Source organism: Acanthopagrus latus, chromosome 2 (assembly GCF_904848185.1).
Source record: "Acanthopagrus latus isolate v.2019 chromosome 2, fAcaLat1.1, whole genome shotgun sequence".
Classification (NCBI taxonomy): Eukaryota; Metazoa; Chordata; class Actinopteri; order Spariformes; family Sparidae; genus Acanthopagrus; species Acanthopagrus latus.
This window is the reverse complement of record NC_051040.1, coordinates 26512779-26656957: the sequence shown is the minus strand read 5'-3', so window position 1 is coordinate 26656957 and position 144179 is coordinate 26512779. Positions and strand designations below refer to the sequence as shown.

Sequence of the window (144179 nt, the reverse complement as noted above, 5' to 3'; positions counted from 1 at the left end):
TTTAGGGGTTTGCATAGGGAAATAAATCAAAGAAAAAGATTTAGGTTAGTGTAAAAACATAAATGTTAGTTGACTGTAGCATTATTTAAATCCAAACAACCCCCACATTGTGACTGAACCAGCCTGATGTATCACACTGTTTTCTGCAAACCTCTTATTTCCAAAACGTCACCTTTGCTAGAGCTACGGTAAGACTAACAAGCTTTGCATTGAGCCTGACATCCCTGCATTTTCGCACCATTTACGCCAGACAGTTCTTACCTCAATGTCAATCAAGAAAATCAGAGACGTGGGAGTTTAGAGGCTGTCACAGAATAGCAAAAAAAAAAAATGTGTACTGCTTTCATGATGCATTTACATGTGTATGTGTGGACCAGTCTGAGATTCTTCACCCCTGTCTGCTTTTATTTAGTTAGTGTATATATTTGTGAGGGAGTGTTTGCATTTATTTTTAATCTCTTGCTGTGCCTGTAAATATACAAGGCTATATTCCAGTTGGGAGAGAACACTTCTAATTCATCAATCTGTTAGTACACTAAATGGTTATTTAGTGGTATCCCACAGTAATGGCTCTGCTGTTTAAGACACCCCCAACCTAAAATTAAGCATGTGCCAAAGCTTCAGCAGGGAGCACTTATGTCTTAATTGTAATCGCACTAAAACAAAGCAGTGCTCACATCTCACTGAGGTAAGGATTTTGCTAACCAAGTGATCGTTTTTGTTATTCGTCAGCATAAAAACGCTGGTTCCAGCTTCTCAAATGTGAGGGTTTTCGACTATGTAGAATAGTCTACAATCAGAAATATAATTTTCTCCATCTTGTGGTTTGTAAATTTGAAATCACATTCGGATGCCTGCGGTCACTTAGCTGCAGTACGTGCCTCTCACTCTCACGGCACTTGAGAACAGCTGGCGTTGAAACACCTGCAATTTTACAGCAACACCAACTTAACCGCATCGCACAGTGTCACAGCACCAGTTAATGACGCCTGTAGCTCAACCTGGATACACTGTATGGACAGTAGTATGGGCCAGGATGTGCTGTTCAAGGGAGCGAATGTGCTAAAACTGATTTAATTATATCACTTTAGATTCACGATGCCTTGTCTGCCTCCATCTCATTATCTGACATGTTCGCTGTAAACTGTAACATAATATAACAAAGGCAGAGAATGGCATTAAACAACATTTAACGCCATTTTTCTTATTAAATATTGGTATGAAATCTAAGCTATAGCAACAGGGGCTCCCTCCCACCACACACTCTTGCTACTGCATTAGCGAACATGCTAAACTGACATGCTAAATACAGTCAGCAGCAGTCTAACATCACAGGTGTACCAGGCTAGAAAGGCAGACTAGGCCTACATGAAACCTCTGTAATGCCAGAGCAGCTTGTTATTCAGCACTGATACAAGAAAAAAAGAACACTGTGTTCGGGCTGACAGAGAGTCATACCTCTATTGATCCTTGTGCTACACTCAGCAATAATGACTTTACGGCTTCTGTAACGATAAAATTATACTTACTATCACAATTATTCACCTCCTGACCTCAGATGTTACCAATATAGCCTCTAGCATAAAACACTTAGAAACAGCTGTTACTAGATATATATCTACTCAGCCTTCATACCACTGACCTTCAACAGCTAACTACAATTATTTCTTCATCTATCTGTCGTGATCCTGGTTTTTGTTGTGAGCAAGAGGTTTTGGGTGTTGCTTTTCAGATCCTCCCTCTGTGTTATTCCCTCCGTCCAGTGTTTTTCTCTTCCTTTCCCTCGGCTGTCCTTTTCCTGCATCGCTCCACCTGTACCTCGTCCCCTCATTACTGTGTGTATAAAGTCGTTGTTTCCCCTCTTGGCTTTGTCAGTTCCTTCTGTGCTCGCCTGTGACGCCACCTGTGTCATCTCCAGTGTCTCCCCGTGGCATTTCTCTGTTTTAATCCATGTGTTTCATTGATTTGTGCTTTGCTTTTGTTTGCACTTTGTCTTTTGTCCTCGTGATTCGCTTTTGGTTTTTCTGGATTTCTTGTTTTTTTGTTTTTTGTTTTTTTTTGTGTCTTTCTGTTCGCCCTTAGTTCTGGAATCCTGTCTGCCTCCTGAGTGTTCTGTGCATTTGGGTCCTCCCCTATTCCCGTAACCGTAACACCATCAGCATGTCTGTTAGAACCAATCCCTACTAAATTGCTTAATGAAGTTCTTCCTCTAGTTAGCGTTTCATTAATAAATCAATCTGCCCCTATTAACATGCCATCTACCACAGTCCTTTAAAGTTGCTGCAATTAAATCTGTTTTTAAAAAGGCTACAGTTGATCCAGAGGTTTTAGCCAAGAATAGACCCATATATAACTTTCCCCTTCTCACAAAGATCCTTGAACACAGTTCACCTACTTCTGAAATGCATGTCCATGCCAGACATAGGCTTATAATGACCACATACTCTGTGACAATACAGATCATTTGCAACATACCTTACCACTTACATTGTGGATCATTGGATAGTTGATGAAAAGCTCTTAATTACATGAGTCAACAGTGGTGAAACTATTTTTTTTTTTCCTCGTGTCACAACCTGGCTCAACAGTATGTTGAGGGGGAGACCACACATAGTCTGTAAATAATGCAACATGTTTTTAATTAACCAAAGGAAATAAGCAATATAATTATGCAAATCAGTTGTCAGTATGTATGTATTCATGACTTCCACAGTCCAGCAATAGAAGAGCACCCAGCCGTCTCTATGGCTCCCATGCTTGCCACTAGCATGCAGGCTGAGTGTACTGGACTGACTGGGCTCAACATTCACCTTCAAACATACCAGATCCCTCAACACATGGAGTAATGCACGACCCGCTTTAGCCCTATGAAGGCACCTGTAGGTAAATAGTATAATATGTCCTGATATGTTTTTTCTGGCCATCTTCTCAGGTCATCCTCCCTGAGGGGTGCAGTACATTTGCTCCAACCGTTCACCGCAACATAGACATAGTATGCGCCATGTGTTATTCATGTCATATTTTACAGTAAACACACCATTTGTCCTGCTGTGTGCTTTGATCAGGGTTTGTCCTTTAACCTCCTCATAAAAACATATTTCAAGGACTTCTTCCACCTACAGACTAGTGCAAAAATCAAGAACTTCCTGTCACAATAACATGCAGACAAATCAGTCCACTCTTTTGTTACTTCAAGGCAGGATAATTGCATTTCCCTTTTTTAGGCTGCCCCAGTGAGTCTCTAAAGACTCTCCAGCTCATACAGAATGCTGTCAGCGTGTACTGACAAGAACTCAGAGAACGTATTTCTTCCATATTAGTCTCTCTGCACCAGCTTCCTGTAGAATCCACAATAGAATTTGAAATTGTCCTCCTCACACAAAAAGTCCTTAATGGGCAGGAACCTGCATATCTAAGATGTTCCATATTACCCGAGTAGGACACTGTGCCCCCAGGATGCAGGGTCATTTTTGACTCCCAGAGTCTCCAAATTTGTATCTTCCAGTGTTGGTTAGGGAGGCAGACTCCCTCTCTACATTTGAGAGTATGTTTCAGGTAATGGCTAGGTCTTGCAGCTATGCTGCCAGTGGCTCAGACTGCTGGGTGACTCCCCACAATGGACTGAGCTCCTGTCTCTTCCTCTCTATCTGTACTTTCACGTCTCAGTGACGCATGTTACCAACTTGTCTCCGTCTCGCCTCACAGGTTCCTATGGATCATGGTCGGCCCTGCTGATGTGGTCCATCCTGTCATCGCCGTCATTATATTTCAGTTATGATAAGCTGTTATTATTGTTGTGGTTTCTGTACATCTCCATCGATTACCTTTCTCAAAAACACCTACTGCAACTTCAATGCTGATGTTTAATGCTGATATAAATATAAAGCTTTTATTTGAAGGCTAACATTACAGTATTATTTACTTTTATGAGCTATGTATATAAAATAACAATGCACTTAAACATGAGTCAACTCAAGGCAACTGTGTTGCAGCGAGTACGAGCCAAGTTCTCCAAGTAACTCTGCTGAAGTTTCTCTACAAACCAGGGAAGAAGCACACAGATGACAGAACCGGGTGTGGGAGAAGAGTCCCAAGCTGTTGTTAACGCCTAGGAGGAGTATTTTGCACGGGATAATGTGAGCACAGCTGATTTTCAAGTGCGGACACATTTTACTCAAATGATACTCAGGCTTGTAAAAAGTAGACTATCTGTACCATCTGTGTCTGTAGCTGTACTCCGATGCAGCTCCCTGCATTGTTTTAAGGGAGGGCTGTTTTTTTTTTTTGTCTGAATGCCACTTCAGAGTGTGGTCAAACAGGTACGTGTATCAAGTCCAGAAAAAATTACCCGAAAGGTGCCTGATGAAGGACCTAGTGAAGAGGGGGAGTCAGGGCTGGTGAAGGAAGCAGCTGTAGCTCATGGCAGGCAGAAGCAGGAGGGCTGATTTTGTGAACAAACCCCCCGGTTTACAGTGTCAGATGTGATTGGTGTTTGTTTGGATGAGTAGACTGAACTGATCCGCTGTTGTGCCATGCATGACTTATGTCTCCTGCCTGAAACACCATAAAGCGTCACTCCTGTACATATTTGACTGCGGTGTGTTTATAGCTTTGACATTATGATGCAGAATCCGTGATAAGGTACCATTTCAGCCGGTGGCATCATGTCAGAGAGTGTGGGAGATGATTGGATGCAAACTTGTGCAAGCTTCCCCATAAAGTGGGCAGCAATGTGACTGGCTGAACGAGTAACCATTGGAGAATCAATCAAAGTGTAGCCATACTCCCGTTGCTTTGCAAGACAAACAAAACAGCTCCCAACAGATATTTTTCTCCTCTGTCGCTGTTCCTCTCATCTTTTATTCCCTCTCCTCCTTCCTCCTTCCTCTTAAAACATTGGCACAGTGCTCAGCCAAAACTAATCGTTTTTTATTCATGCTTTTAGCAGGCCAGAAGAAAGTATTGGATTCCTTTAAGATGGAGCAGGAGGCACAGTTTAAAAACAGCATTATCCTTCCAACAACCTTCAATCAATTAGATTCCCTATTAAATAAAAACACTACTAATGGGGCCCAAAGAGCTCTGGCACCCACACACATACACACATAAATTGTCACTACCCTCTTCTTTCTCTGTAAGTCCTCCAAAGTTCTTCAGCGATGGGCCAACCACCATCTTAACGCTGGAAACGCACACTTGTTAAAGAGGGTGGATGAAGGCAGTTGCTGATGCTGTGTGTTAACACATTGTAAACCGGTCTGCTGCCCTTGATATTTACCCAGTCTGCCACACACACACACACACTCTGTCTCTCACATACACACACATCATCGGACCTCATCAGACATCGCAGCCGACAGAAAATGGACAGAGATGTTCGGGGGAGTCAAGGAGGGACCCCCCCCCCCCCATTGGCTGAGCGACCAAAACAAACTCCCAATTAGAGCGGATAGTTACAGGCTAGGCAGACTAAACAGCTGTTACTGTTTTGGACACTTAGCTGACTAGAACTATCAGCCAACTGGGAGGCTCGCAACAGCCTCAGTGACAGTATGAAAACTGTCGGGACACTTTAAGAGGTGAACAAAGTATATGCCACCAGCAACTCAGCCAGAAAAAATGATCCCTGTCTTGGGTTGTCGCTATCTGATGCCATCAAACTAGAATCAAACTGGCTCTTCTACCTCGGTTTTGCACTAAATGCGATTCGGGTTTTGTGCTGAGGGGTGACTAAAAGTCTTGACTCGCTGCGTGTGCAGCACATTAAACAACAACCAGCTCTCCGGAGAAGCTCCTCACTGGTTTTCTTCATCTTCCAGCCAACACGTCTGCTCCCCTTCTTTTCAAACGCCACCTCACTCTGTTTTCCTGACTGATTAGATCTCTTTTCTCCCTCATAGTTTAGATGGATTGCAAAGTTTCCTGAGCTATAAATTTATTAATATTCACTTTGGAGACCGAAGGCGATAAATCACATCCATAAAAGCGCCACACGGGTACCAGCTCGCACACGCACACACACACACACACACACACACACACACACACACACACACACACGGACACTGTACACAAACAGACACAGGGTGTCACATATGCACCAATGAGGCAGGTCCTTAACAGCATGTGTGTCAGTGTGTGCTGTTTGCAGATGTAGTCTGTTTACATGATGGATTCTGGACACTGTATGTGTTGTAATGAGACTGATAAGGGTCACTAAAGCAGACACACATGCTCTTTCTGATGGAAAACTGACCATTGATTTGCTGTGTTGCAATTGATTTCTCCTGCATGAGGGATATTACAATACTTTGTATGGTTTCACGTTATGCTTGATATTCCAATTTCCTGTGGAATTAAACCATCAGCTTCTTTGACTTTTCTTTTTTCGTATCTGTTGACTTTACAGTTTTCACAAGCCTCTTAGTTTTAGGATTTTCTCTCAGTAGCACAATCTGTAAAGTCTTCTGGAAGACGAAAGATGGTAAGTGGTGAGGGCTCAGATGTGTGTGAGCTGGCCAATCAGAGTAGACTGGGTATTCAGGAGGGGGGCTTTAAAGAGACAGGAGCTAAAAGAGAGCGTTTCATGATTTACAGACTGGACACACTGGATGGCTGTACTGCATGGCGCCCATGTTGCTCGCCCAACTGCTGTTCCACACTCACGTGTTCGTGTTCACAAAGGCTGCATGGCAGCTGCGTTGCTGCCATTAACTTGGAGTTTGAATTTGATAATTGTCAAAAAATGTGATGATGGGATTTTCTTTTATCCCCTGTGAATGAGTGAGAGCACAAGGAGGAAAGTGAGGGAGGAGGGTGAGAGAAAGTGAAAGGAAGATGCAAAATGCAAAGGAAAGAAATTGTCTCTCACCTGTTGTGTGTATTCTCTTCATCACACTCTACATATAGAGACATTACAGTACTGTAGTAAGACGCTGGTATGATGTCGATACGACTGTCTGCAGGTCGTTTCGAGGTCTTTTTTGCCAAGAAATGTGCTCGTGTCGTGGTGGAAATAAGAAGTATGTCTCATGCATCCAGTTTTGCCAGCCTCACCTGTTAACATGGACGCTGAGATGTAAAGTGAGAGGTAACACCGCATCCAGCATGTCCAGCCTGTTGGAGCGGATTGGACCATAATCAGAGATACCTCTGCCGGATCATTAATCAGCCTCTGAAAGGTTTATGTGAGGATGTGACTCACCACCATTTCATTACATTACATTTACATCCAAGGGACGTTTGTCCAAAACCACTGACAAAAAGTATAGGCCACAGAAATAAGAGCTAGATGTTATCAAAATCGGAGGTGCATCTGGAAAAACCTCAGTAATATTTTGGCAATGTACAAAAAAGAATAGCTGACACACAACACCAAAGTATAGTTTTTTTCCATAGCTATGAGGAAGTAGAAGACTGATTGGGTTAACATTACACATTTTCATACATTATCAACAGGTAAATATCTCCATTACTTAAAAACTGCCTTACAAATGAGGACATATATACAGTCATCTGGCACACTGGCCAACACTGACCCTTATTATGATGGAGTTATACCTGACAAGGGGTGTATTTGATTGAAAGACAGGTGAAACACAAGCTGTCCTTAGATCATGTGTAAGAAGTCAAGGTGTTCCCGACTCCAAAAGAGTTGGATGCTGTGGTTCTTCTCACTTCACATGTTAAGGTAATCTAATTCACAAGTGCTTAATTTCAAAAAACAATAAGGTTTATCAGTTTGAACATTAAATATCTTCTTGTTATACTGTATTCGACTGATGCTGCCAAACTTTGCATTGTTTTTTTACATACCAGAGCCCTTTGAATCAGTGTCGGTTGCCAATCTGTTCTAGGTGCTAGAGTTAGATAAGGCCGGTGGTTGGGCTAGACAATAAGGTTTACTAGGAGGAAAAAAACAGAACAGAACCTGCCCTGTGGACTGACACTGGAGTTTTGAAGATGATGAGAGCTCCAACAGGGGAGCCAATCACTGCTGCCAACTCCTCAGTAAGGAAAGTCACTACTGGCTGTCCTAAAAGTCGCTAAATGATGCAATCACCTAATTTGCATAAATGGCCATGTGCATTTAATTGTAATGGGCGCTGTGAATAACATTGTGGGAGTCATGCTATGCTGGATCTAGGTGAAATCTGAACAAATGTGTATTGAGTCTTTTGCAGAGGATGGATAGTGATTCTGCTGTCCTGACATTGGTCAGGAATTCGTTCCACCACTGAGGTGCCAAACAGAGAAGAGTCGCGACTTCATACCGTGGGCTTTGTTTGCTCTCTGTGATGGGGGCACCAGTTGGCCTGCAGATATAGATGAGTGTAGTTCTCACGCTGGGACATGTGGCCTTACCAGTGTTTGGAGGTAGATTGGTGCAGTTCCATTGGCGTCTTTGAGGGCCAGAACCACCATCTTGAATGAGATGCGGGCCGCAAGAGGAAGCCAGTGGAGGTCACAGAGGAGGTTGGAATGGGAAAATTTGGGGAAGTTCACCAATGAACAGGATCACCACTTACACTGAAGGAGCACAGGCTTAGTCTGGTCCAGGCTGATCTTTGGTTGGTTCTTCGAAAAGGACTTCCCAGCAAGTGAAGGTGTTCTTCGGACTTGGTCCCACAATGCTGACTTTTGAAACCTCTGAATTTCACAACATTTTGCTTCAGCTGAACTTCTTTTGGTCGCATCTTGCAACTTTTGCATAAATTATTTCCCCAGCAAGCAACATTTAAGAGTAAGCATTGCACCTATTCTTAATGTGTGTTTTGTACATTTTAAATCTACTGTAAATCTAAAACCTGATGACTACCTCAAGACACTTGGCTTATCTCCTTGATTGTGATACTTTCTAAATCGTGTGTTTAAAGCCTCTATGTCCATCTTTGAGGGGGATCACAACCCTCTGGAATAATGCTATCACAACGCCCCCACAGGCTCTTTACAGATATCCTCCCACTTGACATTACCTCAAGTGTCTGAGAAGTGTGCAGGTGATGAGGAGGTAGCTAGTGTTCTATACTGCTGAAACAAATCAATGTTTCAATCACACCCGCTGGTGTTGCAATGTAATCATTTATTTATCAGGCTGCAGTGAGAACGAGGCCTTCCTGGGAGGTAGATGGTCTGAGTCAGCTGACCCTCCACAGCAGGAACGTTTACCACAAAATATAGTTTTTAAAATACAGTTTTGTCTAAAGCTCAAACACCCAGCTGATCCGACAGCTGTACTCTGTGTGTGTGTGTGTGTGTGTGTGTACATGATTAGATCTGAGACAAAGTCAAATGACTGATCCTTGACTCTTTGAGCCTCGTGTTTGAATCTCTCTTTATTTTTTTTTTTATCTGCGTCAGTGTGTGTGTGGGTGTGTGTGTGTGTGTGGGTGTGTGTGTGTGTGTGTGTGTGTGTCCGTGTGCGTCAGAGTGAAAGTGAGTGATTTGGGTCGTTGCGTTCCTGAGAGAAGAACTTTGTGCTTATCTGAAACACCACATGGCCTTTTCTCTTCCCTCACTCATTGTCAAAGCTGCTATGACCAGGGGGAGCAGTTACAGTGAGAGAGGGAGAGAGAAACTAGGTGGATGTAGAAAAGGGGGAGCATTGGTAATCATAATGATGATTCATTTAATTATTCTTCTCCTTATTATTTTAAGTATTATCAATAAAACATTTGTGTTGCTTTTATTCTTACATCAGAGCATACATCATTTTACTTTTTTTTTTTATTTTTTTTTTTTTTACCTAATCCTATAAACAACATCTTGTCAGGGCAGATAAGACTGAAAAGCTGAAAAGAGAGCTCCAAATATAACTACTTCTACTTCTGTCTTCCTGGGTTTTCAGTTCAGTCATTTCCTGTTTTATTTTGTAGGGTCTCTCCATGTGTGTCATGTGTTATTTTCCACTTCCTGTCTTTGTCTGTTTGGCTGTGCTTTTTTTCTGTCCACCTGTGTTCCCAGAGTTCAGTGTTCTGTTTCCCCCCCTGTGTTGTGTTCATGTGCTCCTCCCTCCCTCCCCCACATGTCTCACATCAGTCTCATTCGCCCACACCATTCCTCTCACCTGTGTTTCTCAGCCTTTCTCCACCTGTTATTTATTCCAGTCTTTGTCGAGTCTGTTGTGCTTGCCTGTGCCTACTGTTCAGGTATAAATATATTCATTCACCTTCCTGGCTGCCATCTCTTGCATTTTTGTTTTTGTTTTTGTTTATATATATATATATATATATATATATATATATATATATATATATATATATATATATATATATATATACATATATATATATATATATATATATATATATATATATATATATATATATATATATATATATTTACACATACATATATACCCTATATATACCTTTCTCTGCTCTCAGAGAGACAACACCTCTATGTTTTATTTATTCTGCATGACTGCGAGAGACAGTATGGCATATCAATACACAGGTACTGCATCAGCTGTATATCCAGTTATCTATGACAGTCAGCATAGTAATACAAACTGAACAAAGTTTTTGCAGAATTGTCCAGTGTTCTAGTTGTTTTTTGTCTTTTAAATGTAGCCATAACCTTTACATTTGACTGCTAGTGGTCCTGCAAATAAAGTCTGTCAGATACCCCGGCAGAGTTAGTGTGATATAGTTTTGCATATCCAGAAGCGGCTCCTACTTAATGGATCAGCCCTTGCCATGATCTGAGACGCCAAGTGGACCTGCATGACCTGTAGTATCTCACTGATATAAGGAGGAACCAAGTAGGAAAAAAAGAACATTTATATGGGTCATTCTGGAGGGTAATGTCAGACAACATATATTGGACTTTACATTGTGTAACATTAAATCTAAAATACAAATAACTAAAAAAGTAACATATTTTCTAAAATAATAGTCTCTTTATTAGCCTAGGTATAATTGCAATAAGACAATTCTCATTTGAGTACCTCCGCTGTTAAAGACACAGGTACAGTATGAATAGGAGCTTCGTCTCTGCTCTCGGCAGACTGTGCCGTCATGTCACTTTGTCAGTCTTAACTTTAGGCAAAGCTAAAGATGAAACAGAGCACATGAGACAGGGGGAAATGAAAAAGAAAACATCAGTAAAGCAGAAAAGAAGCTGTTTAGCAGGTAAAAACTGAAAAGGCTTGTCAGCACAAATAAAACAAGAAAGTGCTCAAAAACAAAGGCGATCACATGCTCACAGAGAAATGAAAAGGTCAGAAGTAAGAAAAGCAATAGAATTCAGGGGGAAAAGGTCAAAATTATATAGACAGCAAAGAAAAGAGAATAAGGCAATGGGTAACCAATGAAGTCCCACGGTATGAAGTGGTGTGTGTGTGTGTGTGTGTGTGTGTGTGTGTGTGTGTGTGTGTGTGTGTGTGTGTGTGTGTGTGTGTGTGTGTGTGTGTGTGTCAGCATGTTTCCTGCATTAATGGACTGTGGCTCAGTGAAGTGAGGAGGGCGTACAGGCCGTCTCCTCCACCAATCTCTCCTTATTAAACAGGCAGCGAGAGAAGGGCTGAGAGGGACACACAAGAGTGGACAAATAAGATGGGGAGACTGAAAGAAGATGGGAGAGAGAGAAAGGGAGAAATGGTAAAGGCTAAGGAACTGAGAGAAATGGTAGAGAAATGGAAGGAAGTCTGTATAAACAGTGTGAGACTACTTTAAATGTTTACCAAAAATTAGGGGGGTCATTTATTAGTTTTAGGACTGTATCTTGGCAGCTGGATTTGCTTCAGTTTGTTGAAGGTGTTTCACCTCGCATCCAGGAGGCAGAGTCGTTAAGGACACGCCTAAGTTCTGAGTTTCAGAGTCATTCCAATACTCTTGGATGAGAGGTGAGACGTCTTCAACCAACTGAAACAAGTACCGCTGCCTACGATACAGCTCTTACAGTTACCATGAGAACCTTCATACAAATATCTGGTCTTCTTTTGCCTCTATTTTTGTCTCCACCAACTATTGAGAAATGCCCAACTCTGGTCAACAGCTAGATTTTAACTTTTGAGTAGTGAACAATGAGTTTATCAGAGCTTTTTTTTTTTTTTTTTAATTCTTTTTTTACTGAAAACAGCTGCCTGCTACTGCTGGAATAAGAGTGGAGAGAATGAACCAAAATAACAAAAGTTGCAGGCCAGAATTTTAAATCGCTTTTCTGTGCCAAGGCAAATTGTTGCAAAATGTTAAATACCCGTGAATAAAAGATTCATAAAAGACATCGTTTGCCAACAGTGTCACTGACACAGTCTAGGTTTGTCTTTCCGCCATCACCTCAGGTTTGGTTGAAGTAAATCCTCAATTCACAGAGTAAGATGTGCAAATGTTCCAGCTCTACACGTTTTCATCCGCCGCTGATGTCCCACTCTGTCGCTTCTCTGCTCTCCCATCTCTGCCTGCTGGGTCTTGTCATCCCTGAAGTCATCGCCTTGATCAGAGCCGCTGTAAATCACTTCTGCACCATATCCCCTGCCTACAAACTGACCTCCGTCCGTCTTGGAGGCTGTGCTCAGTCCTCGTTCAGTGTCCAGCTGTGTTCACTCTCACGTCAGGCGGCCAAATCCATTTGAGTGAGTTGCGTTGCCCACCATGAAATAGGAAATTGTTGTAACTTCAGTGTACATTGTCCAATCTTCTCCAAATTTGACGTGATTGATTCACTACCAGGTCCAACATCAGCGACAAGGTAGAAAGTGTCATTTTTCCAATCCAGAGCAACCGTGAAAAAAAGGTTTAGATGGCAAGTTAAAAAAAGAAACCTTTTCGGGTTCAATTCCCATCTAAAATCAATTAACTTTATAAAAATGTCTAAAGCTCATGTGTGTCCATTTTTATCACTACAAAATCTTTTAAATTATTCCAAAAATGTTACTTTTTTTGCATGAAACTGTTGTTAACACAGATCCCAAGGCGTAATGTAGGCACAACTACAACAAAGCTCATTCTGTCATAACTATGTTAAGTGTTGAAAACTTGTATGTTGACGCATACACGTACATAAAGCTGTGATCTTACCCTCTCACTAAAGTTACACAGTGGCCAGTGTATTTCAGCATGATAATCAGACTGAATTGCCACGCTGTTTCACTTTAAAATCTGACATGTGGCTGATGAATCCAACGTCTGCAACCAGGCAAAGTGGACTGGTCATGACCACCTCTAAGCCACTGCTGCAGTACAACTTGCAAATCTGTGTCGGTCATGTCATGCTTTATACTCTTGTCTCAAATTCCTTCTCAGCATCGTGTGGGTTTTGGCCACAAACCTCTCAATAAATCTGACTAATAAGTACATTTTTCAATTCAGTGATGTAGGGAAGTGATTACTTTTAAAGACACCGTCATGTTTATGTTCGGTGGAGGAATTTAAAGTTGCTCTCGAGGCCGCATCGAGAAACGTCTCAGGGACAAACATGGAAAGGTTTGCTTTCCCAGTACTGAATGGGGGAAAAAAAGTAAACCATGTGTTATATATTAACCATGGAGGGAAAAACATCCTTCCTGTTTCTATCTTCTGGAGATATTTTAGTGTTTTACCACTGTAGATGGAGGAGGAAGAAAGGAGCAGGGGAGAGTCGTCTGAGAGGAGAAGAAGAGTAAGCTATAAACCAAAGATCACTTTCATCAAAAAAACAAGACTTACAACCTCATAAAGGCGAGCCACATTAAATCATGCTTGTTCAGTCCCTCCCCACTGTCCCTCCGTCTCTTTCATTTCCACATTTTTCACATCTCATCCAAACTTTACTGTTTTTTTTTTAATACATCCTCTCCTGTGTCTCACCAGACTTAAAAAACCCTTCTTCTTCAACATCTGTCCACTCTTTCAGCTCTCCATCCACCTCTTTCTTTGCCTCTCTTGCTCATCATTCAGCTCCACCTCAGTTTTTTCTTTTTTTTTTTATCCATTCGTTCTCTCACCAACGCTCTTTTTGTTCTCTCACTGGTGTTTTTTATTAAAGGAGGGGACTAGAGTCGGGGGTGATTCCTTGATTGTTCCAGCATATGTGAGGGGCCTATAAATCTATCATCGTACGTCTCTCTCTCTCTTTCTCTCTTTCTCTCTTTAGGTGGCTGAAAAACAAGCTTTAGTAACCGAGCTTGAAGGTTGGGGTAACTAAAAAGCTTTAACCATGAGAGTGGTGCGATTTAATAGGATTTGCCAATTGGTTATGTCCGGCAGCGCATTACCACCCCGGATTAATTGTCTATAGATGTCTGTCGGCCTGGTCACACCCACCCGGTCACCGCTGACCCCTTTAAGCTAGTTCACAGCGGCTTGTAAAAAAATATACACGATTCAACATTTCATTTAACAGACACCATAAAAACCGAAGAATGATTCCGTATAGATTCGCCAGCATGGAATGTGGTGACTCCGCTCACACTACGCCACGTGATGAAGTCGTGTGGCGGCGGATGCTGTGGCCTGGTCCGCTGTCACGAAACCACAACATGAAGATGGACAACTTGTGCACCCATATGTTCTTATTGTGCTGTTTAATCATGGCGATTGCATATTTCATGCATTAGTCTGGTGTGTTGCTGTGGCATTTAGTTCAGTAATATGATTGCTTTCACATATTTGTTGAAATTATGCAAGATAGGCATAATTTATTTTCATACGTTTCGACCGTGCTTAATTAAAAAAACACCTGGATACACTTGAAATATTGAATCGATCCTCTGTGCGTTCCTCTCCTGCTACAACTCTGTGAGTTCTAACGTAATCATCAGGTAATCATTCCATATATTTCTTCTCCCTGACTCCAAAAGTGAGGCACTCAGGCCTGGCTGTGTGAGTTTTTTTTATTAATAATGTCAAACTGGTGGTTCATACAGTAAGTCTTTTCCTGATTGTCGACAGCTAATGAGTAGAAGAGGGTACTGATGTGAACATTAGTGACAGTGCTACCAATCATTTTTCTCATTGCTGCCCTCAGCGTGGTTTCAAAATGATATTTGTCTTCCATTTGTCCCCGTGCCATAAAGTAACCAAAACACTTGGAGTTTCCTGGTTTTTCATGAATTATCTCAGATATACCTGACAGACAAGGGAACCCCAAGTACTGCCATTGTTTATAGAAAAAGCCTATCTTAAATTTATGATGGAAAATGAATGCACCCCCAGCAGCTAGTGATATACCAGTTTGGAAGTAACTTGCTAAACAGTGGTGGTGGGCTTGGTAAAGAGTACAGGTTTTCATGATGAAGTTGAGGAGGGCACATTTGTGAGGTACAAACTGTAGCTCATGAGACACATATATACACACTCAGTCTCACTCACAAACACACACACACACACGCAAGAGAGAGAGAGAGACATTTGGGAGCTGGTAGTTTCAACAGCAAGATGAGTTTTTATTCCAGAATGCTTTCTGGTGATTCATCTGTCAGTTAGACAGTCTGCGAGACACACAGATGTTCCCTGGGAAAATAAACTTGTTTTAAAATGACAACCCAACCACATTACCACACTAAAATCCTCACAAAGTCACAAATTACGTGAATCTGTTTGAAATGCTCAGATCCATCCGGTAGCTGTTTTGCAATGACTGATGCTTTCTTCATAGCCTCCAGCATAAGATAAAAAAAAACATGTAGCATTTAGGAAAACCTAGTTTGTAGAGAAAGCCTGTCTGATTGAAAGTTGTTTATGAAACAAGCTGGAGAAGAGTTTTTTTGTTTCTTTGTTTTACACCTTTACACTTGCTCCGTAATAACTGTTTGTCTCTGTGCCCGGACGAAGTAACATACAGATGTTCAAAACTTTTCACCAACTCCCATAACCTCTCTTCAAAAAGTTTGACACTTTTTAAATCTTCTTCCTCTTGTTGGATGTTCAAGTCTGGATTGAACTATTGGTCACACTGCCCCCCACGACCACCAGAGGTACTGCCAAGCCGCTCACTGTGCAAGAAAACATGCAGAAACAGGGATGAAATGAACACAGAGAGCTCCGTCCAGAAACATTGGCTTATCTGAAATAGACCATAAGTGAGCCCTTAATGGTGACACTTAGTTCAGCTCTTTTAATACATGTGTGGTATTTTCAGGACGCAGCGGTGCATTGTGCTGTCCTCTTGTTTACGTGGGTTCAGGGGGACCTGAATGTTAACACAAACACAGCCGGGGCCACTCTGCCCGTTTAGACAAGCTTAACAGCTCAGCAGCAGTTGAGGAAACAGTAGAGTGACTGGCAATGATCAACAACACTTCTGAGCCGCCCTTCAAAACGTATTATGGTAATTGCCTGAAAAGTGAACAGCCAATCTCAAAGAGGCACATGCTCATCCTTAAAATCTGCGCAGGTGCTCAGAAATTATCTGCAGTGACAGATGAAAAAAAAAAAACCACCCGCTCTGTGTGCTCATTCCCAGTTGTTGCTTTTATTATATATAGACATGATTGACAGCGTGTCGACCACAGATGGTCTTCGCCTGTCACCTTTTCGCCGCGCAGAATGAAATGAGGAATTGGCAATGAGCGAGCGGTTGCAGGTATTTCTTGTCAGTAACTGTTCGCAAAGTGCCAAAAACACATTACTGATTGCAGCTTGTAGCCTCCACGTCCTCTCGATTAAACAATCGCTTTATGAAACCACAGCCAAGACTCACAAACAAGGAGAAATCCCACACACTTAGATTGGTTTGGAGGTTTGATGTAGAGTCGGAGCACATAATGAAGACATGTTTAAACCCTGTGAAAGTGAGCGAGTTCCTCTAAGACGACATGTATATTTAAATAGTGTATTTTGTTAGAAGTTATTTTCCTATCAGGGACGTTAGTGTCTCATCAGTAATCAGTAAGTTTACGAATGGGACAAACTCTGTGAACTCCTTTAAAGCAGATATGAAATGGTGCAGCAGCACTCCGATGTGCCTTTTCCTTCTACCTGTGTGTGCTGTTGTGATTGCTGAGTCCAGGACGCAGTGTAGCGTAAAGCCGCCGCTTCAAACCGCACTTAATCACACACTGCAGCACCGAGTAAATATCTAATCACACACACTGGGCTGCATGAATGCTGATGCACACACTAATGTGTTTATTGTGCACACACACACGCACACACGCGCGCGCCCAGCCTGAACATTTATGAACAAATAGGCACATACACAACACATACTGCTACGTGTCTCTCAGAGATGGAGGGGAAATTCTATCTTTTTCCACATCGTGCAGCGGTCAGAGCAGGCAGGAGCACACACACACGTGCGCACACACACATGCACACACACACACATCACTGTTTGTGATCTATCTCAATGCCACGCCTCAACAGATTCAATCAGAGGGGAGCCTTTGTTTTTTTTCCTATCTGTGGTTTTATTTTCCTATTCTTTCTCTCAGCTGCACACACACACACACACACACACGCACGCACAGCCGCACACAATCTTTCGTTTCTCGGTTGGAGCCAAATAACTTTAGTCTGAATGTTCCCATAGCTCTGCTATGGAACTAAACACAGACATACAACAGGACCACACACACACACACACACACACTGAAAGTGCAAGAGTATTGTCTGTGTGTGTCTGTGTCTGTGTGTGTGTGTGTGTGTGTGTGTGTGTGTGTGTGTGTGTGCGGTGGGGCAGGTGACAGTAGGAGTGAGTTACAGCTGCGGCTTGCTTTCTGTCCAGCCCTCAAGATTTATCACATACTCACACACTTAAGGTGTTACACACTTACATGATTTACTCATTTTATTATGCAGAAACACACACACACACACACACACACACACACACACACAAACTGAGTTTATAATACTTTATTTGTGTGCACCTTTGATTTTAGTTGATAAAACCTGATTACTGATCATCGACACACTCTGTGTAGGCTGTTGGTAGGATTTTAACCAACCCTTTGTAGATACTTGTTCCAAACAAACCTGAGGCAGATCAGTTCCTGTGGTTTGCTTCTCATCTAAGGTATTTGGGTGTGCAAAGACTAATGCAAACAAAGTGCACCGTGAAAAGGTGGAAGCAGAATGCCATGTTATGCAGAGCATGGATGTTTGTAGATATGTGAAGAAATATGTGATACTATGAAATGTAGCAAACAAACATCAAAAAGACTATGTACCAGCCATTTTCAAAGTTTGTCATGCTCACCTGAAAACAGTTCATGTTACAACTTTATCATTTTCACTAACCTATCATCAGTAATGATTGGGGAAGCAACTAATATATATAAAAAAAACTTATCCAAGTACAATATGTGTAATATAAAGGTGGAAACTCTTTATTTTCCCTACATAAATCATGTTCATTTCATTTTGTTCATTACATTTTCTCTCAGGTCATCCAGGCCACCTGGGGGGGCTGTAGGCCTCCCTCAGGGGGCTGTCCCTGAGGTTAACAACTAACAATGTTGGAAATCACATTCAGATTCATGTCAGACTTTGAGCTTTGATGAGCAAATGATGAAACATAGAATGCCAGTATGGTACCAACATTCATTTTGCACCGTCGGCACTAGTCGGCCCTTGTCGGCTGCCTTTTGGTGGATTGAGCATGTTGAGCCCTTTATGTGTTTTTTTTGTTTGTTTTTTTTTTAATCAAAAAGTGACAGGAGAAGCAGCAGGATAACTTTAGTGATTTATTACAGAAGCCTACATGCGGACCAAAACGCAGACAGGCAGGTACACAGGTAAGTTATCAGGCTGGCAGGCTCACAGGCTGGGTTCAAATTATGTGGGAGCCAATAGGAGCTGAGCTTATATGGAGGACTCTGAGCTCCTTTGACAGCAGTAAAGTCACAGAGTGGTTCCTCCTCTTCTCTGGTGCCATTTGCAACTTTTTATCAGACATACTGTCAATTCGAAGTTGCTTTATTAGTGAGAGTGGTGTAAAAAAAAACAACAACACAGCTTTAAGGCAAGGACTGCTCATAGTGTCTCCTTTCCTCTTTTTGATGATTGGACACATGCTACCGCCACCTCCTGGTATGGAGAGATTATTTCCTCTTGCCCAGGTGCAGAAAGTGCAAGCCAGCTGGTTGTTGGCTGTAGTCGCTGAGGTGCGTTCAAGTGCAGCTTTCTGGCCAGGACACAGGAGGCATGATGTGATGCAACGGCCTCTGCCCAGCTAGTTTGTTCATGTTGGTTTGGTGAGCCTGGACCTCTGTTCCTCAGAGGAAATATATGATTCCAAACTAATTGCTCTGATGCGTTCACCAGCTGGTTGCTAACTTACTAACCTATCCGCCAGTCGATGTTAGGGAAGGTGGTGCACGTTGTTTTAATAGCTCTCTGCAGAAAGCAGCTGACAGAAACAGCTGGGGACGAGGTCAGAAGAGTGCTGAGACTGGATCGAAGTCAATTTCTATGTGGTAATTTCATCCATTGCCAATAAAAATATACCAATTAGTGCTGCTTTCAGTGAGACTTACAGATGTCTGTCATGCACAGCAGCTTTTTTCTGTATCAAAATGTTAACCTAGCATTGATTAAATAAATCCCTGCAATCTTTCAGATGTTCTGCTAATTGTGACCAATGTGTGCTAAATGATAGACAGATACACAGAATGTGAAATAATAATGTTTTTTTCCCCCCTCAGTCATCCATCGCGAAAGCACCATAATGTCACATCCCTCCTCCTGTTACGTCTCCTCTTTCTTTGTCACTCCACCTCTTCTCATGACAGTTAATTGAGAAATATACACATTTCACGGCCCCGAGGTACCAGCCGTGCAGGTGGGGCCCTGGAATATGGCAGCGGATTGACTAATTAAAAAAGAAAATCCCATTTACGCATCGACTTTTCATATCCCAAGACCGATTTGATACGCTTGATTCAATACCAAATTCTAAAATCTCACCTGAGGCGGCGAATATTGCCAAGCGTCTGAGTCTAAAAGTCTAAATCCATCTGTTAGTGTGAGGAGCTAAGCCTGCTGCTGTCTGCCTGAGCAGAGCAGGTTGCACTGCGGAGTTAGGCAGATGTTAAAGCTAAATGAAGATGTCGTATCTCATTTCCTCCTGCTCCTCAGTGCCCAGATCACTGTGTCCCAGTCAGTACCTTGCACACCAGCTACCCCTGCCCCCCCACCTTCCCTCGATTTTTCAGTTATGCCCAATTCCTTTTCTTCCTTTGCCCAGTATAAACTCTGCCGTGCACGAGTGGCTTTTATACGACAGTGCCATTTCCCACCAGGCTCAGCTGTTAAAGTGTCAAGAGGACATCATTCTAACTATGCGGCTACCTCAACAAACAAACACACACCACTTCTCTGTATTCAGACCTCGCATTTTTCATCAGGCGACAATCTCATCCACAGTTGTTGAGTAATTTTTTTTTTCTCATTTTGTGCGTTTTTTTTGTTTGTTTGTTTTTTTAGCAAAGCTCTTCAAAGCTTCTTGAAAGCTGTTTACACTTTTAAGTCCGCCATGTATCTCCTGCTGAAAAAGGCCAAATGCAAGTCAAGTCTGTTTTGTTTATGTAGCTCAATATCCCAAAATCACAGAGGCTCTACAGTCTGCACATCCTCTGTCCATGGAAACTTGATAAACTTTACATTCTGGTTAAAGTTCCATCCAGAAAACAAGAAAGAGTTTCATGGGCTGACTTTATGTAAAGTCTTTGTGTAATCACAGGTACATTAATGATGTTGATGAGTCACTGGCATGTGCCGATTGTGCCTCTGTTATGATATGACTACTCTTCTCTTTTTGAATGGTCTGTTTGCTTGTAAGAGTGCAGGGAGCAGAGGGTATTTTGGGAGCTGGACCGTGTTGCACTGGGCAGGTGTGATCACACCACTGGATAATTTTAGCAACACCTGTGGACATTTTTTTCAGCTGTTTTTGAGGTGACAAAAGCAGGTGTTGTGGAAGTGGAAGTGGGGATATTTCCATCCATTCTGTGGCACCAAAACCAGACAGTCAGACTATCTCGATCTGTGTTTGTTGAGGTCATACCATGGTTATTCCCTAACCCTAACCACGTCGGTTTTGTGCCTAAACCGAAGCAGAGCATAAGCACAGCGTCGTGACAAGTGAAAAATAGAAAATTCAACTTAAACAAATGGAAAGTTGAATCATAAAGAAACATTCAGTTTTAACTTATCAGGGGTGATCTTTATTCTGGGGTTTGGTTTGTTTTTGTAGTGCCAGAAAAAAATCAGTGCTTTTCAGACCAGTATTTGGACAATGACTTACCATCAGGGTTTCTTTGTTTATTTTTTCATCCCTGTGAAGAACACTGTATTGAGGTAGAATTAAGAGGGAAAGCAAAATTGAAAGCCGTTTCCTTATAATGGGGAGCAAAGGTTATGAAGACCTGTTCATCCAGGTACCTTAAAGAGCCATTAGCACATCTATTTGTGGCTTGAGTGGCCTCGCTGGGAAGCGGCTTCCTGCTCTAACAGCGTTAGAATGTAAGTCTTTTCACTGAACCTGACTCAACTGCTTGACTGTTGAGACCTTGCTGAACTTCTAACAGCACCCACACTAATTTACAAGGCTTTAAGTTGCCTTTCAACTTCTGAAATCGGATTAATCACACAGACGAATGATCATTTAAGTAAAACACTTGCAATTATCCTCTGTGACATTTTGTTTTCCGCGTTTACTGGATGCACCCACGACCCTGTGTGTTTGTGTGTGTTAAATGAACCCTGTGGGTGTGCTTCGGCGTAGGTAACACTCCATTACTTGTCCATTTCCTCTGCATGGCTGGCCTGAGCATTTTACCCGCAGCATAATGCACTAATTACCGCTGTAAACACACACAAAGACAAACACTCATCGCCATTTACCTTGCTAATTTCACCCAGCCTCTGTATTCCTGTCATGCTCCTCCTGCTCTCCGTCTGATTCCATTCATGTGGTCGCTCTCGTCTTGACTGTGTAAGGAGACACAATTTGTTTGTTCCCTCAGCAACAAAGGGACGACCAAGACTCAACCAGGCTCGAACGGTAGCGGATGGAGGAGGAGGAGCTGCATGGAGGGGGGGCCATTTCATCTTCATCACTGGATAGATGTGATTACATCTCTGGATTGAGTAGTGACGGTGTGAGGGGGGAAGGCAGGAGGTGACAGTGGGTGAAATAAGAGATAATGACAAGCCGTAAGACCAAGAGGAAACGAGCAGATGAGGTCTCTCGCCTCCTTTTGTTCTTCTTTTGGGTCACTGCTCTGGAGACAAAATGAGCAGTGGTGTGCTCTTTGCTTGATATTGTTTATGCAGACTGTACAGTAGACACAGTGGCAAAGTTGATTAGTTGGTTCTGGTGAAACTCAATAGGTAGAGCATGATTCAATTCTTGCTGCGGTTAGCCGTTGAGAAAAGCAGACAACAGAAAACAGTTAAGTCCCTGCAAGAAAATCAAAGTGTCTCTGAAGCAAACAGTGATGCATTCCAGCGCAATCACGAGACTGAAGAGGCTGCAGTCAGCAAATCACTGAGACGCAAAATCCTTCCACATCACCTGCAAAACAGAGCGGCATCCAAACGTCGACTTCAGGCAGACTCTTTGTGCTTCATGATCAGGCACCATTGGCCCTACTTAAATGATAACTAGCACATGGTGTTGTGCGCATTTAACTCTCTTCTGCTAGTTAAGCGATGGACAATCTGGGTGCAAAGTAACACGGACAGTGGAAATGGGTCATTTGGACTCTTAATTAGTCATGGGTGTGCTTGTGGGTGTCACCTCCCATTCCGCTTAAGAGGCAGTTGTGCCAGGACCTGGTGCATTGCTAATAAACAGCGGCACTGGTCTGCAGCTGCTGGACCATTTGCCCCAAAGATTTCACAATCAAAAACACTGGTACTGCTGCTCGTCCCTCTGTGTGTAATAGTGATGTGCGTATCTCAGTCCATGGATCAGGCAGGTTGGGTGTGTGTTTTCTCTTCCCTTCATGTGCACATTTCCAACAAGGAGCAGCAGATAACCTTTGGTGATTATTTTAACTTCTTGACTTACATTTACATTTAGAGCATATAGCAGACGCTTTTGCCCAAGGTGACGTACAGCAAGTACGCAACAAGAAAGACACCACAATATATCGCTGTCAATGAAGCAAAAAAGGAAAAATAGAAACAATTTTCAAGCCCTTGTGTGGGCATAGTAGCTGCTAACTTGCCAGCAGGATTGGTTGGTATAATTAATTAATGTTCACACACGCAGTGTGACACAGTGATTACTTCAGAAACTAAAAGTTTAGTTCTGTTTCCGTTGAAGGGTTTCCTCTGTCCTGACATGTTTATGATTATAGTTTACTTCGGTGCATAAATGTGCCTCACAATTTGCAGCAGTCACATCTCTCTGTGCAGGGGAACATTTTAAATAACTGAAAGCAGCTTCTCTTCTTACAAAACACAGACAGTAAACTCAACTCTTTCTCCTGACTCAGGGCAGTAAGAGTCACTCACCAAAGAGAGCTGGATTCTCAAGTCACTCAAGTTACCAAGTCAGTCACCCAGAGAACAAGTGCAGCACAGACTTTCACCACCTTAACTTTCGGTTACTAACTACTAACTTACATCTTCTATCATACAGGATTTACACCACCTGACCACATCAATACATTCATCGGCCAGCAACAGCAATATCCACACACAAGCCACCAGTGTGCAGCTCAGTGGTATATACAAGCATACACCTCTCCCATTACAGTTCCATGATTCAGATTTTTCAATCACACATACATACATACACACACACACACACACACACACACACACACACACACACACACACACACATACATTTTCAGACATCTACCCCTATTGCATGGATAAACTGATTATGTTTACATGGCTATGAATGTTTTCATGTCAAAGTGACAAGAGATTTTTTATTCATTTTTTTTTTTAAGCTGGGTCAGTATTGAGTTAGAATGTCATACAATACAAAGGCTTAGATTTTGACAAAATAAAAGAAAGAATCCCTACAGAGACAGACTGTTTTTTTTTTAAAATGAAGAATAAGATTCTTTTTGTTTAATCACAAACAACATGCATAATGCACCAGACTCCATTTGCAGACACTGTCATTTTTTCATTGTCATGAAACACAGTTCATATCCGACAGAAACAAAATAAAATATTCTTGCTCGTATTTTTTTCTGTTTCAGCCATCACTAAGTCTAATTAAGTTGAACTGAACTCTTAATTCACTGCATTATCAGGAGAGAAGGGAACTATAACCACCGGTTCTGTAAGTGGATTAGGTGATTTGCCAGCTGTTTCTAGTGCAACAAAAAATTATCACTAAGTGGCACCTGGCCTGAAGGGTTGGATAGTTAGTTACAAGTGTGCTGAAAATAGAAAGGTATAATAAAAGATACACTGTGGAGATGTTAGTGGTAGCCAACCTGTCGGCAGGTGTCTGCCGCCCTCCGCCTCAGCGTCAGCCACACATTTTCCTCGTCTCCCTCTGGAATAGCTTCAGCTCTTTGCAAGAGAGCTGAGTTTCGAAAATTGTTGAAATGGCAGATGTATATTTTTCCATATTCTAATCTCACTGCTCTCCTTTTCTCATCTCATTTAGCATTTTGTTGCGCCACCACTTCTTTTCTCTGCCATGTGTTTTTATGTCTCTGCTAAAGTAGTCTACAACCTATGTTGGCACTGTTCGGCCCCCACAGTCACCTGACACATCACCACCGATGGACACAGCCGGCAAACCAACTGTAGCCCATGAATGTAATCACTAAATCTTCAAGCAGGTCATTCAATAGTTAGGACCCACCAACCCACATAGCCATTCATGGAGTCGCGGTGCTCCTGTGGCTAATTAGTGGAGCGTGGAGGGATGAAAAGGGCTGCTAAATCTTCCTAATGATGTTCTCATTTGTTTGGTTATTTACCTAATGCCCCCAAATCAATACAGTAATGATTTATTGATGTTAGAAAGCCACACGTTGCACGTTTTAGAAAAGGAACTGTGAAGAGAAAGCGCTGGAGGTGACAAGAAATGAAAGCAAATCTGGAGATGAATTCTAACGCAGCAGGACAGGTAGTGAATAGGGGGAAAGGAGCGTGCAGCCCGAGTGGATAAATGGAGAGTGGATGAGAGGAAAACATTGTGGAAACAGACGTTAAAATGAGAGCACAGGGCTATTGTGGGTTGCCAGCTTGCACACGCTCAGACATAGTGTGTTTACTCAGCCTGTTTCAATTACATGGAATTAATATAGAATCTGCCATGGCAACAGCACCAATCCCCACTACTCAGGGACACACAGGCCTTTCACAGTGGCCCTGAATACAATCTGTGAGGACACACACCTGTGGAGAGCGTACCCACTGTTACTGCTGAACTCAAACTAAGGCTAGAGACCAAGGATGACGGCCAAGGACACAGGAATGAGACCTTTCGGCGTCCTTGTGCTGTATCACCTCCCCGTCATCCCACGCGAATCTCCTCACCACCAAAAATACACAAACCGGGTGCTGACAAGCCCTGCGGTGGCACAGTGAATTCAAAATGTAATGACATTCAGCCAGTAGGCCGCCATCTTTATGCACTTTATTGTGTCCAACCTGTGCGTGGAAAATGAATGAATATCGTGCCGCAAGGTAGGTCAAACATAAAACAGAATAAGCAATGAGGAATGCTCTGTCACCTGTGGCTCTGCAAGCAAGTCCGCCATACATATTCAAAAGCACGATGGGAAACTCAACATTGAGCACAGTGTGACTCAGCACACACACTGCTGACACTGCAAATTTATGCTAGTTTGACTGTGCGTGCAAACATGCCAGCTGCATTTAATGGAGTTTGTTATTTGCGGTATGGAATGGTCTCACGAGGACCTTAAAACGGATCTGCTGTGAGTTAAAAATGAGCAGAATCAGAAACGTAACTGTGTTTTTGCATGAAGGGGACATATTGTTGTCAAGTTCATAATTTTATTTTGATTTACTGCCAGAATAGATTTACATGTTGCAGGGCTATAAAACATCATTTTACATCGCTCTGTTATAGCTCCTGTCTCTTTAAGGCCCCCATCACAAATACCCAGTCTGCTCCGATTGGTCAGGTTTCATACGCCCGAGGCAGCACTGCCAACAACAACAGTTTTTATCTATATCAGCCGCGAGGATCTAGAAGGCAATGTCTGCCGGTCGGTAGCTAAATCTCAACAAAACTGGATGAATTGGCATGAAATGTAATGATAGTATGAATAACGAGTTGTGCCTGTCTACACAGATACGCAATGAATATATAATGAGCTGTTGTAAAAAATAGTGGTGCATGAACTGATTTGAATTGGAAATCTTCTTTTAAGTTTAAGCTACGACGACACTGATAGGCAGCCCTCTGGATCAATGCATATGTACTGTCAGCCTGTCAACAGCCCGATTTTAAAGTTATGAATCGTTGAGTGCTGCAACTTCCTCATAGCATCATCAAACTGGCATAAAAGTTCAAAGGTCAGCTGGAGACTCTCGGCAGATGCAACATTTTTTCCAGCCACAACTTGGCGAGTTCTCAGGTTATTGCAGCATCTACAGCCCGTTTTATTGCGCAAGACTTAGAGCCTGTCCGCTTTTCAATGTGTTGCTATCATTAGCTGAATTCTGTGACTGCTGGTAGTACTGCATACATGTACTGAATTGAACCGTACTGCTTAGGATGCCAGGATAAATCGTCCCTGAATTGTATCATAGCCTGTGTTTCTTATTAATTATGGAGTCGTCTTATAAGGGAGAGATCAATATCAATGTACACCTCCAAAAGTTTTATTGTGTAACAAAAGAATGGAACAGTGCAACTGAGGAACGGTGAATATAAGGATAGATACATGCATAGTAATTATTTTGAACTTTACAATTTTGACAATAATGAATTTGCATAGAAACAAATCAAATATATGAAATAAATAACAAAATGGGTTTTAACTAAACATTGAGAAGAGGATGTATTCATTTGAAACAGGTGGCTGGGATTTACAAATAGGTCCTTTAAACTGGGTTTTATAAAGAGTTTTAGACTCCTGCTGTGATATGTCTTCTGGTTTGGTGGATCGGGGCTTTTCTGTTGGAAGGGATTATGTCTCCCAATTGGAACATGTCTGCTCTGTTAGAGGCCAATCCTATATCGCAAGTCAGGAAGCCAAAAGTGCAGAATTTCTCATATTTTCACACATGACAATTAGGCCATGTCTTCACACACTCATTTTCACGATTCTAACGGCCAACAGGTTGAATTCTGGTGTCTTAAACATTCGTGACAGGCTCATTTCCTCACTCTTTTCTCCCCTGCTCATTTCTTATGTCTTTTTCTAGACTGTATTAGCCATGTGATGTATAAGACAATGTACTTGTACATTTGCCTTTTGTTCAAAATGAGTGGAGTGCGGTGCCAGCCAATAGCATGGAACCATCAGTCGGCATTATTATGATGACACAAGTATCATGTGTCAGGTGGCCATTTTTATCTTTATGTCAGAATTATATAACAGAATTTTAAATTGCTACAAACATTTTTTCCCCTGTGCAATTACTTTTCTTCCTTCGGCATCCATCCAGAATGTGGTTTTACAGAGAAACGTGCGGCATAAAAGTTAAAACAAAAAATACAAATAGAAGTAAAGCTGTACAGAGAAAGAAAATAAAATGGTTTCATAAGAAACAGAAAAAAGAAAAAAGTAGGTGTAAGTAAAGAATATCCCGATATATGTAATATACATCACGATTATAATATACAGTGTAAAGTGTCAAAGCTTGTAGATCGTACACTTCACTGGTAACTATGTATCAAACAGCTGCGTTATGCTTCATGATAAAAGAAAGGTTTTGTTTGTCTCTCCCCCACGTCCAGTCTTCTTTATAGTCAGGAGCCAGATCACACATCCTATTGTTCTCTGCTTAGTCGTGGTAATTACAGTTGCATAATGATTTCATGCTGTAGGTGACTGAGTTTACTCTCTCCAGGAGTCCATCCAAATGATCAGCGTCCTGATGTCTTTGGTTACTTTGACTCAGCAGGACACTGTAAACTTGTGTTGCTTCATGCCAGGAAATCTTAAAAAAAAAAAAAAAAAAAAAAAAGTACATTGATGATTGATTGATTTAAAGCAACATTATGTAGTAATTCATGTTTTGTGCTATTTGGCACACAACTGTCATAAATACACAACCCGCATTTCTGTTACAATTTGTCAGACATAATGTAACTTTACACGCTAACCATAAATAAAACTTGGTGTGGCATAACAATGTTATGTCTTCAAACCTTTTGTCTTCAAGTATTCATACATGATCATCATACATGGGGCATTTTGCCATGCAGCAAAGTCTTTACAAGTGCTCCTCGCAACTCAAGCAGGTGATAACAACACATGACATAACCTGCCAAGCCAGCTAATATTACTTATCATCAACAGCAGCAAGTCCAGGCATCTGTCGGCAGCCTTTTATTCAGTGAAGCTCTTTCATATCGTCACCTCTGCTATGATGTCCGCAGAGGCTGCTGACACACAGTCACAGAAGTGATGCAGAGCAGCTGGAGTACATCGGAGGGAAAACCAGAAAACATTTTCCCCATAAAATGTGATCCAGTTTTAACAAAATGAGTGATAGTTAGTGTCATGTGTGATGTACTGCCACAAAGCCTGATACACTGCGATGCGATCAAAGTAACTGAGTGCAGGAAAAAGCAGGGGAGGAGGGGCTGAAACAGAGAGTCCATTCACCCTGTTTCAAGTCATATATAATATATAATATTGCTTTAAACTTTAAAGCAAAGTAGAGGATACCAAAAGACAACACCCACCCCAGCCACAACCTGTTCACCTTGCTGCCATCTGACAACAGATACAGAAGTGTCTGCAGCACCAACAGGCTACGGAGCAGCTTCATTCCCCAGACTCCTTTATTAATCCTCCACACTTCTGTTTGCAATTCACAACCCTGGTGTTGTTCACAAATGTGAAAAATAATAACTGAACCTTCGTAACATCGCTCAGATTCCATTTGGAGGCTTCTTTATTCATTCTCTTACAGGTCAAGCAGTGAATACCTGTACACTGTGGCAAGAAAATGTCTGCAGATCCAAACTATTTTCCTGCAAAAGCCCCCCACAGGTTCATTCTAATTATAATGTTTGTCAGAGCAAGAGACACAATGAACTGCCTGCTGTCTGAGCAACACAAACACCTACACACACACACACACACACACACACACACACACACACACACAGAGTTCATATAATCACAGAAAATGGAGCTGCGATTTGACATTGAGAGAAATGATTTGCTCGAGGTTTCACTTCAGGCTTTCAGAACACCACTCAGTGCACTTTCCTCTGTGCTTGTTGTCAATAAGGAGCAAGAAAATACATGTGCGCACAGTATTGGCTGCAGAGAGTGTCTTAGTGTCGCGCCGCTGAAAACACGTGCAATCACAGCAGCGAAGAAGTACTTTTGCAATCAGACTATGGCCGCTGTGCTGAACTCTTTAAATGCCCTCGTAGTGTAATCTGAATGTGCACACACACTCTCTGCATATTGGAATGCAAACACGATTCCCAGAAAAAATGCTGGGGGCTTGGTTTGACCTTCAAAAACCCTAACTAGTTGCTGAATTTGGGTGTCAGTGTGACTAAATTCTACTTGACACTCCACCCTTCTCTGCCTCCAATCCATCTGATGACTCTGGCAATCTGTGTGTCATGTAAAATTAAGTGGATCTGAAGATGTAGAGAGGGAGATGAAATGGAAAGTGTGGTAGAAATTATAAGTGATGAAGTGTGTGTGTGTGTGTATTCCGGAGGCAGGCCTGGTGGTTAGGGCTATGACACACGGTGGAAGTGACAAGGTAGTGACAAGTTTTCTCTGATCTGGGCTGTAGACATGACAGAGAGTTTTAGACTTGGAGGCAAACACACACACATACACACACACACACTTGGCCCCTGATGGTCTCCATATTTGATTTTGTCTCACACACACACACACACACACACACACACACACACACACACACTTAGGAAAACCCCTTTGGGTGAGCGGCTCCTCTCATCCATCAAGGCCACCCTCCTTCTTCTTGTCATGAGCTCCTGTTTTTCGTGGCCTACAGCTTTGTTTTGTTTCAACACGCTAAACACTTTGAATGCAAAATCTATTTCTGGAGCTTTAAGTATATGGAGAGAAATTAGTGTCAACAATGTGTGCTTCATGAGCCAAAAATAAAAATGGATTTACAACGTATGACAATTCTTGAGTTCTGGCCTATATATTTTCCAGTCTTGGTCAGTTTGAACAAGTATCCCCCCCGAGCAAAAGTCAAACTTCTCCGTTAATATTCTCACCTTCAACTTTTTAAATCTGATAAGATTCTCTTTTGAAAAGCTTCCTATGCATTTAAATGTATAAAGCACATATTGACAGATGTGCTGACTGTGGGTGCATAGATCTCCTGACATGACTGGATTCACCGACTCTACCGATTCTGTCACATTAAGCATGTAGAGGCTGTGTGCCTTCCATTACCGCTATAGACATGTTGATCGACTCTCTGAGTCCCAAGATGATAACCATTTAAGAATAGATGTAAATTGGCTTTTAATTTTATTGCAGCCAATAAGTTCAGCAAAGGGCCACATTCTACAAACATGGCTTAACTACTGCAGCCTAACATGCTACGGTCAGGCGAAAAAAAAAAACAAAAAAACAATTTAATTATCCTGGAAAAAGTACTGTGTAGGAAAACTGCTATCCTTCTTTGGAATAAGACCATATGTCGAATAGAACTCTGTTGATTGAACTGAACTTCCCACACATTAGATGGTGTCTTTCTTGAGAAGCACTGAAATTTCCCACCTGAGAGCCAGACACCTCAGAGGGCTGCTGACCACAGTCATTCTGAGTATGTTGACAGCGACCAAGAGTGGGAAAACGAGGCCTCCCGGGGGCTGAGATGTTGCAGGGTGAAACAGCTGACGCCGGGACATTGGTAGCTCGAGTGGGGGTCGGATGGTATGAGCCCTGTGTTTGGGTGCTCCATCCCGTGGTGTCTAAAAAACACGCTGTGTTGGGCTCTGCTGGAGGTAGCCCTGCTGACAAGGGAGGTTTCCAACTCTGAACACTGGCTAAGGGGTGGCAAGTGCTGGTGTTTCACGGTTTAGGTAAAGGTACCCAACATAAGTCAGCCAATGGTTCACTTGTGCATTATGCTCCAAAGCTTTGGGCTGCGGGGCCAGCACTCATGATATTCATCACTTTATGGTGCTGAGAGTGGAACTCTGAAAGCAGAGCCATATAAAGCTGTACAGCGATGTAACAGGGGAGAAAGAAACACTCTGAACATGTGTCCTTTGTTTTTCTCTCTGTAGCATTTAGCCTTGCAAAATAACATGCCTCGCCACTGGCAAGTACCACTCTGTCTCTGATCTCCGAATCAGGAGTCTGCTAGAGTAGGTTAAGTATGCTGATCCTACGGCGACTGTTGGCACCCAGAGATTTAAAAAAAAAAAAAAGTGTTTTAAACCAGTGCACAATGCCAAACTGAGTGAACACATGTGAAAGTTGAGCTGAGTCTTTTTCAACTTTTGAAAGTTTTTGCAGATGGTTAAATCTTTTGTTTTTTCAGAACCCCTGAGGTCAGCACCGGTGCAGCCAAAAAGCACTACCCTCATCTAAATGAATGGTAGGACCTGCGTTTTTGAATGCCAGACTTGGATTGAATCTGCATAAATATTCAATGGGGTTGATGTCGGTGACTGAGAAGTGGTTTACAAAAGTGCCACTCATCCTGCCTGATCGTGCTTTGGCTACAACTGATCCAGCTTCTGGAAATAGGTTTAGAGTTGCACTGCTCGCTGTCAAACCTTTAGCCTAGCCATGATCTGACACTATGAAAGACCCTCTTCGCATCGAATAATAATTTGACTTTCACCAACTTTCTTAATCGTGAAACCTTTCTGATTACCTCCAGGTTTACATACATTGACAATAGTAGACATTAAACAATGTGCAAAAATAATGCAAAAACAAAGAAATTAAAATGTAAATTTAAACACTGTAAATCTGTTTTACATTTTGTTAAAATTGGTTGGTGTGAGTTTCTAGATAGGAAAAAGTACTTGTGAGCACCATCAGTTACTCACAAACTGGCATACACAGTTGTAAATCTGTCACTAATAGTGCTCATACATATTTGTCACCAGTTCTTTTCATTGAAGTATTTAATAAACACTCACAAACATATAAACAAAACCTAGTCCTAAACCTATTACTTTGCACATACACATTGAATCCTTTTAGAGCCAGGGTCCCTTCCCTCAGTGATAAATGTCAGCCTTTCTCCTCCTGAACAGATATCGATGGTTATTTGGGCTTATTTCTTCAATCTGTTGTTCACCTCAGAGCAGAGATAGAATCCATTTCTGCCTGGTTGGCGGCGAGGGTGACTGTAGGACAAGGTAATTTGGCTGGCTGGCACCTCTAGTATCTCCCTGTCTGAGCTGCTGAGCTATCTCAGCCTCTATTTCCAAAGTTTACCTCAAACAAACAATTGCAGAGGACACAAAATACCCTCAGCTCTCGGCACTGAGATGCCCAAACTGGTCTTCAGCTGACATAAAACAAAGTCTGGACGCTCTGAGCAGTTGTTAAGTTTGAACTGGCTTTAGCAAACAATCTCCTGAGGAAGCGAGAACAAAAATTGGACACAATATCAACATCTGTCTTTAATGTCATTTCAGTTTGCATCTTGTAATGTACACATATACTGTACCTATATTTCAACAGGAAATCAAACACTAAACATTTCATCTCTTCAGTAAACGAGTGTGTCTGCAGAATTATTTTTGCACACTTGTGAGTTCAGGAAAAAATCCAAGACAAAGAAGAAGAAATGTAGTGTCAATGGTTTTTGTTGAGTAGTGTCCAAACAAGACGCCATCCACGAAAACTGGAAGGATCCCGCTGGTCCACAAGTAAACATATATCTCATTTCATTTTCAGTCCAAGCATCAGCCTTTCTTCAAATGCGAATCTGAACCCCACAGATGTGTCAAAGTCAGTGTGATGGAGATTGTCTCCATGAATCTATTCTACTGAAAACATTTGTTTCAGAGAATCTAGAAAAAGATGCCAACGCTTTGATTATTTTCACAATAGACCTACAACTGACATTGATTTTAGATTACAGATTAAATATAAATGCATCAAGGAATGGAAATACAACACTCAATTTTATGTTTAAAGTGAGTCTAGGTAACTACTGGCGAAAGAAATATCCAATGTATTTTCTTACCAATGACAAATTAGATGTATGTGCAATAAAACATACCTTTTTTCAAGTCAATATAGTTTTGCTGTTCTAGTCTTAAGGCCTTTGCACACCGGAGCTATATTTTCCTGCTATTACTTTGCACATTGATATTTATTTTAAAGCTTATTTCTATCATGAGTACTTTCACACAGAAAGGGAGGATTATGCAGCGAAAACCAAATATTTTTTTCGTAACAAGGACGTTTTTTTGGTAACCGCAGGGTCACTTACCCTCCGGAGCAGCTCTTTGCTATCAGGGGAATAGGCTGGAGTGTTTACAGGGGTAACTAGAGTTCACAATATCTATATCAGCTCCACTTTTTCTTGTGGTTGTTGTTGTTGTTGTTGTTGTTTTTTTTTAACAAACAAATAAGCCTGAACATGACAGACGAAAGCCTTTCAGAGGCAGAGTAGGTCAGTGGGATCCATAATAATACCATCGGGCCCTCCTGGAACTCTGCAAGCTGATGCCATTTTCCTGCCAGACCCTGTTCCGACTGGTCTGTGGTAAGTTTTACTCTAAAGTGATAATACACTCATGTTGCAAATTTGCATATTGGAGCATACTATGGCACATGACACCTCTGCCAGAGTGAACAGCTTTGATGCAACATATTTGCAGACAAGGATCCTTCACCTCTGTGTTGTTTATTTGTCATGTCTTCGGTGTGTAAAGGCCTTTGCAGTACTTGGCCTGGTATGACAAGCAGCTTATGATAGCATACTTTCCTAAACAAAACTATGTTTAGATATTGTGCAGGTGACCATAAAGGGTACGTTTTTAAAGACTTCATGCTCTACTGGCACACTATGTGTGTGTAAATGCCACTTGTAGCCTCAGCAATAGTTACATAGGTTCACTTTAAATGTTACAAACACTTCTGGTAAAGGCCAAGGCCGTGAATATTAAAATGTATTTTGGCACTTCAGTTGGGCTGGTCAAGCAATATGTTAACTAGTGAGTAAAAACTATTCTAAAAGTTACCTACAATAAAAGAAGCTAAAATGCATTAAAAAAAATCAATGAAATATTGTGGATAATCACAGTAGTTATTGGCACTGTAAACATATTTAAGGAGTTTGGGAAAGCTGCACAACATGCAGTTTGGCAGAGGACGTAGAAAAGTGCATTTGGAAAATAGAGGAATGTCTTCCTGAGAACCCACAAAGAAAAACATTTTTGGAATTACACTTTGAAGACTACTATAGTAGCACTGTAGATAAGATTGTTCAGCTGTTTCCTTTGTTTTAAGCTGCTATACTGGAAAAGCAGATTTTCAGTAGACAACTGCTCCAAGATGTAAGGCAGTCCAACTTTCTGTCCATGATGGAATGAGTGCAAACTTCAGTCCCCTAACTAGCAAGGCACTTTTTGATCTGAAGGCCTATGGAATGATTATCTAAACTAATTTGAGTAGCAGTACACCAAGAGAACTGGTGAAAATTTCAGGAAAGAGACAAGGCGAGTCTTCAGATCGGGAGTTATTATAGATATTGTGTGGCTATAGAAGTGAATGATGGAGTACAGAGGCAGACTGGCAATATAATTATTATCTAACTATTGGCTAGTATTGTAACTCAAAGATGGACAATTGTACTCGCATTGTATTCTGTTGGATACAGTCAGGATTTTTTGTTATCAAAGTGGCCAAGTGACCATATAAGGTCCTTATATTAAGTATTCTAAAAATGGGCTGTACCTGTAAATTGTCTAAGGCAGATGGTACCAAGTATAGGCAGTGAAATCCCTGTCTGAGTCAATTTTCAAGGGCTGCTCTCTTTTCTTCAGTCTGTGGTTGGGTGGGAACGTCCGTGCTCAAGCGCTGCTGTGCACTAATGCAGTGATGCTGCACTCAAAGTGGTCAACACACCGTCCGAGGAAACGTTCAGCAGCTGCTGGTGACACCAATAAACTCACCAGTTCTCAGCACCTAAAGGAAGTGGAGTGCTCAAAGGTCAGTGGTGATGACAGGCGTGACACCGTGGATTAGCAGTGTGGGACCCAGGTCCTGTGTCAGCAGCTCCAACTGGTGTAAGTAGGTGGTGTAGCGGCGGGTATCGGCTGGGGGGCGGGGCAAGTACAGGAAACGCACAGCAGGAGCAGGATGAGCGGCGTCACGGATCAACTTATTGACAGCTGACAGGTAGTCATCTGACAGGCGTGTGGCGTTGCTTGGGAAGCTATTAACGTAATCTTCCTCTTCCTCTTCCTCAAGTGCTCTCGGCTTCTTCTCTTCTGTAGTGGCATCAGGGGATTGAGACGAGTGCTTTTTGCTCCACTCGCCTTGGCGCTGCCAGTGGAGCGCCACCTGCTGGTCCCAGGGCACGGGGTAGACCTGAGCTTTGATTCTCAACTCTTTCAACAGCTGGCCCAGCTTCTCCTCAGAGCCTCTCACGCTCCGTCCTTCCTCCACACACAGGAAAAGACGGAGCGTAGCCTTGCGCCAGGCTCTCACCATGTTGAGGATGCATGCTAGCTGTAGTAGGAACAATGAGCAGGTGTCAACGTAGCTGCTGCTGTCTGGACGCAGAAGGTTGACCGGCCAAACGTCAACATACACGGCACCCTTCCCTGAGGAGGAGGAGGGCGGCGAGAGGACCTGGGCTCGGTCAAAGTTGTTGAAGTAACGGGCAAGCACCACATTCTTTAACATCTTCATGGCGTCGGCAATGATCGCTACATACTCCTGGGGACCCAGCACCTTCCCGTCGCCATATTCACCACAATCCTGTCTGTCGGTGGACCCCCGCAGGGAGGTAAAGTGGAAGAGAGGGGGTTGCTGCTCAAGCTCCTGCGAAGGGCCTGAGGAATCTGCGCACTGAATGCTAGACAGCGACGGATCAATAAGCTTGTCCCTTGGAAGACAGTCATCATAAAAACCGAGAACAAGAGTGTTAGGACGCATCCCACCTGGAAAGAGAGGAAGCGGAAGGATGAGAGTGGATTTGGTATGACCTAGTACAAATAGTTTCTTCATCATTATCATTGATTACTTAAGTTATGGAGGTAGAAGTTGTGTCATTTTATCAGATGAAGAAGTGAAAATAAGAGACAGATGTGAAGAAGGGCTAGTGTAAAAAGTGGGGGGATGGCAAAAAGAGGTAAGACAGAAGGGACTATGCAAAGAAGAGTGATCAAAATTAGACATTAGTGACAACTCTCAGGAAAGCAGGAAAACAGAAAATAAGAAGGAAATAACTTGAAAAACAGTAAAATATCTTCAAAGTTTTAGTATTAGTTGTTTTTGTTAAAACCAAGTACAAAACTACAATCAGGAAATGATGTGTTGTGTGTATATATACACACAGTATATATACAGTATATACAGTATATATACACACATGTATGTATGTTTGTATGTATGTGCTGGAAATGAGCAAAATAGAGAAAAGAGAAAGGGAAAGAGGAAGGGAAATTTGTTCTCAAATTCAAGTGAGCCAGCAGCTGAAAATCTGTGGTTTAAACATTTGTGATCTTTTCAGGGTCTTAACCTTGCCTTTGTAAGGACATAAGAGCTAAAGGGTGAACATATTTAAGGATATGGTATTGTACCTGAAGTTTGAAGGACAACAATGAACTGAAATGGCAGTTTAAAGAAGCTATTTTTCTGTCTTTTTGTGTATTGTTTAAAAAGACCCTGTGATTTGATTACATTTCACTGAAATTCTAAATTTTAGTACTTATAAAGATAAAATCTAAAATCACAGCACAAAATCAGCTCAAGGCTATCAGCAGCTTTTATCTCAGATATCAACAAAGGCTTTCCAATGTCCTATCCGAACCATAGGGAGATTTTATTGTAATGATGGTGACACTGACCTAGTCCAGAGATGAAGAGGAGATGCTGGATCCCATGGCGCACAGAATTGGCTAATGTCAAGTTGACAAAAGCTTTGATGTTCAGATGGTCCACCAGGTACAACCAAGAGTCATACTGGGACTGCAGCGGGTCAGACGGTAAAGTGCCTGGGAGGAGGAGAAGAGAACAAGATGGTACGATGTTAGACATGCAGGTGACTGTTCAACTGAAGTATAACGGGATTCAGAGAAGGTAAAGGCATGAGAGGGCCAAGAACAATTGATAAAGTCAAAGTATAGAGGAGAGAAGTCGGAATGACAGAGCTTGAATTAGAGGCACAGCGTGAGAGAGATATGAGACAAGATGCTGAGATGCGGGGGGGCACAGAGAGAGAAAGAGGCAAGCACAAATGACAGCGTAGACAGAATGCGAGACAGAGAGAAAGATACAGGGGAGCGCAGGCAGGCAGGCAGGCGATCAATCATCCAAAAAACATCAATATGTATGTCGAGACCAATCCAGAGGCATCTGCCAGCTTCAGAGACGATTCCCGAGGTGGTTTAAGCTGCGTACGGATATCTTCTGACTCCTAACACTGTTGTTTTTATGGATAAGCACTTGTTGCATTCAGCTTCAAAGACAAGTGAGAGAATAAATGGACGGACTTGAAATACTTAGGAGGGCAATGTGGAGTAGCTGGGAGTCCTCCACAACAAACTCCTCTTGAATGTAATTATCTGAATGAACGACTCCTTCATATTTCTCAGGTCCAAGTGCCTCGTCAGTGCTCAGAATGACAGAGGGGCTCTTCAGTGGCTAATGAACATGTCATTTTTTTCCACTGTGAAGCACTCAGAGGATTTGGATTCTGAAGGCTCAGTTCAGGGCCGGCCTCACTCTCCCATCAACACATAAAAAGGCCCAGCAAAATCCTCAAAAGACAAAGAAAACAATCAATGACCCTGCTCCTTTCCGCTCTGTAAGTGTGTGCCTCGGCAGAGTAGAAAGGACACGCCCCTGGAGCTTTGTGTGTGCAATTACTTCCCTCGAAATGAAACCGTAGCAGATGAACCGATGTCGTGGAGAAAGGTCTAGTTATGCAAAAAAGGTCCACTGAATGCTTACTGTGAAACAGGGAGGCATTTTGATAATTCATATACTTAAATATTTTAAAAAGACCTCACAGTTATTTTGAGCCAGCACTGAATGAAAACACTTCAGTAAAGTGGCAATATTGCTTCTTTTCTTTGGTAGTACAACAAATGGCTATTCAAATTCAGAAATAATGTTGATGTTGACAAGAAAAACAAGCTTTTAGTTCTGTCTGATGGTCACATTAATGTTGAATTATCCAAAAACTGTGTGCTTGTTAAGATGAGGCATGGTGCACAAGTAAAGATTCAAGTGCTCCTGATGAAGAACCTTAGAAGTCAACATTGGGTGGTTTACAGATCATTTCACAGGCAAAATAACTAATTTATCATAAGTAATAGTTTGTTTTATTATGACTTGTGTTTGAATTTAATGTACAAATAGCACAGCCAAACACACATCAGAGATTTAAGACTTAAAATTCTGCTCAGCATACGGCTGAAATGACAGCGGACAACTGGTTTGCACCCGTAAGCTGTATGCCAGAATGGTGTGATATAATTAAAGGTGAAGATATAGGTATCAAAGAACAATCGTATTATTCTATTTGACATATCATTGATTAAATCCCTTGCTGTAATTTGTACAAAGAATTTAAGTCATCCAATTTGAATACAAATGTTACCAAAACATCTGACGATACACCTGAAACCAGCGGAAGGATGTGACATTCTTTTCATTAATTTAATCATAACAGTTGAATTCTTATATTTTTTCTAGAAATGTTTTACTCTCTCCGCCTGGACACCTGTTTGAGTGATTGAAATTGAGTTCTCATGAATATGTATGTATAAATACTTGTTTGAACACAGTTGTGTGGAGGGGAATATATACATTTCCAAAAAAAATCTGTATACTTGTAAACAAGACCATGAGTCAGTTTCTAGAGGCTGAGCTGAATTTTAGTGCTCTTACTGAGATCTCCTAGCTGGACGTGTCCCAGCACGTAGAGACCGCTCTTCTTGATATCGTTGATGAAGGTGATGAGGCCCACACTGCTGCGAGGGTTGGAAACCATCAGCAGGACCTGAGGCCTCCAGAACTTGACATGATCCTTCCTCACGTCCAGCATCAACAGGTACTTACGCACCTACAGAAGACAAAACAATTGAGAAAAGAGTTACAGAGGTTACAGAACAGTAACCGCGAACTTCCCATTCATTCACTATATATGAAAAAACCAAGCAAAAACACTACAAGCTGAATCAAGGCCATAAAACATTTTACATAAAAAAACATTGGATTTTCACTTCCAGAGCCTCAATGTTGAGCTCCACTGAGAAGTGTGTGTGTTTATTTATATATTGAGCCTGTAGTCCACGCCAATGGACTCAAGTGACATTCAAACAGCCATGTGTGTAGGGTGAGTTTTCCTATATCAGAGATGTCTCTGCAGTTATCTGAGACTCAAACTCAGAACTTACACTTTAATTACCATTCCCAGACATTCTTATCTGTAGGTGTGTTGCTAACACACATGCTTCCAACACTTTCAGTAGAGATTTTCTGCATAACGTTTTCTTTAATATGTATTTGCCTGCCTACGGATTTGATATGTGATATTCCCTGTGCTCAAGAAGTCACTGCAGGATTTTAATTAAGCAAGTAAGTTGGCCATTTAGAGACTTGAGCATGCTCATTTATATATTTAATACCCGTTTCATGTTTTGCTTTTCCTCCATGATTGGGAACATGTTCAGAAAGGGGAAGTAACTTTTATGGATCATGGTGCATTAAGATTTCACATGGGGTTCATGTAACTGCCTATAACAAACCCAATAATAACTTTCACATCTATAAAATAACTTATTATACCCAAGAAAAATACATTTGATAAATGAACCACTTCAGAAAAAAAACACTGTTAATGAGCTAATTTGAGATTAAGAGAGTTGAACGTACTGTATATTAGGTATTAAGTGTATATTTCAGCCCCTTAGCTCTTAGTGTTTATATATTTTAGCTGTAATATAGGCTCAAGAGTATCAAAAGTCTTAATATAGTCAGTTTTAGAATAAGTTTATTCTTTTAAAATATGCACAGCTGTACTGCAGCCATGGTTCCTAGCTGTGGCAGGGTTATTTTCAATCACACTACCTTGGTCGGCATGACCCACCCTACTCTGCCTCTGATAAACTGCATCCTGCCTATTAAGTAATGCACATTTTCAATTCTCATCAAAGACTCAACAGAGGCGATATGTCTCATTCCATAACTAAAACAGTGTTCAAGACACAGTGTGTAAAGGGTAGCTGAATCAATGCATCAAATGGGAAAAACACTGTGTTTTATGAAAATTAAGTATGTAAACCTATTCTATGAGGAACCTGAAAGTTAGTGTAATATGATTTCTTTAAAGAATCATTTATCTGGTGATCAATTACACAAAACGTGTAAGTGTTTTAAACTAGAGAGTCAGTTTCTGCAATAATTCAAAATCCAATGAAAAAATCCCATAGGCTTTTTGACCAGGGAACCAGGGCAATGCTAAATTCCATGATAGCCGAGAAAAACACACCCTGCATTATAACTTCAACAACTTCTCCTGTAGGAACACAATCAATCTCTCATCATTATCCCATTAAGATAAAAGGGACCAATGGGTTTGTGGGTATATATTTGTATGCATATGAGAGTATTTACTGCAAGCATGCATACATATCAAACCTGTTACTGGTAAAAATGTACCTATCTGTGATGGCTTATGTGCCTGCCATGAATGCTACTCTGCATCAGTATTACAGTACACACTATAACACAGCCATCATTAGGATTTTGAAAGTGTGTTGATGAGTTGGCATCAAGGTACCATTAAGGAAGTCTAACCAAGTGTAACCAAACATTAGATCTAAATCTATAGCCTACTAGGAATAATTAATTCTCTATTTGTATCCTTATTGGAATTAATGACCAATTGCTCAGTAATGACATGTCCACCACGTTAAAGCTGTTGCTGCTTGGATCACGTCTTTGAGAGATGAAGCCTAACTTAGAAGGATAATTTTGTGCTTTTTTAGGGTTTTGCGCTCTTGAGTGGTCCTTTTTAAAAGTAGAGTGACTATTACTGTCTTAGTGTTACAATTAAGTTGGGGAGAAAGCCATCACTGATGCAAGAAAAGAGGGAACATCATGTGATGAAAGTCAACTTTATTGGAGTAAACCAATTAACTCTGCTTAACTTAACTTAAAGTAACTGCCCTTTTTTTGGTCAGAAAACCTCTCTGACCTACACTTGAAAACACTTTCAGGGTGCGTTTCATAGACTTGAGTTAATGATCTGAAATTTAAGAATTCCATTTTTCTCTCAATAATGACTGCCTTGGCAAAACAAGTTTAGCTCAAGGTCCTGAAGCTGCTGAGTCAATGTGTGTGTCTATACAGCTATCAATCAAAAATGAAGATGCAACTGTTTCTCACATTATTACCATCAAGATTTCCGTGTCTTAGATCATGCTAACGTTCGCTAATTGCTGTAAAAGCAAAAAAAAAATAATTAAAAAAAAAAAGGTTTCAGAGGCAAAGTCCAACTGCATCCACTCATCTAATCATCTGTCTCTCCTTATCTCTCCATTTTCTCCTGTCTACTCATCCATCAGGCTATCATCATTTCTGTCGCTTTGGTCTCATCCATCACTTTGCTTCTCAATCACTCATCCCCTCTCCCTGCTTATATTCTGTCTCTATCTTTCCCTCCCATGATACCATCAGCATTTTCTTGCCTCAGTTTGTCTTTTCCTTCGTTCTCTTTTTCTCCTAAACACTGTTGTCAACCGCCTGTTATCTCCCAGTGTGTTTTTGTTGCGAGCCGTTTTGTCCCCCGTCCCTGCTTCAAAGTCACCCAGTTGGCGCCCTGCCATACAGGCTACTGCTTCAGGGTGTGGGAGAGGAAGATGAGTGCATGTATGAGATATGTGTATGCACACACTTGGCCTCTTCTGTTCGGCCTATTAGTGTAATCTCTAATCACTCGGGCCCAGTTTTAAAGATAGGAGGCACATAAGATGCACACAAAAAGCCTGAGTTCTTGGCAATAACAAATAGCACATTATTAATAGTTATATTGTTCATTCAGTGTAATAGATGAATGATGAATAGAGGAACAAACAGCTCATAAAACTAACAATATATTTCTATTTATAACTCTATCTATAACATCTTTTTTGTGGTCATTTTATATTTTGGGAGGATTGTTGTGCATCTCTTTGTTGTCTTTATGTCTCTGTGTGGTCATTTTGCATCTCTCCATTGTAGTTTTGTGTCTCTTTGTGAGCATTCTGTATGTCTGTGTGGACATTTTCTACGTCTCTTTGTGGAGATTTAGTGTGTCTTTCTGGTCATTAGTTTTTGTTTCTGGTTATTTGCCGTGTCTCTGAGGTATTTTTTGGTCTCTTTGTGGTCTTTATGTCTCTGTGTGGTCATTTTGCATCTCTCTTCTGTTGTTTTGTGTCTCTTTGTGGTTGTAGTTGTCTATGTGGTCATTTTGAACGTTTCTTTGTGGAGTGTTTGTGTGTCTTTTAGGTATTTTCTGGTCTCTTTGCAGTCTTTTTTAAAAATCTTTTTGTGTGTGTTTTTGTGTCACTATTTAGTGATTTTTTTTCTCTTTGTAAATGTTTGGCATCTCTACTTTAACTATCTCTACATACAGAGTGGGGTTGTCAGGGGTCCAGGGCCTGTACCCAGTAGTCTTGCTCAGTAATCATACTACTACAACTACTACTAAACTGATGATGATTAGCCACCTACCAATCAACTTCAGACCCTGATTGGGGGTCACCTGGGGCAGCCAATCAGATTGGCCCCACCCCTGCTCAAAGCTGCTGTTTCAGGTAAAACAGCAGAGGAGGGAGAGAATGAGGAGAGGGAGATAAAGTGAAAAGGAAAGGAGGGGAAGGAGGATGGGGAGGAAAAGCTCAATAAGTTAAGTGGTTGTAATAATGTTCTGCCTCCTGACAAGCTGCTGGCAAACACAGCCACCCTCACCCTCCCAGCTTCCCTCAACCCCCCTGCCTATAACCCCTGCCCGCAGCCTTGGCAACTGTTCCTCTCGGCAATGGGCCCTCCTGGCAAAAGGGCCCCCTCTCCTTGAAAGCAACAGGCTCGCCGGATAGAGGACAGGCAGAGCTGGATGATGTAAAGCTGTGTGTGTATGTTTCTGAGTATGTGTGTAATAAATTTAGAGAGCTTTTGCTGAGGGAAAATATGCAAATGTGTTTGTGTGTATGTGTATGTTAATACGTATGTGTGTGATAGTGTGTGTGTGTGAGTGAGTTTCTGTGTCTGGACAACCTGATATAAATGTGATGGATAGCTGCTTCAGGAATGACAAGGCAGTGTTGTGTGTATGTGTGAGAAAAGAGAGCAAGCAACAATATGTGTGTTTGTCTACTAAATGTAGAGGGCTTGGCTAAGGGAGAGTCCGTGTGTGTGTGTGTGTGTGTGTGTGTGTGCGCGTGTTTGTGTGCGTGTTTGTGTGAGTGTCTGTCTGTCTGCATGTCTCTATAAACATGATAGAACGATTGCTTGGCAGAGGTACAGGCTATTGTAAAGCTGAGGGGATGAGATTTTAGTTGCTCTAGTAATGACAATGCAGTATTGAGAGTGAGTGTCTGAGTGTCTGAGTGTCTGAGTGTGTGTGTGTGTGTGTGTGTGTGTGTGTGTGTGTGTGTGTGTGTGTGTGTCTGCACAGTGTTTTTGTGTGTCAGACCTGGTGGAAAATAAGAGCTTGGCTGATGTAGCCCCAGCTGGATGTCGGACTGAGGTAGTGGATCAGCAGGAGCAGCAGCAACATGAAGGCAATGCTGGCCGAGGCGTAGATGGCGTTGATCAGGAACATCATGACGGCACAACCAACGATGCCCAACACGCAGGTATGCCAGGTGAAGTAACGAAAAGTGGGCCTAAAAAGCGGACACAAGAGGAAGACAGGTCAGATTTCCCAGAATCACCGGCTTCTAATCTGATGAAGGCATTTTAATTTCAGATGTATGGGGGTGGTAACATTATTTTAACGCTAAAGTCCCTTGTGGTGCTGGTAAAAGTTATGCAGACTGTCCATATTGGCCTGTCAGCCTTGTGAAACTGCCTCATGGTGTTCATTGATCACTGCTATAGTACCATTTTTTAAGACTTAGGATACTAATATAACCTGAAAGACATCAAATCTCTCAAAAATGTTTTGATCACATGCAGTGACCTTTTTGGCAGCTTGGATGCATGCACAACAAGCTGCAAACATTAAATATTATTGGCTTAATGCAACATTCTGCAGCTTTTTTACCCTAAAATCAGGCTTCAAAATCATTTTTATACTACAGTGTCTTGTAATAAGGTGAGTGGTGTTTCTGTCTCAGCCCTTCACTCCACCCATCACTTATTTCTGCATTATGTAACTTCACTGAGAGGGTAGGATCACAACATTTAATACATGTTTACTTCAACATACTAGTTTTCAACACATAACATAGTAACTTATCTTAACACCCATCTTTTTCCTTGCTTCTGCAAATCCTTCACTATGTTCACAAGCTAGTGGCTAACTTTGTCTGTCTGTCTGGCATTTAGTGATGGGCAGATCTCTGCAAATACTCTCTGCAGATTAGTGAAATACAGTGTTATAAACAAAGTATCCATGGTAATGAATTTTCTTCAAAAAAAAAAAAAAAGATGTGGTAATTAACAACATTTTGATTTGAATTCATGCACATGAAAGTTTTCATATTGACATCGCAAGATTTATTGTAATAAACAGTGTATAGCGTATTGAGATGGAATTTTGTAGGCAGTAACATGGTATCACTAATCTGGTAAATGGATTAACCCTCAGCCTACTGACCACTGAAAGCACTTTCACAACACTTGTTCTGTTTATCTATTCACGCACACATTCATACCGACATTGCACTGCAAGGTTAGGGTTTGGTATCTTGCCCAAGGATACTTGAGCGTGCAGCCAGGGTATCCGGGAGTTGAACCACTGACCTTCCGATAAGTGGACGACCCACTCTACCTCCTTAGTGGCAGCCGCCCCATGATATATATACCTTACTGTGCAAACTTCAAATGTATTTTTTTCAAAGGAGAAATTCTCTTAACCCATTATATATATACTGACGTGTTGAAAACATGGTGTGACACTCTGAAATCTGTGTAGACCAACTGAAATACTTTTCAGTTTGGGCATATTTTGTAGATGATAAATGTTCTGTTTCTTTGTTTAAAGTAAAGAGGGGTTCTCTTGCTTATGTTATCTTCTGGCTCATATCCAACACCTCTGAAGGGGCACTTTTCAATAGTCAGTTCTTTAGACCACTGAGGATTTTGGTGAAAAGGCAGCTGGAATGAAATCAAGATTGTTTCGAACATGGTTATCCATCAACCTGGGTTGGAAAAGTTGCTGAAACAAGAATCACATACTGAATTAAGTAGTAGAAGAGCAAGAATTATATTTTCAGCCAGAGTGGTGCTACAAACTGAAATTATTCCCAACCTGTCGTCCATTTTAAGACATCAATGGTAGGGCTTTTTCAGCCAGATCCTGAATTATCTTTTACCCTCTAAGATCCACTTCTTTAAGTCTTTAAACCCAACTGTTGTTCATACACATTTATGAGATTTATAGCTCTGAAATCTTTCCCATATGGTGTCCAAAGATGAATCCTAATGACTTTCATAATCAATGCAAGCTGATTTACAACCATCTTCTAGTTTGACCACAGTAAACTTTATCTTTTTACAGCCAATTATTTTTATGCCCAATTTAAACTAATGGTCTATTTAATCTAATGTAATCTGAAGTCATCTAATGTAATCTAACAGCTCAGAAGCGTTTCTTTAAAACGACAAAAATGTTTTTATTCATCAGATTAGCAGCAGAGTGAAGCTATGCCAGAAACAGACATGATCTAATTATAAGCACTAAGAAACATTTTCACCCCAAAAAATCAAAAACTTCCTTTCTTTTCCTTTGGGACCAAAATATCAAACAGACAGGCAAAGGAAATGTTAAGGCCAGTACAATACCAGTAGCACGTCCATGAAGTTATGAAGTTCTAACGTGTTTGATTGTTGTTTCTTTTGGATCTGGAATTACTTGGATTGAACCTTTACTCAATATGTTTTTTTCAGTGTGTTATTTAAGCTTAAAGTCTGGTGACTAGCATGTTGTGTAGTTCATGTGAAAAGACTTTACGCATGAACCATCTCATTTTGCTGACAAAAAACAAAGAATATGAAATTCAGTAATTTTGTAAAAGTGGATGAGCCCGGAAAATGGAAAATGAAATCACTTTCACCTGCACTGAGGGAGGCTCTTAAATAGCTGAAAGACAGACATGAAAGAATTACATTTGCCTGTGTTTCAGTGTCAGAGAGTTTTCCACCTCAGCAGGTATAAAATACTTTTTAGTACAGGAAACATTTAAGACACTGTTAGAAATTTAGGAATTAAACAGTTAATGTATGACTATCAGACAGTAGAGAATTTAGAAAACAATGCACATTGCAATGTCACACTATTGTGAATACCTAGTTGGTGAAGCTCATGCTGGCCTGATTTTGTGAGACTGTCAAGCTTGTTACCTCAGCACACTTTTATTCAGCTCGATGGGGATTTCAGAGGTCATTTCTGACGTGTTATTAAACAAACATCCTGTTCTCGGTCAGTGTTGCCGAGGCTGTACTTGTGAATGCTTTCTTGGTTTCTGACATCATGATTTTTTTTAAAACCTCACCTCTCTCCCACTCTATCATTTTCCACTACTGTGACTGTTGCTCCAAAAGATCAAGCTGTGACTATACAGTCTCGTAGTACCACTGTCTGATACAACCCAGTGTCAACTGAATACCAAGCAACAGTACGTGCACTCATACAGACTCTGGTGAAGACAACACACAGAGTACACTTACATACTCTCAAACGCATTTACAAAGTCTTACACTGGCACCTCAATCAATCAATATATACAGTGGCTTGCAAAAGTATTCACCCCCCTTGAACTTTTCCACATTTTGTCACGTTACAACCACAAACATAAATGTATTTTAATGGGATTTTATGTGATAGACCAACACAAGGTGGTGCATAATTGTGAAGTGGAAGGAAATTGATACATGGTTTTAAAACATTTTTACAAACAAAAAACAGAAAAGTATCTCAACCCCGAGTCAATACTTTGTAGAACCACTTTTCGCTGAAATGACAGCTTCAGGTCTTTCGGGGTAAGTCTCTACCAGCGAAGCACATATAGAGACTGAAATATTTGCCCATTTTTCCTTGCAAAATAGCTCCCAGCTCAGTCTGACTGGATGGAGAGTGTCTGTGAACAGCACTTTTCAAGTCTTGCCAGAGATTCTCAATTGGATTTACGTCTGGACTTTGACTGGGTCATTCTAACACATGAATATGCTTTGATCTGAACCATTCCATTGTAGCTCTGGCTGTATGTTTAGGGTTGTTGTCCTGCTGGAAGGTGAACCTCCGCCCCAGTCTCAAGTTTTTTGCAGACTCTCACAGGTTGTCCAAGCTTGTCCTGTATTTGGCTCCATCCCTCTTCCCATCAACTCAGACCAGCTTCCCTGTCCCTGCTGAAGAAAAGCATCCCCACAGCATGATGCTGCCAACACCATGTTTCACAGTAGGGATGGTGTGTTCAGGGTCATGTGCAGTGTTAGTTTTCTGCCACACATAGTGTTTTGCATTCAGGCCAAACACTTCAATTTTGGTCTCATCTGACCAGAGCGCCTTGCTCCACATGTTTGTTGTGCCTGCCGCATGGCTTGTGGCAACCTGCATGATTTTGTTTCAACAATGGCTCTCTTCTTGCCACTCTTCCATAAAAGCCCGATTTGTGGAATGCATGACTAATAGTTGTCCTGTGGACAGATTCTTCCACCTGAGCTGTGGATCTCTGCAGCTCCTCCGGAGTTTCCAGCCTGTTGGCTGCTTCTCTGATCGATGCTCTTCTTTCCCAGCCGGTCAGTTTAGGTGCACGGCCATGTCTTGGTAGGTTTGCAGTTGTGCCACACTCTTTCAATTTTCGGATCATGGATTGAACAGCTGTTCAAAGCTTTGGATATTTTTTCCATATCTAACAACTTTATCCTTGACCTGTCTGGTGTGTTCCTTGGGCTTCATGATGATGCCGATGCTGTTTGTTCACTAATATTATCTAACAAACCTCTGAAGCTTTTACAAAACAGCTGTAAAAATACTGGGATTAGTTTACACACAGGTCGACCCAATTTACTAATTAGGTGACTTCTGAAGGCAACTGGTTGCAATGGAATTTATTTAAGCTTATTAGAGTAAAGGGGGTTGAATACTTTTGCACACCACACTTTGTGTTGGTCACATAAAATCCCATTAAAATACATTTACATTTGTGGCTGTAACGTGACAAAATAGGCCATAGCTTCAGTATTTTTTTTTTTTACCCATAAGAACCCAGACCCATTTTTGGACATTTAAAATTTTGAACATCAAGTTGGACAATTAAAGATTTTAGGGCAATTAATGTGTTTGTTACTAGCGTGTCACCATGGTTTCTTAAGGGTTAAAAGGTCAGATTTGAACAACAAGTCCTCTGGATCTTAATGTCACACAAACCTTAATTACTTCAACTCTAATTATCCAAGCATGCACACACCAACACAGCTACACAGGCATTTAAGGTGCAACTGCACAGCAGCATCAGAACGAATGTGGAGTTAATGCTGGGACAAGACTAATTAAGGCAAACAGCACACATAGATAATTAGCTGCAGATCTCTCAGTGTTTGTGTGCATGAATTTCAATATATGAATGAGCCTATCAGGTGTACTCATAGCATGTCAAAATATAATGTCATACACGGTATGTGTGTTCCATCTAAGTGTAAATGAGTTGAAGAGGTCCCGGAGTTGGGAGCCACAGTGGATGGAAGCGCTCACATATTTGGAGGATCATGTAATTGACCCCAATTTCCCAGTAATAACTGCAGCGGTGTGGATAAACAGTCATTAAAAGAGTCCCAGCTGTAATTACACAACACAGCTCCAATGTCCAAGCGAGCTTCCTGCATGGATACACTCACAGGTTTAGACTACTCAGGAGGGGGAAAAGTAACTCCTGCTGAACACCACACAACAGGAGAGTGTTAAAGTATCGAGGGGACAGACCACCCTGTGACTAAATTAGAAGACGGACCGACAGACGGTCGAGTTAGTCATTAACCCTCCTGTTGGTAAAGTTATCCTTATCAACAACTGGGGGAGAGAGAATGGGAGCAGGGCTAAGGTTAGAAACTTGAAAAGATCAAAGATGCTGAAAGCCAATATATTACATTGATATCCAAGAGTCTCATTCTGTGTAACTGAGACTGTAAATCTGCCCCATTTGTTAAAATTAATAATAGCAGTTCAAACCTGATCAATCTTAATTTTTGAGGCAGATGTCAAAATCTGAGTCAAAAACAGCCAATATACATTATACTGGCGGAAATTCATTTTTGGCTCCAGGGAGTGCAATGTCATTCTTTCCATATTGGACGATTTTGAACAAATCTGGTACAGATATTCATGGTCCCCAGAGAATGAAGCTTAAAAACTGAGGTGATCCTCTGACATTTGCTCTAGTGCCACAAGGAGGTATATGTTTTTTGGCTTCAAGTGAAATATTACGCAGATGCCATGACATCTGGTACAGACATTCATGCCCCCCAAAGGATTCAGCTGGCTGTGGAACTCTGAAGTTATCCTTCATGCACATATAAAACTTATTCCTGGGCAATGTTACCTATCTTGTCCCTTTGGTATCCATATAGCATATAGCATCACCCCAGCTGGGTTGGTTGACATTAGCCTGCACTATGGGATTTACTTTATGTTTTTTGGCTCTAAACCTGATAACATGACCCTAACCCTAACCCAGGAAGGAAAATTCTCTGAATCATCATCCTAGACCACATGGGACACTGAAGCAGGACTGAATGTCACATAAATGAATTTAGTAAGGTGGTTAGCAGCCCTTTAAGCTTGAGTCAGGCAGGTTTCACAACAGGTTTTAAGGACTGACCTTCCTCACACAGCACACTGGGATGATTCCTGCAGTTAAAACTTGATAAGAAGCTCCATCATATTATAATTGGATGACTGCTGTATATCATCTTGACGTACCTGTATTAGCTCTATCCTAGCATTGTACGCACAGTTGTGCCATACAGATCTATAATCCTTAAACTTTGCTTTTCTTCTTCTTGACTTCATCACTTAGCATCCACGGTCTCATCTTATCCCTCTCTCCATCCCATTGAAAAACCGGTGTAATTACGCTAAAAGCTTGCCCACCAGGTCTGCCTTCCCCCCCACCCATGTCTTTTGTCTCGGTGCTCCCTCCATACAATCACCTCGCTCTCACCCATTCTTGCTGTCCCTCTTGTTCTCCGGCAACTGAAGTCACTTTGCTGACACAGCAAAAGCACCCAGAAATAATTGCCGCCAATCAAGTCCTTAGAGACATTAAGAAAAAGAAACTGAGACCGATGAAGATGGAGAGAGGAGACCCGGCCTTCAGCCAAGAGACACGTCATAACTGAGGCAAAGTGGGGACAGAAACTTTATCCTCACGCTCCCTCCCACACAGACACACACTCACACAGGGGGGGCTGCCAGAAGATGCCAGATTCTATAAGTGAGAGGTCAGTGAGTGTATGAGACGTTACGTCAGGCAGCGTCCCAACACTGGCACAACACCAGTGATGACTGGAGTGACTTTACAGAACCACTTAAGAACTGAAGAAATCACTTCATAAGGGAGCAGCCTGGTTTAACACGATAACTCAATGTGACCTAAAATCTACCAGAACACAGCTGCATGATGGGATCAATCTTAGGTAATCTTGTTACACCATAACTGACATAAAGGCATGACTTAAAGAAATCCTGTCATTATTGTTACAGCTCGTTTTGAACTATTACTTCAAGTATCACACTTCCATAAAATTGGGGGAATTGGGGGAAACATGGAGACAGGACACTAAGGGTGATATCAAGACAACAGAAGCTGAATAATAAATAATAATGCGATAGTTTCAGATCTTTTTCCTATATAAAGATTTACTGTTCAAACTGATAAACTTTGTCAGTTTTCTTACTTTTTTGGAATCAGTGCTGTACAAATAACTCAACAGTTCAAGAGCCTTCAAGGCAAAAAAGACCTGACCACAAACCAAAGCCCTGAATAACTGGTTAAAGCTAAGGCTGAGGGTAAAGGCACATTTATCCTCAACCGTTTTCATGTCATACCCCTCCATTAACAGATAATGATTCTCTAACAACCCACTGTCTCTCATCCATCCAGACACAGCTGACCATCCATCTGGAATGTTATACACCCCAATCTGTCAAATCACTCTGACTCAATTTGGACAAAGGACAGGGCCAGCAGAGGACGAAGCTTTTTGTTTTGGGAGCTAATTTCAGCTGGTCACTTCACAGATTATTACAAAGACTGCTGCAGAGAATGCCGCTGATGTAACGTAGACATCAGATGGCACTGAGCTAGTAAAAAGTAAAACGAGTAAAAAATGTGTTTCTTGTTGAGCTGCCAGTTGTGCCACCCCGCCTCCAACTGAAGGTCATAGCCTGCGTGTGACCGAGTTCCACTTTCCAGAAACATCCTTTGGCATAAAGTGCGGGGCGCTTGCTCATGTCCCGAATCCGGGCCATTGCCTTTAATACTGCATGTGTTTATGTCTGTGTGTCTGTGTGTGTGTATGTGTGTGTGTGTGTTTGTGTGTGTGTTTGTGTGTGTGTGTGTGTGTGTGTGTGTGTGTGTGTGTGTGTGTGTGTGTGTGTGTGTGTGTGTGTGTGTGTGTGTTCATGAGTGTTTAAGCCACAAGTCTGAGTGGCCAGTGCCCATGCAGCATCAGCAGCAGGACACACAGTACCCTCTGAGGAACACTTCATACAGCTGGAGGCACCGCTGATAAAGCTGCAGCCAACAGAATCCTCCTCACGCAACACACACACAAACACACACATACACAAAGATAACACTGCAAACACACGCACAACAAGGAAACACCCACACAGACAGTCCTAAAGGCGGATTTACTCACACATCAGTGATCATTAAAAAAAGAAGAAAAAAAAAGACTTGGATCTCAGACGCACACTGTTTCCAAATTGCATACCTTCGCTTTCCTCTTGTATACTCTTATGTGCAAACACGCATGCACACAAATACAAACACGCTTAACAAGCAGGCATCTTTTCCGCTACATCATAATTTCAATCCCTCCCCTCCCCTTCACACCAGCAAATTTAAGGGAAAGGGAAATATTTCTGCTAAATTAGTTATGCTAATTACAGAGCAGTTCTCTGGGGGAGAGACGGCGCTAAATGGCTTTTAATTCTTTTTGCCTGGAAAGAGACGTGGGAGCGAGCCAGACAGAAAGTGCAGTGAAAAAAAAAGCACAGGGCACAAGCAAAAACAAAAACAAAAACAAACACACACACAACCGCCGTTCAAATTGGCCCGGTGACACAGCAACAATGAACTAAAAGTATTAACAACTCAGGGGAAGAGGAAGGAGGCCCAAAGCAGGCGGCTGGCCAGACAACAAGCTGCCTTATCAGCTCCGGGGCCCAGGGTCCTCCGGCCGACCGGGAGATGAACGATCGGTAGGGAAAAAGTTTTGCAGCTAACTTCGTGTCCTGTAGCCTTTGCCAGCGGTCACACAGTGATAACGAGGCATGAACAGATAGCATGCAACACTGTACATGGAAGGCACTAGAGGAAACACTGGGCACTCCGAGTGTGCTGTACAAAAAGTTAAAGTTCCTCTCTCACACCCAATCAACAAACAACTCCTGTAAACACTTATATTACAAAGTAGACAGTGTCTACTGACGCTGACAGTGCGCTCTAGTGGCAGATGAAATTGATGCATTTTGATACTCCTACATCTCAGATTCTAAAAAAGTTAGGAACACATTTAATGTTTTTCTCTCATCAGCTTCACTGATTTTTGTAAACGTATGCTTATTCTGAACTTGATGGCAGCAACACGTTTCAAACAAGTTTAGAAACAACAGGTCCAGGTGAATAATTGACACATTCATGCCACTTCATTATTTCCTGAAGGATCAAGGCCCTTTTCATCACAAAAATAAATGATCACATCTCTGAATTGTATTTTAAGGAGATAACAGACTCAGAGTTAAAGCGGAGGTAAAGCTGCTGTAGGCCATTTTTCTTCAAATACTGTCCTTTGCATGGCCTGTAGTATAAACAGTCAGTGGGAGTTGGAATTGGTAGCTTTCTCTGTTTCGTCATGGCTGCTGTAGGAACTAGAACAGGGGGATCCTCAGCCTGTTCCCAGAGCAGACAGGACTGCCTCTTTAAGGAGTTCACTGTCCTGATTGGATAAAGTGGATAGGGATATCAAAATATTTCTTTTCTCATTTATTGCGTAAGCATGAGGAGGAGAAACATGAGTTACTGACCAAACACTCAATAGCAATAACTGTTACAGCAGCTTTTAATCTGTTGTTGGTTGAATTACTAACATAAGCACTCAGAATGATATTCTAAGAATAGTACTGCATTAAAAACTGGACAGTCACAGAGACACTTTGGTTTATTCAAATTCTCTCTTTGTGCTGGGACAGTTGTCTCTGTCTAATTCTTATTTCATAAGTAGGGAAATCTCATTATAAAACAAAATTGCTTAATGATTGGGGTAAATGAACAGTGGAGGCAGACAATAGTAAATAAGCTTAACTCTAAATGAAATACATGCTTTAAAGGCTCATTAAGGCTGAAACACAGGGCCAAAGCTGGTTGCATCTCTCCCAAAGATATGATTCCAGAGCTATTAAACTGAAACTCTTGCCAAAATGCAACTTAGGCTTTATTTGTGAATATGTATATGTATATGAATCAACCCTTTGTGTAAAAGCATAATTACGATGAAAGAGGTACTTTTAAGATTTACCGTATTTTCGTCGGCGGGTCAAGCTCATTTTCTCAGTGCAAGGTGCACTCTTACGATAGCATTAAAATCGCTATTCTTAAAATACTAAGAAGGCTCGACACAACATGAAACTTTGCTTGTAGTATCACGAGGGTCTCTACACATGAACATGAGCACTGAGAACATTGTTTGTGTACACAGAGTTTGCATTTTGGTGAGAGTTTCACTTAAACAGAAACAGGTTTGCCATGCAAAAAAACAGGGCTGCTCTGATTTTTTGGGGGGATATTGTTCATCATGCCGCTTCTCTAAAATGTGACGAGACAATTTCATGCTGTCAAGGAGCATGCTCTCACAGGCGCAACAACCAAGACCAGGTGTATAAACGATGTGCACGCAGAAAAAACATGCCTTTTCACACACATAACCTGGCATTTATATATCTATTACATGAATGCCTTTATACAAGGTATCTAATCCAAAATGTTTTCCACATGTACAGTATGTTAACACTGATTTCAAGCAGACATGATAGATCTATCCTTGATGTTGGCAGCTGTGGATGTTCTCCCATGTCTTACAAATCACTTCCAACTATCACTGCAGAAGAATAGATAACACCAAATGTGCCACTGCAGGCAACCTGTCATAACAATAAAGTGATGCATGGTGGTAAACAGTTTCTCTATCCAATAAAAAAATAAATAAAAATAGTTATCATGTTCAAATGTACTTCCCAGGGAGTGGAGGAGTTTAATGGAGGAAGGAATGTATTTTAGAGAAACAATATAGGCTATTGGATGTGGAGATGGACTTTCTTTAAATTGAAGATAAAGATTTGAATGCCAACATATTTTCTCTATGACATCGACATCACATCGCTCATAAAATCTGAAATAACTCTTTAAAAAGTTGCAGAGTGAAGCAGACGCCAAACTCTGGCCGCAGTGATGTTATGATGTGATCATCCAGCGACATATACACCAACACCCGCCTCAGGTTTTGCTGCCGCCGTGTGGAAATGGCTTCAGGGAGCTTTTATAAATCAGGATCATTGCAGGTGTCCGAGGAACACAAACAACACACACCAATGCACATACACAAACACTGTAAATTTAAATCTTTAAGCATCTGCACTGTTGCTCCAGCCTCCACTTCAGGCTGCGCCCCCACAGAAACAAATACACACAAACTCCCATTTTTATTGTTGGTCCCTCTCCAGTATGGGGCTATAAGCAGTGGCCTGTTTTTATGTCTTTTAATTAGTACACTGTCACCATGGCAGCATCCAGCTGGCAAACAACCACCGCCTTATGAACACACACATAAACAATGGTAGAGGTAGAAAATAAAGAGGGAGAAGGAGTGTGTTTAGGGAGGAGAGTGTGCTACAGAAAGTCACATCGCAGGTGTTGCCCATGGGCCTTCATTGTGATGGGTAAAGAGTGTGTGTGTGTGTGTGTGTGTGTGTGTGTGTGTGTGTGTGTGTGTGTGTGTGTGTGTGTGTGTGTGTGTGTGTAAGTGACATGTGTGTACCTGAAATTTGGTGCAGATGCCCATTCCAGAGCCAGGCAGGCCAAGTCCACGGCAGCATACACCAACAGGAAGAAAATGGTCACAATACTGGCGATGGTGTTGAGTTTCCCTGAGAACAGCACCAGCTAGACGGAAAGAACAACGCAGAGGAGGGAGAGAAAGAAAGAGGGAAAAAGAGATAGAGGATTAACATTCATAGCAACCAGTCATTCCAAAGTGGGACAGAGGAACGCATTTTAATGCCTTCCTCATGTGACCTTTTCCGACACCAACCTACTTTTCATTCTCCAAAACGAATCTCTAAAATATGAAGTCAGGCGCGTGATTTGCATGTTCATGTGCATCCCAAGTAAAAATCAGATGGTAAAACATCTGATTTATAAGTAACGCAGTGTCACCTACCTTCATTTGGAAAATGGCTCATGTATCAGTCTTAAAGGCCCCTCCAGTGTGTGAGTGAAAGACCTCCTCTAGAAATCCGTGTCCGAAATGTTTTTTCTATAACATTTCCTAATAAAATATTCTTTAAAAAAAAAAAACGCCATCTGCTAATTTTCCCTCATTGTCAAATATCTATGATACCATAAACATGCTCATACATATGCGTGCAGAGATTTAAGAAAATGTTCCATTTTCAGCCGATAGATGTGAAAAAACAGTCAAATCTAACTTGCATTTCCCTTGTTAGTTTAAGCTTGTCAATCTGTGCCAAGCCACGCCCAAGATGGATCTTCTCCCTAGCAGGACCAAAGCACACCCTCCAAGCAGACGGTGGTGACATAGTGCAACCCCATCGAACGCATGATGATGACTTCCCTTCTCCCCCTCAAACAACCGCGTGTTGTACAGAACTCAGGTCCATGCAGGAAACCTGTGTCTAGGTCTCTAGATCTTTACAGTTTTGTACTTTATTTTACTGTTTCACAATGTTTGCTTCATGCTGTTTTCCGGAGTCTTGCTAGGCTACTGCTGATTAAAACGGAAACACTTTCCGATACTGCTGCCTGATGATAAAAGTTTATATTTCACAAAATAAAGGAGGTTTATTTTGTATTGCGAAGAATTTATAGGTCATGAAACATGGTTATCACCGGAGCTATGTTAGCGGTGAATCTTTGATAATACTGCAGTCTAATCACTATAACCAAAACTCAATTCAAGATTCAATTTAGATATGTAATTTTCTTCGTATCTCTTAATTTATAATTTGAAGTGGTAGCCTAGTATTCACATCCTGCAGATACAACTTGAAAATGAAATGAGTAGCTGAAGACATCAAGTGTTAATCTTACTATATGGACCAATCCAAACATGGCTGCCCTGCGTCAAATTTAAGTCCACTGTTTGAGGTCTTAGCTGGCAACACATGAGATGCCTGCTACCTAAGCATTTTATACATTGCTTTATACATTGTTATTAATTAAAAATGAGAGACAATCTCTTTTAGTTGAGTTTAGTTAACGAGGGGATTTTGCCAACTGTGAACCAGATCCAAAACAGAACCGGTAATCAGATCTGAACCCTGGCAACTGCAAATAAATGGTAGAGAATCAGAATCCTCCCCTGCATGGAAAAATAAACAAATACATTCAAAATTATTTGCAAAAAAAAATGTTCTAATTAAAAATACAAATTCTACACACAGGGGCTTTGAGTAGTCTGTTATCAAGGTCGGGGCTTCCACACATTTTTCGAGTCAAGGATCCCAAGATAATTGAGCACTTGTCCAGTCTGGTCCCAAGGAACCTTTTTCCTGCCGTTAGATAGGACTATCTGTCTGCACTGTAGTTGGAAGGTGACAGCAAGGATAGAGTTTTAGCAACATCTAGGAAGCAAGAATTCAAATTAATTTGTTCTCCGTTTTCCAGGGGACCAGTTTAGGACCTCAGCTGGTCCCCAGGCTCCACTTCTGGAGCCACTGATTGAGGCTAATGTTCAGTTTGAATTAAGATGCTATCGGCTGCATGCGCTCGGCTACGTCAGTCAGAGCAGCTTCGTAGCTGCCAAGTCGAGCTACAATTAAAATTCTCAGTCTGATGCGTGTTGATTGTGCATGATTGTATGAGATTCTCCCCTCCTCTCTAACTGAGGGGCAGTAGGTGACTTCTAACAGAGATAGGAAATGATGACCCCATTAGAAGTACGGCTCACTGCCATGTTCTCTGACATCACTATGTGTGAACAGGGCTGTGTGTGACCCACTACTTTTGTTCTTGGCTTTAACATCCATGGTAACTCTTCTAACTGTTTCGTCTGCATTACATTTTGCTATAATAACCACAATCATTGTAAGATTTACAATGTAAGAACGAGCGGATATTTGTGTCAACAAAGCAGAATTTGGTGTTTTAAAGATGCATTGTTTGAATTTTTTGCCCATTTGGGGGTAACGCAATAGGCCAACACAACGCAAATGTACAGTCCTTATCACCTCATAAAGCTGCTTTGGATAACTTGTTACATACAGTTGCACATTTACAGCCAGGCAGACAGCTTGTTAAAATAGAAGTATTGGTTGGTGCAGCTGTAAAGCTCCATTCGAGCCAGAGATTCTTCCTGTTGTTTGGTTAACGTTTGTATTTCAAAAAGGAAATAAATCATTAGCATTGCTACTAGAGGTGTTCATTTTTACTTGCAAAAAGCTTACTATGTTTACAGAAAGACACTTTTTGTATTTACTTAAAGACTGTTATATGTGTGTGCAAAAGCCCAAATATCTACTAGTACTTAAACGCAGCATGCATTTGTGGATCTTGAGATCAGGAGATCCAAGCACACACTTTTAACAATCTGTAAATAAATACAGAAGAAAGTCACTCATGTTTTTAGATATCTATACATACAGTAAGCTTTTAAAAATGAGTAAAAATCTCTGTATACAATATTTGTATTTGTTCAGGTTGTAATGGGTGCATTTGTGTTTTATATATGTGTTCAAACTGCTTCGTACTTGTGTGTGGAATGGAACACGCATTTGTGAGTACCAAAAAATTAGGCACAAATTGTTGGACACATTTGTAAATGCAATTTTTCATTTGAAGATCATTTTCAGACTAATCTCTCTCCATAAATGACTTGCTTTCTAGCTGACAATGCTGGTGCCTCAACAGCTCCTTAAACCGTCCTCTCAGCACGCCTGCACAAGCTCGGAGGATGATGTACGACTTCCAGACTTTATTTCAGTCACACAACATTGTTCATTTCAGACAACGGCATAGTCTTTCTAAGTTTTTAATTTAAGTATTTGATCCACATTGTCAGGAAATAACTAAAAATGTCATTAAAGGAGACCCATTGTGCTTTTCCTTTAGTGTGTTATTTAGGTTCTTGTGCATGTAAAAGGTCAAAATCTACACCAATAGAAGCTCCTTTCTCCCACAGAAAACACTGCTCCTGAAGCACCCTCATCAGAAATCTCACCTGATATTCTGTGACTTCTAGGCAGGACATTAGGTCTCCATGTCACACATTTGCATAATATATGTCTAGCGTCTAGTTTGGCTCATCTGCTGTTATTAGTGGCACTGGCACAGACTTGTGAGCTAACCAATCAGAGTAGACTGGGCTTTTTGGAAGGGCCGCCTTAAAGAGACAGGAGCTAAAACAGAGCGATCAGACAGTTCCATAAGAACTATAGCTGAACTATTCATCCAGTGTCTAAATTGCAATCATGACCTACAACTGTGTTTTGAACTGAGCACTGGCATAAACACTTTGAAGTTATAACTATGGAAAACTTCTCAACTGCCACCTTCCGTTCCACCTTCTTACTTTGGTGGAGGAAAACTAAGTGAGCATAGACATTAAACATTTTGGCAAAGACCATCATTAGCTCTTCTGCGCTGAATGAAACCTTTTCTGTGGATGTGTTATCATCAAATGTGCTTTCTTTATGTGTATGCAAGCTGCTGAGACTGATGGTGCAGAACAAAGAGACAGCACTGTACCTGGAACAGAGTATAGTCTTTCCCTCCAATTATCATGCCTTTTGCAATTGGCCATTGAGAGACTGCGCTGGAGTTGGAGTACATTTTCTTGAGCTCAAGGGCATTTCATTAGTATTAACAGAGTAAAAGAAAGTAGAAACTGTGTGATCACTTTGTGACCATGAAGCAGAAGTAAACTGAAGGGGAGAGAGAGGAGAGAAGGTAATGATGGGGAATTGAGATTAATGATGTCACATTATTGACAGGCGGTCAGAAACAGAGAAAGAATGATGAACTGAGGGAGCAATGAAGATGGAGAAGAGAGGAGAGAAAAAATGAGATGGATAAAAGAGAGGGGACAGAAAGAAAGACAAGTGAAAAAGACAAGGCGGTGAGCAAGCATCTCTGACCTCTGGCAGTCAAAGTCAGTGGGAGTCTCTCCAGCGCTCCCTTGGGTGCGTGCTCTACTAGAGCATTAATTAGCCATTAACTCACAGGCCTGCATGGACAATTGCTGTCATAGCGCACAAAGTATGTGTGTGAGTGTGATGTGTGTGACATGTGTGTGAGCGCGCAACCACACACACTAAATCTCAATTTGAAAGACTGCTTTTACTGGAAAGCCATGTGCATAAATTGCCATAAATTTGAAACTGAAATAAGCGGCCTTACACAGACACTTTTATCAAATTGAATCGAACTGTGTGGAAGCAGCTGAGTGATGCGTTGGGCTATAACAACAACAACAACAACAACAACAACTGCCAACCATTTTCCAGGAATGTCTCCAGATTACAGGTAGCAATTGGGTTCAGATGCAGCACGGCTCATGAAGCAATTAGTTACAGAAAAGGAATCCTTTCTTAAGTTATTACGTGAGGAGTAATTAACACAATTTTAAACAAAACTTTTGCAGTTAACTGATTTTGGGGCAATTATTGAAGCTGTAAGTGACTGAATTTGTACAAAGATTTGTTAATTTAGGATCAATTATATATGAAAAGAAAAAATTACGCTGGCTGTAAAAGTTAGGACTCTTGAGAGGACCCATTATAGGCTCATTTTCAGGTTCATACAAAATATTTGGGGTAACTAGTAGAAAATGTTTACATGCTTTAATATTCAGAGAAAAAGCACCTCTGCCCTCCAAAAAAGCCCACTCTGCTCTGACTGGTCAGCTCTCACAGGCCTGAGCAGGCACTGCAGATTATAGTTCTGCATCGGTCTATCCATCTCTCCTTCTTTTTGAAGGGTTACCTGGAAATGATGGCACCTTAACACACAGGCTCTCAAATTGCTTTTTTTCAAGCAAATATTAGATTGAGGGCTTTAGATCGATTGCTTTTTAGAATGTTTTGCATGGTGTTAATTTTCACTGGGAGCTATGAATTTAAGGCTTGAGAAAAGTGGCTCCATATGTGAAACTCAGTGTTTTCAAGTGCAATGTCCATTTTTTGCATCCAATCTAGACCAGACTTACCTTCACCTCACATATCCAAACTTTTTGTTTTTCTTCATCTCTCCTTTCTCTTGTAGCCCGCTTATTTTCCCTTTACTTAAAAGTCCAATAATAGAAAGCCTTGGCTTGTGCCATCCCCCTCCTCCTCCTCCTCCTTCCCTTTCAATCCTGCGGTGTGTGAGTGTTCCAGGCGAGATTACAATCAGACTTTTGTCATCAGTGAATCATTCAAATGGTGGAGGAAGAGGCAGAGAGAAACCAGACGAGAGAGTCAATGATCTCTGATGGCGATGGCAGCGCAGCTAACGATTTCCATCTAATTGCTCCTCCTCTACTCATGGAGAGAGGCAAGGGATGAAGAGAGGAGGACGAGAGGGACAGAGAGTGAGAGAAAGAGAGAGGGAGCACAAATAATGACAAGCCATTCAGCCTTTAACACTCACCTCTGATAATGATGGGATAGTCAGGCCTATTTGCTCTTAAGATCCTCCTCCTCTTTGTCTCTCTATCCTCACCCTCCACCCCTTCTGCCAATATTTTCCTCTCAGTCTACATTGACTTCTCTCCCCCACGTAGAAGACACAATAGAAGAGAAAAAACACTACCGGAAGATTTCAGCTGTTCTAATACAACTGTATTCCTGGCCTCTGGCTAATCGGTCCCTGTCTAGACACAAGACACTAATTTTGAGGAACTTTGGGAAATGATGCCTTTCCTTCTCATGTTCCAAATGTTTAAAGTCACAGTGAATGGTTAAAGGAAGACCTGCATTTAAGAGTTGGACAAACTTTTGCCTACCCAGTAGGATAGTGCATCAACCATATACATTTATTTGAATATATAAATCTATACAATCTGCCGTTTGCATTTTCGTATTATTACGTCAATAATGGAAACTGCTGAAGTGGCCCTCCTACGAGACGACAAAATCAGCAGTGACTGGTAATATCTGCCAAACAATATATCCTTTGTGCTCAAATGTATTGGCTTTAAGCTATATTTCTGACAAACTAATGGTACGAGGGAGCTCACTGAAGTTGGGGGCAAAAGCTCCTCACACAGTTCCGAAGTCGGTAGCACTTTTTTAATAACATCATAAATAAATGGTAACCTTGTATAGTTAAATAAACTTGAGTTAATAGCTATTTCACTATTAACAAACAATGAAATGCTTTATAAATCATTTATTAAGTAACTGTATGACATGTATGGTAGCAACTGATGTTTGTAATACTGTTAATTGGCTAATAAATACTGTATAGTTCAATTATAAATATTATTTGCTGGCCATTTACAAGTTTCAACTGATGTTTATGAACCTTTAAGATTGATTAATAAATACAAAATACTATAAATATACCATTTATTAATCATAAAGTGGTGTGCTAAGTCTAAGGGTCAACATACATATGCTGTTATGGCACTTAGACCGTGGAATGAAAAATGGTTCACAATTTGCATTGCTACTTCTTGTTTAAGAAAGTATATTATTACTGCCTCTCATGTCCTTTGTGAGGACACTTTGTAACTATTTCAAGAAAAGTGCATTGATCTGATTTTCCAATTACAATTAGAATAGTGATCAGGAGAAAAAATAATTGTGTAACAAAACATAAAACAAATCGAAACGTAATTAAAATCTTAATATGGCCATTATTCAAATCATAAAAGCGGCACTTTTTTTGAGGATGGTCACATGTGATAAAAAGCTTTATAGAAACAGCACTGTTGTCCTGCAGAGATGCACTGCTCCAAAAGTCTTGTTCTACTGATGTAAGAAAACATGTTTGTTTGGTACAGACCCCCAACAAATGTCAGATCATTATGACTGTTATAGTTTTCTGCAATACAAACATGAATTAAGTGTGATGCAAAAATAATCATCCCCATTAATCATGAATCATATGGCAATATCTGTACAAATTATTGCAATGTGATATATTTAGTACAACATGATGCCCTACATTAAAGTTATTTCTTTTAAAAAGACAATGGAAAATAGCATTTCTCCCCTTAGTAAGATCTGTTTGGTGGAAAACAATTCAGTTACTTTTCTGGGAAACTCACTGAAAACTATTAAACCCAACACACTTCAATGGTTAAGCAGCACTTTTTTTGAAAGTATTAGTCAACAAAATTAATGACTTCAAGCATTATGCATTTGATACAAATGTACAAATTAACAACATGGAGAACATGTTTGTGTGGAGGCAGACTAAGCAGTCACAGGAACATCAAACTGATCCAGTTTTTTCCCTGAAGGAATCACGTGTGTTTGAAGGAAGAATCCTTTCGATTAAACAGGAGCACTTTCTGACCTTTCTGCCAGAGGAAAGTTTCTATGACAAGACTGCACAATCCAGACAATAGCAGCTCAGGCTGATTTTGTCCAACTACCTTGCCAACCTATTACACAGAAATAATAGTAGCTTGTTTGAAGCTTCTCTTCCTTCCCTTTGTACTAAGCTTCATCGCTCCCGTAGCTCAGCAGGAATTTCTCCTTGATTTATTGATTTCACTGAAATATTTAATACAAAGTCCACGGCTGGTGCAGTATCAGAGTTCTTGACCCCTTGAAGCTCTCTATTTTTAGGCCAACAAACACTTGAATTCAGTCAAACAGGCGGTGGAGTGTTGGAATTTGAACAAAATGTAGACCTGAGGGTAGTAAAGGAGTGTAATTGTTGTGTCTGAAGAAGAAATGTGATTTCTACACCCAGTTTCTCCTTAGACACCACTTTGGTCACATTTTATTTTACAACAAAATCTGCCAGTGCTGTCAGTGCCTTTGAGATTTGATGCCTTGAGTGGAAGCAGCTTTGTTGTGATTTTCCTTTGGGTGACTGCAGTCAGTAACGTATCAACTTTCTTTGATGGCTTTTCTCCACTAACCTGAACAAGGAACCAGGAGATGAGCACCGACATCCAGGGGTTACCGCTGTGGGACGTCTTCTTAGCTGGAGATAACACCTTACCTACCGGGATGAACAAAGATCATGGTGAAAATTAATGGGGGTGAAAATTACATTTATCATTCTTTAGTAGCAGCTTTCATATAACAATATCAATATCAACCTTCAAAACACAAATCATTGAAACCCTTGATGTATAAAGAAAAGAAGCTTTAATCACAGAGAGAATGAATGTCATGAATCACCATCCTTGTGTTTGATGATGAGATGAAAAAAGATATAGACTGTTCAATTGTCAATACCTGTAAAACTTCACACTAGCACAGTTCTACTTCAGCCCTTCTATTGACGCCTCCCTCAGTGCTGTTCCTGATGATTTCTGACACTGCTTTCCACAAGTCACCATGAAATATTAAAAGCACTCACTTTTCATGCAATGTTTGCTGCCAGTAGACAATTTCTCAGTGATTCACACAAGATAGAATATAAAATAGGAAACAGAATATTGGAAGACTGCAGAACAGTGGAGGGCTGCACGGAAGAGTTTTTGTAAGGACTTTAGCTTGGCCCTGAGGGATTTATAACAATTAATGGTTTTTGCTCCTTTTTCTCTTATAATTCATGTTGTATTTAGTTTGTGTAAGACACCAAAAATCAAACTATTGAACATCAGTCTTCAGATGGGCAATGACAACATTATAGTTTACAGATCAGATCATATCTGGAGCAGTCTCTGATGTTACTGACATTTTAAATGAAATACATGTAATTATAAGAGAGCGAGAGAGGGAAGGACAGTGAGTGGGTGGGCGAGACAGAGGCAGAGACAAATTACGATGACATGTAACTTTATTTAATACCTTATATGGTTTGCTGGGCAACATCTCATTTACATACAGCCTCTCATTTCTTTGATCATCATGAGATGAAATGTCATGTATGAAAAAACCTTTGTGACATGACACCATATTTTATGTAGAGTGGTGTGGCAGCCCTACACAGTTACACATTAAAGGCAGACCCAGTAAACACAAAAAGAAGTGAAAAAAGAAGGATTACTCAAAATGGGGTTAGGCCAGGGGTGGTGAGGAGGGAGGTGACTGTTGGAGGAGCAGGAGTCTGAGTTTAAGTCTAAATTTCACAGCAGATAAAGGACTAGAATTAAATCAGTGAGACTTTAAAGTCAAATCAATGCCACTGAGAGGGGCAGATTGAGTGATGGAGAGGATGGAGAAAGGCAGGACAGAGGTGAAGGAGTTGGAGATTAGCGAGTTATTGAGAAAAAAGAGATGGAAGAAGTCTACGTGTGTGTGTGTGTGTGTGTGTGTGTGTGTGTGTGTGTGTGTGTGTGTGTGTGTGCGTGTGTGTGTTGGAAAATTGACCCATCCATCACTCCGTTTGCATAGGACAGTGGCAAGGTTAAGCTGTGAGCAGCATGCATGAAATGACAACAGCAAGAACAACACATACACACACACACTTGCACATACAGTGTGGTCATCCTGACCATTTTATCCCTCCTACAAGACCATTACACGTTCATGGTCCCACAGTCATTGAGTCTTAATGAAACAGATTAATCTAAGTTAACCCTTTGGCTGTTGTTGAACAGACGGAATCATCTGCTTCTGCTCCAGCTAATCACTACATGGAGGAACACACACTTATGCAGTCATTTACCTCCCCTGACACACTCGCACGCACAGCCACACACACAGGCAGAAACAGGCCAAATATATTTGCAGCTGATCGAATAAATGAGCACAGGACTGGATAAGGAAGTTGCTCAGTCATTAATAATGACAAGGCAGCAGGCAGTATTGATGTACGTAGGAGCAAAAGGCAGCTCGAGGAGCCCAATCTTAATCCTGGAGCAAGGGGAGCACAGAGCAGTGCCAGTCTTATTGTTTCTGACCAATACAGCTGTTTTTGTGCTCAGGCCCCACACTGTACAAGTAGTAAAGGTACTTGTACCCACCTGTGGTAAAATGACGCGTGGTCAGGTGCACTAATGGCCATCTTGAGGTAGTACAAAGTGACTTCCATTGACATCATACCAGTTTTTTGTTGTCTATGGTGAGCAGTATTTTCCCTGCTATTTTTCCTTTTTCAATATTCGAATAGTAAGATGTGCCGACAGACAGCTTCAAAATATCAGTACACTCTGCTTTAACGATTCAGAGACGCTGCTGTCAGTCATTTAAAAGGTTTCCATAAGAAATAAGTCATTACTGCAGCAAAGCTAAGCAGCAAAATCTGTGGTTATAAACTAGACAGGACAGCGGAAACAGAGTTAAACTTAAAGCTTCTGCAATAACAGATTTTTTACTCTGATGGAGCTCAAGTTTAATCGGGAGGACAGCTGCTTCCCTTGGAATCATTCCACTGAGTTGGCCTGAACTGTGATTGTGGGACCTTTTGATGTGTAAAGAAGTCAGAGCATTTATCAACGTAAGATCCTGACTGATTCTGTTGAAGAGTCAGAAGGTCTAAACAATCAACGAAGTTAAGCTACACAATGCACATGCCAGCTCTCCTAATTAAGAGCTGCACCTATCCTCTCCGCTGCTTGAGCATAGCTGCAGGTAACATAATTACTACGTTCCTCATTAAAGACGTATGTCCCCATCCGCATCCCATCCACTATTAATAGGATTTTTATGACCCAGCTCGCCTGATCACCACATCACAATTACACACAGAGGGATGTGCAGCAGCGCTCCTCCTCCTCCAATAAATATCAGTGCATTTGGAATTGTTGATGGGACAGGCGATTGAGAAATAGCAAGGTCCAGCAGCCAAGTACCACTTACCTGACCCACATCGAAGATGAGTGCAGCTGTTTAAAAGAGCTTTAAATAATGGCTCTTAAAGGCAATGGGAGATGACACTTGCTTAAGTTATGCCCCAAAACACCTATGAATAATCAAGAGTCAAAATATAACCTTTTTGCACCTTGCATCTTACTTCGCACCCAGATTATCTGCCGTTTAACTGGCAAAGGGGAGATCAACACACCTTACATGTACTCGTGCCATGGACAGTAGACCACGGCCATAGATCGATTAAATAGGGCCTGCATTGTTTTTGAGTTATGTTCCTTGTCACTTAGATTAGATTAGATTCTTAAAATAAAGCTTACAGACAGTCCATATATCTTTAAAGTTTCAGTATTCTTAAGATGAAATAGTTGGTACAACATGTCATCAAACAATGTCTTGAAGGTCTTAAAGTACTTGCTGCCTGTTTGGAAGGGCTTACCATGAAGATGGAGAAAACAGAGTCCTCATGGCTCCATTACTTTGCCTTCTAGATCCCTTTCCAGACCTTGCTCTTTTTTGCATGTCTTGTATAAATTCAATGCACTTTACGATATAGATAAGGTCCTACATCTTCTGACAGTCTCTCATCTTGGTTATACATGTGAAAAAGAGGTGGAAATAGTGAAGAATGAAAATAATATGAGGGTCAATCATCAACTCTTCGAAAGTGTTACACAAGTGACATTTCACATGTGATTTAAATCATATCATGTGTTTTATGACACATCTATGACATGAAATACAAACAAATAAATCACTCAACTCCTGCAAGCAAAGTGCATTGGGGAAAATTCAACTTTTTGCCTTGGAAGCCAGAGGTATTACATGATAAATCTACCTTACACTCACTATACTGGGAAATGTTCTTAATCTGAGAAAGATTTAAACTCAAGGTCTAAATGTTTACTTAGAGCATTTACTGAATCGGGAATGGGCAGAACTCCAAAATATTTTATACTCAAAGTTTTGAAGTTCATTCATTTACTAAGCCACTGGCTGAAAACAAAAGTACAGAGTACTGAAGAATTAAAGGTTTGAGACTAAAAGTATTAATTAAGCTTGGTGGCTGATGCTGAGGTATCAATATGTTGGCCCAAACTGTGATGATCAATCTCAATCTAAAAATAAATAAAATACCTGTTATGAAATGTGTAATATCTAGATGGGATCAGATGAGGTACGACTGTTTTGTACAGCAAGTATGACTGCCCCCTGACTGCATCATCAACCCACGTCATAGTACTCCACTTCCGTGTTTTGGTATAGTTGCTTTGACACCTGATATGAACAGTACAGATGAACCGTACTCGATACCGCCTTTTCAACGATACATTTGTGTTCACATTAATCAAATGAACTGTACTTTGGGTTCAAGTGATCCAGACCCGGGTCCCTGAGGAGACATTTGAATTATGTAATAAACATTCAAAATAGGCCAAGTGCCTTTCTCCCTCAACGAGAACTCTAGCAGCAGTTTGAAGAGACAATTCGTCCCGCACAAGAAGTGGGTGTTATACCTACCAAACAAGTCATCCCTGGCCAGGGCGTAGAGGATGCGTGAGGCTCCGATGAGGTTGCTCATGGCAGCAGAAAGAGTGGAGGAGTACACACCGACTGTGACAAAGGGATGCCAGATGTTGATGTCTCTTAGGAAACTATAATCACTCTGAAGCAGGACTCTGTGAAGGTTTGGAGAACACAATTCAACAAATTACTTAAATAAACATGCATGGAAAATTTGTATTGCTTTCGCTATGGACAGATCACCTGTCAGCAGAGTCAAAGCTTAGGGTTATATACTTGATTGATCTCTTTCTCATTTCTGATCCTGTTATTCATGATATAACCTCTTAATTTTTACGCTCAAAGTGCACCAGATTGATGCATTTAACTTTAAAATGTGTCCTGTAGGACACACTGCATCCGTGTATATATTTAAAATCTATATTTAAATCTTTATTTTTTCATTTTTACTTCTACTTTTTTTACACTCATTGTGGATAGAGAGTAACAGAATTTCAATTCTCTGTATGTCTTGCACATATTGCAGCATTGACAATAAAGCCAACTTTGAACTTTGAACTTTGAACTTTGAGATAATTAGCAGTAATCGCAACCATAGTAGTATTTGACTTTAATTTGACTTAATTCCAAGGTCAAGAATTACCTTTCATTCTTAATTTTTAAGGCAACGCACAGAGGAAGTCAATTTGGTGATGCGAGTCCACATGTCAACAATTGACTTAATTCATTCTGCTGATGAAGAGCATTTGTTACAGTCTTAAGCTCCAGAAAAATCTGCTAGTTATTCGAATACATCCATGTGAAAACATAAATGGCTGCACCAAATTTCTTGCCAATCCATCCAACTGTCACAATATCTTACTCACAAAAAAAACAAATGTCAACCTCATGATGACCGAAGAAATAAGTTTCATGTCATCACCAAATTCTGGGGGATTCACCCTAGGGACCATAAATAATCTGTACCAACTACGACTAACTTGTGTGGCAAACCATCAAAAAATTGGACCACAGTGGTGGACTGACCACCTAGAAACACACTGCCATCTCTGCAGCCGTGATTAAAAATTAATTCTGGCCTCTAAATTTTTACTGAATTTTTATACTCACACTGTACTCATATTTTCATATCCAAGAATAGATATGGGTGTCTGTCTCATAAATCAAGTAGAGGTAGAGCTCTCATCAGAGGGCAGAAGAACAGCTTACATTATATTTTGGACACTATTAATTTCTGGAGGATACTTTAACTTTCAGGACATGCTGTTTGTGACTATAGGATGGCAACACTGATAAAGTGAATAAAGAATGGCACAAATAAAGCCAAAATCTTATGTCTACTACTTCCACATACCACAGCACTGCAGAGGAAACAATCGCCTCTAGATTCATACACAGATAAACTCTAAGTTCTATTATATTCATATCAGGACATCAAAATCAAGTGGTCTGAGAAGGTTGTGTGTCATTTTAAACTCATTTGTTCTGGGGGGGGAAACGTGTCCAATGAAAAAGAACAAGATTGAAGAGGAAGTGATGATTACTCTGCCAGCGTGCTTAATGATGAGATCTTGGAATAAGGACTCAGTCCAGCGGGGAGGTACGTGTACGTGTGTGTGCTCAGGAGATGCTGCACTAGACACGGAGAAAGAGAGATCAGAGAGTACGAAAAAACCCACAGCAGGGTCTGCGTGATTGCGACCTGCCCCCCACCTCTTTCCAATACAACACAGCAAGAGACTGGAGAATTAGAGTGCCAAGTGTTTCTCTCTCTCCCTCTCTCTCTCTCTCTCTTCCTCTCCCTTGATCCATCTCAATCTCTCTTTGTTTCACTACACACCCACCACACAATCCATCTATTCCCCTCCCTCATCGCCTCCATCTCCCTCATCATGATGTTTTTAAAACCACTCAAGGGTTTTTTTTTTTCATAGTTTTCTGTCTCACTTCTCCCCCACTCATTTCATTTCTACTAGTGTCACTGGCCATTCTTTCTCTCGCTCCCTCACTCCGTTCATTTCCCTCTCTGTCTTTATTTCTCTTGTAATTAAGAGTCTCGCCACGTTTTCTTTCAGGTCCAGTGATTTTAATACTTATTATCATGGCCCTGTTAAGTATTGTTCACTCCATCCAAAGATCTGAGAACACTATTATTTCACAAGGAGCCCGAGAGGCAGGCAGCGTGCACGCACATACACTCGCGCACGCATGCGTGCGCACACACACACACACAGTTTGCATTAACACAAATCAAATAAACAAAGGTTCTTGGAGAAGTTAACATCACCCTGGAAATTAGGAAATGCCAACTACTTTATTTATTTGGCGTGACTGTGTGTGTGTGTGTGTATGCACGTGTGTGTGTGTGTGTGTGTGCGCGCGCACATGCAGGCGCTGCAGTAAAAAGTTTATGAACCACTGCTTTAATCAGACTCACTGACATATTCACAACACCACAAAAAAAAAAAAAAAACTGTTGAGTGTTCTCATACACAGGAACACATAGAGACCAGAGTCTCAGTATGCTTTGTTGCATAAAAAAAGAGAACTGTCCTAAAAAAACTAATAAATAAAAAAGGTGCTAAGCATGATGAGGAATTAAAAGTTGTGTGTGAGAGGTGAGTGATGATGTGGGTCAAAAATTATGGGCTGATTATTAATTTCTTTGACGTGCAGCAGAACCAAATAAATCTTGAAAAGCTTGACATTTCCAAACTGGCTCTCAAAAACAAAGCCGCTGCGAACAGGGTGACAGTGATGACAAATGGTGTGTGTATTTATGTGCGAGTGTGCGTGTGTGTATGCATGTGTGTCTGAAAGAGAGAGAGTGAGAGAGAGAGAGAGGGAGTTTGTTGTTCATGTGTGGGGTCATGATAGAAGGAACAACTACATGTATTCTGTGTTTTATAATTTCTTCTAATGCTGTGTATTCATTGCCAAGGGAATACTGCTCACATGTGACTCTCTCTGCATGTTTGTGTGTTTGTGTGTGTGTGTGTGTGTGTGTGTGTGTGTGTGTGTGTGTGTGTGTGTGTGTGTGTGTGTGTGTGTGTGGCCTGGATAGTAATTATTGATCAGATCATCCAGCTGAAATGAGCTCTGCCATCCAAATAAAGAGGGGAACAAAAGCGCGAGGGAGCGAGTGACAGATTAAAGGAGCTCGTTTAGAGACGAGGAGGAAACAAAGCTAAAAGGACTAAAAGGAGCCCGCAGAGATCGTTGGGCCGATTGTTCTCGCTCCTCCCGGCCCACTCCATCCTTTAGCTCATTTGTTTATCACGTTTATTCATGCCCTCATTTGTGCATTCATGCGTATTCATCTTTTAATCCATCATTTCATGTGTTTGTGCGTCTGATAATTCACCAGCGCTTCGGTTGAACATTATGGATTAATTATCCTCGACGTTTTGAAATGGGAGGGAAAAAAGTGAGCGTGTGTGTTGAGGTGTACGGTGTAATGACACAGGTGTAAGAATTCTCACCACAAACACAGTCGCCTCAGCTCTCAGAGGGCGAGGTCAGTCCTCATCAGCACTAACATAACGATTGTGGATCATCTAGTTTAATGATCCTGAGAAAAAAGGCTTAAGTCGGATCATAGTTATTGAGATGGCCCCGAATTATGGCTAACATCACTGTAATGCTCAAAACGCCATTATGTGACCATTTGTGTCTCTGCAATATGGACCTGATGGCCTTGTTAGTCAATATTGTGACTCTCTCTACAATTCAAAAGGTTATTCCCTCTTATGAGTCTCTCCATCAACATGAAGAGGATATTATTTATATATCATCGCATTTTTCTTTCGTTTGTCCTTCTTCCAGCGACTTCACAAACAGGGATGCGTGGATACAGAACTGATGTTATTTTTAGCTGAATGCCAATTACAGTCAATGTTTCTGCTCTTGTAATCAAACAACTCAGATGTTAACTAATTTAGCTGGCCCAAAATATGGATTTCACCTGGAGCTGCTGTCAGTATTAACAGTGAAATTAATTACTTCGTATAATGTAAAAAAGGTCACTCGTAGTGACAAACCAGCTGGAATTTACTGGCCAGTTTTGTACTTCTGTGGTGCTTTTCGCCTATTTTAGATCATTGTTTTGGATTCAAGCCCAAATACAGTCAGACATCTATAAGCGAAAGAAACAACAGTAAAAGGAGAGTTAAATATTGGATTTTCATTTGTCAGGTGGATATAAACGCAACACCAAATTAATGCTAATGTTGCTTTGCATTGCTTTGTCAGTCAGTATTGTTTTCAATACAGCACGCTGCTTCTGTCCTTTATCCTCTATCATCTGCACAGGGACAGGGATTTACTGATGAACTCAGAACAACAAACTCACATGGCCACACAGTTTGTATAAAACAGGGAGGTCTTGATTCTTTGTCTTATTTCCCTGTGTTGTTTATAGGCCTACATCTGTCATTACATTATTAGTAATAAAAAAAAAAATGCTACAATCATTATATCTCATCCATTTCTCCTCAGGCAGATTTTAACCACAAATCTCTGAAACCATTTAATTCAATTGTTAATGAAAACTTCTGTATTTTTAATAATTTAATAATATAATTTAATTAGATTTAATAATTTTATAATAATAAAATAATAATTTTAATAGTTTAGAGGGTTCCTTGTAAAACATACAGCATGACAGTAGTTCTCTCAGAATTTCTTTCCAATCCAAGCAAAATTGGAATTTGTACATAACTGATATTGAATCGAACTGAATTAAGTAAAATCAAATGGGAAACAGAATCAAATTGGGACATTGTGAATGGAATCAAATCAATTTTAGAAATCACTGGCAATACCCAGCTCTACAGAATTATCTTTGACAAGTACAGACAAGTTACAACTGAATGTTGTTCTGTCATTACATTATGCATGGATTTAATTTCAATGGCCCTTTTACGGACCTTTACAAAGGTCAAAATAAGTCATACAATTGCTGAATTATTGTTTATTTTCCTTGTGTCTTAAATGGAAAAATACACTATGTCCTCTTTGTAAAGGTGCACTTTTGTCTTAATCAAATCTGAAATGAAAGTGTCAGATATTATAGTAATAATATAAGTATTAAGGAATAACATGACATGAAAAGGTGACGATCTAATGGTTCAATTTTCCACCATGCCAGTTGGGAAAAAAACAGAGAACTCTTTCTTCCAGCAGTGCCAGTGTCAACATTTTCAGAGCACACTTTAAAAAGTCTCAACACTGACAGCCTGAACATGTGGATGTCATTTCACAAAAGACCTGCGTTACCTTTACAGAGTCCGTGTCTGGTCCGGTGTGCTTTGAATAAGCTTCGGCCTCTTAGACACGACTGAATCGACTGCATAGCAACAAATGCACCGGCACAGAACTACAACCTTTTACTGGTGGGATTTAGTGTCGGTATTTAGCCCCACTTCACCTTGACCTTGGAGGTACCTGGTGTGTAGCCATGGTACACAAGGGGCGAGGAAAAGATAAAGACAAATAAAGAAGCAGCAGAAGGAGAAGGAGGCCGGCGGAAAGTAAAAGGGAGGCAGAGAGGGGTTGTAAGAGCCAGAGAGAGAGAGGGGGAGAGGGAGAGTTAAGTGCTCTCAGGGGAGCAGACTGTGGTTAAGGATTATTAAATGGGATCAATAACTAACAAGGCCTCTGCGAACGCATGCACGAATGCGCACACACACACACGCACACACACACACACACACACACACACACACACACACACACACACACACACACACACACACACACACACACACACACACACACACACACTTCCGCCCTTCCTCCTTCTCTCTCCTCCCTCGCTTGTTTTCCACCCGCCTTCCCTTCTCTCCCAACTCTTCGCATGTACTCCGCAGAGTTTCTGGGCCCGGTCTCATATTCAAAAATGTTTATCACAGTATTTTCCAGATATTGTCATCTTGTTTAACGGCTGCTCTCAATTTCCCTGTATCCAATTTTCTTCCACTCTATTCAGTCACTCTTTGTGCCAATTTCCAGACACTTTTTTGTATTACACCATCATTTACCCACGATGCTTGTAACAGGGAATAGACTGAAGCAGGACAGCAATATTGACAGGCATTTTATTTCCTGGTATTTAGGGTAAATCAGCTCAGTTGATAATTTCATTACACACTGTCTGCCTGGAAAACCTTGGTGCCACTCCCTGATAGCAGTGGCTGCACAAGCATGACACTGTGCCCTCCCACATCTAAAACTGCTGAGGAATGCCCGGGAACATGACAAGGAGCACAAGGCGTCGACCTGGCTTCCAAATGTCCCAGATCAAGCATCGGTGGAACATCCATGAACAAATCTGATCCAAGACAACCCCACTGTGTATCAGACCTGGCTCTGACCCACTGAGGCATGAAAACAGGGCCTCTGAGGGTTTCCTGTGGTGGCAGCCACCAGCGCATTGGCAGCAGATCCTCTGAAGACTTTAAGTTGTAAGGTAGGGCCTTGGTGGACTGGACTCTTTAGGGCAGATCCCAAACATCAATCGGACTGGGATCTGTGTAAATTGGAGATCTTTGTCACAATCTTGACAATGACTATGACCAAGACCTCAGGGCTGTTCCCATGACGGCGTGTACTCTGGTCCGCAAAGGTAATCGGAGTGACTACTGTCATCCACTTCCACATGTATGCCAGGACCCAGTGTTTCCCAGCAGCACATCGCATTGTGATGAGGTGATTAATGTAATTCACTTAAAGTGGTCAGCCACAGCAATTAAGCCACTGACAGGTTAAGTCTCCAGTGATATGCCAAACACAGGCATAACGACACTCATCTATTTCATGGGTGCAGCGTTTTTTTAAAATCCAAATGAGATCAACAGTTGGCATTAAAACAAATAGGCTTACTGACTGATGAATGTGCCAGAGCTCTATTTTTTACATGGAAAAGTTAAATGGCATATTTAGCTAATGTTGTGCATCAGAGTGCTTGCACAGTGTCTCATTGGTTTACTAAATTTACCTTGAGATTCTTTTGTCAACAAATGTTTCAAGGTTAAAATTGCACTTTAAATCTTACTTTAATCATCATTTCGCTGTGAAAGTCATCAAGGGTTCAAATTACAATAGTAAAAACTGTAATTGTCATTTATATTGAACTGTGGATCATTAACCAAGAAATATGTTTCATTTCTTTCTAAAGACAGATTAAGGAAACCTTGAATGAGAAAGTACAGAAGACCACAAGTAACATCAAGACTTCTGCTCTTCGCTCATTAATGCTTGTGTGGAATCGGATCAAAATGTTCAAGTAGAGCTTCTTATATCTGACAGGTGAGGTATTCATCAATTATAATAAAGTACCTGATATCTTTCATGGACTACACAAAGCACCTGCCAGCCCATTTAAAATGTTCAAAAAAGCCTGACATCAAAACAGCTGTCACTTTCCTTCTCCCTTCTCTCCCACTGTTGCTCTCCATCCCTGCATCTCTCTCTTCAATCCCAGCTGCTTTTAATACAGACTGGACATGCTGTTAAAGACTTGGCCTGCATTTCCACCATTGTTACCATCCTAAAAACAAACAGAGGGGAGAGAGGTGGTGAAAGTGAGTGGAATCTCTGCAGTGGAGAGATATGGGGTGAGTAACAAAAGGAGGCAACATGGCTGTGTGGATGGATGGATGAATGATAGACACGGAGAGGGGGTAGAAAGGAGAAAGGGAAGCCAGGAATGCTGCTGTGGGGTGATAGTGCCAAGATGAAAAAAGGAGGGAGAGGAGAAAAGGAGGGAGTGAGGGTGAGGGGAGAAGGGATGCTGGACTTGTTGCCTTACAATGGCCAGAGTCTGGACATGGAGGAGCAGAAAGCCTGAGAATGAGGAGGAGTGATGAATGAGAGTGTGTGGTCAGACACAAGGGTCCTGAATCTTTTCTGCCAAAAAAGGAAAAAAAAGAATGAGCCATGAAGTTCATCGACTACATAAAAACCATGTTCACGCTTACTCTGCCTTTGCACCTCCAAAATAAAGTGAAAAGAAGTGACACGAGTAGTGTGACTGTCCTTACAGTGGTCTCTAATGGTTTAAAAAAAACAGAGCCTGCTTCTTTGACTTTTTCCTGGCCAAGGCTAAAACAAATGAGGAGCTTTACATTTGAGAAAAACATGTATTAGCTGAGTGAAAGCAAATAAGTGAGGAGAGTCCAGGAACTCACTCACATGATATAGCTCCTGCACGTATCTCCAAACCCCATAAAACCCCAGCTTGTTTTTTTTACACATAGGTTTTTAAAACAAAAGGGATATATCATTTTAATTTGTGAGCTGTAGGGTTGATAGCAGGCCAGCTGTTACCACGGGTTTTACAGTACCTTCATTTTTAGCATACAGACGTGAGAGTGAAATGATGGATTCTCTCATTTATAAATAGGCAGAAAGCAAAAAAGTGTATTTCAGCCTTGAGTGGCACCACACAGGTCCCCTTTATAAAGATATAAGTAAAACATTGAATAATGACGCTCAACGTGCTTTAGCGGATTGTGCAAGTAAGCAGTGCATACTTCTGGAACAAATTTGCCAGAAGACATCAATATGCTTTTGGTGTCTGGAGATTTGCACATGTCTTTTGCTGTGTTTGACTAAGCAGTCCACTAAGGCAAATTTAGATGCTCTGTTTCAACAACTTTAGGCTGAAAAAAAGTACATGCAGGCTGAAACTGATCTATGCTGTTCCATCAGGAGATGCAGTGACTTAAACCAGCAGTGTGTAAGAATGAGTGGAGAAAAAGTCTGCTAGCTGCTAGGCTAATTAATGCTATGTAAAGTTCCACAGGCTTAAGTTAATGATGGGGACTAATGGTGACTAATAATGTCTCCTAGGCACTTGCTGTATTTTTACCTTCTGTTAAATGTTGTCGTTGTTCAGCCATGTTTTAGTGTGTTAGTGGAGCCAATGGAAAGTAAACTTTACTGCACCTTAGTGGTTAAAATAATGCACATTTTTCCAATTTTTTGCTGTTCATTTCTTTTATGCCTCTTCTGACTGATTGTGATAAACTGGCAGATGAAATCGACTCATGTCGATTGCTTAACCAAGTCGAAATTGTACCAACTTTATGATATCAGCAAACATTGCATTTTTGTCCAAAGAAACAATATCATATCTTGATGACGATGGTGATTTGCAACATTAACAATCACGTCTATAAACTATGGCTAAGAAACTTTGATCCCTTTTCACATTGGAAAAGAGGTAAAGGTTGTTGAGTCATGGGGTCTAAAGCAGTACAGAAGATGCTGAAAGAGTAAAAAGTGAATAAAAGTCTGTGATTGAAAAGGCAACCAGAGTGGGGTGGGGAAAAGGACAAAATATAGAAAAAGAAAACAGGAACTAAAACAGACAGTGTGTGGGTGACAAGACAAGAGACACGGCAGAAATATATAGAATATTTTTTGGGGAGATTGGAGAGACAAAAGAAAAGTGCTATGATGAAAAACGGGGGCTTTTCTGGAAAAGCGAGAGGAATTAGATGCAGTGTGTGCGTGAAGGGGGTGAGCAGAAGTGAGATGAGAGACAGAGGCACTTCGGGGGGTGCGGATTGCACACACACTGACGAGGCTGCATGTCAGAGATAGCACAACAAAAGGAGGCCCAGCAGATTCAAATTAATATAATTATCAAGTCCGTTATTAATACAAAAGCTTTCTATAGCGCAGGGCGGATTAGCCCACGGGTCACAGACGCACAGTGCTGTGGAAGCACATGTGTGCATGGTATGAGCACCCGCTCTCGCTCTCTCTCTCTCTATGTCTCTCTCACTCTCTCAAACACACACACACACACACAAAATGCAGTCAATCAAGCCAAGACAAAACTCCCCCGCACACACGAAACAAGTTAGCTAATATTCAGGCATGAAACCAGTAATTAAAGAACAAAAACCTATAGAGCAACAGAATGAGCCCTCGCACTAACACTGTTAAGATTTAAGTTCCAAGTCCACACACACACGCACACACACACTATCAAAAGAGCTTGATAAAGTAGGGACAGGGCAATCTGTCATGGTTGGCTAGCTGGTCACATGAGGTTAATAGATTCCCCCTCTGTCTCACATCCCCTCGGCCTTCATCGCCATCATCAGCGGGCCCTCTCGTCATAGTGGCATATCATCAGCGATAATCTCAAAAACAGACAAAATATGGGGTCGCTCTATTAACAGTGACCTGGAAACCAGTCGCACGGCTTTCACATCCAAATGAGCTTCATTTTCTTTGCAGCGCTAATAGCTGTGAAGCAGAAAATGCGCTCATACGACTGTTAAAAACCAAAAACACACACACTCAGTATTGTCAGTGCATCTGCATAGTCAATCACACAGTCACGGGGATACCGCTGTGAAGTGGGTGTAAAATCCAAATAGACACTGAATTATGTAGCTGGGATGATTCTGAAAACATGAAGAGTGTATTTGTATTTCTAAAATGTTGGGAAATTCTGTGACTCACACAACAAAAAACAAAAAACAAAAAAAATCACCCAACAAAGCCATCAGCCAATGATTCTCCGGGAACAATATGAGCAGTGAGACAAGCCACATACAGGGTATAATGGAGGAGTAATAGTTGTTGAGGTATGTCATGTAACAGGTCATGTTAAAACTAAGTCTGAACTGGCTGATGCTTTCAGCCCGGGGTTAAACAACCTCATACCTCGTTATAATGAGCGCTCACTGACATCCCTCCTGTGTACCGAACCAACAGCATCAGAGTGTAGACACACACACACACACACACACACACACACACACACACACACACACACACACACACACACACACACACCACACACATACATAGTTATAAAGATGCACATATCGTTCCTCGGAAATTATTTTCAATGGCCGCTCTTTCATTTTCCTGACATTCTCTTTTAAATATGATCTTAACTACTTTGCCTTTTAAAGCTATGATGCAGAACTACAATTTGCACAAGGTAGCAATTTAGAAGAACTTATGTAAAGGTTAGTTTGTCACTCTAAGTCATCTGCGTTAAGGGAGCATAGCTGGTTGGTAAGAGAGCATGACTGCCACCTCTTGGACAAGACTAGAAACTGCAACAGGCATCAAATTTTACTTGAGCTTTTATCTACAAACTATAAGTGGAAACCTGCTTTTAAATTCTTCAGCACATGCAGAACCAGTTGTGATGAAGCATGTCACCAAGCATTAGTCAACTATCATGCAAAACACATTCTGTCACATGACCGCTGCCTTTAATCTTCAAATTCATTGTAACCATTTAATGAAGAATTTACAAATAGCATAGACAGTTAATTAATGGTTTTGAACACACTATGATCAAGCTGTGAGCAGATATAAATATATTTTTTTATGTTTAAATAAAGATATTTCAGACTGATTTGAAAAAAATTCTCAGTATATAATGCATGTTGCACTATGTTCTTTAGGGCATTTTAATATAATTTGCATTGCTCCTTAGAATTAATTAATAATTTTTCATGAGTATGAAATAATAACCATAATTATTATTTCATAGTCATAATTATGTTCATCGTGCTTACTATATCTAGTGAAGTATAAAAGTGCGGCACAAAGAGGTGGTATCTAGACTGTGAATTAGTCATGTGTGTTTTGGACAGAACATAAATCAAACCAATCCGAGTGTCGTCTCCCATTCCCTTTAAGAGCCAGGTGCACCGGGGCCTGACACATATCAACCAGTGACACTTGTCTTCATTTAGGGAACAGGTTGTGATCCTCGGCTGCTGGACCCTCTGCCTGACCATTTCACAATCATCTGTCCCATCTACAAGTCTGTTTGACTGGATATGAAAAAAAAAACTGATAAACTGAGAAGGAGGAGGAGGAGCATGGCTACACATCCCTATTTGTGTGTGTGTGTGTGTGTGGATCTCAGTCTGTGGATCAGGCGGAATAGATCATCCTGATCAATAACAGTGGGATGAGAAAGTGAAATACTTCCTTAATGAGGACAATATTAATGACGTGACCTGAAGTGATCCTCCAGCAGCAGAAATGATGTAGGCATCTCAACATTAACATGCACGTTTGCCCACGAGGATCATCTGATAAACTTCTTAGATTAATTCAGAACTCCTGAGTCGTTTCCTTTGGAGAGTTTATGACTACAGCTTTCAGTTTGCTGATTAAACGTGGCACGGTATTTGTTACCCTGACATGACTGTGTTCATGGAAATGTTTAAAATAACTGAAAGCAGCCTCTCAAATCATAAATCAGAATGTTGTGAACCTGCCTGTGTAAGCATGACACTTGCACGGTGAATGACTTGAACATACATATAAAAATGAAATACTTTGAACACTGTAAACAACACACAAAAAAAACATTGTAAGTTTGTGATTATGTGTGAATCATCTGTATTTAAAATGATTACAGCTATGTTTGACTGTGTTGACAGTCATTCACCATCTGTTTATAGACTAGTCTGAGTGCTTGATGGGAAGTTGTGGAAAAAGGGGTGGTGTCATGTCCAGGGGGCCTGGAGTTTTGCCCTCTGCCCAGTGAGAAGTGGACGCTTTGTTAGAAACAACTGCCTGCAAAGTTTTGAATGCATTTTCACATTCAGTATAGAAATTGTTTTTCTCACTGTTTTGTCACGATTTCTACCAGGACTATTTATCCTTTAAGTGTATCTTTCAAGTGTACATCTTGTAGGGCCAATTTGGACAAATGCAACAGCTATATGATTCTAATGTTATGTATAAAAAAAAGAAAAATTCAAACAGGAATGTAGGAAACTATAAGACACTGTAATGATGGTACTTAAAGTGGTAACAGACAGTTTTCCCCCCTAAGCGCAAGTTCATTCAATAATTTAGCCTTTAATAGAAATGGATCGCCAGTTAACCTTCCTTTCCCTGGGTGACTGTGTGCCAAATGGCAGACAAAATTGTATAGTGAGGTTTGTAGAAAACCAGTTGAAATGCTGATGGTGTCATTGATCTGTAACACACACGGGCAAAATCTGGTCCACGAAGACTTCAAAAAATAAAAATGAAGTCTCCAAACTGTCAGTAAGAGGCAACACGTTAATGTATCTCAAGGCGAACGTTTCCACTGACTCTTGTTCACTCACCTCAAGGGACAAGTTACAATGAAGGTTGTCAAGACAGAGACAACTTCAACAGGTCACGTTACAGATTACAACTAGCTGGTAAACACTGGTCCTCTGTGCTGCACATTTCAACATCCCTTTGATGGATTTGCAAAGCGAGGTGAGAGAGGTCATTGAGTGTCTCAACTGTTACTAATGGGCTAACTTACACGGGCAGACATTGCTTTTCATGTTGTCATTCATAAATATCAAACAGTAATTCATTGTCATAGGTTAGTTACAGCTATATCTAAGACAGAAAATAAGTGAATGTGTTCTTTACATGAAGTATAATGCCACATGTTTTTTTCATGAATCTTTACCTGATCTTTTCTTCATTCAGTGTTGCAGATCTGTTCAGCATTTGGTACTGAGAAGTAGTTTAACATAATTCAGCATTATGTGCTTAAAGTTTTGACTCAACTGCCCATAGTGTTCTGGAAGAAAGTGGTGCCATCTACAGCCATTACATTGTGCAATCCACACATACTTCATAATGATACGTGGAGGAAGAAAACTTGTTATGAGTTATGAGAAATTATGAATTCATGCTGTGTGTGTGTGTGTGTGTGTGTGTGTGTGTGTGTGTGTGTGTGTGTGTGTGTGTGTGTGTGTGTGTGTGTGTGCACGCACGCTTGCATGATGGTGCAAAAGTCTGTCCCCTACATGGGCCACCCTTGTCAGTAATAATAAACACATGAAATATCCTTTTACTACTTTATAGTGTGTTGTGAACTATAAAAATGCTACACAAGTGTTGTTAAAGGTTAGAAGTGTCACAGTTAAAGGTTAGAAACCCAGTCCCACATTGACATCCAATAATGAGATACTGCTATCATCACAGTTACCCTCAAGTCTCGTCTCAGTTGTGACGGTTTCCCTGATATGTAGTATGGTGGCGCTGTAACATGACAAATGCCTTTCACTGAAGCAGTCATATTTTAATCCATGATAATTTGCTAAGTCTGTCTGTGTGTATGCTTTAATGACAAGAAACCTGTCACCCGCCTGACCACTGCCTGTGTGTCTGTGTGTGTTATTTGGTTTTGGCATGAGACGAATGTTGGATGATTCTTCACCCTCATGGTTTTAGTTTCTCTTCATGCTGATCACCGATGTTTTTAAAAATCAGTCAACACATAGTGATTCTGTTTGTATACCTATATCTCAGGGTGATTTCCACAAAATGCTTTTCTTTGAATTGGTATGTGCTCTTGCACTTATAATGTATGAGCAAAATCTTCCTCATTTCTCAAACAATTTGCACTTGGTGAATGGATGTTACTTATTCCTGCACCATGATAAATATTAGCCTTCCTTTAATTTCCTTACAGAAAAATCAATAAAGTTTTATGATGCACTTTGGTATTGTTGGTAATATGTTTTCGAGGAGTGAGTCAACTTAATGTAGCAGAAACGCTGGTGAATGAAAATGTTTTTCTGCAAGCAGAAGATGAAATATCCTGCAGCACACGGTTTACAAGCAGGTAATGCTTAGACGCTCCTCCGTCCTCCATTAGAAAATGAAAGCTGGATATTAAGATAAGTTGTTCACCGGTGGGACCTGTCACTGTCACTACTGGCCCACTTGTCATCTCTGGATAGTGGCTGCTGGCCAGTCAATAGGGGCATACTTATGAGTTACAGACAATCAGCCCATTCTTTTAATCTGGGGAAGTGAAAGCAGTAAATTCCAACATTGAGCTTTTATTAAATGGTGAGATTCATTTACGCAACATGGGAAATTCTGCATACTTTCCTATAAGCAAGATGAGAAACTACTCAATTAAAGTAACTGGTTAAAGTTTAAGTGAGTATCTTTTCTTCCAAGGTCGCAAAGTCAGACATCTGGTCTACATGAGGATGAACAGAAACGAGTACATAATTAGGAAATACCCTGTAAGAGACAATTCACCTTCTGAGAAATTATCATGCATTTCCTCAAGCGAGATAGCGCTCGTATCAGTGGGATTCTGGTAAGCCTCAATGTCTCCAAGCTAACTGAAGATAAGGCAGATTGTGACAATAAAACAGGGTTTCACATTGCATGTTTCACTCCTCTGTGTTTCATAATTAGCAGCTGCCAGCTCTGAGGAACTTGGTGATTCACTTTCAACCACATACCTCTCTTCCTTGATACTAATCTGTCCATTTATGTGAATCTTTAAAATATCCTGTCTACAGTCATCAAGTCGTCAATTTATATGACCCAATTTCTACATAATGCAGTGTTACATAAGCTGTCTCTTTCTCTCACACACACACACACACACACACACACACACACACACACACACACACACACACACACACACACACACACACACACACACACACACACACACACACACACCGTGAGGTATGCTGTTGCCTCTTCCAATAATGAAGATGCAGAACAAAACAAATCTCCACTGATAAAGTTGAAAGAGATCTTCATCTAACTGGAATAGCACAGGCCCGGGCAGTCAGTCTACACAAGTGTGTCACATGTCTAGACAGTGTCTAGATCCAGCCGCAGTTCACACCCAGCAACACGGTGTCAATCAACTGTCTCGTGTGACCACTAGAGAGCAAAGTCCACCAACCTGCTTCCGTTTCATTTTATCAGTAGGGAAACTGTGACTGCTGCAAAACATAAAACAAAACACACACACACACACACACACACACACACACACACACACACACACACACACACACACACACACACATACACACACACACCCACACACACACATACACACACAACACAAACCCTTCCCCTCTGGCACACTGCTAGAGAGGGACCTGCAATCTGTGATACCTCGGTTCAAAGATCCAACGCTGAGTAGTCTGACAGGACCAAATGAATTGGGGATGCATTTAGACAAGACTTCATACTGTATATACTGACTGAACGCTGTCCACCTGCAGCTCTGTGAGGTGATCTGGAGAACACCCACACCCGTCATGTAAACCTACATGGGCCTATGTGTTAATTTGAGTTGATTTTAAACTGGACATTATCTAACTTTTAATTACACATAAGTTTGGTTTGGTCAGGTCAAGTCTGCGTTTGTTCTACTACCACCTCGAATGGGTAGCAGCTGGAGGTTTTCTAATATTCATCCATGACTTTTAGCTAACCTCTGCAACAGTTTATACTTTTAGCTCACTATTTCACCCAATAATCCATGAATCAATTACATTTACTATTTCAACTATTTCTCCATTACTTTCATAACTTTTTCATATTTCTACATATAGCTAACTATTTAGCTATTTAAACTAGCCGTCTTATTCAGTAGCCTATATTAGCTGTTTATCCATCTATTCTAGTTTGTTTTCTGTTTTAACAATTTCTCCAATACTTATAACTATTTAAACCATTTTATTTCAGCAATAAATGTAGTCGTTCAACAAGTGAATACGATTAGCTTACTTTTATAATCATTATTTCCTGACATTTGCCAACTTTTTTATCTGTTCATTTTAGCTATCTATTGTTCAGCTGTGTATCTGTCAATTTAGTTAAGTGTCAACATCTCTGCTTGACCGCAAGTTTTCACAGTTATCGTAATTGCAACATATAGTGATCAGGTTTTATGTTTTTCTGAACATATTTTCTATTTTTTCAAATTAGTGGAGCTACTCTTCAATAGTACGACACTGGCCACCACCAAAGCTGCCTACTTTCTGGGTTAGAAATACTTGGCCTACTAGTTGGGGACCACTGCTGTATGTGTTCACATGATCACGTTAGCCTGAGTGACCAGATTTCACTGCATCCATTAATTCCAAGCATGAACAAAGCCCCCATCGCACGCACACATGCACGCACACACACGCACACGTGCACACACACGCGCGTGCACACACACACACACACGTCATGTGAGTGATCTTTGTGGCCTCTTTGTTGGGTCATGTGAGCAGGAGCTCAGTGCTGACTTGGTCCCTCCCTCTTCCCATTATTGACCAAATAAATATGAAAGGGAAGCTATATCAAATATCTACAATAGGTGAAAACTTATTTAAGCATATACTAACCAAAAGTACAAGTAAAATGTGTGATTCTATGCAGAAAGGGTTAGAGTACTGCAGAGGTGGAGCGAGTGTGTTAAGAAACTGTCTCTTATCTGTGAGTGTGCGGGGTAGGCGGACACAGAGAGGATGGTGCAGCAGGGTAAATGATGGCCGTATTGATCTCCAATGCTCTTTTATAGCCCCGTCATGTCAGTTTAGCACCTTGGCAACACTGGCTTTAGAGCTACATCAATACTGAACTCTGGCACTCAGCACATAGAGAGACAGATCGAGAGAGGGAGAGGGACAACAACAAGCAAAAAGAAAAAGAAGTAAACACCTAGTGCAACACCGAGGTTAAGACTTTCTGCTCTAACTATAAGAGTGAAGTGAGGAACGGACAAGGATGCCAGAAATATCCATGTGTCCATGAGATATTGTTAGTTGCGTGCTAACACTTCATTACATATTTCACTACTCTGGTATCTTAAGTGTTAAACAGGCTTGTGGATTAAAATGTTTCTTTGGGCAACTTGATATGATCTCACGTGTTTTTTTTTTGCCGTGACTCATTGAAAAACTTTACATTTAGCATCCTCTGAACAAATATTTTGTTGGGAAACAATTACCTATTCAGTGCTTAGACAAATTATTTGTGTAACCACTAAATTATAACCTCCTACTCAGTTGCCCTTTCTCAAATTCCCCGCTCTGTGTGCTCTGAATCTCAGCCAATCAGAGAATTGGCTTTTTTTTTGCTTCAACTACTCATTTCAAACACTTAAAAGCACTAGTATTTGCATTAGGAGTGCATTATACAGTACATATAACTAAATGGGCTTAGTTGGAGTCACGCTGGTCATTCTTGCACAAAGTCACCAAGCTCTGCGTTTCCATTATTTTGTCCACTTTCTTTCAAGCACGCTGCAGTTGTTCAAATTGATTATCTGACACCTGGTGTTGGATAACATTCACTCGGAATAGATGGTTTTGAAATTGGCCTCCTCTGACGCTCCAGCTCTGTTTGGTGAAGCAGAAAATGAACCCCGTCTGCATTATCTGATAGCCGCTGACTATTGGATTTCATCTGCTATATCTATTACTACAGCACCACACTTGTACTCTTATCAACCCAGAGGTTTAATTACCTTGTTGGGTCTGTGTGGATTAATGTTCAATTATGGCTCGTTTCACTGGTTTTTGTTTGCTTGCTTGTAGATGTAAATGATATGACTGAATGTTTTTTATACTGAAGTACTACGAACCCAAGACAATTATATGAAAATGGGAAGATGAAAAGTAAAATAACATAAAGTAATGCTTTTCAGATTCTTAAAAGGAGTTTAACTTTGCTTTTCTTTGCAACTATACAAGTCTGAGTGTGGACATTTGGTTTGAGCTCTACATTCATGTCCTGAAGACTTACCCTGACCTTAAGCCAAGTATTTACACTGCAATGTCACTGTGTTACGGACCTTTTCCCCTGTGACACAAACCCACAAGTCAAATTGAAATGCTGCACTGTCCCATTCCTATTCAAATCATGTTAACCTCCTGTAGCTTCTTCTCACTCAAACATTTAACAGATGACATCAATTAAGCCAGCGAGGGTTCAAGGGTTAAGGCCTTAGGGGGACATGTGAATAATGCCTTAAGGCCTGGAAACACCAAATTGATATAATAGGAGTAGCTGCATCAAAGCCCTACTGCTGGTCGCCTCATGTTTCTATAGCTGGGAACCAACATTCTTGTAAGTTCCTGAGGAACTCTCTGCAGATAAACAATCCGTTGTTACGATTTGGCAGTATTTTTTTTTTACATCACTCTCACTTATATCGCTGCTTCTGATCAAGAATATATTTTTGATAAAAATTTGTTAATGTCACTGATGAAGAGGCAAAGACACTACAGCAACAGGCTTGAGGGGCTTTGCCTTTGTTTTTCTGTTTCTCTTTTCGTCTACTGATCCGCTATCTGAATCTGGATCCAGAGTGATTCCTCACATGCTGAATCAGAAAATGGCCACCAACAAGGGCTGTTGAGTACCAATTGTGCAGGTCAGACCACAGCAGCTAGAGCCATCACCACTCACTGACTGTCTTGACAATGCCCAAAGATGGCAGTTCCTCCAATGGTCACTGGAGGATGGCTCCAAAGGTTACTTTACAGCAGAAATAAGCATGTTTACAGCATGGTGCAAAAAACGGATTTGTCTATATACCAAATTTATCCCCTAACAACAATTGCACTACAGCTACATTTTTATATATTTCACTTTAAATTCATTTTAAGGTGTAAACTTAAATACGTAATTGGGGGGATGAGTGACGGGTAGCCCCAAGCTGTCTGCTCAGCTTCACCTCAGATAATTGCAGTCACTCAGCCGTACTTGTGGTGATGATGCCTTTTGGAGGATCTTAATTCAGATATCTGACACATAATATGACTTTCTGGAGGGTTAATTGGAGTAAAAGACTGGTGCTCTGTCCACAATCTTGTACAGTCAATGGTGAGGGCCTTTAGTGTGTGTGTGTGTGTGTGTGTGTGTGTGTGTGTGTGTGTGTGTGTGTGTGTGTGCGCGTGTGCGTGCGTGTGTGCATGTGTTACTGACCGGTCACAGGAGCAGGCCACCAGTACGCAGAGCAGATTGTAGATGATGAAGGTGAAGATGACAGCTGTGATGGTGCCACGTGGGATGGAGTAGCTAGGATTCTTAAGTTCCCCTGATAAAAATAGAGCAGTTTGCATGTCGGTCACAGATCATATCAGTTTATATCAGGTCACAGAAACAAACAAACACTCCCACACACAACCTGCCCTCACTCACCTGACATGTTAGAACCAGCCATGATGCCGGTGCAGCCATTAAACATGACAGCGAAAACTGTGGCAAATGTCATCATATATCCTGTTGTGTAATCCAGAGTGTAGTCGGCTGTGGGAAGAGATAACAGATAAGTTATCGTCGCTGTGTTTTACCAGCATCATCAGTCTAACGGAAAGTTCAATTTGGTTTGTTGGCCGACATTCAACTTTACCTGCTCTGAGCCGACCTTCATCTTCTTTTGTGGCATTTGAAAAAAAACATTCTCTACATGCATTTGCTGTTGTTCACAGAGTGGCATCTGCTTTATCACAGGATGTCGGATTTATTTCTTCAAAATCTTTATGATCGTATGGGTATAGCTGGAAATACATGCAATATCTTCCTGCACCTGTCTAACGGATCATGAATATACTTTAAATTCAGCGAGCGCTCTCTTGTTAATAATAATGATAACAATAATAAAAACAATTTTACCTGAGGGGGTTTCCAACAAGAACAAAAAAAAGCATTGTGTTTTACTGATTCATAAAGTTAAACAAAGAAAATAATCAAAAAGCTAATATTGACAACAGCAACAAAGCAATTTAGGTTGTTAGACACAGAGAGAAACCATCCATGGAGGTTTTAAAATCATTTACCCTCTCCTCTTTAAACTATTCCCATTTAAAATTATAATTTGACATGTCTCATTTGTGTGTTTGTGCTCTATTTGGTCAGATTTTGGGATTACTGAAAGCTTTAAAGTGTAATAGTTCTCACGTGCGTGCTTGAGTGCATGCCCAAGTTACAGCAATTAGCTCAGTAATCATATGCTCGGATATAATCCCTGCACACAGAGTGGAGTGTTTGGTTAGTTTTCCCTAACTGGACAGCATATACACCTAATTAGAGGTCAATACAAACATCTACTCTCTGCCAACAGAGTAGGAAACGTTTAGGTATGGTCAGAAAGGGGGACAAAACAGTGATGACAGCAAAAAGTACACGCCACCACTGCAGAGGCTGTGTAATGCTGATTTCAGTTGCGTTACAGGGTGGGAAGCCAGTGACGGATGACAGTGCTGCAGTAGTGAGTTCTACAGGTTGATGAAGGCATTCACATAGATTACCATAAGTTGGGATCTAGTAGGATGGGGTGAAATGCTCCGTAAAATGAATAGACAATTGGTAAATATGCTTATTTGCATTCTTGTTAAAAGCTCAATGAGAAGATCGATGCCATCCAAGTTTGTACAGTGAATGTAAAATAGGTACTGCATTTGGACTTACTGAAATACTGTATACGACAGTAAGTACGTTTCTCCCATTCTTTTGCTAGCCAAGACGCATCATCTGACAAACTTTTGTATCAACTACAGATTGTTTTTCCCCATTTTTGTATGCTCACGTCTACGGACACGAATAGTTTAGTTGGATCGCGATAGAGTGCCATTGCTCTCCCTCTCTCGTCTTGAGTGAGCAGTGTCTCACTAAACTCTGATGAAACTGTTTAGACTAGGCAGTGCTGACATACTATAAACAAGACTAAGTTATTACGCTGCCTTTTTCTCACCTAAACTGTCGGAAACATTTTTAACATACTGTTAAGCTGCAATGGAGAAATACAGTGAAGTTGAAGCAGCCGCCATATTGTTTGTGTCCTGTGCTGGAATAACTCAAACAGTAAAACAAGATAGTTCTGATCAAATATGAGCCACAATCCTGTTCATTGTCCATTTCTCTTAAATGTAGCTGCTCTACGGTTTCCTGACGCCAAGCCAAAACCAGGCACTGCCCAACTTGCATTACGTCACCCATCAGTCTAGTTTTATGCAAGGGCCATCTGTCAGAAGAATACTTCTTTAAGTTGGTCAAATCTTTCAGTTTGCCGTTGTCCTGATGTCAACATAAGTTTGAATTACAGCCTTTAAACTAGAGTGACAAAAAGGAATTTCCTTAATTGAACATTAGGCTTGTTAACAATCAATCAGCTCATCATTAAAACACACAATGTTTTTTCCAGCATTTTAAACTGCTAGCTTTACTGATATAATTGCCACAAAATCCATGTAAATTAGATATTTGAAGAATGTATTAGATCATTTCAATCATGAAAAAATGGTAAGCTTTCAATCAAAGTTGCAGTGTTTCCACTCCTTTCACTCGAATTTACAGTAAAATGTAGGTAGAACAACTGATTCAACCCAGAAGTACAACCAAACCACTGAACACGTTCAGGTAGTTCACAGCCCTCTTCTCTCCTGTTCTATATCTTCTATATTAAGCATAGTTTAAATCTATGAAATTATCAACACTAACTAACAGATTACTCATTGACAGACCTTTTAAAATATTTAAGATTGAATTGGATGGTTGTCACCTGGTAAACAGAAAACTAAAGAACACATCACAGATCAAATGAGGATCTCCTGACAAGCTTGGTTTTAGCACATCCTATGAGAGCTATTCTTCTCCCAGCCTCACCCTCCTTACCCCACAGGTTCCCGAGGAGTGTCTCCAACTTGAAGCCAGTGAAGTTAGCTGTTGTGGGAGGCACCGGGCCAGTTCGGTTGGCTGCCGGGTTTCCAGTACTGGGCAGGAGAATGGTACGAGGGCTTACAGCAAAGAAGCTGACGAAGATGGTGCCCAGGACAAACATGACCACTAGGAAAATGAGGAAGGTGGCCTTAGCGTAGATGTGGGCCCCCACCAGGCACACCAACAGGCACAGCAGGGCGATGGCTGTGGCGTAGAGCAGAGACCACCAGTAGCCCGATGGCAGGACCTGGTAGGAAGAAGTGGCCATAGTTCCATCTAGAGATTGTAAAAGGTGTTGAGGCAGGAGGTGAGGAGGGGAACGGCACTGCTGGTAAATGTTTGACAGGATGTATTTAAGAGTATAACGTTACAGCGGAGAATGAAACTTTGAATTGGTGAATTTAAAGGTGCAGCATGTGATTCTTCTCTGTGTCGTCAAATCAACTGCCATATAACAGGGACAGTCAATGAGTGTTCTTGCCATGTTGTGTTGTTTTCAGGAAGCACTGTCTGACACTTAAACAAAACAGTGTTAGCATCTAGTGTGATATTTTTAACATCATGCCTCTTTTGCTTGCAGAGTGTAGACACGCTTTCTTAAATCACACTGTGGCAGCATTTATGCTGCCGGTCTTTTGTTCAGTGTAAAAAACACTGAGGTGGCATGAAGACAGATATTCATTGCATTGGTCACTGAGCAATCTTTGTTTAAAAAGTGCAAGTATTTGTTGACCTGGAAATGGAACTCAACAATCTACATTTTTTGCCCAGAATCCCCTGCAGCACCTTTTGAAAGAATACAGCCTTTTTCAGGAATAAATCAATGATGTCATAAATATACAACACTCCTAAAACAAAACGTTTCTACTCTTTCAACAACTCAAATCTTCTCAGTATCACTTCTTAGCCCTGCTGATATGTTAAAAGTACAGCAGGTACAGTCAATGGATGAATGGAACATGTTGTATGTAATATGTATTGCAATGTGTGTAATATGTTGTAAACTAAATCTGCTGTGTGTAAAATCATCTTTCTAAATCATCACCAATCATTTCCCAGCTTGTACTCACCTTCTGGCACTCCAAAGGTGGCAACAATGGCTTCAACCAGACCCAGCACATACAGAGCACTGCCACACACATTGGCTAGGAAGAACATGATGCCGATGCTGCCACCAAACTCTGGCCCCAACGCTCGACTTATCATGTCTGAGCAAAGTTAAGGCAAAGTTCACATCTACAGGACATGACAACTTCAAGAACTGAAAAGGAGACAATGCCGTTTAATGTACAGTATGTGTTTGTAAACTGTACATGTACATGTTAATATGTGTCTCAATGATGGAAACAGCCTGTGCTGACTGATAAACAGCCCTGTGTGGGCTCAGTGACCAGACTCCTGCCAGCAAAAAATACAGGCCTCTATCGAAAGTAGCAAACAATGCCCTATAGTGAAGTTAACAAACATATCAGTACCCCAGTCAGTGACAAACACTGCATACTTTGGTAACCCAATGCTAGGCTAAGGGCACTTTCTCTTTGTTGAGTGTATCAAGGAATTGTACACGTGTGTGTTTTTGGTATCTTGAGGATGTTACTGTTAACGACTGTCATGTGCAAATGTCATGTGATGGTGCATGTGTCAAGAGGATACAATAGGCTCCGCCGGCATCCAGGGCTCCATTGGTGGAGATGGCACAGACTGACAAAACGGTCATGGAGATGATGAAGTAGGCCACCAGAAACATGGCGATGGCTTGGTACAGTCCGGACTGTCCAACCACGAACCCTGGTCAGGGAAAACACAAACACAGTGGGAAAACGACTGAGCAGCTGGTCGAAAGCAGAACTTAAGCCTCAGCTGTGACGTCAGTGTGGTTGAGGAGGGAAGTTATTCTTTCCAAGGACGAGTTCAAACTGACAACAGCACAGAGGATGTGAGAATTCAGTGTGGCAGGATGACTACAAAGAGGAAGGAAGAACTGTGCTTCCAGTTTAAGTTGAATAATATATTCCTGAACATGTTCTAAGCAATCAAAATGAAAGTGACCGTTGCACAAAATGACTCAACAGAACAGTCCCTCGGAAAGTGAAACTGGGATCACATGTTGGAGGTGACTCCAGTTTCCTCTCTGCCTTTTCTGGACTGCTGACGTCTGGAATCAGGATTTGTATGAGGCAGCTTTTTTTCTCGTTTTTTCCCTTTTCTTCAGTGCATGTGTATATAAAACATCTTGACAAGGGGAGCTACAGTCAAAAAAAAGCTCCTGAAGTGCCTGAAATGCCTCGTCAGTAGTAACGCCATTATTACCATGACTTCTTACCATCGAACTTTGTCACCATGCCACATATTTACATATATTATGCCTAGCAGCTAGTTTGTTACTTAAGAATGTGCTAAACACATCAACAGAGCTGACCGGACTCACTGTTAGCGGTGCTGGCTCAGGCAGGCATGAGCTGACCAATCAGAGCATTAAGGAGGGGGGCCTTAAAGAGACAGAAGCTAATACAGAGTATTTCAGACAGAGAGTGAACACAGGGCAACAACACTGAACAATACAAGAAAAGAAATGTGTTTTCTTCAGCATTAAAGCATGTAAATCTATTCTAGTAGTAACTCAAAACTACATACATATAATCCTCTGACGGTGTGGTCACTTTGGGTCTGCCTGATCATGCTATGGACACAAATCATCCAGTATCTGTAAAGCACTTTAGAGTTCCATGCCCCACTCTATTAGAAACCTTTAGTCTAACCATGATTTGAGACTGAGAAAGGCACATATCCCTTAATCTGCTTTATAATTCACTCATTTACATTTTAGTCTAAAATGAATGCATTTGAATGCGGCATTCTTCAAGTAAATTCTCCCTCTGTGATGTTTACGACGGTACAATGTTCAGAAGTGTTGATTTACATTAGTGGTCACTTTGGAGGCTGTACTGTAGTTTCTGGTGCCTCTGTCAGTACCTCAGCAGTAAGCTCAGGTACCAGTTTAACTAATGGACTGGTTATTGAGCTTGAGTGTTTACTGCTGATGTCAACAAAACTGCAGGACAAATATAAGCTCTTCTCTTGCATACTACAGAATTTTACATTTACATTTAGGGTATTTGTCAGATGCTTTTGTCTCCAAAGCAATTTACAGTAATTTCACATATTTATACACTGATGGCAGTGGCTGCCATGCAAGGTAGCGACCAGCACATCAGGAGCAGTTTGGGGTTCAGGATCTTGCCCAAGGACACTTCAACATGCAGATAACAAGACGCTGGCTCTACCCCGAGCCACAATGAGCAAGTCATCAAATAGTTGTTTCATTAATAGCAACTCAATAAGAAATCCCCACTCTGCTTTTATCTGAATAACTTTTGAGGGCACAGTTCAACAAGTTGATTTTTTTTTTTTTTTTTACTGAATTGAAGTTGTGCTTAATGACATTCAGACTGATATGATAAATCCGCTGAAAACTCTGGGGATTTTATTTTTTCAACTCTTTGACTCACAGGCCAGTAAATGAGCCATAATAATTTGACTAAAACCACTCCATAATTCACTCAATACAAGATGTACTCAGTGGTTTACTCTATAGCGACTTGCACAACAGTATTTCACACCTATGGAATGTGACTGTTTGCATTGAGGGATTGTTAACAATACTGAAGTACTGAAGTGGTACATGCTATGCTAGCAGTAATTCTTCTTTAAAAGCACTCAGGAGTCAGTGAAATCTGCATTTTAAATAACTAAATCACACTCTTATTGAGACACTGTTAAAGTTATTAGTCAAAGTTAAGGACAATTCTTCAGGCGTTATCTTATATGTTATATACGTACTTGCTCAAACAAGACCTCTGCAACAGCTTGACAGGATTTCATACTTCTCAATCTCGCCATTGCTCAGAAAAACTCGACACCTCTCCCTTTCATACATGGTTCTAGCTTAGGCTCGGTGCAAAGAGTCACACAGCACAATGCAAGTGTTATTTTCATGCCCAGCCAGAACCCACGTTGTGTTTATAGCAAAACTACCTGCACCCACCTGTGCGCCCCTTAAAGTGAGGTGTGGACAGGGGCTATCTTCAGGCAGCAGAATATGGCAGGACGCATTACACAGGCGGATTCACACCGTTCATACACTCTGATTTTATAATTAGTGAGGCTTTGTTCAGTTATTTTAAACATTTCCACAAATGCAGTCATGTCACTGTAACATATATCATGAAAACTTATGGCTGTAGTTATAAATTCTGCTAAGGAAACCAGTCAGGAGTTTTAAATAATCAATTACGTTTACCAGCGGTTCCTCCTGTACAATTGTGCATGTTAACGTAGAGATATACATACTGTTTCTGCTGCTAGAGGATCACTTCAGGTGATGTCATAAATATTTTCCTCATTAAGGATGTATTTCACCCCCTCATCCCAATGTTATTGATCAGGGTGATGATCCACAGACTGAGATTCACACATACACAGAGGTACGTGTAGCAGCACTCCTCCCCCTTCTCAGTTTATTATCAGTTTTTTTTTTCATATGCAGTCAAACAGAGTTGCTGATGGGATGGATGATTGTGAAATAGCTGGGCAGCCATGGATCACATCCCCAAAAGTCGACTTGTACACTCCATAAATGCACTAGCGCACTGCACTTCAGACTGTCTAAATAGGGCCCATAATGTCCAAACGAGGTCAGATGCAAGCAACGGTTGATTAAAATAACTACAATTGGACATCTTCATAATCAAAGTCATGTGTGACTAATCAAAGTGTGGGAAAATATGTAAGTGCCATTTTAGCAAGTTACACACATTTAGTTACACACATTTAGCTTCACTTTCAACTACTGTGACGTTTGATTGTAGATGTTTACATACAATCAGTATATGTGACTAACAGCATTATGCTTCCATTTGCATGGCCTGCTTTTATATACATCACTGCTCCGGGTGTCACATGATCACAAAGCATCAGTACCACAATCTCACGGGAAAAGGCAAGAATGCAGCCGTGGTCTCAGCATTCAGTTAGATTCACTGGGATGTTAGACACCGTGTTTTACTGCCCAACAACACATACGTCTCTTCGTCGTCACGTATGTGGAGGCTTTCACAGCTGAGGATTCCACAATAGTTTCACATCCACAATTCAACGACTGTGAGTTCCTGTGTAGAGCCTTAGTTTAAAATACAACACAGACAGCTACTGTTTGTGTCCATGTGAGTGCGCGTGTGTGTGTGTGTGTGTGTGTGTGTGTGTGTGTGTGTGTGTGTGTGTGTGTGTGTGTGTGTTCACAATGCGTGTCCACTGCACAGCAGCTGACATCTCATGAGACTGGGGTGGCAAGGGAGGGGGTAAAATGAGAGAGAGTTAGAAAACAACTAAGAGGTGCAGCAGGGCAAAAAAGAAAAAAAGAACAAAAAACACAGGCACAAGACCATAATAACCAGAACAGATGGAGCAAAGTCAGAGGGGACGATTATCTCTCTTGTCAGTTGCTTCTTTTCTATCTTCTGGACAGCAGAAATGTGAAAGTCTGGATTGGGTGACATACGATTACAAGCTTCACATGTATTTTTCACAGGAAATTGGAACGTAGTGGATCTCATTGAACTGGTCCAATCATCATTTAAACCTCAAGAAATAGGTCTGACAGTTTTCAAGAGCTACACTGTTGGCTGTGAATGAACTCCTGTTGAGATAAGGACAATTTTGTAAGAGGGATTGGGTTATACATAGCATTAAAAACTACAGAAAGACTAAAGAAAGTCTAGTCAAACATTTTATTCTTAGCGAATTAATGTAATCAAGGGGGGGGGGGTCGTTTTCCTGCTCACTAGGGGAATTCATCCACCTTGCAGGTCACATGCAAACCTGTGCCAGATGCTGAGCTACATTCAGTTCTGAATGTAATCACATAACAGAAAGGGCTAAACTCACTTTGCACATAACCAGTGATTGATTTGATCTCACTCAAATCCCACCTTGATGCTTTTAAATCAAGCAACTCGCAAATAAGTTTTGTTGTTACCAAGACCAGCTCTCAGACTACAGCAGCCCCAGAGGGCCAACACAGGACAACGGGACCCTGGTTTGTAGTGCTGGTGTGTATGACACCTGAAGTTACTGGCCTGTGAGCCAAAGAGTCGAAAAACAAATCTCCAGACCTTTCAGCGGATTTATCATATCAGTCTGAATGTCATTAAGCACAACTTCAATTCAGTAAAAAAAAAACAAACAAAAAAAAAAAAAAAATCAACTTGTTGAACTGGGCCTAAAAAGTTATTCAGATAAAAGCAGACTGGGGATTTCTTATCGAGTTGCTATTAATGAAACAACTATTTGATGACTTGCTTGCAAACCGAATTCACCGGTGGCTCCTATAAAACAACCCTAACGTTATATTATACACTGTGAACCTTCAGTGATTAGCTGTGCGTTAACATCTCACAATTTTGAATGGGCTTTGGTGTACCTCTCTAATTCAGACGTCGGAAAAAACCGTATGCAGTGATTTCATTTTGGATTTTACTACCATCGGCACTCACCTATTCTGAGGAACAGCACCACGCTGAACATCGACAGCAAGGTGGGGATGACCACACCGAAGAAGATGGAGAGTTTCTTCGGTTGCCGCTGGTGTCCGGACCTCTGCCTGGGGCTGCCCGGATGCTGCTCCGGGGCCTGCCCGGCCGGTGGTGACCGCTGCTCGGACTCATTGACGCTGGCGGAGAGGCGGTAGTGGAGAAGAGGAGTCCGCTCTGTCATAGTGAAACTTGCCTCCGCACAAGCTTCACAACTTCACAGAGTGGCTGGAATAACTGCAAACTCCGGCTTGCTCCTTAAATATAGTACAAATGAATGTTTCCAGAGGTTTTATCAGAAGACAGTGACGCCTCCCGTCTGTTGCCGACTGCCTGCCTAGCTACATAGCGGAGTAGGTAAGTGCTTTCGTGAGAGCAGTTCAAACCAGCGTAATAAACTTGGACATAAAAATGTCCGCAGACATGATGTTAAAAAGGGGTCACTAACCCTCACAGGTAGCCCATGTCCTGCCACAGGAGATCTGGATAATTCCCCAGTAAAACTACTGAATAGAGGAATATCATGTGACGCTTTACAGCACGTTAACCTTAACCCCCTTCAATCACAGCTACAATTTCCGGTCAAGCTTTCAAAATAAAAGCTTACTGCCGCGCTAAGGCGACGTTGGTGACGTATGCCATAATGAAATACACAGACTTCAAGACGACATTTCAACAGGACTACATACTAAACGCAAAATTCAGTCGTTCTTCTTGCCATAATATGCGTATCCTACTGTACTATACGTATCATAATCAACTGAATCGTGCCATAAGCTAGGAAAGAAAATGAATGGTGGCGTCATTCAAACATCTATCAAACTACAACAACACTAAGTGCTATTTCTTGGTGTCAGGTGAGTCAGGATCATTTAACAAGAGCCAGTGCTACTAAACTACGAGGGAAATATGTAATTGTATTGTTGTTTGAAAGATAAATTCTTCCGTTTCCGGTTGTGTCCTACCTGCCCATGTCTAACTTCACGAAGCTCTTAACTCTGGATCTTCCTGTGTTTTTCTCCAGCTTCCAGCCTGTTGCTTTCGGTCACATGATCAGGGTGGCTGCCCCAATCAGAGCGCTGCATTCTTCCGGCCACCTGCAGGTGGAAGCTGCATCAAATCAGAAACATAACCGCCTGCACCATAGACATATATACCTATGGCCTGCACTGTTATGGAACACAAATGTTGGGCTGAAACAAACATGTTTTTCTCTTCTTTCATTTCTGTGTTTTCAAATAATGATGCAAAAAAAAAAAAAAGTTCACCATTGAGGCTTTTATTTTGAAAGTTATGACTGGTTTAATACTAGTTATTAAAGTTCAACAGTCTGTCATGGCTGGTCCATTACGCTCCCAAATAGTTTAAAGTCCTGCCCAGCAAATAAATAACACAACAACACATTACAGAGTCTGACTAGCAGAGTTTTTTTTTTTTTTTTTTTAGTCTCAAAAATGACTAGCAGAGAACCTCTTTTCTGGACACTTCAGTGATTTAGCAAGAATTACACACTTTTTACGAAATGCAGCAGCAATCATATATATATTATATACATATATTAAAATATCACAAAAAGTACAATATCTATAAAAGTAATGCATACAAATAAACTGTGTGTGCATACAGACATATATACATGCAAACATTACAACATCTTTGGATAATAAACAGATATTTCCTCAACTGAGATATGTTCAACTTAAACATATACTGACTGACTTAGTTGCAGCAAACAACCGTTTCCCTTTTTTTGGGGGGGGGGATCTAAATAGTGTCATTATCGAAGTTTTTTTTTGGTGGCCTGGGCTTTAAAAAGTGCAGAGTTACATTTGCCAGTCTTCCACAGTGTGACACAGAAAAGAGAAGAGACTCCTGTTTTCCTGGTTACATGAAGGCAACTGACTGAGCCCAACATGGAGCACCTCTTATCCAGCACCCACAGAGGGCGCTACGGTTACAGCTTTGATTACACATTGCAAGACGGGACCAGCAAAGTACACTGCCAAACTAAGCTCATCTCGGCACTGGTATAAGGAGTGTGCTTTAGAAAGTGGTGATCATAACACAATCACATTTACTTGCATGGAAACAAACAAATGCAGGGGGGCATCACATAAAACCAAGATAACGCAACTTCAAATATCCTAGAGTTTTATTTGTGAACTTTTTCTTGCACTCAGTTGTTCAATATTTCTTTAGGAGACAGCTGCTGACTTCATTAATCCCTTTATCATGTGATTATACTGTTTATTTTGAATGACATTGCTATCATTGTGAACTCCTTCACTTAAGTCCCAAGAATGACAAATGAATTGGTTCACATGAACTGTCATATCTCTTTGTCTAACCACGCTATTCACATGGCTCTAAGGGTGGCCATGACCCTGTCTGACGATCCCTTAATGCTATACGATTCAGGGAAACACTCAAAAGTACTGCTCAAGTACTCCCTGTCAATCAGCACAAGGAGGAGGGGCCAATTTTGAATGGCATGTTTACAAAGAGCAACCAACAAATTCTGCATAGTGCGCCTTTATCTCTTTCTCTGGTGCTGTGATGAGGTCAACATTTAAACTTGCCTTTACTTGACTTAAAATCTGCTAAATGAATGACCTTCCCATCAGCCTCAGTTGGATTCTGTGTTAAGTGCTAATGAGCAGATATTAGCCTTCTAATACATAAAACAAATACCGTTGATACGGTAAACATCATACCTACTGACCATGAGCATGCTGGCAGACTGACATTACCATTTTGCTCAAAGCGACGCTGAGCCTAGGTACAGCCTCACAAAGCTCCCAGTATCACTGTAGAGTCTAGACCTTAAGTCTTGATGGATGGTTGAATACTTACTTAGCTCTACGGCAGTTATGTTTGAGCCGAGGAAATTGAACTTTTGAGTTGGTGAAACTGCTTAATAAGATGCTAACACACTGAAAAAAAAACTCCTCAGAGTTCATTTCAGTGTGGACTTTTATTTTTAATGTCCTTACTACCCTTTCACGAGCTAAACGTAATCCTCGTGGGTGGGTTTTTAATGACAATCAACTCCAAGTTATTGCTACCGTCCTTGACCTTCAAAACCTTCACTGATAGTTGGCCTTATCCATCCTCTTTTCCAGATAACAAGCAGCCACAGGTCTTTTCGTCCATCATCGTGTTCTATCTGCAAATCCTCCTCCATCCCTTTCTTCTCGAACCTTCATCAGCGTGGAGTACCTTGTCAGTTCTTGTGCTGTTCCTCTCCTCCTCCTATCCTGTTGCACCTCAGATCAGTTCTGAGGGAACACAGCTCAGCAGCACAGCTCAGCAGCACAGCTCAGCAGCGAAGCTGCAGCAGTGAAGCTACTTTCAATTTGTTTGAATCAGCCAGAAGCTCCGTGAGTATTTAGGTTGTCCCATGTTCCACTTTGCAGACACTGTCTTGGAGGTCAATAGCGAGGTACTCCAGCTTCCCCTTGAGCAACAGTCCGAACATGTCCAGCACTTTGTTCAGGCTGGTTTGGCTGCTGCTCTGGACTACAGAATGAGATGGTGTCCCTGTGTCATTCTGAAAAGTAAGCAGAATAAAATTAATATAAACTATGGGGTTTGACAACATTTGACAAACAATTTTTCAGGAAGCGATCCGTACTAATAGCATAGCATGTCTATGGTGTTAGTTTACGTTCTTTCTTTGCCACATTTGTTTCCTTTACAGGGCACAAAATGTGCTGAAAGCTCAGAGGTGTCTAAGTTGGCTTATGCTCAAAGCGACTGCGAGGAACCTTCAGGTTTTGTTGATTCTAGCAGACCCCCTTTTGACAAAAGCGAAAAGACACGAGCGCCTGCTGTTGTTAAGAACTTTGTGAGTGCATGCCGGTGGCTTGTGCATTCTTTTGGAAGCGAGTGACAGAGAGAGGATGGATCGCAATGAGGAAATGTATCTATATGTGTTTTATATATATGCTCTATATGATTGGACCCAAGCACAGGCACTAATAATGACTAGATTAGAACAGCAGCCTGTTTCACTGATGGTCTCTATCGCTGTTACAGGTCATTTATAATCATCATAGGAATCAGGAGATTGTCTCATAAACAGTTAAAAGTTTCTTGTGGTCACTTTAATGAGTATAATCGTAGTGACAGTAAGTCCAAACAGGAGATGAATTGCCAAATTCTTGATGATTTCCATCCTGAAATGTAGTTTTGTTAATATGACCAATGTCTCACTGTTTATCCAACATGATTCACTGCTCTTTTATTTATCTAATTATCATTATTTATTTATTCAACGTAGTTCAGTATAATCATACCCAGTTTTTTCATGGATTCGTTATTGTGTCTAATGCATAATATGTTTAGCAATGTAAAATATTCACATCCAGGTGCATCACCTGTAGCTGAAGCCTTTTGACGATAAGCAGATAATTTGCGATTCCCGTTCCCAGTTGCTCCAACAGCCGGGTTTGACACTCCACTGTGGTCTGATTCTTCGCCCCATGCACTCCGTCTCGAAACATCTCGAGCGACCTGATCACCTCTGAGCGCTTCTGCTGAATCTGGACAAATGCAGACACAAGCTGTCACAATGTTGCCGTGGAAATGAAATGGACTGGTTAAACATGTATTCTAAGTATTTCAGCACATATATAAATTATTAGCATTTTGTTGCAGTTCAGTTATTTCATTAACAAGAGTCTACATGCCATGCCTCTGTGAGGTTGTAAGTGGGCTAGATGTTAACATGCTCGCAATGATGACTATCATGTTGAGGTTTAGTAGGGATAACCTCTGTATACCACTATGTTGGGTCACTGTGTGAGCATGCAAACATTAGCTTGTGAGCACTAAACATAAAGTACAGCTGAGGCTAATGTGAATGTCATTTGTTTTTTCCGTATTTGGTCACAAACCGAAGTATTGGACAAACTGAACTTTTGACCGGATGATTGCGCCAGATGCAAAGTCAGTAGATGAAAGACATTACAACTCATCCTCCACGAGCCATGAAAACATGTAACAAATTTCACAGAAATCCATCCATTAATCGTCGCGATATTTCCATAAAGGACGGAAAAGGTGACCTCAGGGTGCTGCTGGTGGGGCTTTTCTTCCGTGCCAGTTTGTGTCAGTGTATACACTAGATGTTGACATACATTATATAATAATATAACTGAAACGTCGGCCTCCCTGCTCGTCCTGCTGGCTCCACACTCTTCACATATATTATATAATTTACTTGTATTAGATATTCTGTTAATGCAACTTGAAAACTATTGCATTTCTGTTTGTCCTGGGAGAGGGATCCCTCCTCTGTGGCTCCTCCTGAGGTCTCTTACATTTTTGTGGGTTTTTTTTCCCCTGTTAAAGGTTTTTTTTTTTTCAATGTGGCAAGTTTTTCCACAGTCAAATCGAGGATCTGAGGACAGCGGATGTTGCTCACGCTACAGATTGTAGAGCCCACTGAGGCAATGTGATTGTGATTTTGGGCTACATATATTAAAAAAAAAACTTAGAAAAAGGAATGTACGTGGCACTAGAGGAAAAAGTCAGACGATCACCTGAGTCATATTCATGAAGGGACACTGAACATCTGATGTAAATTTCATGGCAAGTGATCCACTAGTTGTGGAGTTATTTCTCTCTGAACCACAAATGTAAACACCCCCCCTGCAAACTATACATGCCTGTACAAAATTTCACAACAGTCCATCTGATAGTTGGTTGATAGAGCTGTTTCTATCTGGACACAATGACCGTGTCATGATTGGGGAGTCTGCGTCTTCTTGTTGTGTCCAGCGTTTTGATTCCATGCCTCCTTGTGTCCTTTCAGTGTCTCCTGTGTTCTTCCCTCCGTGCTTTCCCCTCCCTTCTGGTTGCGTGTTGGTCTAACTCTATCTGTCAGCGTTCTGCTCATCAGCCAGACTCCTCTCACCTGCAGCTCCACTCACCTGTCCTCTTCCCTCCCCTCTCACCTCACTTGTTCTTCATCTTGTTGTTAGTGTCTGTGTATGTATTCTTTGTCCTCACTGCACTGTTTGTCCAGTCGTTGTTTGTGTGATGTCTCCCCCGAGCTATCCTGTGTTTCCTCCCCTGTCTCCTGTTCCCCGGTGGTATGGTTTTTATTTTTGTTTGTTTTGGGGTTTTTTGGGGGGATTTTGAATTGTTCTTGCACTTTGATTTGAACTTTTGATGTTTTGGTGTTCAGCTTTGGCTAAATAAAGCTCACCCACCCTCCATCCTGCCTCCTGCGTGTCTGCTTTTGGGTCCACCTTCTGTTTTCCCATCATTGTGATAGACCGACAATAGAGTCATGGTGCGGTCATGTCTTAAAAATGGGAGCAATATTGCCAAATTGAAAACAGATTTGAAGTTTGAGTCACCACATCGTGATAACCAAAGAGAGAATACTGGTTTCATTTTAACAGTGATTTCATTAACATGACAATGCAATGTGTTACTGATTAAAGGATAACAAACCTCATTCAATTTTCAATGCACTGATTTGACAGTCTAATAATTATTTTTCTTTTTTTCTTTTTTTTTTTGTTTTGTTCAATACATACTGTACTTGCACACCATTACCAGAGAGACCAGAACTGAAGTCAAAGTGAAGCAGAGCCAGGAGAATATATGTGAAGGCTAACCTGCATTTTTAGCTGCTGCTTTAAAAAATCCGGGAAGGACACACCAAAATTTTGCTGCTGCCTTTGCACCGGAAGAAGCACCACCAACTCGGGGGTTTGAAATGTGAATGGGGAACACATAACAGGCCCCAATCAGATCAGACTGGAAGAGGACAAATTGGCACTCAATAGTCCTGCAAAGTCTGGGGGTGTTAGATCATGTAGATTACAAATTTCAAAAATGATTGCAAAATGAATGATTTTCTGGGAGCCGATGAAGGCGGCCGAGAACCAGGGTGATATCTGTTAACAACTCGTTGTAACTCGTGAACGTGTTTGTATGACTGACGGTGTCCTCCAAGCCAACTTCCACCTGTTTACATTCTGTTCGAGTGTCATGAATCTTGGCTGTTGTCCATTTCCACTAAAATCCATTCAGTGAGTAGTGTTATTTAAGCCCCAGTGTGAACTGGCATGGGCACAAATTCCAGTGAAATCCATTCATCGAGTAGTGTTACACAACTGCAAGCATAAAGTGTGATATGCTCCAGCCACCCGTGAGAGCATGGAATTATCAGGAAATGTGACTGAGGATAAAAAGATTAGTTTTGTACAATGGTTATGACTTGGCATGTACCCACTGAAGGTTGGGCACTGTTGGAAAATTACCAGGGATTTCATCAAAGTGGTGTGTTTTAGTTTTAGTTTCCATTTCATACACTTACATGTAACAAAGACTCCTCACTTTACCTTACCGCGTTAACGATATGCAGGGAAACGTTTTCTGGTCAGTCGGTAGGTCTAACGCAAACTGAAATATCGCAACAACTGTAACATGGATTGCCGAGAAATTTCGTTACGTGGTCCCTGAGAGAATGACTCCACCACGGTGATCGTTGTTTTAAGTGTCTTGAATACTGCAGGATAAATTGTAATGACATTTGCTTCAGATTCCCTCAGGATGAACTGTAATCATGTTTGAGTTGTCATCATTTGTCTTTTTTTTTTTTTTTATACTTTTTTTTTTATGAACCAAAACTAATGACATTCACGCTCAACTCAAACGGTTTGCATTGTTATTGCAACATGCTGAAATTAGCACTTAGTTCAAAGAACTGCAATGCCTAAAAAATGTACATAACCATATCACCAGGGGACTATAATCCCACACAACCACTAAGTAGAAGCATTGAACAAATCAATCATAAGACCAAAATAACTGTTTTTGGAGCCAAGGAAGAACGACTAACAGTCTCTGCTCAGCTTCAGTCTGTAAGGCTGAAAACTACAAATCAAGCCAGAAACCTCGGTGTAATCATGGACTCAGACCTGAATTTTCAGCAGCCACACTGAGACAAGTCAGCCTGCTCTCACCTTCAGAGTATATCCAGGATAAAAGGACTTACGTCTTGGCAGGATTTGGAAAAACTTGTGTTTGAGTTGCCTTGTGTCTGAATTGTGCTATACAAATAAACTTGCCTTGCCTTGGCCACACAACATGACTTTTAAAGTCTTCAGATCGCGCTTTTGCTAAGACTACACAAATTAGTCTTGTATTCCAGACTCTTGCAGTCACTGTAGTTTGCACACTATACGATCAGCGACGAAAGGTTGCACATTGACAAGACCGCACGCAATATGCGACATGCAAACAACCCAGTCCTACCAGGGTTGTTTGTATGCTGGTTTGCAGCGCAAAAAACAAGGTGAAAAAAATCTCACATGAGCGGCTGGATTAGGATGACAGCCAACAAAGTGTTCACTTTTATGAAACTGCCTCCTCTTAAATCAACTCCTAATTACACATTTTATCGATTTAAAATTTTATCCAAAACATCAGCCAAATTCTATGCCGTGCACTTCGTGCCGCATGACCACAAGTGCTACGTGCTACATTGGATAGCAACTGTTAAAGTGTTTGCAGATGTTGCCAAAAAACATTCATTCCCGATTGATGTATCACTTTTGGCTTCAACATGCATAATTAAATCAATGCTTAGAGCATGGTTTTATGTTTTCATTCACATGCAAACTGTGACAAAGTGATGAATGATCCTTTCTTTGTTGTAACCATCAATCTTTTTGATGAAAGATAAGAAGTGACATGTTTTGCTTTCCTCAGCAACGTGCTGCTATGTGTAGACCAGCATCCAAAGCGGCATATTCTTACGCTATCAAAGCACTTAATAAAAAAGCCCACCCTCTTAATGCACGGTTTTCTTTATTCACTGATATGTAAGTGAACCTTGAAGAAGAGGAAGAAGAGGAAGAAGAGGAAGAAGAGAAAAGGCAAACACCCTCACGTTTGTGCATTTTGGTGCATTTGTGTCATGGATGGTGCATGTACGTGCTTCAGTCAGGTTTGGTATTACTCACAGTTTTGTTTTCCCATTCTGCCATGCTCAGTCCAACTTTTGGTAGCTGCACAGGAGAGGACAGCGTATCCGAACCCACGCAACCTGCCTGAGTACACAAGCACAGTTTTGTCACAGACATGCATGCACAGCAAGAAAATTCAGACCCAGTCACTAAAGATTCAACTTTCTTTTTGTATTTGCCCCTTAAAAAAAGTTTAGTTTTTTTTTTCCCCCCAAGGTAAAGATTGTTCTCATACTGACTTCACACTAATTGATAATAATGAATCAGTGCAATTTCTCACCATGTTGTCCTTCAGCTCCTCAATCATGTTCGCCATAACTCTCCTGTTTAGAGAGTAGCACCAAAAGTCAATGGGTGCTGCCTGGACTTCAGGGAGATGGGAGGTGATCACTCCTATCAGCAGCAGCAGGAGCCCTGGAGGACCACACAGCGGAGATGAATGAGTTGCCATCTAGCTCCCTTGTGCTGCAGTAGCTGCAGCAAAGAGGAGCTTATATCCCCCTCCACTTTTTTTTTGTCCATGCTCCAGATCCTGCATCATGGAATCAACAGCTTTCCATCTCAGCTGTTACTTCTTCCCATGTAGTCTTTGAATTCTTGCCAGAATCCCACCCATGCGTTTTGCCCCGACAAGTACTTCCTCTGCCCACTCAGAATGTGAAATGTGTGAACACCTCTGGTTGAGCAAGTTGGTAATGAATGAATTAAATGTTTTTACGTCACGGATCAAGTGTCGGCATTCACCTTTTGGGGCGGTCACAAAGAGTGTGTGCCTACTACTGAATGAGTCAAACAGAGCCTTAGTCTAAGTATAAACATCACATACGTTACATCTTGTTTGACATCAAGCAACATATTTACACCAATGCAAGCATACATAAACCACAGTGACACCAGATCCACCACTTTGTAAACAGGAGTTTTGATACAGGACACGAGTCCAAGCATTTGACTTACTGCTATAAGCCATAACCCGTCCCTGGGTGCATGGTGTCCCTCAGCTGTGGTCTGTCAACCTGCATCCTTCTTCCATTCCACGTCATAAAAATGAGCTCAGAACACGCTCAAAAATGCCCTTCGGTATCCACAAGAAATTGCCTTTTTTTTCGTACATTAATCTCAGGTGAACTGAAGTCACAGGTCCCAGGTCTGGTGAGAACGCTATTGAGCTACTTAGTATGGCAGCGGATCAATATGCTGGTGTGGCTAGAGAGACGTGTGTTCGCAAGAAACCGGGACTTTTTGAGCCAGCAGGCTTTATATTTGATTTAGCCCAAAGTTAATGTTTGACTCCAAATCGTCAATGCAAACAAAGAGAAGAGAGGCACCGCGTAGACCCAGACAGTGCTAACCCAGTTAAAACATGATGATACAGACACGCACCACTCACTGTCATCATGTTTTTGTTGAGTTAGCTGAGTTTTTATCCGTTGGATTTCTGTCACACATCTGTTCAAATCATGGGAGATGGGCTGTGCAGTAACAAAAGCACTAATATGATTCTATTCTACTACCACATTATTATTACTACGACTGTTACAAATAACATTACAAATAATACTGCCAATCATGGATACATAAAGAAGAGGGGACTATCTATATTCCAGCACTTGGCAAGACAGAAGTGTAGAACAACACACCGATGCTATCAGCTCCTCTTCAAACACTGTCTGTTAGTCACCACTGGAAGCAAGTTTGATTTGGCAGTTCAACAGTAAGTCATGACTAACATGAGCAGAACCTGTTGTGACTTTTAAAATAACCTGGTAATCTAGGAAAAACTGGAGGACAGACCAACATGTGGATAGAAGCGGCAGTAAGAACATTATTCTATGAAGGAAAAGGGTACATACTGCTTCAGTGTTGTATATTTTAAGCTGCACTACGTGTTCATTTGGCTACTATGGGCAGCAGAACAAATGGAAAGCAGAAAATTTACATTTTATCCCCAGTGTGTTATTTCATCACTGTGTGATGAACAATTAGTTAATGTTAGGGAGCGACATGATGACATGATAATCATTCAATTAGAGTGTTTGTATCCGTCAACTCATAAGTTTAAGTCCAATACTCCCTTTCCTGTTAGCTCCACTTTGCACTTGACCAACTTCTGACGGAACAACTGGCTCTTTAGCCGCTAAGTTCTTCCTTGGGGTCCTTGAGATTACTAATGTTGCAGGGACTAACACAGTTCCAAGACGGCATGGTCTGAGCGACGGGGCCAGAAGCAGGGGCCCGGTGTTCATATGCCTGTCTGCCTGTCTGTCTGCCCTGAATCTGTGGAGTGTGTAAGATACAGACATTAAACTTTACAGGTATTTAGTTGGTATCAAAATAAAGGCCAGCTTGGGTCTGCTCTCATGTTACAAGGTCGTCAGTACTGCTGAGCACTCATGTGTCGGAACCTGAACATGGTGACGGGTCCCTCAGCCGGTGTGATCTCATTGCACAATGGTCTCTTAAGTAAAAATAGATGAGAATAGATAGATAAGCTTTAAGGCTGGTTTCATTTATCCAGATTCAAAGTTGAACTTTAAATACCAACGGTTCCATATTTAGAGTGCAGTGCTTCCTTTTGTTTATGTCAGGATCAGATGGGGGTGAAACCAGCCCTGAGATAACAGGCCAAGGCAGATCTCCACGTTATCTTATTGGGAAATGCGGTGAAGGCATACTTGTATTTCCTGGGAATTCTAATGACGTAGAAAAATCGTGCCAGATTGAAATCACATTGTGCAAGACCGCGCCGCGGCTAATCCTCTTTTATATAAGCTGTCAGTTTTGAATGGTGCTTTCTTAGCAAACAACCAAATGTTGCTTCAAAGTTTTCTTCTCTTAGTTTTTGTTTTTTTTCATTCACAGTATTTAAAAGCCTGTGATATGTGATTTTATATACACACCGCTGTCACAAAGGTTTTGTAGGTGGTTTGGCTCATGGATGTGGCATTAATGAGCTCTTTGTTAACATTTAGATGTGCATGTGTGTGTGTGTGTGTGTGTGTGTGTGTGTGTGTGTGTGTGTGTGTGTGTGTGTGTGTGTGTGTGCACAAGGGGTCCATGCTGCATATTATCTCGCGGCTGTGCGTCTCTACGGGAAGAGCCATCACCATGGTAACGCCAAGCACTGAGCACCTCTTAAAAGGCTCCCTCGCTCCCTCTGTCTTTTATCTGCTCTGAGGCCATTCTGCCTCTTTCACCCTCAGCCGTCGGCTGGCCGACAGAGAGAATGGCCCAACTGGAGGATTTCCTGATATTTGATCCGAAATGCTCTTTATATCCCATCAATTTGGTGCATCAGAGAAGAGTCAACCTTGTCACATTTGCCATGGTGGGACATCTCCACCAACTGGAACATCTGTTTGATTTTCAAGCAAAAAGAGACACTGCTTCTTCTTTTGTTGGAGGATGGATTGTTGATGCTGCTTTTTGCTGACTGAGGCCTTGCGTCCCCAGAGTGATTTTCTTTTTTTCATGTTGTTGGGCCTTAATTGTGAAGCAAAACTGGAATTTTAAGGTATGGACAGATTTCCTTTCCTGACTTTCTTCACCAGACAGGAACAGAGAAAGAAGCAATGGAATTTATTTGATTCTCTGCAATGTCAGGAAGGACTTCCTATCCTCGGAGAAAGCAGAAGCTTCTGGATGTTGAAACAGGGAAATCTAGCAGAGAGCTAGATGAGGAGAAAGATTGTGCGCCGCAGCTCTCGCACTGCCCAGCTTGCAACCAGGAGTATGACATAGTCCTGATCCTGCCGTGCTCTCACACCATGTGTAGTCACTGCATTGCGGCTGGAGGGAGAGCAAGTTCAGGTCAGCCACATCACCGTAGTGCCGGTCCACCTGTCTGCTCTGTGCTGTGCCCGGGCTGCCGACATCCTGTAGAGCTGCCATGCTGGAACTGGTCATCTGCCACCTCCTGTCTCCCACGACATCCTACCCTGGCTCCAGCATGTGTCAGCATGGAGACAGGCGCCAGGGGGGGAGCATCTGAAGATCACCTCCAACATGTGCAGGTGAGGGATCCAAACTAAGGAGAGCGAGGAGTGGGGAAAGATTCAAATGTGACTGAAAGATTCAAGCTTTGCATTTAAAGGGTTGATTTAAAAAAGAATAATAATAATAAAAACAATAAATAATTTGAATGAATGTTAAAAAGTAAGAATTAGATCATGAAACGTAGTAAGTACATTTGGAGATGATAGGTATATCTAATTGAGGTGCAGCAAGACTTAAGTGTCTAAAAGAAATGTACAAATGTGACAAGTGATTTGTTGTTTTGTATTGTTTTTGACTGTAATAAATAGCAACGAGCATTAGCAGCAAATAATAACAGTAATTATCTCAGTACTGTGTGTTGTGCTGCAGGGTGGCTGTGTGGTACCTTTGGACAGAGCTGAGCTAACGCTTTCCCTCTGTTTTCAGTCTTTATGCTAAGCTAAGCTAATTACAGCTTGACTGTAGCCTCATAAGTCATGGACAGATATGAAATACTGGAGCAAATAATGTTTATCCCAAAATGTCTGCTATTCTTTTAAGCCCAGGATCATCATCACCAATGAAACCAAAATAAGGGGGAAGGCTGTTCCCATAATTGTATTGTAATGTAATTATCGATTCTTAGTATTATTTAATCATTATGCAAACCAAAATGCAGATACATTTTTTAAAATATTTTGATCTTAATTTAATTCTATGTAAAGTCCATCCCATACTGTCACTTTATTTAGGGGGACATGTACTGCCGGGACAAAGGTGACATGAAAGCACATGGTGAGTATGGTTATGTATTTAAAGGCCCAGCCAGTTTCTAGAAATACATACATACATATATTGTATATGTATAAATGTGTGTATATATATATGTATATGTATATGTATATGTTGTTGTTATTGTTGTGTGTGTGTGTGTGTGTGTGTGTGTGTGTGTGTGTGTGTGTGTGTGTGTGTGTGTGTGTGTGATATTGTAAACAGGGGAGCCTTCAGAATTGTGTAAACTTTCCCCAATAGACTCCATTGCTGCCAGTTCCTCAAAAGTCCCAGCGGAGGGCGTTGTAGACCTATGTGAGGGGGAGATGGAGCAGTCCGTCTATGGTCAGAAGTTCTATTTGGTGGTTTGAATGCATAAATAAAATGATTTAAGATTATGATGTAAGTTTATGAGTTTATGAGTAAAACATTAGTGATATTTTTTTTTATTTCTAACAAAAAAGCCCAGAAATGCTCTGTTTTACATCCTCTGTTGACTTCTGGTCTGTCTTAGGAATACGTTTCCTTCTGGACCCTTCAACTGTCCCTCCATCCCTCCATCTTTCTAACTCCTCACTCACAATCACCTACCAAGGAGAGAGTCCTCCTGTCCCACCTCCAGACAACAAGCTCAGGAGACTGTTGACCTCTGACCCCGGGGTGACGCTGGCCCTCCCTGAGGTCTGCGCTGATGTTGTCATTGCTCGGGGACAGTATTACTGGGAGGTGGATGTCTGCAACAGCTCTGTCTACAGGATCGGTAAGAACTCTCTTGAGTTTGTTGAGGTTGGTTCCATGCCAGCGAACTTATTGCTTCCAGAAACACTCAGTGTTAGTCAGCAAGACTGTACTTGTTCGGGCCCACACTCAAATTTAAAAGCACACGTCGCCAGCCACTATGTTCACAGTGCCACCAAGTGGCAAGACCATTGACAGACCGCTTATGATTGGTTAAGCAGCACTGACAAAGTGCCTAGTGTTATCAAATCACTGAAATAAGCTGTCCTAATATCTGCAACTAATGTTTAACTTTTGATTTCTTAGGCATGACTCAAGACAGTGTTTTTATTTGTGTAAATAGTTAGTGAAGTTGTGCAGAATCACAACTTCAGTGCTTTAAAAAATATTTTCTAACAACAAAAAGCCATCTTTGAATAACTTTGATGCCTCTACATGTCCTATAAAGGTTTAAAAGAAAATATTATATATAGCACTCATTTGATTTTAATTTATTACTGATGTCCCCGTCCACATTGGCAGTGTCATATCCATTTCTGCATTCTGTCACTCAAAATGATGATCCACATCACCAGCTGCCTCAGACACGGCGATATTTCAGATCTGCTGTCATTAAAACCCTCAACCATCAAAGTAAAGTGCAAGGGACCTGACACCCTGGGGCTGCACCGCCATGTTACTGCAACCGCAAGCAAATACGGAGAAAGTTCTTTAGACTGTTAATTCCTATAATTAGTGAGGAAACGACAACATTAGCAGCTAGGACCTGCAAATGGTGAGAAAGAAATTAGAGTCTGTCAAACGTTGGGTCTCTGATCACAGTTTAAATTTTTTGGAGCAAAACAAAAACAAATTAATGTCAGTATGCTAACATGCTCACAATAACAACTTTCACACGATGATTATTGCTATGTTTACTGTTTACCAGTATCTTAGTCTAGGGTGTTAGCATGCTGCCACAGAACAAAACAAAACAAAAAAAAACAGGTGGAGGGAATGTCATCAGATATTTGGTAAAATTGCAGTTTTGACCACTCTGGTATTTAAGGGATCACCAAAGTGATTACAGTTGATCCAGAGGATGAAAAACGCAATGGTACGCCACAGCTGAGATATTTCAGTATAAAGCATAATGGTTGACCAACTAACCGACAGATGTTTATATCCCTAGAGCTATGCCGCATGCATGGCTAAAGATAATAATCTGCCAGTGGTCAACTTGTTGGCTTAATAGAATAAAATATAAGAATTATAACCCCAATTGTTTGCCGATGACTGTTTCATTGGTGTGTGAGAAGATTTCAAATGGAAACACGGTGCTGCTACAATTTGGCACTTTGCCTCTCAGCTCTGCCATTGGTTTTTGAAGAGTATGTGGATGGAGAACCAGAGAAGGGCTGTATGAATGAATGCAAATCCATAGATGTGTGCAGTGAGTATGAAACACCACTCTTGTGTCTATTTCAGGTGTGAGATCGTTGGATGGTCCGGATGGTTGGTGGCTCGGTAGGCACGGCCTATTTTTTTTTGCGGTGTATGATGGGAGCCAGGAGCCGCTCTGCAGTGTCCCGCCTCAGATCAAAACCCTTGGGGTCTTCCTTAATATTGGTGGGGGCACGCTGAGCTTCCATAACCCTCTGACCCAGGAGCATCTCGCCACGCTGCCAACCCGCTTCGAAGCTGCTGGAGTCCTCCCAGCTCTGGGCCTGGGCCAGGGCCACCTGAGGCTGCGCTGCAGCCTTCCCCCTCCTCCCCATGTGTTCCTTAGTAAGGACTCAGCCTACAGGGTCTCTTGTGACAGTGGCGGAGGTGGGTGGCGCAGGGAGATTACCTTCCAGTCAGTGAGGAAAGTGATACAGAAGTTTGAGGAGCTGGCTGTGTCAGACTCAGACTCAGGCCTGGTGTCCAGTTTCGGATCATCCAGCTCCACCTTAGCTTCCCTTCCAGATCTGGGAATTCCTGGGATGGTTCCCTCTGGGCAAGCAGGACAGGAAACTGGGGCTGAATAAGAAGAGCTACTGAAACACACCTACTGCTCCTCAGAGTGGTTTGATCTTTGGCTGTCATTTGAAAGGCTAATTTTTCATCTTGGATGACTTCTGGCTGCCTCTCTCCACTCTCTGTGTGACCCTGGACCTGCAATTGACTCTCTCCACAGGACACAGCCCTTTCTCTCAACCAAACAACCCCCGCTGGTTTGGGATCGGACCAGAAAGGGTCCTCTGTAATGTGAAGTGTGAGGAAAGGGTGGGCTTTCAACAGCAGGGCAGCTTGATTTGTCTCTGTGAAATGGTTGTCAGACAGTAGGGGTCCTACAGTAGTAGTGCACATGCTCCTGCATGTGTGTATGTGGGCATGAGCACTATCCTGAGTGTGTGCGTTTGCACAGCCGCATTTCGCTGAACGTGTGAGCAAGAGGGAACAATGTACAAGCGACAGGGGGCGAGAGGACGAGGTGTGAGTACAGTCACACCGGCCGTGTTGACACAGAGCAGTAAGGACAGGTGGTAACATACGGTTGTCCCGCGGCCTGCCTTTCGATAGGACAGTAGGGCTGCCCTTTCCTGACCCTTTGAAAACCACAGGACTCCCTAAGACTTCAAAGGGGGCAACAGAGACACGGAGAACAGAGAGGGAGAAAGAGAAAACAGCATGCATGAATTAAAGACAGCAGGTGATGACCTGGTAAAAAAAAAAAAAAAGAAAAAGAAATGAGTTGAGAGAGGGATTCCCATCAGCTTTCATGCCAAGAAGCTCTGAATAGATCAACTGGCTCAAGTCACACCATCAGAGAACTTGTTTTAAGGCAGTATTGAGTTGCAGAAACCACTGTTTTACATTTAAAACGATGAGATTACAGTCAAGTGATAGAGTCACAATGGTGGTCTTTGAACAGACACAGAGATGCAATTTTATTGGTCAGAGGTTGAAAACAAATGTATGTTTTAATATCTCTGTTTGCTTAGTGTTTTCTCTCCTACTAAGACCTTCTCTTCTGTTTCTCCTTTATTGGCTTTTAGCTCCACACCCCTGGTTTTGTGTGTTATGCCCAGATTCAATCAGAGCGATTTTGGCAAAAGAAAATTTTTCCTCATTTTTTCCTTGATCCCCAGGGCTCCAAGCCCCATTTGAAGAACCACTGGTGCCGAGGACTATTTATACTTGGCATGTCGGATGTTCTTGCCATATTCTCCCTATGACCCTGTGACCCTGTGACTTATGATTAAGTAATGCAGGCCCCACTAAAGAATTCACTCCTGTCCCACTTTATTTCCTGTTTTTCAAAAACTATATTTTCTTGTTGGAAGGTGTAATCACCAAGTATTTAGTCAGACCACCCAAACTGAAAATGCTATTGTGAGACAAAAAAAAAAAAATCCTTGCATTTGAAACAAGCATCAATCAGTCCATGCACTGCAGGGGCACTTTAGAGGACGAGTAGCAGTGGAGCTGGTCCAATTTTCCATTGAGCATCATTCATTTTGTGTATGCTCGAAATCAGTTAAGCAGCAGGTCAGACTCAGTAATAGGCGATGAGTCAAAGAGAGGCTTGTTAGACTGTCGCCTCTCAGACCACTCATCAGGATGACTGTGTGTTGATGTTTAACGGTCGGGGTATTTACCACGCCGGTAAAAAATGCGTGTGCCGTGACCGCTCCTGGCACGAGCTCTCTCTGCAGATCTATTACGGACAAAGTGTGTGGAAGCAATTTGACTCTTGTAAACAGAAATGAGAGAGGCGTGATGCAGATTTCAAAGGGAGACGAGAGAGGGGGGGGAGTTTGCCAGGAAGGATGGATAAGACTTGAAATGCGTTGTGCCATGTGTGAGTATTTGGCAGCGTCTACTGTATGTAGTCTGGCTTTCTGTGCATGAACTGTATGGCAAGGTGCAGTGGTGGAATGTAACTAAGTACATTTACTCAAGTGCTATAATTAAGTAAAACTATTTCTTCAATTCTTCTTCAAGTTATTTGTTCATATATTGCCCTGTACCATACTCTTATTGCACTTCTTTAAGGTCAAGTGTGTAGGGTTTAGGAGAACATATTGGCAGAAACTGTTTATGATATTCGTTCATATATCTTAATTAGTGTCTAATTACCTGAAACTAAGATTTGTGTTTTCGTGACCCCAAACTGAGCCTTTTATAACTGTAGAGGGAGTGGATCCTCATCACAGAGTTCACCATGTCAAACCCCCATGATTCAACAGAAGCTCAGAAAGGACAAACCAAACAATGACTGTAGAGAGGGACTTTTGTGTATTTAGCGGCTGGTTTCACATCAAATCAGGCAGTGCAGTGTAAGCGCACGGGGCTCCGAGAAAGAAATGCAACCGGCTGCGGCATACAAAACGAAACCAACACCGAAGGTTAGCCCGGCGTCTTGTGTGGCGGCCAATCACATAAACTGACTGCATGAACGGGAGAAACCACAGTGGATTGTAACATCGTGTGTCATGTGTATTCACTCGGTTTGGCATTGTGCACCAGTTTAAAACACTTCTGTGGATGCCGACGATCAATGTCGGACCTGCATGCTTTACCTACTGTGGCGGGGGCATGACGACAGATCAGACGAAGATCAGAACGGGTCAGTAGCTCGGCATGTTATTTATCATGGCCAAACGCCACAGATGGAAAACAACTGTCATTTTTGTGTGGTGGCGTGGCGTTTCAATTGTGACCACTTGGTTTGTTTTTCTGCCCCAATTTAAAACACACAATAATGATCTTCCTCATCCTGATTGTTTACTGTTATTTTGTGTCCGTCAGTGAGGACAAACGATCACTAGTAGGTCCAACATGCTAGGAGCATAAAAACATAACAGCTTCACCTTTCTGCAAACTGATCTGTGGGGGTTCCCAGCACCTCACACACACGGACTATGGAGTGACACCCCCACATTTAGCCGCACCACCTGGTGTCATCTGAATGTAACCTAAATCCTACTCACTTGACTTTCAATCAGTCTTATTCTATTTTAGCGTGTTTTTTTATCTTTTCATTTTAATCTTGTGTGTGTACAGGCTATTGAATGGATGTGAACTTAGTTTAAAGTTGTGTAAATCTGTGTGCACCGAAGTGTCAATTTGAACAACACCTGGACTTTTCCTACATCTAAAGGTCTTCTGTGACTGGCTATAGGCCATTAAATGTGACATTTTGTTGGATTGTAAACAGAAAGGAGTGCACGCACCATGTATGTTTGCTCTTTCATGTTGTGTGTTATGTCTTATGTAAAGTACTTTTAATTGTCGAAAGTTGTTAGAAATAATCTGGCATTTCCTCTGTCCACTACAGTTCAAAGGGAATTTTTGTCTCTTTGACAGCAATGTTTACTTGTCACTTTGCAGATTCATATACACAATGGTGGAATGTAACTAAGTGCATATACTTAAGTACTGTACTTAAATGTTGAAGCTTTGCTACTTTATTTGAGTATTTGCCTTTTGTGCAACACAATAGTCTTTCTTTTCTACATTTCAGAGGGAAACCATGTTATTTCACAATGTTCACTATTTCTGCTTAGAGATTGCCTGCTGAAAGTATGAGGAGCTAACCAAGTGTACCAGCTGCACACTCACAGTAGGGTAGTCATGATCAGCTCAGCTTGGTCAACGACATCAGTTAAATACTGCTTACACTTTAATATATCAGTAGTCACTCTCCAATAATATATCATACAATAATAAAACACTGACAGGAGCCACTCTACTCAATAACTGGTACATATTTTCATTCTTTAAAAACATTTATCTGATAATGACTTTGTTATGTAATAGAGTATTTCTACTTTTACTCTAAAAAGGATCCGAATTATTTTCCTACCACTGATTGAGCTATCCACAATATATAACTACACAGTACATAATGGTTAATGTAACATCATAATAGCCTAGATAAATAAACTAGTATATCAGTTATATCAGGCCTATTTTGGTACTGGTATGGAACTATTTGATATATGTACTTCTCTTAAACCTAAGTTTATTTTGCTGTTGAATGTCTTGACCTCCTCTCCATCTTTTTCTATTTGTTGGAAGCAACTGATGGAGGCCCTCGCCCTCTAAGCAGAGATCCTCTCTCTCCGAGGTGTCAAAATAAACCCAACACCCGGCTAACAAACATGGTCAGAACATTTGGAGGTGACGTCTGCCCGCTAATTGCCTCCAGTAATTACTGTCACACGCTCTCCATCATGGATCCCAACTTTTGGAAATAGTCACGGCGAGAGGAGACATCGGTCCTATTTTTCTCTTCCCTCAGAAGTTTCGACTGTGTCTGCAAATTGATTCCGTTTGTATGAATAAACATCAACTCTGCAAGACATCTCCAATTTGCATATTGAGTGAGGGAAAAGGCCCATTTGCCCTTTTTCCGCTGGCGGCAGGAGCGCAAAATTAGCTTTACAACTGAGCGGGGCCGCCTCTTATTACCATCATTATCGGCATCAGCATAACAACAGTGGCTGTTAAAGCATCGTGCGCCTCCTGTTTTGTGTCTCTGTCAGCCGCAGCCATGCGCTCTGAGGCAGGCCACATCCTGCGCACTGCTGCCGGTGATACTGTTGGACGCAGCTCCTCTGGTGGTTCAGCTCTCTGGACGCTGATTGTTTTTCTTGCGTCCTGCATCTCTGGATGAGTGACCACCTTCAGATGTCTGTCCGCGATTGGATAACGTGACGTGCGCACACACGTTAGGAATGCGACGGGAAATGCTCCATTTCAGTGTGTGCGTGTGTGTGTGTGGTATCACTGCTTATCTAAACATTAGTCAGAAATAATTGGGTTCCTTTCCAGTAACCGTATTGGTTTTCAAATGGCCAAATAAGTCCTCAAATGCTCTTAGAAGGTGATTTACAGTCTTATGTGTGCTTGAAAAGTGTTTTTTCTGTTTTTAATAGCAAATCATACTACTATTTATCCAGCGTTGTCGTGCTGGTCACTGCAGCAAGCCCCCATGTGATGAGGAACAGGTGGTGTGTGTGTGTGTGTGTGTGTGTGTGTGTGTGAGAGAGAGAGAGAGAGAGAGAGAGAGAGAGAGAGAGAGAGAGAGAGAGAGAGAGAGATGCACATCTGCCAGGCTATCATAGCTCACTGGCTGAACAGTCACACCTCCCAGTCCTACCAGCAAACAGGAAGCGAGTCCCCCTGTGTGTGTGTGTGTGTGTGTGTGTGTGTGTGTGTGTGTGTGTGTGTGTGTGTGTGTGTGTGTGTGTGTGTGTAGTCAGACAGAGGGGGGGTAGTCTGACAAACCACAGCAAATACACAGCGCGGTGATGGAGAGCGGAGTCTCCATGTGTGTATCCATCCAGCCCAGCCATTACACCATTATAAAGGATTTGCAGCTTGACCACAACACACACACACACACACACACACACACACACAAACATTTCGGTAATATCCTTTTAAATACGTTACATTTGGGTCTCTGCGAATCTGTTGCTGCATGTTTCTTCCTTGCATGCCAGCAGTGTTTCATATCTATCATTGCGTTGTCCTCGGAGAGTTTCCTGGACTGAGACGCGATATTATTTTTAAAAAAGGAGAGAGAGGGGAAAAAAACATTGCGTCTGCTTCTAATTGAGTCCATTGAGTCAGCTTCGTACTTCTTGCACAGAGTCTTACAGTCCACGCGCAATGGTTTTTTTTCTGTTTTGGGGGGGATCGTGTTGTTTCTGGCTTGTTAAAGACGACTTCGGGATTTATCCTCACTCATTTTTATTCTCCAGCCACTCCAGGCATAACGTTAACCAGCGAGATTCATAATGATTTCGAACCAAATCATAAAGGAATAATCTTGAATTCGGCACGGATATGCATCTTAAAGAACTTCACGTTGGCATCGATCCCAGTCAGATTTCACCAGGAAAAAAAAAAACATCATCCGTGGAGATCCGTGGATTCCTTAACTGAACGGTACGGGTGGCCGATTGTATAACGACCTTGTGTGCAGGTATCATAGTAATCAAATACACTGTCTTAAAAAGAAATAAGGGTTTGGAGCCCTCCCAGAGTTTCTTAACATGCACTGGACGCCTCCAATACACAAAAACAAAAAAACGCTGCCGTCATTATTCCCAGTGGGGCAATGGATGGACGGGGTTTTTGTTAGCTCCAATAGACAATTTACTATCCAGTCTGCTTAATGAATCACCGTGTGCAGCGCAGAAGAATAGTGTCGTTTATCACCCTATGATGAAGTGCAAACAGGCCATCATCGACTCCCATTGCCGCTGGAGGTGGGGTGGGTGGCGCGTCAATCTCCACACCCGGATGGAAGTGGCTCCCACAGGCCACATAATGTGACACATGCATTAAAATAACACCTTGCGCTCGCACCTTGGCCTGGACTTTTGCCACAAAGCCTATCCCTTAAGGCACTTTTTTTAAAAAATTGTGTATGTGGTTCTTTTAGTGTGAAAACACAGTGTCCAGGGTCTCATGGGTGTGATCAGAAGCCAATCTGCGGACTAAGTAGGCCACTGTGAAATTTCATTGAGAGAAAAGGAAGAGCAGAGGTGTTTGCATGCCTTAGTGGAGTCTGACTTTGTGAACTTTAATGGGAAACAAACAAAGCAACAAGAGTTGTCTGCATCAGGCTTTCTAACAAACCACAGACCACGGCCGTAGTAATTCTATATTATCAGAAAAAAAAAAAATCCCCAGTCAGTCACTTTTTTATTCCAAACATCTCAGCCATATAATAAGCCTGACCTTTGCTGAACTCTCTGAAATAAATTGGCCTGCCCGTGAGCACCACTACAGCAATGTAAACTTGAACCGCAGAGCTTTTGTTCTGGCCCCTAAGGGACTGCTATGAGGAGCTGGATTGTTGCTCAACTGCTGTTTTGTTATATGGGAACAGTTCCCAGATCTAAATAGTCCCTAATAAATTTCACTTGTTGCTGTTGTTAAGCTAAGGAGTGGACACGGCGAGTTTTATAAGACTCCAGATTAACAGTTTTGGCACCTGTATCCGCAGAAATGTAACTGCGTCCCAAAAAATGGGATTTTAAGTGGACATGTCCAGGTAGGCTGCGGGAGAAGCCAAAAGAAACAGTTTGAGGTCTAAAAGAGGACAGAGGCTCGCAGAGCGCCAGGACAAATTGAAACGGGTTGTATTGAGGTATTCCAACTATTTTCATTTGTTTCTGTTAAGTCACTTAGGTCCCTGCTCCAAACCCACTTGAAAAAATAGACGGTGCAGCCAGACACGCACACACGCTTACACATTCCTTAGTGTACATGATGTGGAGATTCACACTCTGTGGAGTTTCACCTCATGGGTGTAGACTGACTTGAGCGTGGCACTCAGCAGGGTGGGCAGATTCTTGGTAGGTTGTATCACTGCTGCAGTGTGGAAAAATAGAGCACGAATGCCTTACATCTACCTCGAACAGTGCAAACGAAAAAACAAAAAAAAACAACAAAAAAAACATCAGCAAAGGTAACATTTGGTAGCATTACCAAAATGATAATAATCATGTATCATTTAGCTTGCCTCTAAAAGTACTTAAATGATCAAAGAAACAAATAGTAAGGAAAGTGGGCTAAGCAGAGTGAGAATGTGAAAAGTCACTTGAGAACATCTGTAGCTCTATTCAAAGCCAGAATTAACAACTTTTTTGAAGAATGCAATTTGCCACTCAGCCCTTAGGCAACGTTTTAATTAGTAATATGGTATTCCATAGGCAGCCATCTTTTGGGGGATAAAGTTACATTTCCAAACTTATCATTAAAGGACCTTCGTTTAGTCTCTCACTTTCATTCTTATTACAGCCCTTTGTCCAGCTTCACTCTGAGGCACCTTTTAAAAGCTGTTTTATGGAAGTTTTGGTTCAAAAAGATTCAGACGCAAGCCATTTCCATATCTTAAGCTCTTCGTGAATTGATGGGGGCGTCGATTTCCCTTTTTCATCACTCACCCCAGCCCCCTCCCATCAACCCATCCCACCCATCATCCCCCCCCCCCTCCCCTCCCCTCCCCTCCTCCTCCTCCTCCTCCTCCTCCTCCTCCTCCCCGGCCGGTGGCTTCTCCGAGCTGTCAGGGCAGCAGGCTATAAAACAGAAAAGGGACGGGACTCAAGAGCGAGAGGCTGCTGGTGCTGAGGAAACACGCACGGTGAACCTCCGGCTCACTGAGAACTTTGGATGAATTAAAACCACAAGGCTTTGAAACAGCGGACACTTGGATGTAGGGGGGGAATCTTGCATTTTTTGTGTGTGTGAAGGGTGTCCAGAGTCGGTCGCTTTAAGTGGGGCTGAGAAAGTTGTCGACAGCGGGAGTTCGCGGGGAACGTTTTGCGGACAGACAGACGGACACAGAGGGAGGATTGGGATGCTGCTCCTCCGCGCGCTCCGCTCCTTGCTGTGCGTCGTGAGCTGCGCGTGGCTGCACGCCGGAGCGGCCTCGCGGCTCAAGTCTCCCGCTCTGCCCATCCAGTCAGAGAGGGAGCCGCTGCCCTCCAAAGGCCTGTCAGGTAAGGAAAGCCGCGCATTAATGTTTCATATTTACAACTTATTTCCTGTAGTTGGTGTTGGTTGTTGGTTGCAAAACTAGGTTCAAATATCTGTATTTTTTTTTTCTTTTTTTTTTAAATGTGATCACCTCCGGGGCATGTTGTGTCCATATGACTTTAAAGTGACCGTACAGAGGAGCCTGTCGTCAATACGGCTAACATTAAATGTACCAAGCAGTAGCTATACATTTTATTAACAATTCCGGGTTTCAAAACCCTTCTTTTTACAAGGGGGCGCCAAGTAACGCCAGGCTAGCAAACAGTTTAAAAGTCCAAATTCGTTACTTGCTATCTATGCCGAATTGCACAGTGCACAGTATTACTATCATGCCACCAGCTGTAGTGTAGGTATGACCTGTATATATCACTGGAACAAACAAGAAACTTGTAAATTGCCAGATTTTTTCCCAACGACTTTTGGGTTGTTGTGCTGCGCGTGCCGAATCAACTTAAGCCTTCCGACTAGCTTGAATTTGAAAGAAAAAACATTGAACGTAGTACATTTTAAAGTTGAGTCAGCCTAAAAGAATTGCGTTCTTCTTTTACTTCTCCCTCTGCAATGGCATGCATTCCCAATTTACGTGAATTTCCATATTTCCCCCTGTAATGGTTCCTCACTCCCTGGGCCGCTTCATGTGTAAACCAGCGGCAAACATCTGAGTCATAACCGCAGTGGATGCCATTTGATTCATGTGTGAAAGCCCCTGCGCACAAAAGCTCACTGCGGTTTTTACAAGGTAACTACTCTGGAGTTCAAAACTGTGGGAACTCCACGTTAACCGCAGGCTGCCTTAGCGTGTAATTCTACTGTTGGAAACTGTAATCAATCGACTTTCCATTACAAGCATTGGCTCCTCCGAGATGATTTATTTCTGCAGCGACAGAAGTGGCAGGCTCACAGTTTGGCTCCCTTTAACTGGACCGGACTGCTTAAAGTGCGGAGTAAAGTCACTTTAATGAAAGAATAATGTGAACCAGGTTGGGAACAGCGGACAAGGCAAAAGGCATCTGCCCGAGTGAAGCTGGCGAGGGGTGACATCACGTTTGGTGTGTGTGTGTGTGTGTGTGTGTGTGTGTGTGTGTGTGTGTGTGTGTGTGTGTGCATGTGCATGTGTGTGCGCGCGCATGAGAACGAGAGAGAGAGAGAGAGAGAGAGAGAGAGAGATCAGTCACCACACACACACACACACACTGCTGAGAGGCAGGCATTTATCCACAGCAAAAATCACTGTAATGCTCCTGTAGTAACACACTGTGACTAACACCCAATTATGATTCCAGCATAGTAATAATAACACCCAGGGCTATTTTTATCTCCTCTAACATCAATAGGCAGTGTAGTCCCTATATATTAGAACAGCGATCTGTTTTGTATTGTCATGGCTCTACTCCAGCATGCTGGGTATTCAAGTGAAACAATGTACAACAAAATACATGATTTATGTCTTGATATTTTGAAATCTCACCTGAAGCACTTCATAAATGCTAGGACTGGGCGACAAGATAAAATATTACAATATTTTGACCCAATGCCTCGATATCAATCTTGCGATGATATTGCAAGGAATGACGTTTGTGGGAAATTTAATGTCTCCCATGCCTGCTAATGAATCATTTAAGATGGGACAATATGTATGGTTGAATCCCAAAACTCACGAGGCATTCAGGGAGTTTCAGTCACCTCAAACATGCCTGGACAGTGAGCTATTCAAGATTTATTTGAGAATGCGTACAATGACTGAATCTGTATCATTCCTCATTGCAATGTCTGATATTTAATCAGATCCTTGCAGCTGCACTTTCACTAAATATCAAGAACTTCATATCAGCTAATGTCTTCAAATGCCTCCACTACATTTTGTTGTGCTCCCCATACTAAAAGGAGTTTTTAACTGGTTATAAACAATTTGTTATTGATCCCTCATTATGACCTACTTAATCCAACAAGACCATCTGAAAGACAGTTGGCTATTCCGTGCAGTTGATATGATTATTCTTCTTACTAATGTCTGTCACCAGATTTAGATTTATTCAGTCCAGATTTGTCATGAAATTAAAACTATTATTTATCTCAAGTAATGAGGGTGAATTGAGGACTCAGGAGAATCAGCTCCGTAGTCTCGTGGTACGGCTCTGAACAAAGTTTACTTTCTTTTGCCATTGTCAAAGCAGTTTTTTTTTTTTATCAAGATCTGTTCGTTATCCACTGAGAAACTAAGAAAAGTCAGGGAAACTACAAATCTTACAATGTTTAAGAAAATGAGAAAAAAATTCTGGATCCATCACTTTATTCTGATCCTCACCTATGGATGATAGATGATGCCGAGACTCATCTTTAATCTTCATGGAAATCTGCTTGGCAGTTTTTGTGTAATCCTGTGGACAAATCATCCAGCCAAAACATAATCTCCTTGGTGGAGATAAAAATAGGTTACCACTTTCTTTCACTGACTTTTATAACGGAGACAGATCAAGACAGATCTTGATGACACGTGGTGATGTTTGCTCATATCGCTTTTGTCCTCAGGGGCCCCCGGAATCAACAAAATAAGAATTATAACTTGAACTCTAGCAACATTTAGAAAAGAAAAAGAAAAAAAAAGAACAACCTCATATGTAACCACATCATTTTCCTACCTGATGTTTGACCCTGATAACAGCCACATATAATCAGCAGTCTTTATGTTCCAGGATGCTCATTTGGAGGCCGGTTCTATTCTCTGGAGGACACATGGCACCCAGATCTGGGTGAGCCCTTCGGTGTCATGCACTGTGTTCAGTGCCACTGCGAACCGGTAAGATTTCTCATTTGTCAATTTTTCAGTGTATGAACTCGCTCTAACTCCAGATGAATTTTTAATCAGCCTCAGAAAGGCCAAATCCTTTACTGTGTGTTTTTCCAATGAGATTTGGTGAGCGACTGATGTGTCTGTTTCTCTGGTTTGCCTCTGGCAGCAAAAGAGCCGTCGTGGCAAGGTGTTTGGGAAAGTCAACTGTAAGAATATCAAACAGGACTGCCCAGACATCGACTGTGACGATCCCATCCTGCTACCGGGACACTGCTGTAAAACCTGCCCCAAAGGTACTCATCTGCTGACCCCATCTCACCACCTGCTGTTCAAAGGTTTTCAGATCTGAAGTTGTCCCTTTTTTCTTGTGATTCAAATTCTAGCTGTCCTAAATGGATGGAATAGTCAGCTGAGAAAACAAGGCAGCACAGCTTAAATTGCTGCAAAAAGGATTTGCTCTCAGTGGCGTCTCTTGCATAGTTTATTTGTTTATTCTTTGTTTGATTCATATCTCTATTTTTCTTCCTCTCCTCCCTCTCCATCTCCGTCTTTCCCCTGTTTCTACTCCTGGTTTATTTGCTCCAGCCGCCCTGGGTCAGCTAGTCAGTTTTCACTGCAGCTGTTAGATCCAATGAGCAGGTCGATTGATTCTCCATTCAGCTGCGTCAAATGGACATTTTCTCTAACCAGCCTCAACTGAAAGTACCACCCAGCAATTTAGCCTCGTTCACACATTGCCACTTCTCTACACACTGCTGGGCACACAGTTCCACCTTATTAGAGAATTAGAGGTCCCCTTCGCATGCTCACTCACACACACACACACACACACACACACACACACATACACACACACACAGGGTGGGTCTTCATGCTGCACTGTTATTGAGCAGTGTTTGGTGTTTTTCTATGCTGTGTGTCTGGTAATGGAATGGAAAGTAAAGGTAAAGTACTGTGTGGACAGTTTGTGTGTGTGTTGTGGTCAAGTTTTAAGGAAAAGGTTGAGTGTGTTTGTCTTAGCTTTGGCACCAGAGGCAGCTAGTATGTTTGTATAAGTGATGGAAAATGGTGTGTTTGTGTGTGTGTGTGTGTGTGTGTGTGTGTGTGTGTGTGTGTGTGTGTGTGTGTGTGTGTGTGTGTGTGTGTGTGTGTGCGCGCGTGTGTGTGTGTGTGTGTGTGTTTGTAATGTGGTGCACCTGAGGATACATTATAAGTGAGGAAAGCTGAGAGTGACACTACCCAGAAGCCTTTGAGCGTGCCCAGTGAAGCAGAGGAGGGAGGGAGTGAAAGTGAAGAATGATTAGTTTTTTAGATTTGTGTGTATGTGTGTGTGTATGTGTGTGTGAAGCAGACACCAAAAAAGAAAGCAGAAAGTCCAGCCGATCTCCTGAGAAAACTTCCCTGGAGAAATAAAGTTTAGGTGACTAAGAGCCAATCTGTGGTTTTCTTTCTCAACATCATGTCAGTAGGGCTGTGTTTTGCCTGAACAAGCAAGCTGCATGTGTCACTGTGTGCGTGTGTGTGTGTGTGTGTGAAGCAGTGAGGTCTCCTCATTACATCAAGATGCAGCAGTTTGTGTGAGACAGTGGGTCATTGTTGAGATTGCACGCCAGTGTCGCTCACAGTTCTCCTAAGCTCTTTAACTACAAGAGACTACCCTGGTTAGTTACCCCTAGCTGAGCATGAAGGAGTCAGAGGGAGAGCAAGTGAGGAAGACAGTGAGCAGTGAGCTGGTCACGGATGTCCCCCAAATTGTTCCCTTTTTCTCATCTTCGCGCTTTCTTCTGTAATTTCAAGCTGTCTTGCACAACCTGGAATTGTCACAGTTTCTCTCTGGCTGCTTATGTTTGACACTCTTCCTCCGTACTCAAGAAATAATCAAATGAACAAGCAGGGCAGCCAACAGTAAAGTCGCATCTGTGCACCAGACTTTAAGGAATGATGTAGCAGAATGTGTTTTGAAATGCTTGGGTTCACTTGGTGTATCTTGCCAGATAATGAAATGCAGACACTAAAAGTATCTTTTATTAGAAACCAGAATACTGCTACTGCTAACATTGGGCTGCAACTAAAGATTATTTTCATTATTAATTAATCTGCCAGTTATTTTGACAATTAATCATTTAGTCGGAAGCTGCAATTTTCTTTTATACAAAAGTAAAATGTGGGTCACAACAGCATCATATTGAAGTACCATAGTGCTGCAGAGGTGCTACAGCTCTTGCTATCCAGATGTTAGAAAACATGTTTGTTTGATCCTTTGTGTCTTGCTATCAGGGAATTATGTAGTCAGTAAAATGTTTTTCGGTTTGCAGAAAGTGTTATCCCATAATAATAATACTAATTTAGGTCAGCATTCAAAAGCTAATATTAGATATGTATACTGACAAACTGTGTACATACAACTCTAAAACATAACTGCACATCTCATCAGTAAGTCTAACTATACAATTTACAGTACTTTTCAGCATGTGTAATTATAAGCTGTCCTACAGGTGGTCATGAAGTATCAAGTTCTGTAGTAGTAGTACAAGTAACTGTTTGTCCTTCTGCAGGTGCGGATGACAAGAAACAGACAGACTCTGTGTTGGACAGTTTTGAGTATTTCCACGAGAAAGGCAAAGAGAAGGTGGATGACCTCCACAAATCTTACAATGACCGATCCTATCTGAGCTCTGAGGAAGTGGGCCCCGGAGAGAGCCGCACAGGTGAGTAGGAGCACCCATAGAGAGATGGACCGACCACCAACATGCCAAAAACTGGAAAAAAAAATGACTGACATTTGTTGGCCCGCACACACAGCCATACATAACTAATAAAACTTTGAAAATATAATTATACCTGCCTCAGAGAGCACATTAATGCAGGGCTCACATTCATGAATCACTCTCAGATACAGGGAAATACACACACACACAAGTCAGAGCATAATAAAAGCACTGTAAAGAGGAATGCTTGACACATGTTAGTAAGTATCTGATTCTCTCCTGCAGACTTTGTGGCAGTGTTGACAGGAGTGACAGACTCATGGCTGCCCAGCTCCAATGGTGTTGCAAGAGCTCGCTTCTCTCTGACCAGAACCAGCCTGGCCTTCTCCATCACATACCTGAGGTAAAACACACAGAGTGTGACAGCTGAAACAGCTACTCCCTTAAATAATTTGTAGCTCTAGTAGTTTTTTTCTGATCACTGCCCTACTTTGCAGCTCTTTCCCTGGATATGTAACAAACTTTAAGTGTTTAAAGTGTCAAATATAAAATACATCAATAACTGTATGCTCTGTCCACCTTTTTGTTGTGCCATCAGCATTAAGAAACAAACTGAAAAACTTGAGTTATGTAAATTAAAACACAGAGAATAATCCTTATACTTGAAATGTCTTACTTTTCAGAATGGACCGCCCCAGTAAGGTAACCTTTCTGGATTCAGATGGGACCACTGCTTTTGAGTTCAGAGTCCCCATGGGACAGTCAGACATGGTAAGACATCTCATAAATAGCAAATCATTTCCTCTTCCTTCCGTTAGTGTTGTTTTCATTATGTGAACATGTGTGTCTGTGTGTTTCCTTAGAGAGGGAGAACTTAAGCACTGATATGAATGGTCTCCCATAAATCACTCTGCTGTACTAAACAATAAACAAACTCACAGAAACAAACATACATACACAGTGACACTTCCCTTTTGCTTTATTGGCTCATTGTAAACATGACAAACTCTGATTGCAATAAACATCAACACACACTCAAAAACATCAGGAAGAAACTACCACCATCAGGCCAGAGATTCACAAGATATTATCCTGATTAATCAGTAAACTGATACGTACCCGTGTGTACAGGTCCATATACCCCCGAAGGTCTGGCTCGATCACCACACTTCATTTCTTGCCAAGATACACACATCCCCTCGTCCCATTTCAGAGCCGAACACTCGAACACTGTGTTCAGCGAGGCAGGAGCCCCCTAAATACAGGTCACAGAAATTGGCCTGTTATTATTTTTAGACAAATGTCAGTGTCAAGCACCAGAGGACCTTAGAGAAAACACTCCACTGCAAAAAAAGAAGGAGGGGGGGTTTGCTGGAAGAAAACTTTTGGAAAGAGAATTTTTCACATGTTACATCACTGCTTAGCAGGGAGACAGAGAGCATCACTAATTAAAATGGAGATTACCCCTGAACTGAAAGTTATGAGATGTCGGCACGCTGCCACATTTCTTCCCTCCAGTCTCAGACAGAAGTTGTGGTTTTATGTTGAAGGTTTGCAGCCTGGGAATGAGAGTGCAATCACATGGTTTAATGTATTTAGCAGATGTACATGTGTTATCTGTGTGTATGTATATGAAAACTTTTGGAAATTATCGATCAAGTGTGGTTTGATATCCAGGTACAGTTGCATCATCACTGCTACAATACCGTAACTTATCTGCATGTGTGTGTGTGTGTGTGCGTGCGTCTGCATAGATCTGTGGAGTATGGAAGAACCTGGCGAAGCCTCTTGTGCGACAGCTGCAGTCTGAGCAGTTGCGCATCAGCATGACAACATCGACGAGCAGACAAGAGGAAGTGGAGGGGAAGATCATCAAACACAGGGCGCTATTTGCTGGTACGTGTGGGATATTTTAGCATTCTGTTCATTCATTATTATATTTTGTTATTTTCCTTTAGACATGTGTATTCCTTAGTCTTTGTGTTATAGTACACAATAAACTTAATATTTACAAAGAAGTGGAATTGTATACGTTCTCATGTAATCTCAAAAAGCCTTGTGTGGATTAATGGAACTACAAAGTATGGGCTTTGTTTACAGAAAAGCATTTGTGTAGAAGTTCTGTAAGAGAAAGCAGACACTCAATATGGTATTGTGCATGTGTCTTGTGTACAGAGACATTCAGTTCAACACTGACATCCGAGGAAGAGAATTCAGGCATGGGAGGCATCGCCATGTTGACGCTGAGTGACACGGAGAATAACCTGCACTTCATCCTCATCCTTCAAGGCCTCATCAAACACAAAGACAAAGGTAAGAAGCAAGACAAAGAAGAAGGAGAGGCTCGGCACTGAGATGTAGAAGTATTTTAAAACTACAGACCGAGTTTGCTTACCATCTCCCTAATAACTTCCTTGATAACTAATTTCCTGTCTAAAACCTCAGGTTTAACCAAACCGCCGGGACAAGAATCCTTTTTCGGGATCTCTGTTTCCATTTCATTTTCTACAGAATCATCTCAATGCTTCAGGGTTCCTAAACAGTGGGACCACTGTTGAAGGCCTACGATTTATGATAGACATTGATGAGAAAACTCTCTGTCCTTCTCCTCAGAGCCAGTTGTGGTTCCCATTCGAGTCCAGCTTGTGTACCGCCAGCACGTCTTGAGAGAGATCCGAGCTAATGTCACATCTCACGTAAGTAATAACACACATTAAATGTGGTCTGTGGTTTAGCAATTTGCACCAAATATTTGTGTCTTTATATATGAAAATTATTTAACTTTTGAATTAACATATTTAGTGTTTTCCACAAAATATTCAACAAGAGTTAAGTGGGGCCTTTTAGGGAAAAGTGTTATCTGTGAAAGTAGGTAAATTAAGTGTTGACTTGAGGAGCAGCAGTCATGTTAGGAACATATGACACAGCTGCACACTCACACTCCTGGTGCCCCCCCACCCCACCCCTTTTCTCGGAGACGGATGTGGTTTGGTCACCACATCCTAACGCTGTTGTTGCCGCCACTCTGATCACAGCTAACTACTCTGAGACATGACAAGAAAAATGGATGGAGAGGAAGAGTTAGGGGAAAACAAGAGCAGAGAGAAAGTCTGCAAGAGGAGCCCTCGTAGGAGACAGATGTGAGCGAGGGATGAGAGACACAAAGGAAAGAGGGGAGGGTAGAGAGGATGGAGCGCGTACACACTCCTCACACATGTCAGTGGTTAGTGGTCTGTGGGCTGAGATGGATGGAGGGAGGAAGAGGAGTGATGAAAGGCGGGTCTGGTTTGAATTCTGCCAGGAGTTGCGTGAAGGGTCCAATGCGCCTCTGTGCCGAGTGGTGAGAGAGACTGTTCGTGAAAAAATATGTGAAATGTTGGAGCTCAGCAACTGCCACATGACCCCTCAGAGTGTCCTTGGGCTGGATACTGAAACCCAAACCACTGACTCATTCAAATTTAGCTGAGTAACAGACCAAAAAACAGACATCTTTGATTTTTAGCTTTTATTCATTTCTAAACACACACAAGCAAACACGTCTCATTATTAAATGTGTGCTGAGTAGTTTTTTATTGGACTAGTAATTCAACAATGTTATTGCTCTGCTTGATTTACCCCAATACAGCCTTTTGTACCCTACTCCCCTCTCATTATTCTATCCATTAAATCTCTCCAACATAAGCCACCTTCCCTCGATTCAGCCTCCTTTCTTTTCCCACTCTGTTTTGGCTCCTCACTGTGTGGATTTATGGTACATGTATATTTATATTGAACTGAGGCCCTGGGGTCATAAAAGTAACATTTCTTCAACACGCTCGTACATCTGTCCTATTAATTCCACATTTCTCAACGTCCTGAATGACTCCCCCTGCTTTCTTTGAGTCCAAGCTGCCTGTTTGAAATTAAATGTCGATCAATATGAAACGTGTTAAGGCAATGCAAGCCATATTTTTTGCCCAGGGTGTAAGTATGCACTTCTGAGTCGGCTGATTTAAAATCATGTGTTTTTAGGATAACGTAACGGTTTGTGTCCTTACTGACTCCTGCCTTTGTGGTGCCTTTGTGATTACTGAATTGATCTTATCTTGGGATCTGTTTTGCTTTCTAAACTCATTTCATCTTTGTTTAGTGTAGACTGAGGGGATAATTTCATTTTAGTTGGAACATGTCACCAGTCTGTCTGCCGTCTGAAGCAGTTGGGGTTTGGTTGCTTTGGTAGCCTGTCAGTGTTGTTTTATCATCATGTAAATAAGATCTTAATGGCATAACATGGCATTTTCATTTACAATGGGATTTTATATTTACTCACTTGTTGACCAAACTGTTGAATCCATGCAGGATCCAGACTTTGCTGAGGTGCTGACAGACCTGAACAGCCGCGAACTGTTTTGGTTATCTCGTGGTCAGCTGGAGATCGCCGTGGCAACTGAGGATCAAGATCCCCAGCAAATCTCTGGCTTCATCACCGGCAGGAAATCTTGTGACAGTAAGTATCCCCCCGACAGTCAAACACCTTTAAACAGATGAGATGAAATCATCTTTCCTTCATGTTTCTCCTCACATTCTCCCAGTGAGGTGAAACACTGCAGAGGCAACAAACACTGAGGTTGCTAAGAATGTGTTTTTTGTTGTCGCTGGTTTGTGCTTGTCCATCTGTGGCTGTTTTTGTCATTCTCCTCTATAAATACTTGTTCTCTTTCTTTTTGCTTCCATCCTTTCAAGTCTTATCGCTGGGGGAAAACCATGTTTATTGGGCTTGGTGGCCCACCAAGACTGTGTATGCATGTCTGCCTGTGTGTGTTTGTGAGAGACAAAGAAAGAGTTTTAAGGAATGTTGTGGACAGCCCTAAAACCGTTCAAGCATGCACACATGGTCTTTTCATGGGACACATGCATGGTCATCGAATACCATGGTGTCAGGCACTTGAAGACACTTATATATGAACAGAAACGGACACAAATATACATTACAATGTTCTTACACACCAACACACAGTGGTTCTGCCAAGGTCACAGTCTGCTGGACCTGACTCTCCATGCTGGTGTTCCAGCACTGTGATTAACAGCTTGACGTTATGAGTGAAGAATTCAAACCCAACACGCTCCTTTCCCTCTCTCCCTCTCCTTTCTACCCCTTCTCTCTCCTGCTCTCCACTCATTCTGTCAGTCTCGGCCTTCTCCCCTCAACCATGTCCCATCTTTGTCGTCATTCTTCCTGTCTGGCCTTTCTCTGCCTCCATGTCGTTTTCAAATGTCTCTTCACTTTTCTCATCCATCTCTGTTACTCATTCCCTCCTGTCCTCTCTCAGCTCAATCTTTCTAAGCCTGCTGCATTCAAAAAGGGTTACCTCATTCTAAGTCTTAACCTTGGGTGGATTTGTGTGTGTGTGTGTGTGTGTATGTGTGTGTGTGTTTGTGTGTGTGCCAGACAGTGCAGCAACATGTATGTTTTTGGCCCCTGGTCAAATGGACAATTGCACGACACACACTCCTGATTAGCGGTTCAATTGAATCTGTCCCCTCAACGACTCTCTTGGGAAAGGGATGACATTTTGGGTATGTGGCTTCTATGTGTGTGTGGTTACAGCATGTGAAGGAATGTAATGTAGCCCCCTTCCTCTCCCTTCCCCAGCCAACCAGCAACTTTTAACATGACAAAAATCATTGCCTCATCTTGCATGCTGTCAGGCTCTACTATGGTTAAGGGAGGGAAACTAAGAGGGGAGTTGTGATGGCTTTAGATAAGTCATCTGTGTAGGAATGTGCCCTAACATGGATCATTGATATGATTTTTTCTTTGTCTGGCACAGCTATTCAAAGTGTGATGTCCAGTGGTGATGCACTCACCCCAGGGAAGACAGGAGGTGTGGGATCTGGTGTCTTCTACCTCCATGATAATGGCACACTGGACTACCAGGTAAGACTGAGATAGTTGTTTGACTTTTTTATGATACATGTCACAGTTACAGCATTACACAATTAAGTTACAAAAAATGTTTTGTTCTCATATCTGTTTATATGGTTGATTGTAGTTTAACACTATAAATGGCACTTTAAAAGAATGGGATTATAGTCACAAAAGATAATAAACTAGACCAGAACACGTGCAGTCTTTCCCTTTTATTGGCATCAAATCAAGTTGATCACAGATCAAACAAAACCTCCGTACAAATAACTAATCTTTTATTAAAAATCCCATCTAGACATATTGAAACACATATTTTTAAAAAGAGTAATTCATCTGATTCGTATGATTTTTCCACAAAAAAGTTGTATTATAGTACTTATGAATGAGCAACTGTTGTAAATAACACAATTTTCTTGAAAAATCACTAAAACAGTGAATAAACCATGAAAATATTTAGGAATTATTTTTCTGGTAATTGATTAGTCAACTATCATTTGCAGCTCTTCTTCCAAAGAAGTCATGATGTCATAAAATCATGCATTTATGTTCTCCTGTCAGACTGAGGTGACCATAGAGAATCTTTTCCCCTTCATTAGATGAATGGGCAAAAATCTAGTCTCAAACTTTGCATCATTCAGCACAGTGAAGCTCGAACATCCCAGTGAAATAACATTAGAGGTGGACTTTAACCTTTATCCCATGTCCCTTTCCCTCAGGTTCAGGTCGCAGGTCTCACCAGTGACTTCCTTGGCCTCACTATTGAGTTGAAGCCTCGACGACGCAACAAGCGCTCTGTCCTGTATGACCTGACGCCAGAGTACAACAAGGCCACGGGCCAGGCGCAGGGCAGCTGGAGTCGCCTGGAGGCTCGACACATCCATATGCTGCTGCAGAATGAGCTGTTCATCAATGTGGCGACGGCACACAACCAAGAGGGGGAGCTGAGGGGGCAGATTAAGGCCCTGCTTTACAGTGGCCTGGAGGCACCCAGATATGGTATGCTCAAATGAAAGCAGGGTAGGGGAGGTGAAGGGCACAGGTGGCAGTGACAGGAGGGTGGTCATAGAAATCATAATAACACATGAAAATATCTTTAATTGTTGCCTAAATGTACTGTATACTGTTTACAAGCTCGGGATGCACACTTCATTCACCCATTTTCCCTTCTTTTAGAATTGCCAGTTCCTCTAGCTGGCCACTTTGTGTCTCCACCAGTAAGAACGGGTGCGTCCGGCCATGTCTGGGTGTCAGTGAACAAACAGTGTCATCTGCATTACGAGATCGTTGTCGCAGGCCTCAGCAAGGCCGACGACCTCACCGTGAACGCCCACCTCCACGGACTGGCTGAGATTGGTGAAATAGACGATAGCAGCACCACTCACAAGAGGCTGCTGACTGGCTTCTATGGCTCTCAGGTACATCAGTGGAAACACACATGTACAAATGAACGCACAACGCAAAAGCACACCCTCATACAACATACTGTCCTCTCCTGCAGGCTCAGGGAGTGTTAAAAGACATCAGTGTTGAATTACTGCAGCACCTCGACCAAGGAACAGCCTTCATTCAGGTCAGCACCAAGACGAACCCCAGAGGAGAAATACGAGGACGGGTATGTAAAGAAACGCTGCAACTTTACATTCATTTGAAATTCAGATTGTTTTTAAGTACACTTTTCCGTTTGAAGTAGTTTCCTGTATTATATGCCTGCATTTTCTCTCGGGCTTGGAGAGCTTAGAGTTATTTGAAAAAGTTTCATTAGGCTCAGTTTGTTAGTTGAGGGTTTTATTCTTCCTTAAAGGTCCAAACATGCTTGTCCTGACATAAGCAAACTCTCAGGAATCAACGTTTATTTATTTTCTGAATTAGAATTATTAAAAGATGCAGAATTTTGAAAATTGAAAATAATGAATATTAGCAGCATAAATACAGAAAAGAGTGTCAAAAGGCAAGGATGAAATCAGTTTGAACTCAAACGTTTCCATCTGAAAGTTAAATTATTATGAAACAGAAACAATGAGGGCATAAACCATCCAACAATGAATTGAATATTACACTGATAACATCTTTGAATAATCATTATGCTGTTTTTTTCCAGATGTGGGCTCCAGTCAGAAAATGCCTCTAAGAAATGTCACAAAAATCTCTTTGTAACCCCAAACCTAACATACATGCATTATTCGTTTAAATTAGACATTGATACAAGTAAGATAAACTAATAACACCGAAAAAGGAATAGACATAGTAGTATAAGTGATAAGGTTATAGAAAAGAAGTAGAGGAGTGTGTAGTAGAGCCCTTGGGTCCTCCTTTCAATATCGGTGTGGTCACGTGTCTGTGTGATTGCTCACTTAGCACTCAGCAGCCCACACAAACACACACTTTCACAGGCAGGTGCTGTCTGCCTGGAGAGACTGTGTTAAAAAGTAAAAGTTTTATTGCGGTTCAGAAAGACCACAGTGGCCCACAAACTTATTTGTGGCCTTGCAGGTGTAGATGTTGATAGCGCCTTTAGGCTGCCGGGTACTAACAGAGAAAGTGATGACACACACACAAACACACACACACACACACACACACACACACACACACACACACACACACACACACAAAACAACAGGTTTCAGCTGTTTTAATAGCAAACAGGTCCAACACATAAACCGCCATCTGCTTAGGAGCACAGAAACGCTCCATTAAGGAACAATTAACAAGTTAGCTTGAGTCAGGTTTGGCCAACAGTTCTCTAATGTCCTAACCACCCTTTTCTCTTTTCTCTGCCTTTCATTTTCCTCTCTTTCATCTCAACCCATTGCACCCAACCCTTCATCTACCTCCTCCTCCATCTATCCCTTCTTTTTCCCACACATTTCCTCTCTCCAGGTCCATGTGCCAAACAACTGTGAATTTGGGACCAGGGGGGGCATGGAGGAGGCTGAGTTTGATGACCTCTTTGTGAAGGACCCTGAGGAGCTAAAGAATGACCCCCATACCTGCTTCTTTGAGAACCAGCACCATGCTCATGGCTCCCGCTGGACCCCCAACTATGACAAATGTTTCTCCTGCAGCTGCCAGGTAGAGACTAGAAACACAGAGGCAGTAATTAAATGTGTTTGCTAAAGAGCTCTTTGAGGGTTTCATAAACAAGGAGGGGTTTTTTGCGCTGAAATATGAAAGCTTGGAAGAAATAAGTGCATGTAAGGATGTGATAAATAATACTTCTTGTCGTCTCTCTGGATGCTTTCTGTAGAAGCGAACTGTGATCTGCGACCCAGTCATCTGTCCAGTGTTGACCTGCTCTAGAACTATTCAGCCTGAGGACAAGTGCTGCCCGATCTGTGATGGTGAGATGAAAACATTTTGTTTCTTGTACATGAGAATAATGAATGTTTGTTTTTTTTCGCTGTGTGGTTATGCTGCCTTGAGACCCTGTTTGTGTGCAGATTTTATTATTTCAGCGCATTCCCAAAGTGCTCTCCCAGAACAATCATAAAGTTGGAAACTAATTCTGGTTTTATATCTCCATTTCCTTTTTCCTGCTCAGAGAGGAAGGAGCCCAAGGACATGAAAGCTCCAGAGAGGGTGGATGAACATCTTGAAGGTAGGTACTACTTCTCCTCTCTCTCACTGAGCTTTGCTCTCCTTTTCTTTGTTTTTTTTCCTTGTTTTGATTTTTCTTTGAAGGCTTTTTCTTTTGTACTGTGTCTCTTCCTGCTACACACTGTTTCTTCAGCTGAACTTTTCAGATTTTTAGACATTTTCTTGCTGACTGTCCTCAGTAACCTTGTTTCTTTTGTTTCCTTTCTCCTAGGTTGCTACTTTGAAGGAGACCAGAAGATGCATGCCCCAGGAACCACGTGGCATCCCTTTGTACCTCCCTTTGGCTACATTAAATGCGCTGTCTGCACTTGCAAGGTAAAACATACAATCAATGAACCCACTCACATCTGGCTGGATGTACTTTCCCAAAAGCTCTTAATGGATCATTTATCTCGTTTTGGACTCCAAACAAACTGAGGCATGAATACATTTCTCATCAGTTCAACCTTGGGGAAAATTCAGACTATTAAGCAGTTTATGTGGAAAAAAGTAATAAGTCAGCTGCATTTTGTGCTAGAAAAGAAGTAACCGCTGCTAACCTGCTGCTGATGTTACATTATGTCCACAGGGATCTTCAGGGGAGGTTCACTGTGAGAAAGTGACATGTCCGGTGTTGACCTGCAGTCATCCCGTCCGACGCAATCCCTCCGACTGTTGTAAGGAGTGTCCAGAGGAAGAGCAGACTCCTGCAGGCCTGGAACACAGTGACATGATGCAGGCAGATGGCCCAAGGCACTGCAAGTTTGGCAAGAACTATTACCAGAACAGTGACAACTGGCATCCCTGGGTACCGCTGGTCGGGGAGATGAAGTGCATCAATTGCTGGTGTGATGTAAGTAGTGTGGCTGCCAATATCTGATTATGAATTAGAGCTCATTAAAAAATGGTTTGAAATAGCCTCAGTTACTACTGTCTCAGACTCGGTTGGGTTCAAACAGGAAAAATGCGACCTGAGCCGCTGACTAGCTTGTTAACATAGTGGAGCACTCGGCAGCTGAGGAGCTTTTTTCTCCAGGAGCTGGTGCACAGCTGGCCTGTTTGCACAGTTTCTGATTCAGTATGCAGACTCAAACAAAACCGTGGTCTGTGCTTCCTCACATCCTGACATTCCCGTCATGATGGAATTAGCGCCGTGATCTGGCACTACGATGCATGAGATGAGTTTCCCTCCCCATCTCACACTGTGGTGTACATTCCCATTGTACCTCCGTCCGCCTCTTTCACCTGTGCCTCTACATTTTTTGCATCTTTTCACCAACCCTCCATCTTCCTCTCTTATTCTCCACAGCATGGTGTGACTAAGTGTCAGAGGAAGCAGTGTCCAGTACTGACCTGCACCAACATCACCCGCATAGAGGGTGCGTGCTGTCCTGAATGCCTTGGTGAGCAATGGACACACACACACACACACACACACACACACACACACACACACACACACACACACACCCACATACACACACACACAAAACTCCACTTGGGGCTATATTGATACATCTGAACATTTTACAAGGCAGAATATTTTTCCTTTGAAATGGGGGTAGATGTCTTTGCCACACCAGTAGAGTGTAAAATATGCAGTGAAATATATTTTTTTCATACAATCATTTAAAAAGTTAGCTACCTGGTTAAAGATGTGTTTGGCTTTCAACTGAGAGGTGTTTTTTTGTCATTTGAAGCTTTGATTTAAAGTTATTAAATGGAAGCACGATGTTCAAGTGTCAAACCTCAAGCCCTTTCAGGCGTCTAACGCAATACAATGATGACACTAGTACTGCTTGGGTCCTAAATAGATGTTTGTGTTCTCCCCAGATTCCAAAGAGGAAGACGACCTAAAGTCTCCGGACAAAAGGCGAACCCTGAGACACTGATCTCCTCTACCCATTGAACCCCCACCCTGTCCCCGATGGACCCAAACCCAGAGCTGCACACTGGGTCTGCCCACTCCCCCCTCAACCTCACACCCACCCTGTTATCAGCTTCAGGATTGTAATGAACAGTGAAAAGCAGAGATGGAGAAATACTGAAACATGTTTTTTTTCCAAAGACTCATTGAGTGATGGGATAAAGCTATGAGGAGGACCAACCAGACTTTACAAACCTGCTGCATTCTGCTTCTTGGCTTCCGTTTTCTCCCCTGGAAATGTCTTTTTGCTATTTTTTTTTTTTAAAACAGGAGAAAATGTGTAGATGTACATATGTGTAACACAGCCGTTCAATGGGATTGTTTCTCTGTTGGTCCAGTGTTGGCAGAACTGAACTGGACCGGCAGATTGTGCAGGCTGTGTTTCATTGACAGGGCTTCTCTTTGAAGTGCAGCCATAGCTACTGCAGCTCTTCACCACTCTCACTGGATAGAGAGGAAGGTGTTGTTTAAATCTGTGTGAATGTGTGTATGTGTGTGTGTGTGTGTTTTTACCAGTGAAGTACAAGTAATTAGCAATACAGAATCACAGTAAACTTCCTGGGTGGTGAGGCAGCATCGGAAACTGTACAAACGCTGGAAAAACAGTGTTGTTTTCCACCTATTGAGCCAGTTTTCAACGCTTAATGGCTGTAAGACGATATTTCCACTTAGTTTCAGTTGTGTAGGCATCAGGATCAGCACTGTCACTGGCAGAGAGGCTGGTTGTTATTTCTAAAACAAACATGAGCTTTGCCTTCACCTCTGTTGATCTCATGACTTCTCTGCTTTGGTTGTTCCTGTTTCTGTTTCAAATTAAGTAATATTTTATGAAGTTTTCTATCATTGTTATGAAGCTGGTTTGTATTTTGTATTTATTGAATGGTGTGGATCAAAATAAAAAAGATGTTGGTAAAGAGAGGGGATGCCTGTGGTTTTGTTTTGGATGCCGGCACTATCCAGCTGCTTTCCTTTCTGCGTTTATATCTTCATTTTTCATCCCCGCTTGATTTTTTTATTTTGGTTTTTTTTTTATTACTTTTCCACTTTCTTTGTCTCTCTGTTTCTTTTTGTTTCACACATGGAGCTGTGATTACACAAGGATGACAAGCCAGACTGACCCGACTTAATTCGTTGCCTTTGGTTTCTCGTTCTCCTTTGCTTTGTCTCTGGCTCTTCACACTCAGTGATTCCCTTCCCCATCTTCTGCATGTTTTCCTGTTTATCTGTAATAGTTTCTTTCTTTCCTTGTTATATCCTTTCGCCTCCAATCTCTTCATTTCCTCTGTCTGTTTATACCATATATCCTTTCCTTAGGCTTCCTTTCCTTGCTTCTTTTTATTTCCTTTCCTTTCCTTTCCTTTCCTTTCGTCCTTCCCTTACTTTCCATTTTTCCTTCCATTCTTTCCCTTCCTTCCCTCCCTTCCTTCCTTCCCACTATTTTCCTTTCCTTTCCTTCCCTTTCCCCCCCTCTTACCACATGTGCTCTGTGATGATTTGTCCCTGACATACCTCCTCATGTACACACACACACACACACACACAGAGTGGAGATAGACTGAAACATAAACACATATTCACAGATGTAGACATGTACAAACTCCTGAATGAGGAGCACACACATTGCCAAAGGCCAATTCTTTCCAATACACACATCTTGCACATCTTTTACTGCACTCTGCTGGCCAAGACACAGTATTACACCTAAAACCAGCTGCCTGACAGCGCTGGTGTGTGTGTTTGCACATTGAAGGCATGTTGGAAAGTCATTATCAATCCAGCAGGGAGGGGTGTGTGTGTGTGTGTATGTAGTACTGGAGGTCAAAGGTTAAGCATTTTGAGCTGCAGTCTGTGGCAGCCTGTGAATGAGCATGATGCATGTACCAGCCTGTGTGTCTGTGTGTATGTAGGTTACTTGAACAGTATCAAATAGTTGACACATGCAAACAATTCATATACAAATACAAGATCCTGTCTGCTGTAGGATGTTGTTTTTGTGAGCTAACCAATACATCATCATATGTCCTGACACACCTCCTCAGATCTCTGTGCAGTCTGTCATTGACGTGCAGCATCCGACCACAACTTTGTTGTATAATTAGTTATTATTGTGACTGACTTGGAATCAGACGTATATGCACTGTAATGAACTGGACTCTGGTCCCATTGTGGTCAAGGACAAACACCCCACTGCAATATTTCACACGGGCATCATACTGTCTCAATTTCATTCAATTCTCATCTGGTGTTTAACTCTCTGTTCTTTACTTCAAGACACTGTGACCCAACAAGAAACAGTCCAGCTCACTTATTTTAAAAATTCATATGCACCACTCTGGATAGAAAAAAGAAAAAGAAAAAGTAGTTATGAGTGTTTGGGACCAGGGGAGAGGTCGTTAATGTTTACGCCACTAGTGCAACAACTTTGGACCAGGGTGGGCCGAGGGTAGCTGGTTAGCACGCTACCTTCAAAGGATATCTCTGCAACACATACATCATACTGCCAAAACTGCTTTTAATGCACACTCTGATGATAATTTTACAATTAATGATGTTTGAATGTTTTGAACAAAATGACATACAAATCAAAATGACATATTGTCCCTTAAAGTCAGTCAGACTGTTAAAAGTGTTTGAACCCAAGACACCACACATTTATTTAGTGGACCGGACCAGTACATAGCAGTGAGGCAATCTACATGTAAAATGTAAAATGTGACCTGAAATATTTGGTATATTTTCAAAATGCCAGTTAAGATAAGCTTGTGTGGGATGGAAGCACAGATGTGATTTCATTCAAACGAAGCTGTTCAGAGGGGCTGATCGGGGAGGGGTTTTAAAGTTGGAGGTGCTGACGATAACAGATGCAAGGCTGGAGCTCGTGCAGTTCAGTGAAATAATGACTCCTCAATTCATCCGAGGGAAAACAAATGCAAATGAACGCAGGAAAAACAGAGTCATAATGATGCGGATGGTGTCATGAGAGCGATCCTGCAGAGGTGAGAGGAGGAGGGCGAGGAGAGAAACACAGAAGTTAATTTGAGGGGGAAGAAGGTGGTTGAGAAGACGAGGGAAACGATGTAATGAGTCCGAGAGGGAGGAGAGGAGCGTTAGTGTGACCGGGGTTATTTATTCTTTATTTATGTTTCACACTGCAGCGAGAAGTAGGGGGAATAAACTCTGTGTGTGTGTGTGTGTGTGTGTGTGTGTGTGTGTGTGTGTGTGTGTGTGTGTGTGTGTGTGTGTGTGTGTGACAATTTCAGCAAACTTCTGCAAGTCTTTCGCTGCCATTTCTTTTTCACTGTCTATAAACCAAAGCATTAACGATAGCACACCTTAGCAAAACTCCAAACTCAGCACTATATACACTGCACATATGAACTATATACACTGAAGACATCACCACAACAACACACTGTGAGCACACACACAACACACTGGCAACACAGTCGCATTTGTTATGTATTGACAGTAGAGGTGTAGCGTGAAAACAGGTGTTTCAGTCATCAGGCCTCATCTGTTACAGGCACACACACACACGCGCGTGCGCGCGCACACACACACACACACACACACACACACACACACACACACACACACACATACCTCAGAGGTCTGGATGATTCAGAACATGGCAGCAGATCAGAAATGTCTTTTGGACCCGAAACCATTCAGTGCTTTATAAACCAACAGCAGGATATTGAAATCTATTCTTCTATGATTCTATGAAGGACGATTAGAGTAACTATACAGAGACACACAGTCTTCTTGCTCCATATAGAGGATCAGATCCTGCGTTCACAATTCTGCCTCAGTGAAACAACACAAATGCCAAAAATAGCACACTTACTGTGCAGAACTGTTCATTTCAAACAATTATATTTGATACACATATATGTATATATGTATACTACATCACCGGAATATTATCACTGATAGATTACTGAAATTATTTTAAATGTAAAATGATCAATTACTTTACATACAGCTGTGTAGGTTAATTTATTCTGTTTTACTGGTTGATAAAATGTTGTAATTATAATGTGAATTTAACACTTTGTAAAAACATCATTAATAAAGGGTAAATCTACACTTAATTCATCTTAAATTCAGAATTATTTGACCATTAACAAAACAAAAAATGAAATGCTTTATAAAGCATTTATTAAGCTGATGTAAAGATTTATCAGTCGCAACTTTATAACGGCTGTCAAGATGACCGACACAGTAGTTATTAACCATTAACAAAGAATTATAAACATCAGTTTAGACTTAACAATAGCTAGTTGTTTAATAAATAGTATATGAACATCAAGAGTGAGAAGAAATATTAAATCAAGTCTGTTTATGAATAAATCAGCCATTTATTAATAATGGACTTTATCAAGTGTAAAGTAACTAGTAACTAATTTTCCAATGTAGTGGAGTATTTTCATTCTGGAGTAGAGCAGAAGTATCAAGGGACATAACATTTAATTACTGAAGTAAAGCAGAAGCAAAATTCTACTTAATTACAGGATCAGGGGTTCTTAAGAAGTCAAAACCAGTTTGATATGTTTAATACAAAAGTAAATATTCTCCTCTGACTGACATCACAATGTGTGTGTGTGTGTGTGTGTGTGTGTGTGTGTGTGTGTGTGTGTGTGTGTGTGTGTGTGTGTGTGTGTGTGTGGGAGGGGGGACTCCTCTGAACACAGCAGAGAGGCAGAGAGGGAAGGCTCATCAATATTTTATCACTGCTGCCCTCTGCTGTGAACGACTGAACTGACATCTTAAATCACAGCATTAAAACGAGGATTTACAGCGTTTAACCGACCGTATATACACACGAGCCCTGTATAGCGCCATAAAAACGCTTCTTTAGGCTTGTAC

General features: G+C 41.5%; 4 protein-coding genes across 6 annotated transcripts; 2 read left to right on the top strand and 2 right to left on the bottom strand.

Moving 5' to 3' along the window:
* Positions 1 to 32643: 32643 nt before the first annotated feature.
* zgc:153039 (uncharacterized protein LOC767698 homolog) lies at positions 32644 to 97975 on the bottom strand. Its single transcript, XM_037074739.1, has 13 exons — positions 97364 to 97975; positions 92466 to 92600; positions 91883 to 92020; positions 90768 to 91088; positions 88296 to 88403; positions 88080 to 88191; positions 68328 to 68485; positions 63965 to 64047; positions 55688 to 55812; positions 43902 to 44094; positions 39113 to 39287; positions 37066 to 37212; positions 32644 to 36156 (listed from the first exon to the last, which is right to left on the bottom strand). The coding sequence occupies exons 1-13, from the start codon at positions 97581 to 97583 to the stop codon at positions 35195 to 35197; spliced, it is 2877 nt and encodes a 958-aa protein (XP_036930634.1). The 5' UTR covers positions 97584 to 97975; the 3' UTR covers positions 32644 to 35194.
* Positions 97976 to 98863: 888 nt separating this feature from the next.
* Positions 98864 to 107517, bottom strand: LOC119009370 (thrombopoietin-like). Of its 2 annotated transcripts, XM_037080575.1 has the most exons (5): positions 107347 to 107517; positions 106670 to 106803; positions 106387 to 106473; positions 101779 to 101943; positions 98864 to 100949 (listed from the first exon to the last, which is right to left on the bottom strand). In XM_037080575.1, the coding sequence occupies exons 1-5, from the start codon at positions 107357 to 107359 to the stop codon at positions 100788 to 100790; spliced, it is 561 nt and encodes a 186-aa protein (XP_036936470.1). In that variant the 5' UTR covers positions 107360 to 107517; the 3' UTR covers positions 98864 to 100787. The 2 variants fall into 2 exon arrangements, with proteins under 2 accessions (XP_036936470.1, XP_036936460.1); XM_037080565.1 differs by lacking the exon at positions 107347 to 107517 and having other exon boundaries at positions 106670 to 106962.
* A 2014-nt stretch (positions 107518 to 109531) lies between these two features.
* LOC119013082 (cardiomyopathy-associated protein 5-like) lies at positions 109532 to 117165 on the top strand. Its single transcript, XM_037087442.1, has 5 exons — positions 109532 to 110402; positions 111117 to 111159; positions 111397 to 111480; positions 111650 to 111895; positions 113341 to 117165. Exons 1-5 carry the CDS (start codon positions 109986 to 109988, stop codon positions 113880 to 113882), a joined length of 1332 nt encoding a protein of 443 aa, XP_036943337.1. The 5' UTR covers positions 109532 to 109985; the 3' UTR covers positions 113883 to 117165.
* Positions 117166 to 121975: 4810 nt separating this feature from the next.
* Positions 121976 to 140226, top strand: chrd (chordin). 2 transcript variants are annotated; one of them, XM_037087422.1, is made up of 21 exons: positions 121976 to 122363; positions 125094 to 125197; positions 125358 to 125484; positions 127747 to 127899; positions 128185 to 128302; positions 128583 to 128670; positions 129654 to 129795; positions 130075 to 130212; positions 130513 to 130595; positions 132238 to 132385; positions 133710 to 133816; positions 134524 to 134803; positions 134981 to 135222; positions 135306 to 135419; positions 136688 to 136879; positions 137055 to 137148; positions 137349 to 137405; positions 137616 to 137719; positions 137973 to 138236; positions 138693 to 138786; positions 139217 to 140226. In XM_037087422.1, exons 1-21 carry the CDS (start codon positions 122222 to 122224, stop codon positions 139273 to 139275), a joined length of 2850 nt encoding a protein of 949 aa, XP_036943317.1. In that variant the 5' UTR covers positions 121976 to 122221; the 3' UTR covers positions 139276 to 140226. The 2 variants fall into 2 exon arrangements, with proteins under 2 accessions (XP_036943317.1, XP_036943324.1); XM_037087429.1 differs by lacking the exons at positions 121976 to 122363; positions 125094 to 125197; positions 125358 to 125484 and adding an exon at positions 126019 to 126135.
* The last annotated feature ends 3953 nt before the right edge of the window (positions 140227 to 144179 follow it).

Bases quoted from the DNA above. Each gene is read 5' to 3' on its own strand.
- zgc:153039 (XM_037074739.1), bottom strand. From the start codon at position 97,583: ATGACAGAGCGGACTCCTCTTCTCCACTACCGCCTCTCCGCCAGCGTC. The intron at 88,404-90,767 runs GTAAGGAGGGTG...CTCTTCCCACAG, and splicing joins ACTCCTCGGGAACCTGTGGG to CCGACTACACTCTGGATTAC. The intron at 55,813-63,964 runs GTTAGTGGAGAA...CTTTCCGTCTAG, and splicing joins TCTCCTGGTTCCTTGTTCAG to CTGGTGCTGTTCTCAGGGAA.
- LOC119009370 (XM_037080565.1), bottom strand. From the start codon at position 106,840: ATGGCAACTCATTCATCTCCGCTGTGTGGTCCTCCAGGGCTCCTGCTG. The intron at 106,474-106,669 runs GTGAGAAATTGC...TTGTGTACTCAG, and splicing joins AGGAGCTGAAGGACAACATG to GCAGGTTGCGTGGGTTCGGA. The intron at 101,944-106,386 runs GTGAGTAATACC...GCATTTGTCCAG, and splicing joins CAGAATGGGAAAACAAAACT to ATTCAGCAGAAGCGCTCAGA.
- LOC119013082 (XM_037087442.1), top strand. From the start codon at position 109,986: ATGTCAGGAAGGACTTCCTATCCTCGGAGAAAGCAGAAGCTTCTGGAT. The intron at 111,160-111,396 runs GTGAGTATGGTT...TTTCCCCAATAG, and splicing joins AGGTGACATGAAAGCACATG to ACTCCATTGCTGCCAGTTCC. The intron at 111,896-113,340 runs GTAAGAACTCTC...TGTCTATTTCAG, and splicing joins CAGCTCTGTCTACAGGATCG to GTGTGAGATCGTTGGATGGT.
- chrd (XM_037087422.1), top strand. From the start codon at position 122,222: ATGCTGCTCCTCCGCGCGCTCCGCTCCTTGCTGTGCGTCGTGAGCTGC. The intron at 130,596-132,237 runs GTAAGTAATAAC...GAATCCATGCAG, and splicing joins GAGCTAATGTCACATCTCAC to GATCCAGACTTTGCTGAGGT. The intron at 134,804-134,980 runs GTATGCTCAAAT...CCCTTCTTTTAG, and splicing joins CCTGGAGGCACCCAGATATG to AATTGCCAGTTCCTCTAGCT.